At 45.3% G+C, this 142627-nt stretch overlaps 5 protein-coding genes and 1 long non-coding RNA gene across 6 annotated transcripts; 4 read left to right on the forward strand and 2 right to left on the reverse strand.

Moving 5' to 3' along the window:
* Nucleotides 1–6580: 6580 nt before the first annotated feature.
* LOC134521180 (uncharacterized protein C8orf48-like) lies at nt 6581–33004 on the reverse strand. The gene is given in 8 exon segments (XM_063347367.1): nt 6581–10299; nt 21391–21475; nt 22585–22737; nt 25025–25257; nt 30314–30436; nt 32740–32798; nt 32800–32960; nt 32962–33004. Coding segments are annotated over 8 exon segments (912 nt in total). The 5' UTR covers nt 33001–33004; the 3' UTR covers nt 6581–10240.
* A 2400-nt stretch (nt 33005–35404) lies between these two features.
* On the forward strand, nt 35405–77174 carry LOC134521185 (uncharacterized). Its single transcript, XR_010072673.1, has 4 exons — nt 35405–35671; nt 36442–36512; nt 37212–37282; nt 77099–77174. It is a non-coding gene; the product is annotated as an uncharacterized LOC134521185 (long non-coding RNA).
* On the reverse strand, nt 65643–67197 carry LOC134520396 (protein shisa-1-like). Its single transcript, XM_063345666.1, has 2 exons — nt 66927–67197; nt 65643–66124 (listed from the first exon to the last, which is right to left on the reverse strand). Exons 1-2 carry the CDS (start codon nt 67195–67197, stop codon nt 65643–65645), a joined length of 753 nt encoding a protein of 250 aa, XP_063201736.1.
* Nucleotides 77175–90177: 13003 nt separating the features above from the next.
* On the forward strand, nt 90178–115898 carry LOC134520747 (myotubularin-related protein 8). Its single transcript, XM_063346511.1, has 14 exons — nt 90178–90237; nt 91794–91916; nt 92560–92722; nt 95059–95216; nt 96741–96869; nt 97884–98018; nt 99939–100071; nt 101387–101496; nt 102639–102764; nt 104445–104494; nt 106569–106769; nt 107189–107317; nt 108235–108361; nt 110213–115898. Exons 1-14 carry the CDS (start codon nt 90214–90216, stop codon nt 110495–110497), a joined length of 1893 nt encoding a protein of 630 aa, XP_063202581.1. The 5' UTR covers nt 90178–90213; the 3' UTR covers nt 110498–115898.
* Nucleotides 115899–121834: 5936 nt separating this feature from the next.
* On the forward strand, nt 121835–126630 carry LOC134520741 (ankyrin repeat and SOCS box protein 12-like). Its single transcript, XM_063346503.1, has 3 exons — nt 121835–121996; nt 123934–124780; nt 125741–126630. Exons 2-3 carry the CDS (start codon nt 123991–123993, stop codon nt 125872–125874), a joined length of 924 nt encoding a protein of 307 aa, XP_063202573.1. The 5' UTR covers nt 121835–121996; nt 123934–123990; the 3' UTR covers nt 125875–126630.
* A 2178-nt stretch (nt 126631–128808) lies between these two features.
* Nucleotides 128809–136885, forward strand: LOC134520822 (APC membrane recruitment protein 1-like). The gene is made up of 2 exons (XM_063346666.1): nt 128809–128927; nt 130623–136885. Exon 2 carries the CDS (start codon nt 130696–130698, stop codon nt 134035–134037), a length of 3342 nt encoding a protein of 1113 aa, XP_063202736.1. The 5' UTR covers nt 128809–128927; nt 130623–130695; the 3' UTR covers nt 134038–136885.
* Nucleotides 136886–142627: the final 5742 nt, after the last annotated feature.

Consider the following 142627-nt stretch of genomic DNA (forward strand, 5'->3'; position numbering starts at 1 on the left):
CTGTTGAACAGGGCCTTCTTATGCTCTAAAAGCTCCTGTATTTCCATTTTAGAAGAAAATCAGAGGTGGGAACAAAGAAGCTCAGACACAAAACACAGGAGGGTATGTATAGCACGTGGAAGTCCGCTTGGAAGAGGATGCACCTATTTCATGAATGGGAGATATTCTCCAGAGACACGACTGGTGTTTAAATTTAACTAGCACTCTACGGGAGGCAAGAGGCAACAAAAGGAAACCCAAGAAATGGCAAGGCTGGTGCTGGCAGAGATGTATTCTGGGATTACTCGGGGTCATTTGAAAGAACACATCAGCTTCTTTAACAGTTCTGACCTTTATGATACAGCAGTGTAAAACAGAGATGTACCTACCCCACAGGCACTAGAATCCTATTGCTATAGCTCACATTTCCAGAATGTTCATTATTTGATTCAAGGTGTTTTGAGGAGATTTTTGATCTGGTAAAAGAAACACATTTGCTCTGTAGCCGCTAGTGCTAGGACCAGAAATTTATGTAGATACACACAGAAGGAGTTGACCTCAGTGGAAAAGTCTAGATTTATATTGCTGCTGCTGAACCAGAATTTATTCCTCACCTCGTAGACATGAAAGCAGAACTGTTTCATGGTAAGAAAACAGAAGTCACTATACAAGATCAAACATGCTGTCTGTGTAGCCCACTACTCTGACACTGGTCAGTCCCAGATGCTTTTAAAAATGCTTTTACACTTACAGAGAAAAAATAACACAAGAAATCTGCCCAAAAGGGAATTTCCCCTTTACATGTGGTAAGTAGCGTGTGTCTTACAACTGGAGGCCACAATAAAAACAAACTGCCTATAATTATGGATGCTCTCATTCCCACATGAACATCGACACCTTTACTGAAATCCTCCAAGGCTTTCAACCTCACTGCACACTTGCAGCAATGAATTCTGCAGGAGAATAATCTGCCATGTACAGAAGCATTTCCTTCCATTAACGTTATCTGCAATGCCTTTCAATTTCACTGCATTTCTCCTTAATGGCAGAGATTTATTAGGAATTTTTGACTTAGTTCCTCAGTTTTATTCATTTTACATACTCCTACCACAGCCCCTCTTGCCTGCCTTCTTTCTCGAATAAGGAATTCAGGGGCTGTCAGTCTTCTTCAGGAGCCATTTCACAGACACCCATGTACAACGCTAGTGGAACAGTCTGATTATTCCCACCAACAATGCCTCTGAAATCTCAAAACTCATTCCATGTTTTATGACCGGGCTGCATTCAATTAAAATTAGTGATACTGATAGATGTAGAGCAGTACTAGGGTAAGCCATTTTTACATTATGTACTCATCCAGGAATAGACCGTTAACTGATTTTTTGATTAAGTAAATTTTATCTCTCCTAATAAAATCAAACCTTCTGGTTAGGACTGAAGAGAAGAAGAACACCACACAAGCACTGAAACTTTTTGCATAATGTGATTTCATTTCATTATGTTTGGCTATAAATTTTGCTCTTCCCCTGCAGTCAATATTTATAACTTTATCAAATGAAGAGGAATTTGATGGCCTGGCTTTGATGAGAAACTTTGCTTTTAATAATTCTTTTTTTAATGCATGCCTGCTCAGTTCTAAACAAGGAAAGCCGTATTCTTTTCTCACCAAGGGGAAATGGTGACCCGTTACACGTAATGGACTTGCTTCAATCTCTACATAATGAGAACAGCACCTTGACAACACCACAGGCATTGAAGGTTGAAGAGGCTGAAAACATTACCTTGGGAGTAATCCCCTCGTATCACATACCTACAGCGCAGTGGTATCTGATGGGCTTTAATTTGTCACTGTTTGTAGTTTAAATTTCTAAGAGAACGGACAATCTGGAAGCGTGAAAAATTACTAAATATTAACATTTAAAATAGAAGCAGCAACGGAAATGTCAACAATCTGACTGGGACATCAGAGATCTTTGCAATGATGGATAAGGAACGTTTCAACTGCAGACTAGGAGAGAAGCTTTGGGCCATTTTTCAAAGCTTGAAGAACTTCTCAAGGAGTTACGAATGTTCATTTTTCTCCTATGCCTCCGGTTATTGTCAGAACATACCGTGGTCTTTCTAATGGCTCCCGTGAACTCCGAATAGCCTTTGTTGTCAAAAGATCATAAGCCCAAAGGTACTTTAGTCTAAGTATCAAGTATTTACCGAACCACTGATTTGCTGGGAAGTTTTCCTGGAGGAGACAGGGCTATACCATATAAACACTGTTCCTGTAGTTGGTCAACAGTCTTCTGACACAGCCGATATGTTCAAACTGACTGATACAGTTATAAGCTTTGAAATAAGAGAAGATTCAGGAAGTGGCAAATTTGAGACCGTGAGAAATGTAAGTGTATTAGTCATACTGGATTAAGAACAAGGATTTGGAAAAAAGATTCAATGTAGCATAAAAATATATTAAACATCTTCAGACATTCCTTACTGGCTTACTTAGGAGTTCACAGGCAAAGTGTTGCCTGTGAACCCTTGCACTAATGCAAACTGGTAGAAATTTGTGTTCCCAGGTCTTGGCATATGTATATGTATGCATATATATAAATATGTATGTATACACACATTATATATAGCTTTTTCAGTTGACATAAGACACTTCAGTAAGAAGCTGTGTATAAAAAGAAGTATAAAAGGAAGTTTTATGAAATGCATAAGACAGAAAACTTCAGTCTGTAAGAAAAAAGGAACTTAGGGATGAAAATAAAAAAAGATCTGTAAAAGCCTGTGTTAGGCTTGTTATCTTCAACTGCTAGCTGGCAATACAGAGAAATCATTAAAAAATAAAACCAAAGAAAATATCTCAAACTATACATACAGAGAAATGGATGGCATCTCTGTGAGAAATCAGGCCTCTGCACACTTGAAATGGAAGTTATACATAAGGGTCAGTCTCCAGGTAATAAACCCCAGGTTCTCGTCAAGACTAGCTCAGGAATACACCATTTTCAAGTTTAAAGCAGAGGGACAGGTTCTAGCTGTGTTTTCAGCACATCCGTATTGTAGTAAAGATGTAAAGTGCTTTTTCTCCACTCCATTGACTTGCCCTACAAAAGAAGGAACGGCAATTGCAATTCTTCTCCCCTCCAGCGTAAGCAGCTGCACTCCCAATTCCGAAAGCGGGAAGCCTGGAATAGGCACAGGTTTCCCCTTCGCACCCCAGCCTGGGGAAAGGAAAGCAAGGGGCGTAAAGTTATATTCCACAGGTAAGACAGCAGAGAGGTGCATTGCACATCAAAGGATTCACAGCTACGTATCTGGACCTACACTAATGTGACGGTTGCTTTTCTTGATGCGCTACCCTGATTGATATCACCCCTAATCCAGAGGCCCTTCATTAAGAAGTTGCCAAGAATCAACATTTTGACTGTTTCAGCCTCTAACCGCCAAAGCTGGTTAATTTTTCTGCAAACTGAAGGAAGGACAGTCACTCTGGAGGCAGGTGCAACTTGTTCGATGACTTTTTGAGCCGTTTTTGGGTATGCAGCAGACAAGCTCTCCTGCAGCTTTATACCGACTGGACACATCAGGCCTCTTGGCTTTGCCGTGGCAATCCACCTGGTTACCAGTTTCCCCTTCATCTGGTTTCATGTTTTAGGATGGAGCTGCTTTTGGGCAGGATGCTTCTGTAAGCAAAGGAACAAGACAGCCTACTTTTCAAAGCTAATTTCTTTTTAAAAGTGTGGACATGAGGAAGGTGGCAGAGGGTGGGATGTGACTTAAAAGCAGATGGAAATGCAGAAGAACAGTTGCTTAGCACCTATAAAAGTCAGGCCCACTTCTTCACAAGATATGTATGTATTTAGGTACCCATATTTAGGCATCCGCATTTGAATTTTGGCCTTTAAATAACCTAAATCCATGACAGGTTTTTTGGAATGTGTAGTTGCTTAAATAAACAAAAATATTAAAAGTCCTAAGAATCATGCTGCGGTCCTGGCAGCAATCAGCTCTTCGGCAGTCGGGGACAGCTTTTGTATTACCTATGCTCTTGTTAGGAGCTTTGCCATCTATTAATGAATGAAAGAGAACAGAAAAAGGCCCTGTAGAAACTTAATTCCACAATGATTTCTCAGCCAGTGGGACAATAAGGGATCAGCCAGCAGCCTTCTTGCCTTTGTCTGAGCAAGAGATGCAAATTAAAGATTGAAGTCAGAGGCAATTATTCAACCCAGACTATTTTATGTGGGCATGTGCATGTTTTGGAATGGGTCTGCAGCATCTATTTCTCTGGGACTGAATCGATACAACACGGCAGGACAGAGGCAGACAGCATTTCAGAAATGTAAAAAAAAAAAAAAAAGCCTGTGGAAATGCTAGATTGACAGCCAAGAAGAATGTGCTCAAAAGCACTTGAAGCTGAAAACATTCCTTTTACATTCTACTTTATTTCTTACTCAATTATGAAAACTCACCTGATAAAAGGAGCAAGAAATTACCCTGCTTAATGACACAGATAAGGGAAGAAAACAGAAGCATTTAATTCCCATAAGCATCTCTCGTCTTTGTCTCAGCCTGCTTTTTATGCCTGGATTATGCTAACACTATTAATCTTCGTGTCTGTGACTAACTCCTGGGTTTTTATGTTAGTGACCTGATTCTGCACTAACATGCTCCTCCCAGTTTGGTGAAGCTCCCCATGTGATCCATTCTTCCCCCTAAATAAAGTTGAAAAATTTGGCTGGGATCGGTGAGTGCTGCTGAGGTAGCGGGTGTGTGGAGCTATTCCACCCTCCCCGCAGCTGCAGCACAAATAACGCGCCTCTTCAGCACTATCCGCCTCGCGGTTTTAAAGACTAAGGCGGGGGGGGCGAGACCGGCCAGTTCGCAAGGTCTCAGGCTACCTCCACGGTCAGGCTTCAGCAGGGGCTCCCAGCCTTGCCACCCCCGATCGCTCTCCCCTTCCGCAAGTAGCCCAGCGAGGCGAGGATGTGGCCGGAGAAGGTGAGTGCTGCATGGCTATGATGAATCCTTTGTGCGGAACCGGAGGCTCATTAGAAAGTGGAGGAGGGAGGGGGCAGCGGTCGCGATTTTTTAAACGGACACAGTGAAAAGCCTCCTTTCTGTCCCCATTAAGCGAAGGGCGCGTATGTCCCTTTCAAAGGGAATCTACCTAACGAGCTGATTTCCCGACAAAGCTCATTTTCCTGGCGCGGGGCGCAGAGCGCAGCAGTAAAAAGCATCGGAAACCGCCTGCTGCAGACCTGCCGTCTGTCCGGCTGGGCAGGCGGGTGCTCCCCTGCATCCTGCTCCAGCCTCCGCAGCCTCCCAGCCGGGGTACGGCACGGTGCGGTACCCGGGGCTGGCACGGCACGCTGGCACGGCACGGCGATAGCCGGCGTGCGGGGCTGGCACAGCGCAGCGCTGCACAGCGCGGTACCAGCACGCAGGCTGGCACGGCACGGCACGGCACGGCACCGCACCGGGCAGCGCGGCACAAGCGTGCGGGACTGCTATGGCACAGCACCGCGGTACCAGCGTGCAGGAATGGCACGGCACAGCGCGGAGCAGAGCAGCGCCCAGGGCTGCACCCCGCTGCCCACCAGCCCGGCCCAGAGCCCCCCGCTGGGGCCGTCCAGCTCTGGTCAGAGGCACGACCGTCCTCCCCCGGGTACCAGCAGCTTTCCACGCATGCACCCACCACACCCCCACCCTTCACAAAGACATCTAACATCCTCCCTCGTAGCACAAAGGTGCGCTGACACCCCTATAAACACACCCTCCTCCTCTCATGCATTGTGCATCTTCCTCTCCATCCCCCCCAGGGACCCCTCACCCTTTCCTGTTCATCATGCGCCCGCTTCTCCACACTCGTATAAGCTTCCCTCTCAGTTACCCATGTTACTTGTCCCCTTTTTCCCCCCCCACAGAAGCAGCACACCCCTTCCTCCCCCTCCATACATACACCAGCTCAGCATGTCTTCCTACCTATGCAGGAAGGTTGAACCCCTCAGCCCACACAGGGGGGAAGGTGACATGTCCCTTATCCCCTCCCAGCCACGGCTAAAGCACTGCCGTGTAAACTAACACATTCACTGATCTCAAATGCATTTCACATAACTTTTCCCATTTGGAATGTGATTTGTAGCTACAAGGAAAGTCAATGCTGACCAGTAAGCACTGAATGCTTAAAGAAAGTCTTTATTCCCTTCCTTATTCCATCCCCGGCCTCCTCCTTCAGCCTCTGTGCTGGGACCAGCTTACCGCACACCAGTTCTACCCACCCCAGAGACCAGCTGCCCGGGCTTTAGGACTGGGAGAGGCGGGCAGTGAGGAGGAAGGAAGGGTGCTTTCTGCTTACCTACAACTCTCAAATTAGACAGAGACTGTCCCCATTCCATGCTGGGGAAAAAGAAATGTGATCTTATTCCAGAAACGTGCAGACACAAAGTAGCTGCATCTAAAATGACATGCATCACTCCCCCTCTCAGCCCCCTGCTCCCTCCCACCCTTCAACTTATTATTTTTCCTGCACAATTTTAAAGGTGAAATTCCCTGAGAATTGAATATATTGTAGAGCTAGCCTGTAACATTCATCAAGAACAGGCACACTGGCTGGAAGGAGAAGAGTTTTCTTTTTAAATGAGTTGGATGAATACTTGAATGTTCAAACAATCTTTTGCTCTTTGGCACATTTTAAAAAAATGTTATCCCTGCAGGAGTTTCAATCTTGGCAGATTTTAGATCGAAAAGAAAGGCTGCAAAGTGTCCCATCTGTAATTACTTTCCTTGCTAGCAGTAGGGAAGGAGAAAAAAGGAGATATTAAAAAAGGGAGGGGGATGCAAAAGCACATCTCATTTGTTCATCTCCCTTTCACAACCAATTAGCCCGGAGTCAGAACCCTCCTTCACCTGCAAAGAAACTGAGAATTCAATGAAAAGGCCACTGATTGTCTTGAGATCTTATTTTATGAAGATTCTTAGGTTTTGTTCATTTGAGTTCAGCTCTAAAGAGCTTTCAGTTTCATCTATCCTATAACTCAGGAGAACAATTAAACATCCCCTTGTACCTGGACTGGTAAGTACTTGTTCTGATTCCAAAAAACACGTAACACAGAGCATTAGGACAAACTGATCCTAGAAACAGGCAAACAGAAAAAAAAATCGCTGAGCAAGTTTAAGCACCAGCGTAGGCTAGAGAATTGTTTGCATTCCAGCATTTGTGTTTTCACAGAATAACTTTTAAAATGTAGACTAATGAAAAAATTCACAGGCTGCCTCTGTAATCGCAGGATGTAATTGCCCCTGATTTTGAAAGGTATGTGGGAAGAACAGCATAGAATGTTGTGCAGAAGAAATGAATAAGAACTAAATTAGCAAAAAGTTAACCATGAAAGACGATTTCAAAGGGAAAAAAGAATCCACATTTTACAGGGTACATTTTTTCTAGCTGATGATATAAGACTGTTCCCTTAGTAGGAAAAACAAAGAATGGCTTATCAGGAAAATCAGCCCTCTGAAAAGAGGATAGTGTGTGCTGGTTTGAGAAAAACAATCTCAACATAGTTTTTAAAATGCAGTGAAGCCTATTTCGAAGTGAACAGCATGAAGGAACAGGTCTGTTCAGCTGTTTACAGAACAGCACTTTGATACAGCACTGTTTTCCACGTTCAAAAGAAAAGGAAAAAAAAATCCAAACCCTTCCCCAAATTTGAGCACGTGAAAGGAATAAGTCTCACCGTCTCTTCCTCACATGTTTTATGACAGCATGCCTGAGCCTCACCTGTGGGGAGCATTCGATATACAGCTTCAAAGCGACCCTAAAAATGTCACACAAGGATTTCATTAATCAGGATGATGAACTTTCCTCACACCACTATATAGACAAGAAGGCTAAAATATGTACCATAGGTATATTTTAGTAACACTGTTTTAAGGACAGAATTCATCAGGTGTTCAGTCTATAACATGACTTGCGTGTAGTTTGCTCCTGGTAACAGGCACCAGCGACTTCCATAAGGATTTGGACTTTGTATAGACAAAAGATAGTATCTGCCGAAACATGCGGTTACAAGAAGGCTGTAATCACACCTAAAAAGCTGCTGCTGTTTATCAAATCACAGTTATACTAAATTAACATGTTATGCTATCATGAGAAGTCACCAATAAAATCAGTGGGAGGAGTATCAGTTTCAGAGAGAGTCTAAATCTACAAGACAACAGGTCTGTTGCTTCAATTGCGCTGTGCTTCAGGGATTACTTAATTGAAATTAAAACCTTAAAACCCAGAATTAGCTCCATATGGGTTCTGTATAAACTAAATGCCCAGGAAAACAGTATGTTGCATTTATGGTCCACGCTAAGCACAGACACCTGCCCACACGAGTTCTTCTGGAACATAAAAGCAGATGTCCTGCAACTTCCACCTGAATCAACAGGAGCTGTGTTGCTCAGCGTCTCTCCATGCAGAGGTAAGATGGTATCAGGTTCTGCTCTAAAATTACTTGCTTTTGCCATACACAGACTAGACTGTCCCTTGAAGTTATCCAAGCCCTTTGCAGCTTTAAGGAGAAACAGGATCCCACTAGATGAACTCCTTTCACAGGAACAAGACTGAACTTTCTGTGGACTTACAGATCTGACCAATGCTGGAAGGAGTTATTACAAGTGCTTCCAAAACTTGCAGTCTTTGTCTCTTCTTGCAGAAGGAAAGAGAAAGCCTCAGGTATAATGAAGACAGAACAAGCTGAACAACTGCTAAAAGCAGAGCTTTCTTGCTCACTAGGATAAAATAGTGTAAAGCATTCTGAGAGACTAGGGCTAGAATTTTATACACTTAATTATAAGATTAATTGACTTGCTTAAATCTTTATCTAAGTTGCCAGTTATATCACTAGACGTAATTGCAAGCGTTTTATGCAAATCAAGTTTCTAAGGATGACTATGTGTAAAAATCCAATATAGTTCATTTTTTCTATTTTGTCTTGAGATTAACAAAACAAAGGCATCAAGAGGTTATCTGGAAGACATATGCGTAAGACATGTGGCAGACAAAGGCATAAAGAGGTTATTTGATTTCAGGACTTCTCAGATAAATCTACGGTGTTTGACACCTACAAATCCAGTGACACTACAAACACGCCTAAAGTGTCCTTCTGTAACAACCCAATGTTTATTATTTACGCCCACATCCCCAAAGTGCACAGAACCTACTGGAACGTATAAAGCCTAACTGGCTTTCAGCTGAAAGCTCACCAGCACTTTAAAGACTTGCAACCTTATGATTTCCAAAAGTATTTTAAGCATGCAAAGCTAAAGACGGATGCGTATTAGTATGTACACAGATTTTGAAAATGGCAAGGGCGGTCTTATGTATATATTTAAAATAGTCCTAAAAGCCAGCCCTTTAGTCTTACACATGAGGTTACAGAAGATGCTATGAAAAAAATAAGTAGCAAGGCTAAAACATCTCACAACATGCTTTTTGAAGCCTTTCCTGCCTTCTCTCCTTCTCCCATCCCTTCCTCCTTGCCCTCTCTCCTCCTTGTCCCCACTTTCATTTGCTCTCGCTCCCACTCTGGCTTTCATCTGCAATTTTGTGCACAAGTGTATTAGTAGATGTCTTGCTACACCAGCTCTGGAGCAGAAAAGAATCGTTTACATACCAGGTTTATAACATGATGGATACATTTCATACAAATGTTTTTACATCAAAAAGATGCAAATTTAGAGAAAGGAGGCACATTCTTCTGTAATGCAATAAAAATGGAAGAGATAATTTGCAAGGCAGCAGGGAAATTTACACACAAGCTGAAGGCGGAAAGAAGGCAAGCAAGCCTGAAACTATATTAAAAAGCCAATACATATTTAAGATGATACAAATGCTAGAAGTAACTCAACACTTGAAAATGCACAGTGTATGTATGCAGGAGTACATGAAAGACGCACACACACAAAGACAGCAACAAAAGATTCTCCTACTACTGAAATCAAAGGGATTTTTATATTCATTCACAAGGAGCAGACTTATCGTTTCAGGTCAGTCATCTTTACTTTAGAAAGATGTTTTTGTGTTCATTTGAGAACAGTATTCTACACTTTTCTCACTTGCTGCTGATTTACAGGTCCTTATCAACTATTCGTACTCAAAAAATATAATCAGGAAGTCAAAGAAAGCATGCTTGAGTTAGCCTAAAGGTCAGGGATGTACAATCAGCTTCCTATTAAAAAACTAAAACTGCAGTAGCTCACGTGTAATTTCTGGCTTTCATCCTCCCAGTGAAGCTGAAGATTTCAGACATTCGCCAAACTCAGTCTTTCCTTTAACTGAAACACAGAATCAGAAAACAGAGTTATCCTAACAATAAAAAAAACCCCAAGACATAGGCAGTTACAGCTTTGTACAAGTCTGGTTTCCCACCAGGCATTTTGATTTAAAAAAAAATGTAATTTTTTAAGGATTCAATGCAAATCATCATTACTCTTTTTAATATAACACAGATAACATCATTATTACCAAGTCACTAGCAAATAGAGGCAAGTTTTGCCCTTATAAAAAGGGAGGCGTCTCAGTGAAATCAAAAAGCCGTTGATCAACATTCTTCTCTCTTTTCAGTAATTCAGTATTTGACAGATGCCAATAACCTGAATTAATATTTGAGACACTGACTTCTGTTATTGTCATTTCCTTTGTTCCTCTCATATAAATTGCATTCAAGCTGCTCTTAACTTTCCATCCTCAAAAACTACATAAAACCTCAAAAATATATTTGTCTCTACTTTGTCGTACTTTGTCGGAGTACTCTACTTAGAGGCACAGAGGTCAAGCTTGAGGAACAAAAGGAAAGACAACGCCCATCCTAAGGATATTACAAAACAAGGAGCAGATTTTGTCCTCCCCACCTTATACCGAGTTGTACTTTACTTTAAACATCAGCTTGCTAAAACAGGAAGATAGGGAAACACGAGCCACAGTAGCAAAGTCCATCTCTAGGCAAAGACATGGACCACATGGATAGCCAACGCTTAAGTAAGTATCACAGTAACACATGACTATTCCATTATAAGGTTCAGAAATGTATTCAGCTTACAGATACTCTAATATGCTTTCATTAGAAGTTTCTTCCAACAGATCAGTATTTCCAGACCAAAAAAATCACTCAAAATATTTTTGTAAATACCTGAACATTTCTAATATATTTTATTAAATGTTAATGGGAATTAAATGTGCATAGTCCTGAGATACTAGTTTGCATGTTCGTAACGCTCAGACAGAATACACTGAAAACTTATGACTCACAGAAAAACAACAAAACAATGTCAGAATAATTTATTCTCTACTGTTTGAATTAAATTAGAGCATGGACAATGCAGAATGTTCTGGGTTTTTTTTAATGGGAGATTTCCTCATGAGAAACCGTTGACATTGAAACTTCCGTCGATGGAACCTGACTCAACTAGAAATGTGCGCTTTGCGCGTGTCTGTGAGTGTGTACTTAATACAATGATTACAGATAATATGAACAGTCTTCTCGGAATTTAAGCAGTGTACTAGAGGTCCAGCTCATGTTCAGCTTGGTGTCCACCAGGACCCCCCAGGTCCTTTTCTCCAAAGCTGCTTTCCAGCCAGTTGGCCCCCAGGACGTACTTGTGCACGAGGTGGTTCCTCTCCAGGGGCAGCTCTTTGCATTGCCCCTTCATGAGGTTCCTCTCCGTCCACTTCTCCAGCCTGTTGAGGCCCCTCTGAACGGCAGCACAACTACCAGGTTTATCAGGCACTGCTCCTAGTTTTGTATCACGTGCAAACCTGCTGAGTGTGTGCTATATCTCATCACCTAAGTCATCAGTGACAATATTGAGCAGCACTGACCCCAGTATCAACCCCTAGGGTACTCCACTACTGACTTGCCTCCCAGTGGACTTTGTCCTGCTGACTCAAACCCGTTGAGACCAGCAGCTCAGCCAGTCTTAAATCCACCTCGCTGTCCATTTATTCAGTGCGTACTTCCTCAGTTTGTAATGAAATGGTCTGGGAGACAGTGTAAAAAGCTTCTCCAAAGAGCTCATCCACTGCTCTCTTTCATCCACTGGGCTACTCATTTCATCGTAGAAGGTTACCAGGTTGGTCAAGGTTATTTTCCCTCCCATATATCCATGCTGACTATACCCAACTACCCTCTTGTCCTTAGTATGTTTGGAAATGCTTTCCAAGATTTGCTATGTTACCTTCCCAAGGGACTGAAGTGAGGTTGACCAGACTGTACTTCCCCAGATCCTCCTCCTTGCTCTTCTTGAAGATAGGAAGGAAATGTACCAGTTTCCAGTCCTCTGAAACCTCCCACAGGTCACCATGACCTTTAAAAACTTCTTGAGAACAGCCTTGCAATGACACCATCCAGCTTCCTCAGCACTTCACGGGTTTATCCTATCAGCTCCCATGGGTTCGTGAATGTTCAGTAGTTTCTTTAAGCATTTCCTAACTCGGTAAACTTTTGCATGAAGGGTAAATCCTCACTGTGCCACACTTTCCCACTGGTCTTAGAGGGCTGGGGTTACTCAGGGCAAATCTGACCAGAAAAGAGTGAAGCAAAAAAAGGTATTGAGGCCTCTTCCATGTCCTTGGTCATCAGGTCCGCTGCCCCATTCAGGTCCACATTTGCCCTAGCCTTTCTTCTGCTGCAGATATACCTATAGAACCCCTTCCTCGTGCATTTATGTTCCTTCCAAGACTCATCTCCCAAAGGGCTTTGGCTTTCCTAACCCCATCCCTGCATACTCAGACGGTGTCACCCTGTTCCTCCTGGGTCACCTGTCCCTGCTTCTACCTCCTGCATGCTTCCTTTTCATGTTTGAGTTTTCTCATGTGCTCCTTGTTCATCCATGCAGACCTCCTGCCACCTTCACTTGATTTCCTGCACATTGGGATGGATCATTCCTGAGTTTGGTGGAGGAAATCACTGGAAATCAACCACATTTCCTGGACCCCTCTTCTCTCCAGGGTGTCCTATACGAGAGTCTTCCAGGCAGGTCCTTGAAAAGGCCATGGTCTGCTCTCCTGAGCTTCCATGGCAGCACTCTGGTCGTGTGAGCCATGCCTGTGATCCCACTGAGATCATCACCTTGCAACTTCTCTAATTCCTCCTCTTGTTTTTTGTCCACACTCCATGCATTAGTGTACAGGCACTTCATATTGACATCCAGCCATCTTGATTCCCAGAAAAAAGCAAGAGTTCTCCCATAAACTTTCTTCTTGGCTCTTGCTTACTTCTGTGCAGACACTAGAGGTGGGTCCCCTTCAGCCACGTTTTGCAATTTTTGAAGTTTCTCTCATCTACAACACCCTGCACCCTTTGCTTGCCAGTGTGGTTCACCAAGTCACCCACAAGCAACAGGAAGAAGCATTCTTTGCCCTCAAGCAGCTTGAGAGCAAGGCAGACTGGGAAGTGGTGGTAGCATTGCCCTAGTACCCACAGACACCGAGCGGTTCCGTCATAGTCACTCAAGAGTCTGCAGCAGAGCCATGAACAGTCCTCGGACATTGTTCTGGAGGGCAGGGATTTGTCCATAAAAGCAGTCTCCTTCTCCCCAAATGCAGCTGAAGCAGAAGCAGTACATTGCAGACTTAAGATTTTAAAAGCATTCCTGTTTTGTTTTTGAAAATACACATACCTGAACTGATGGTGAAATGGAGTTACCAATAACAAGAGTCACCTTCTTGGAACAGTACCAGATGCCTAATGATTTTATGTCTTCCCCATAGGAATCTGATAGCTGTGGATACAGATGAGATGAGATACAGGTTCAGGCAAGTATGACAAGAATCTGATTTTCATTAGTGCTGAGACATTCCACTCTCCTGGACTTTCATGTGGGTGGTGGACACTTGGCTACTCCATAAATCAGAGGGGCATTTCTCAGTTTCTTAAGTTCTTTTATTGCAGTTTCTTTCTTTAGGCTACTTGAGAAAGATGTTGACTATACAGCTAAGTAGCACTAAAATATTCTACTGTCATAACCTCCTGATACACATCTTGCCAGCAGTGCAATGTGTAGACATTCATCAAAGATACGGTATGTTGCACTTGTTCCCTTATGGGAAATGAACTTTCAATCAGCTTTACAATCACTTTTTTTTTTTGTCCTAAACTACAGTAAAATCCGGCTTTTAAACTTTCTTTAAAATCAACATTTATTTTTGACTATGTGAACATATTGTTCCAAACTGGCAAGAACTGCTCATTTACATCTTCTAACATCAACAGAATGCTAATCTATAGTAAACAGTCTTTATTACAAGCAAGCACGTGCTGTTAATTAGTAAAAGAGACCCTCAATTCTCTGCTAGCCTAAGTGGGATGAACCACAGATTTCTGTAACGAGGATGAATTACAACTGCACCCTATCAAACAGAGCATCTCCGAACAAACAGTTATGCCGCAAGATCTCTGAAACCTAATTTTGGCCTCAAAGCATTTGGGAGTAGGGTGGAGGGGGTTTAGAGCAATCTGTTATTTGAAATAAGTAGCTCTGTAAGCACTTACAGCTCCTCAGATTAAAATACCAAAATCCTAGGGCCAAATCCTACTGTCCTGATAGGAAGCAGAAATCAGTAAGAACAGGCCAGCCTTGTTCCTCATCAGATTTAACTCTAAGGTGAGATCTGGAAGAGGGAAGGGAAGGGGGAGGGCAGACCAGCTCTTTGAACTTCAGAACTGCTCAGATGAGTAAATATTTTAGGATTTGTCACACGCAGCATGTATCAAAGCCAAATGGCTTAAATGTATTTGAAATTCTATCAGAATTACGAAAGAGTAAGGTTTTTAAATTCTAGATTACCGCTCACTGCCCTTAGGGGATCTCACCTCTTAAATAATCCTGTGTCATTTTTCACCCAGGTCATTTTTCCAGATTCCAGATTTGCAATCAGTGAGGACATCTCCTAAACTCCAGTATAACGAGGACAAAGTCCCCAAATCAAAATCCTCTCCAGACAAGCCAAGTCTGAGAGCAAATATCAAAGAAGAGGGGAAGATAAAAACCCTTCGTTAACACGAGAGCTCCTGTTTTGTAGCTGACTTTTTTAATGGCTATGATGTTAGCAAAACCAAGCCTGCCTCTCAGCAAAAAAATATGCCTTTGATTTCACTCTCTTTTGGGAATATTTGGGGGAAGAAAAAAAACCTCTCACTGAACAAACTCGTAAGATATAAACTACACTTGTTGCAGTGCTTGTTTTTCTCTTAAGCCTGAAGATAAGCCCTGGCACCACAATGCGACTGGAAAATTGATTCGATTTTCTTCAATTATCTCTTCAAGAAAACAAAGAATCACAAACGGGCAGTCAGCTAAGCAGCTTCCCCCGCCCTTTGGGAAAGAAGACAACAGAGCACACGCGTTTCAGACTTACACAACTTCGGCTATAGATGTCCTGTGCTGTAAACTTTGTGACACACACTGTTATTCCGACGCTCCCTGGCTTCATAAACAAGCAAAGCTTCTGAGCCTCATCTATGCCTGGAGAACCCGAGAAAACTGTCTTATGAATGCCACAGGTGACAAGGGAATCATAGTCCTTGCTGCTTCAGAAATTCTGACCGAGTAAGAACAGCTACTGGATCCCAATGAGGCCCAAGTTCAAAGAAGTTCCTGTACCCACACTTTTGGCCTCAACAGACTATGAGAACTTTGCCAAACTAAACACAACAAGAGACACTGAAACTAAGCAGCTAGAGGGATCCCTCTCATCCACTATTGCACTGATAATAGTGCTGATTATTATTTTCTCTTTGATAATGACATCCATAGTAACCTACTGTTTTCACAAATGGAAACTGAGAGGTAAAAAACTGCAGAGAGCACAAGAGGAGTACCAGAAAGACCACGAAAAGAGCATTTTCCAAAGCACGCCTGGACTTGTTTCATAAAAAAAAGGTCCACCACAAAATACTCTTGCATTACCTGAAAATGAAAATAATAAAAGAACAGCAACTATGAAATTTCCAAGCAAATATATCCTTGTTTTTTCTCATTTATAAGAGTTGTTAGCAGTTTGGAGATTTCCTACAGCTTTATTATACATATATATATTTATATATTTAGTCTCATTTGTGCAAAGTAGAACCAACACAACCATGTATTTTTAATCTCTACTGTATTACCAAAACAGTATATTCAAACCTGTCGCTCACATCCTTTCAAAAATCCACTGGCCCGCGGAAGGCCGAGGGTCAGATTTTGGTTAACACAAACCAACGCAGTCAATAAGACTCAGTGGAGTTGTGTTGCCTTGCACTGATCTAATCATCTGGCTGAAGATTTTGAAATCCAATTGGAGTCTGAAGTCAATCAGATTCACAGATACTCAGCAGTAGCAGCCTGGTCCTGAAAGCCTGGAGCTGAAGAACTCTTGATGTCTTCAGCAGGAGTTCCCCGCAGAAGGCATGTGCAGGACCAAGCCCTACATGCATTAGGTGGTAAGTCAGTATTTCTTTCCCCTACGGTTCAGTGCCGAGAGGTGCTAGCGGCGTTACAACCTCCAGTGGATTAAGGACATCCAACGTTAGTGGAACCTAAACTTCCCAAGGAAAGAGCAAGCCTAACGCACTTTTTTTAACTAGGCTTGTCATTTTTTTTAAACCGACCATACAATGGTGTGTTTCTATTTTCATAGCCTGTAATATGTCACAGAAAAACAACAGATCTATTGTGCGTAGCATATCTAAGTAATATTTTCTAACGAAGTGTTGGATGTAATATTAATAAACGTAATTGTTTTAAAAAGTAGAAAACATGTAAAATTACAAACAAAAACCCTGCTCAAGTATATAGCTTGCTTGCAATTACCATTAATGCTGTTATGTATTTTTAAACAAGCTATAATACTGTGATGATGCTGTAAACTTACTTCTGTAGGCAAAAAATGTTCTATTTAAAAATGTCAAGATGAGGATGTAAATGTTCTTAAAGTGCTATCAACTAAAAATATGAATTTTCACAGAATATTCTAAAGGATTCTGTTACATGCTACAGATATATTTTACAAACGTATTTATGGATCATACACACAAGTCTATGTGAGAACAAACAGTACTATTTTATTACGAAATAAATAAATGAATAAATAAGCAGTGAATATTCATGCCCAGAAGCTGGAAAATGGTTTTTTTTGAAGGTATCCTGCTCAATTCTATAGGTAATCTGAAAGACAGAGGACCTATACCTTACTGACAGAAGGTGTACACTCCCCCTCATTTCCCAGCCCGCCCCCATGCAGACCCTGCTGCTGTCAGTGCAGGCAAAGATCTTCAGAATCAGTTGTGGAGAAAAAGGGAACAGCTAGCTAGTTGTATAAAAACAATGCAAATGCAGTATTCATAAGATTAATGTATGTATTCACAAAATTAAAAAACATTTTTTTTAAACACAGTGGCATTTAGAATACCAACTCTGTTGCAGGCAGTAACAATTTGCACATGGTGTCTAGGTTAGCTCTTACTGAGTGGAGAAAATGAAAAAAGTCATTCTCTGAAAAGCATACTGAATAGTAATAAAATTACAATTTGAAGAATGCAAGTATATTTCAAAACACTTTAAAAATACATAGCTGGAAGCACTCCAGCTCTTGCTGGAGTATGTATGTATGGTTTGGAATAGCTGCACTGAAAGCTACAATTCAGGTTTTTACTGAAGAAGAATCTGGGCGCTGTGTCAGCTAACAATTTCGCAGGGGAAACATCATCCCTTCCAGCAGCAAAGCCTTGTCCTCAGTGCCACCAGTTTAAAATTTCTGTCAAGCTCCCAATATGAATAAATGGGTTCAGCTCCTCTTCTTGGAAGGTGATCAAACTGGCTATGGTTAAAAAAAACAAAACAACCCCAAGACAAACAAAAAACCTGACTCTTGCCACACAACAAACCCATGACTGGGAGATGGATTTATGAAAAGGCACCGGCCCCAAGGGGGCCTGAAGCATTTTGTGTTTTAGTATAGTTTCAGAAAAAAGATTCAAGATTAACGTAAGGACTAGTGGAGCAGTGGGACCAGGTCCCAACTGGCTCTATGTGACCTTGCTCGAGCAGGAGGTCGGATAAGATGACTTCCAGAGGTCTCTTCAAACCTCCGCCATTCTGTGACGACATACTTCTAAAGTAGCTGGAAAACAGTATTCAAACGTGCTTATTTTTGTTCCCAGTTGATATCCAAGCACGTTAATTGCACTCAGACTTCACTCCCATTCCAACACGTGCTAGTAGCCTATTGTGAATGAGATGGAAGTTTATCCTAAGAGAGAAACAAATACAAAGTCCCCTGGCCTTTGTATTTGTTGGAAATGGTTAGAAACAAGACTAAGAAGTGACTGAACCTGGAAACCAGGTTAATTTTTTATTTTTTTTTTTTGTAGAGAAAGCTAGGCCAAGTGAAGCGGAAATTACAATGCTGCAGTCAACAGGAAACTGATTTTAATGATAATTTGAGGAATGTAAGTTTATCCAAAGGGTAGGTCATAAAATATAACATCACAAAACTGTTTATCAGTGCACACATAATATAAAACAATGTATGTAAGAAAAACCCTTCTGTATTTGTACAAAGTTCAGAGCAATAAACTCTTAATACATCACAAATCTTTCAGAAGATTAAATAACGCAACTATGTGTAGCATGAAAGCTAGAAAGCAAAAGCTCCAAAGTACTTTTAATAAGCAGGTTGATTTGATCCAGTATTACTTGCCATGTGATTCACCCTTGATCCACCTCACTCCTTTCATGCCCCAGCGAGCACAAGCAAGGGAGCAGATAAATAAATATTTCTTGATCATAGTTTCAGAGTGTTTCTTTGGATCAAAAGAAAAATCTGCTGCCGAGGAAAGGGGGGGAAAGCTCCTGTAAGGGGGAAAAAGGAAGGGACATGATGTACTACCCCCCTCCGCCCCCCCCACCCCGTCCTCCATGTCAGAGTTTTTGCATCTCGTCTCAAACACTGCAGGATTATGAAATAAATTATTTAGAGACTCAGATCATTCATTCTGTTGTACATCCCTAATAGCTGCTACAAGAAAACAGAAGACAAACACGCAGATCTCAGAGTGACTCCTGATAAAAAATGAAAGAACCATAGTGAGCAGTAGGAAAACGCATGGCACAGACGTAAGCAAAATATGCTTTGATTTTTCTGAGGAGCTATCTGAATTGTCTAACATTTATGCAAACAAACAAGAACTGTTCAGCCACTGTGCTGTGCGAGTGTGAACACTGTTTCACAGACAAACATTGTCAGATGCCTAACCCAAAACGCTCATACTTCAATGTTTTTACCTAAAGGCTTGAGAAGAGTTGCAAAGAAATATTTCAGTATTTCTAGAAAGCATCTATGTACTGAAAGGAAAAATATCAAAATGTCTTCTTTTACTTATAAAAATATGCAATCTATATTTAAGAGTCCTGGAACTCGCTGTGGTTTTTTTGGAGGGGCTGAAAGCTGTATCCATTGGCAGTAGCAACAAAATTACATTTTTCAAAGGATTCAATTCCTGATCAGCACTTTTGTATCTGACAGCCCTTAGGAGACTTCATGCGGAGCAACGGGCGTCCTTTGCCTAGCGTTAAGCAGATTGCTAGAGACTTTGAAAGACTCGAGAGAAACAGGGAGCATAGTCCAAAGCAAATAAGGCACAGGGATGCAATATCTAAAAAGAAACGGTTTATAAAATTGGAAGGTAAGAGACTTCAGAGATTTAAATGTTTCTAAGGATTAGAGAGTAGTGGGAAGAAACAAGCAGCTGTTTATTCATTATATAGGTAGCTATGTGATCTGCAGCAACAATACAAAGTTAAAGCCAAGCTTAGGGGAATATTTTCGATGGACTATTAAACCTGCAATTTACAAGAAACCAGAATAAACTGCCGATGAAGCAGCGAGGACAACTAGCTTTGAACTTAGGGCTGCATTACGTTTTCACTTGGGGCTTGACCTACTCAGGATCACTTCCCAGTGAAATCATTCAAGGTAGGTTTTTAAGCACCAAAAGGCAAGTATTTGCTAACACAGGCGGGCCTATCTACCTCTATATCCTGGCATTGCTTTTCAGGTTTTCCATTGGTCTGTGGGAAGTGAAAACAAGAGGCTTAACAGCCCTCAAGCACTCTTATAAACAATATGTAGCATACAAAAGAAAATATCCACATGGATATAAATACAAAACCAGCTTCAACAATACATAGTCTTGTCCCAAAATGGGAAAATACAATGCAACGGTAAGATTTAATCCTATTTTCTTTGTAACAAAAATTCAGTAAGAGTCCATAGATAAGCATATTCCTTCAGTATTTCCACAGCCTTCAGAGATCTAAATGCACAGAAGTCAGGAAACCGGAGACTAATGAGAATCAGTAACTTTATGACTCACACAAGTCCAACAGCCACAAGGTGAGTGCATGGCAATGCAATGGGCTCTTGCTGTCAGCAATAATCAGAAAGGTGGGCTGCCATTTGTGCCCACAGATCGGCATACACTTTTTGAGGCTACCTTGAAGGTGATTTCATTGTCTAACCCTCTACGATCCTCAGCATAAAGCCATCTTATTTAGATGTGAACTGAATGCCAGTCTTTCCCCCAGATACATTCTCTGAAAGATAGTGGCTTTGCCATCTTGAAAAAAAAAAAAAATCACGGAAAATTACAACACAATCCAAAGTATATTCAAAAAATGGTCAAAAAAATTATTTGGCATCTTATTCCAGTTTTAATCTATGTTGTTTTTTCCCTTCCTAGACACCTACCCTTTATAGGCTCTATGATTAATTTATTGTCATTTCTCGTCCTGTTGGCATCTTGCTGATTAATTTCTGTTATAGTCTCATTATTTTAGTTCTATAAATATCCCATTTCATTTTACTCCTTTCTATAGTTACTTTGCAACCTTCTTTTTCTCCTCCACCTGGGGCTCTCACTTTCAATTTAACATGAGACAGGGGGGAAAGATTGAGCTGAAATCCAGTAATTACACCTCCCTGCCCTGAAAAACGGAATCATTTATTTTTCTTATGGATGGAAGCAGCTGTGAGCTGCTCTGAAATCCCACAAGCAATCCCACAAAAAACAATACTTATTACTTGTCAGATTAATAATAGAAAGCGCTGGCTTCCATAATTTGAAAAATGTATATAGTTGGATTACAATATATTGCAACATTTGCATTTAGGAAGAATAAAGAGTGGAATCATAATCCAGGCACCAGCGTGCTGGGCATATCTGGTTCCACCTGCAAGAATATTAAACCAGCACCCAATTCATCACTGACAAAACAGGTTATATCCACAATCGTTGGCATTCAGTACGTGACTGCCTGCAGAAGATTCTCCCAGTTCTTTATGTCCTTGAGTTATGTTTACTACTTTCAGGCCTTACATTTTCTGACCTTTCAGCCTTTGCCATAAGTTCCCGGGGTCCTCTGAAGGTTTGGGAAAGCTTCCAAGTGCTTCACCTATACGTATAAGCACATCCTGAAATAAAAACGAAACATGGAAATTACTTGGGTATGTATTCTTGCCATTTCTCATGTCCTGTACCACAGGCCTACCATTGGCAGCTACATCCAGTCCCTCAAAAGCAACTAGGGAGGCAGCACTCATCAGCACAATTTTGCTGGATTTTTAAAGCATCCTCTTTAAAAACTTTGTTGAACAGGGAGGCCAGTGATCAGCCCCATAAAGCAGGCTTCTTCCCTAAGAAGGGGAAGGAAAAAGCAGCTGGCCTTTTCAGGGAACCTGGGAGAAACATGAGAACAAAAGCGAAGCCTCACTTGATACTGAAGTTCTCAAATCTTAGGTACAGAGCGAATGGGAGTCAAAAATCAGGAGACTGGCATTATTTGTTAAAAAAAGGAATGGATGGTACGGTGCACAAATTCCCACCCTGCTCACAAACACAGAAAGACAGATCTTGGGGCTTCAAAGAGCACTACTTATTCATTGCTCAAAACCAATCTACTTTCAATCTGATTCCCATTCAAAAGTGAGAGTTCTTCCCTCAGGGAGATCATCCTAAAGAACAGCCACAGAAGACCCAAAAAATTCTGTAAGTTCTAGCTTCTGTTACCTACCATCTATTCCAGAGGTATTTCCTAACAATAAAACTCGAATCTTTGTGACAGCAGACACAAAGACAGTTCTTCCAAGAAGAAATCTTAGTGTCTCAGAGTCCTTAGCCTTTGTAACATGTTGCAGTATCCTATTCTGAGACTACTACGCCAAAGGATGAGTAAGGGAGACTCATATGGGCATACTGACGTGCTATCACAGCATTTTGCTATTTACCATTTTGTCTTGAACAGCCCATCAGAAAACAAATTGTGGAGAAATAATTAAGGTGTACCCAAAACAATTCTAGGACATCCTGGGAAAGACCTTCAGCTTAAATAAATCAAGCAAGCTCCAATGACCTGATCAGTATGTTAGTCCCAAGGATTTTATTCATGATATGGAGCCAAATTCTATTTTGACTTGCACTACATTCAGGTCAACCTGATCTCACTGCCACAAATCAAGGGGAAATCTGGCTCACAGATTCTTTCGTTACACTATATATAAAATGTACCACAACATTTGCTTACGCTGGAGTAAATCTGTTCTTCCAATTTCTCTTGGATTAAAGCACTTTCCATTAGAATTTTCATTCGTCTGAGGAAGGTAATCTCGGCGAGCTCTGCTTTCTTCTGCTGACAGTCAGGGCACACTGAAGATTCGTGGATTTGAGCTTCTGTCACCTGGAAGATGAGACTTTGATGCAATAAACAATGTCTGTCCTAGCAAGATGGCCACCCCATTAAGAATGATCAATAAAAATACAGATACGGATACTGTCTTAGGACAAAAATTTGCTTTTGTAGACAGTTGTAAGTTATTTCATAATCTTTGTCACAGTATTACCTTCATGAGCCTATCTGAATGTTTTCACACTAAATATATTTGCTTTTCCCAAGGTACTCCCCCTTCCAGCACTGATAACTTGGTTTCATGTGAAGTTATCTACTTGTATCTCAGAACCATGGCACTGATCCGTAATATACTATTTCCTCTTGCAATAGGCAAAGTTTCCCTGATGCTTGAGGCTGCACCGACATTACTGACTTCTTCCACAGAAATAAAGGTCAAAATAAAGGAAGTTATGTGATTGCCAAGCAACACATTGGTGACCAGCCAAAACCAACTGTGACGATACAGTTATACTGGCAAAAAATTTGTTTCAATTAGCGTAACTCATTTGACGCTAGGTGGATGCTCAGTACAAATTACAGTTTTGCCAGTGTAAATATGTATACACACACATATTTTTCTAGTGTTAAATATGTTTAGAGCACGTCCTGCACAACAGCAAATACACTAATTCCCAAAGGCACGATTAAGTTAAACTAACAACTTTTACTCCACATTTCAAATACTTGATCATCTCAACTCAGTAACAGCAACTGTTAATCAGCAATAATTCCACCACATATAACTGCCTGTCTGTAATAAGGCTACAGGAGCAGCAGTGTTCCTATGCTGGCAGTACACATACGGCCTTAAATACCAACCATACAGGTTAAGATTATCTTTATGAATTCTAAGATGGAAATAAACTCTGAAGTTCAAATATCTATATGCAGCTCTGAGTCAGAATACAAACAAAATTATACAGTTTTCTTTGTAAGATAAACAGTACTACTTATTAATTCCTATGTTAGTTTATCCATCATGAAATCTTAAGTGTATTTAATAGCATTACACAGATCCCAGTATTTGTGCATTTATGAAATATCAATAATTTCATCTGATTTAATTTACACAGATTCCATCTTGTTACATAAATGCAGTGAGTTGCTACAAAAGCAGTGGAATCAATCCTAGGAAGTCATGTCTCAAGTCCCTCCATCTTCTTCATTGATTTCTTCCCTGCATAAAAATGCTATTATGTGGAGGTAAAGACAGAAGCAAATAGACATAACAGTCAAAGTTACTCTTCTCAGAAAATGTATTAACACATTGTAAAACAAATAAAGAGGCAGTAAAAATTCTGCAAAATTTGGATGGTGGGTTGGTTACCATTAATATGATGAACAAACGCAGACTGCTGAAATTTCAAAACAATTTAAACAAACAGGAAGCCTGAAATAATCATCGTGCCAGAACTGACTTTAAAACTACTACTCCCTGCTCACCTGGCACAGGCTTTGCAGAGCAGAAGAATATGTTATCGCTTTTACTATGCTATATGGCAATAAATTAAAGCCAGCAAATGTGATAGAGATAAAACAAAAGAAATGACTGTAATTACTATTCAAAGCTCATTTTTTGTTCTATCAGAAATACTTTCCCAGATGCAGACACTCTGTACTGATTTCAAACAAAGTATAAACATTTGCCAAGGCCCAGATTTATGGGCTAAAGGCATCTATAGGTAACGGTCACTACTCAAATCCACATAACTGCGTATTCAAATCTATCTGCAAGCACAAAGCAAGAATGCAAGTATCATTGGCAAAAAAAAAAGAAAATAAATACTAGTCTTGAGACTCTTAGATGCAGAGCTGAAGGGAGGAGCTGTGTCAGAATGCCTATCCTATGGTGGGAAAAAAAACACTGGGCTTGTGAAACAGAAAAGCAATTTGAATTGTGTTAAGTAATCAAATAATATGCAGAATATTTCTATAAATAACAGGTGCAGATATAACCAGAAAACAAGGGGTTTTCCTTCATTCAGTTGATCCAAGGCTTATTGTGGACTGCAATAACTGACCATCCCAGCATCGCTCAATCACACAAATAATTATTTTATCACCAGACAACATTTTACACTGATTTGATTATTCACCAGCAACAGTTCTGCAGTATTGTCTAACAAAAAGATGAGAAAGGTAAATCTTGAGACATCAAGCAAACAATCTCTTTCAGAGGCCTGAGCGTGGCATCAATGAGGTCTGCCTGACTTGATCCTTACACTACAGGTTTTTTTTCTAGTGGGTCTCACAAAAGCGTAGGCAAAAATCTAAATTTTTTTCTTCCTTGCAGTACCTGTTTAACAGTCTCTCTGATATTTTTCAGGCGGATTCTGTTAATTAGCTGATCAGGAACAGTGCAGTTCAAATCACTTGTCTCCGGTTTCTTTGCTGTGAATCCATGCTGCGGCTTCCTTGACTTGCCACCATTTGCCCACTTAGAGATCAGCTGCTGACGCATCTTACTTATCTTAATGGTGCAAAAAGACTGGAGAGCATCCAGTTCTCCATCTAAGAATTCAGTAATTTCTGTCAGGCATAAATCAAAACAGAAGTGTCAATTACTGTATCAGGGAAAGAGAAGAATTACTGCTCTTCTGTCTGTGTGACCTCATGTTATCTATTTAATAAAAAACCAAACCCAATGTCAAGCCTAGAGGCAATGACTGTAACAACAGCAGTGTAGATTTAAATAAGAATCTGGATGATAACTGTAGGAACTTACACAATAAACGTCTCTATAAGTAGTCTCCAAAGAGGGGATGGGATAAGAACCCTAAAGAATTAGATTACTTAATGATACGGCACAAGTACATTAGTTAAGCAAGTACTTAAATACTATGACATTAAATAAACTGAGTTTCAATGACTGCCTAATACAAATTTAGCTTCTTCCTACCTGAAACTGCAACTTGCTAAAACTCATCTAATAACTCTAAGGAGCAATTCATAAGACATTGAAAAATTAGAAGCAGTGTCTATTGAAGTAACTCTAGAAAACACCTCAAATATATTCTACAATCTATAGTTAAGCACCTTTTTTTTTTTGAGGAAATGTAATTATATTAGAAAATACTTCCCTATAAAGCTTCAATGATAATTTCCTAAGTTCTTATATGACCTTGTTTAAATAATATCTTTCACCCTTTCATCTTCTCTTATCCTTCACAGTGGCATGTAATAAATAATATCTGAGAGATTATACTTCAGACGGGCAGGTAAGGATGGATTTACAGCTTCATTCAATGCTTAGTGGGCTATTTTCCACAGCTTAACACAGCCAGTCAATACAGGCTAGCTAATGAGAGTAATTGCAATATTTCATGAGCATCAGCATATAATGATGGCCTTAAGAGATACCACTGTTTTCAACTATTTAAACAAGGGAGAGTACCTCTCTACCTTTATTACCCAGATTTCACTTCTATGCAACTACTGAAGCCCAACTAAACACTTCAATGTGTGTAATTAAAGGAGAAATGAGGAGGAGACAAAACATTACAGTAAGCATTACTAGAAGTCTCATGAATACCTTTGCTAGCTAATGCTAACACAGCAATCCCTTTTCAGGACTCCACTCAGCTAAAAAATGTTATACCTATACATTAGAAGAAACACTAGCAAAGAGAACAGCAATTTTTTAACCTGACTGCACAACCAATTTGAAAAAGTTACTTGTTTAATATTAATTCATGTTTAACAGTAAATAAGCTCAGAAAGAATAAAAGTTATCAAGGATCAAGGACTATAATTTTACTGAAACAAGAACAAAAAATGGTGAGAAAAGTCATCACACAGTTAAATTGTGATAAGTTAGTCTTTTAATTGCATAATGACTATTTACACTTTCAGATTTTCTTCTACATATAAAAGGTTCACCTGTCCTTCAGCTGAAAGAAAAGAGATGCATGCAAGGGGATCTATGCACTTGCTTTGGTGGTTGGTTTCATTTCTTGCGTCTTTCACGTATTCCCTCCTTTCCATCTTTGAACTAGACATGCTCGAACGCTCAATCTCCCTTTGTGATAGCAGACTGAAATGTCACTGCATGTCTGTCTACAGAGAATCCCCGCCAGTGCCAATTACTGTTCCAGAAGTACGTTTTGCTGATGCTTGGTTGCCCCGAATCCTGCATTCACACACCCTCTTCGTTGGAGAGGAATAAGGGAGGAACAGGTGACAAGAAGAGCAAAACCAGACACCAGAACAGACATCCAGTCAGAGCCATGTATCACAACAGCAGTAAGGTCACCAAGCACAGAAGATTTAGAAAGTAAAGCACAACAAACTGGACCAAGAAGCTGCTCTGATTGCAGAAGCACTCAGTGTGTACCAACGCAGATAAGCTAATCCCCATGTCTACATTCTAAACCACGCTGTGTCATTTATAACTAAGTGACCTACATAGATTTTGCTTTCTGTACACAACTACATCTTTAAGTATGACGGTTTAAATCTACAGGAGTGGAGGGAGAAAAATAAAGAAAATCTTTATTGAGCTTCCATTTCCTTTATGTCTAACTTTGATTTAATAGGAAAATAGGCAGGCATTTTATTGTTATTATGCTCTACTAACACTCTATTTTAAGAAAAAAATGTAATGAGGTTAAAGGAGAGATAATTGTGAAAGGCAGTAACTGATAACTACTCTTCAGAAAGATTTTAACTCTGCATCTCAAGATAACATTTTCATAGTTATCTGCATTTGTACAATTGAGTGCAGCAGTTCAGATTAACACACTGACAGCCCGATCAGCAAACGCAGGGTTTGAGAAGATTTGTGCAGATAACACAGAACTGAGAAACAGCCTGTGATATCACGCTACTTATTACAAGTACGAATTTAAAGCAAGTAAAGTTCCTCCAGCATGGTGAAGGATACCCTCAGTTTCCATCAACATTAGTAAGATGAGACGACAGTAAGAACCTTGCAGAATCCACGTCTGTCAGAAGAAACTGATTCTTTCCCAGTTCCATAAAGGCATTAATGAAGTAGATGAGCTTTCTTTACAAGCAGGTGTTTCCATTTACACGTTGTTGGTTGGAATTTCCCCATCTAGCCTACACTAATATTATTTTGCTACAGAATCAGAAGGAAGTCTGGAATCTCAGGGCCTAACTAGGTCTGCAGCAATACCACAACCTGCGTACGTTATCAAGCCATAAGCTCTGGTGCTAAAAAAGCTCAGCAACAGGAAAGAGCCAGTATAGACTATTGGATACCTGCTCTCTTCTCCAAACAGAGCAGTATGATGTTTTCTGAATTCTTATAAACAGATTACTACTACTTTTAACAAATACTTTTAATAAACTACTACTACTATTTGGGTAAATCGAAAACTAAATACTTGGACATATGAAAATTTGTTCACAAAGTGACTATAAACTAGATCTACTCAGAAATACTATGGACAACCTGGAAAAAGTCTGATGCAGAAAAATAAACACTTACACTTCCCTCAGTGCACACATGTTTACGTGTACCCACCAGTGTTTTTCACCTTAACAGCAGGAACCACAGCTATTTATTAGCCTGCATCTACACTAGCCTTTTTTGCTTTCAGATTTCCCATCATTGACACCAGTATCATAATAACAATAATGGTTAAATTGGTAATATTGACTGAACTGTATTTTAGCCACAAAACTGCTTGATGCTGCTCAAACATTCCTAGGCCTCTAAATAACATACATTAAGAACTACTGCTCTCTCACTTTTGCCAGCAGTAGCGCAGTGATAACACTGCAGAAAAAGAAATGAGCAAAAAGTTTAATGTATCTCCAAGCTGATCAAGTAAAAGGCTTGGGGGCTACTGAGTCAAAGTCAAAGAGAAGCAGGCATGTATAGATGTCAGTACAGAAAAGCTGCTGTGCTTATTTTGTTTATATGTTAATACTCTGCAATAAAAAAAAAAAAATGTAGTACATGGCTAAGTATGATTGATGCTGATGAATTTGGGGATGACTTGTCAATCACTTGACAGTGTACTGTGTTTACATGGAATAAGCATAAGCACGAAGCTTATTTTGTGCTCTTCATACCAATAGTGGTTGGAAGCACTGAAACAACATACCTGAGAAGTGGCTGGCTACTAAGATGACAAGCAACAGGACGGGCAGATAGAAGACAATGCATCTCTTCATACATCAGCACAAGCCAATGAAACAGAATTTACTACTCAAGACTGAGTGACCACTCTGGCTCTCCTCACCATCCAAGTCCATAAACCAAAAGGCAGAATGTTCCCTTGTGAAGAACTACAACAATCTGAAATTTAATCATTAAGAGGATAAAATCTTCCCAAGTGTAACTTTCAAGGGAAAGCTCTGCAAAGACAGAAAACTTCCTCAATGTTATACTGTTGTTTATCATTCATTCAACGAACCTGAACTTTCAATTTCTCTATGAATCAAATAGTCACAAGATTCTGATGTATTTTAGGAAGACTATCTCAGAGGAGCTCGCCAGGAGAAGCCTCTCTACTATAGATGAGATGATCTACATTAACCGTCTTCTCACTTGACTACATGGCAGTCTTGGAAAGCCAGGAATAGAAAGATAAATGCTGAAGATGAGTCAGGAACTCATAACATTGACTCACCACTGTTGTGAATGAGCTATGCAATTAAGAATACCCTTAAAATGATCTTATGTCATGTTTTCCTATGATATATGGACAGTTTGAGGATGCTTGTATGCAAATGCAATGCCATGAAGTACCTAGGCAGGAGGATCTCCCTGGTTATCGGTCTTACAGGTGACCTACAAAACTTCTGAGTTTGTTCACTTTCCATGTACATACAGATTGAGGAAGATTCCCCTTCCGCTTCAATTATTTTTTGCTCAACTACAGCTTTCTTGCTCTTTTTTTTAATTAAAAATAGTATCTGTGACCCACTTTTTAGAAAGACTTAAGAAGGACTTGCATCCCACCATCTGCTCTCCCAGTTGCTTGCATAACCAGTCCATGCAAACAGCATCCTTCTTTCCTCCCTTCCCCTCACCTCCTCCATACACTACATCATTGTGTTGGTTAAAGCCGCTCCATTGTTCTGGCCAAAACTGGTGCCCTGCTGCCTCCCTCAGCTTGGGAAAGGAACTAAAACATGGCAAGCAAGTAATTCAATCATTATCACAACTGATTAACGGGGGGGAAAACATTTCACACATTCAATTCTGAAGTCTTCTTAACTTTGGAGGGAAAAAATCCCACACTCCTAGTACCCATACAGCTGGAGAGCAAAAAGCTAAACAGTCCAGTAAAATTTTGAGGACTACAGTTAAATTTAAAATGTGGATATATTTTTTTTTAATGTATGTATCCAGATGTTGTGATAATACATCACTAGGATAACGTCACTACTTCAGGAGCATCAAAGCCATGTCAGTTATAGAAGACAAAGTGCTTTCCAAAAAAGCATAGAAAAGAAACTTTGTACTTAATTACCCGGCTAATTAAGCCACGCTAATTACCTGGCTTAACTTTAATAGCTTGTATATATAAAATTTAAGTCTAGTTGAAAGTTTACATCCCCTTTCAAAAGGAACAAGAATTATACCGTCTACTGCAGTTACTGAACTCACCAGCATGAGTTTTGATGACAGATTTGTCTTGCTTAATGTCGGCTTCTTTATTTTTCAGATCAATCCATTTTCCCATGACATCTCTTTCTATACCTGCAGAATCCGCTACTTCAGCCTGCTCATCTACAGTGAAAAAAAGTAGCTTTGAACATACACTGTAAAGAAAGCAGGACTGCAGAAAAACAAAGTGGGAGGCAAATAATCCTCTACTTGAACGTGACAGTTTTGCCTGTTGAGGGAAAAGAAAACCCAAGCCATAGGACTATACAGATGCTGTCAGTGATTTCAGGGTGAAATGCTGAGCAAGCTTCTGCCCCACGAAGTATCCCTTATTGCTCATTTCTAATCACCTCACTGAATGACAGCACAGGATACACTGAGAAAAACAGAGACTACTGCTTAGAGCTTGTTGATACATTGAATTTCATCTGTAATGCCAACTTAACCTCGATCTACCTCCTCCCTCACTCAGCCCCATCATTTATTTCAGCCCTGCACTGGCTCTTCATTTGTGGCAGTACAAGGAGTCTTGGGAGCTCAGGTGAACTGTCTCAAGGTATTGATCCAAGTGAAAAATAATGTGAGGCAGGGGAAGTATCTGTATCAGCTCCCTGTTCTCCAGCTTGTTCCAGTACAACCCCAGTTCTGCAGAAACTGAGGAAACAACAAAGATACAAAAGCGAATAACTGGGAAAGAACAAAAGACTTTAAGAGGTCTGAAAAGTCACTGCCACTGACAGCAAGATGCATGCGGTGCAGTCCCAGTTGAAAATACTGAGCACGCTCAAGAAGCACCTGACTTCTGTACTCTGTTTTCAGGCTACTAATACCAAATTCAGTGGGCTTATACAAGGAAATAATGCATCCCTACGGGGACACCAGCATGACAGGTTGTCTATAGTTTTTATTATTTATATATGCTGTTCTGGGTAAGATATATACTGCAGAAAGCGATCAGTTTTCCAAAATATTTTTCTATGAGTTATTCCCTAGTTTCTCATTTAACTGGTAGTATTCAGAAGACTCCATAATTTTATAAAACATTAACCTTGTAAAGATAAAAAGTGGTAGCACTTATGAAAAACATCTCTATGCACACAGCAAGGATTCCTCCTAGCACGTACTCCTTGACGACAGAAATAAGGATTTCAATGGTTAGACATAGAATAATTTAAAAAAACTTGTTATACCTCCATTAAAAAAAAAAAAAACACAGTTTATTAAAACCTATCATTGTAAAAAAACCCAGAAGTTTTAAGGAAAAGTGTAAATTCTATTAAACACTGTTCAATTATACAAATGTAGCGTGAATAAGCCATCATCAAGGCAATGATCATCTCTTTATTCAGATTCTTGAAGCACTGGTATCTAACGCTACATTCTGCGCTACAATAAATAGGGTTTAGATTCATGTATACATATATGACAACAAATTTTGTCCTGCATTGTTGGGATTTCGTGTCTAAGCAATATTTAAAAAGGATTCCTAATGATAAAGGTGCTGGTTATTACTGCAGAGTGAAAAAAAAAAAAAAGACAAAACCAGCCCACAGTAAAATGTTGGATGGATGAGGGACAGGAGGAACATCTCTACTGGACTTGTCTATAGTAGGAAAAGAAACAGGTTGCCAATTTTAAAGTATGGACAAGGTTAATTATATACTGGTATATACCAGCTGATCAAATTGAACTGAGTAGAATCAGATTACAAGAGTAACAGCTAATAGACATTAAAATACATCTTAAGTCTACACTACTTCTAAAAATATATTAGAAGTGTTGTAGGTAATCTTTAAAGCTACAATGTTTCTACATGCTGACAAGCTCCCAAACTAAAAAGAGATTTAAGAAAACACCCATCTCTTCAAGTACTCACAATACTTACCAGACCAAACTTGAAGAAAAGGAGAATGTAGAAGAATGACAGAGGACCCCATAGAGACAGAAGAAACCTAACAAGACATTAAGGCAGTTGGCTTACATCCTGCTGTCTGCTTCTCTACTGCTCGTCTGATGCAGCTTTAAGGTACTATCTAGCCCTCTTAAAGTATTTCAAGTCCTGGAACTTTCCCTGTGCCCTTGAAAAAATTATTTTACAGCCCAGCTACTTTTCATACATGGTAACTGAGTCAAGATATCTTGCAGAATTTTATTTTTTTTTTTTTTTAAATGCCAACAGAATTTCAGCATCACAAAATTACTTAAGGAAGGGTTTCCATGGCCAAATCACACCCTTCTGCACGTAGCTGCCAGCAAATCCTGAGAGCGCAAAACACAGACCTAGTCAGCATACTGAGGTTCTGTCGCTTTGCACAGCAAGAGCACTGTACGCAATTTTTACATTTTTATTTTTGCTGATTCAAGTCTCCACTGCACTGATTTAAAGCTGAGAAAGACAGGTTTCAAGCATGGTAAGCTCTGCATACCTGCAGGATTTTGGCCTGCCAACCACGACATGCTTTCCAATGCATCCGACACAGCGGATCACTGAATCCTCTGTGGAACAATACGATTCAGATGGTTCGCTCTCTCGCTGCCATCAGGCTTCTTCCTCCTCGCTGAAGGACTCAAAGGTATATTCTGAATAGTCCAAACCAGAGCTACTGTGACTCTAGCTCAGTTCCGCCTGCCACTTTTCACAGTTAACGTTCACAGTTACCGGAGCTATCTGCTGAGGTAGTTGTCATGGTGCAGCACTGTAAATAAAAACAAAACTATATAACAGGTTGAGTTATACAGGAAGAATTGACTGGATTACTTATAGCAACGGGGGACACATCGAGGACTATTACAGCTCAGCTCACACCCAACTCAGCTACCACAACAGGTGGATGAAATAACTACTTGATCAGTGCACCAGATCAAGGCAACACCCTTCAAAGCGCTACCACTGATCAAAGCAGCGTGCCATTAAGATCCACTGGGTAAGCACACAGCAACAGTTATCACTGAACAGTAGCAATGAATTCTGGGCAGCACTCCTTTCACATATGTAGTGAAATACAGTAACACTTGGATAAAATCATTCACGAAACCAAAAAAAATAATTTAAAAAATAGCACCTTTCTGCCTTCGGATTATTAAGCCTCTCACCACTCAGAAATGCAAAACCTTGTTCTGGTTAGATTTTGTCCATAAAATTAAGAAGAAAACACAATAAGCATCAGCTAGCTGATGCTCTCAAACGAGGAGTCATGCTCCCAGTATGAAAAAAAGAAATAAAGTTCTCTGGATTCAAGCTGCAGGAACAAAACAGACCTCAGATCATGTAACAGATGCATTTTAAAGCTTTGTTCTGAATTATTGTACCCTTTTTTAATTAGAATAATGCAATACCCCTTCTTCCGTTGAATTTTTGGACCTAAATAACTTTGTCCTGAATAATTTCACTCCAGTTTCTTTCCTATTCCTATAAAATAAGGAGAGTAAATGTATGGCCAACATCCTGCTGGAAAGATGCTTGTAGCAGTCACAGTCAGGACTCCTCCATCAGAGAGATGGGAATCCCAATGTGTCAACGGTAGGTTGACAAAGGCATTTTCTGTCACACCTGAAATTCAGGTACGCCACTGCACTCGGTGTTTGTTACTGGGGTTTAGGCACCTTCATTTTAAAGGTGCTGACTTTGGACATTTCCCTACTGAATATGTTGTGCTGCCTGTCTTACATGCCACGTTACTGCCAAAGTCTTTCTGTGCACTGTGTAAAGACTCTGTGCCCCTAAAACAAATTCAGGGCTCCTCTCCCAAGGATAAACTTCCAAAACTAATCTGTAGTGCCAAATTTCTAGGTCCAAAGGTTTTCTTTTTGTTTTACCATGCTCCCAAAAATTAAAAGAGTTGCTCTGATACTGATTGTTGATATTTAAAGTTTGTAAGTAATTATATTGTTCATTACACCACCATTGATTCAGGCTGGAGATTGGTTATTAACATCAGGTGTACTGGAGAAAAACAATAGGAAATGCGAACAGAGACTCAATTAGTTCTCCAGCCCACAGCTGACCTAAAAAGCTGCAGCTGCACAAGCAGCACATGGATGGTTACGGAGCGAGATGGATTTCAGCAAGTAACATGACTGGCTGAACTGGAAATGCTTCATAATATCAGATATGACTGGTATTACCTCATTTTCACAGTGAAAAATAAGTATTTGTTACAACATCAGCAGATAGATAAATAACTTAGAAGCTGTAAACTATGCCTATAAATAACCAACTTTAAAGTTGTATCTGCTTTCAGCCATCAAAAAGCTGAGGTAATACCTTCACAGACTGGCAGAAAGCAAGCTTAGTGCTTCAGGAAGGGTTCTGAAAAAGAGAGGCCGCGGAACTATTTGAATTGTTTCTCCAAGAACCACTTTGTCTTACAGACAGAGCGACAAAACCCTCACTCACCACCGAGAGGAGGCTCCTGTGGCGCTGAGAGCGGGAAGCGCGTTACAACGCCTGAGGGAACGAAGCTCCACCCTCTCAGCGGGCAAAAACGTGATGGCAACACGCCAAACTCATGAAAAACCTACATTTCTACCAAGTAATGGCTGATTAAGAAACTCTTCTCCACACACTTCCTAGTTAAAACCCAAAGGCAACTGAAGTGGGCTGTTGCTTTGTTCCTTCGTTTCACAATCCTGCATTTCCAGGCGGAAAACATGATTTTTTTCAGAACTATTTAACATACACTTTTAACTGCCAAATTCCCCTTCAGAAAACCCTCACACGAGCCAGGTGCCTAGGCTACCTCTCCCCGCACTGCTAGCCACCCGCACCAGCCCTTCCCGCTGTCTCAGCGGCTCGGTGCCAGGGATGAGCCCCTCCGGCACATTCACTAGCCCAGCTGTGACCCAGAGTTTCGCTCTCAAGGCGAGTAACTCGTCACACAGCAAGGACCCTGATCCGTGCCTGGCCTCCTCCGGCTCCCTGAGGCCCCTCCAGGCGTCCTTTCCCTGTGGCACACCAGGGCTCTCGGGCGGCGCCCTCCTCTCCTCACACCGCTGCCGGAGACGGAAGGGGCCCGGCCCCGCCGACAGGCCGCGGCCGCGCACACCACCCATCTGGGCGGGCGCTTCTTGCTCCCCGCCACTCACCGCGGCTCCGGCCCGGGGGAATGGAGCGGGGCCTGGCAGAGAACCCGGACCGGGCCCCGGCACGGTCCCGCCGCGATGCGACTGAGGCGCGACCGGCGACAGGAGAGAGGGCTGGGGGGAAGAGCGGTTCCTTCCCGCGCGGCTCCGCCTCCCCCCGCCATCTCCCGCCCCTCAGGGAGCCGGGCGGGAGGAAAGTACCGCATCCAGCTCTAGGGCACCAACATAATGACATGGAGCTGTTGGAGCAGGGCCAGAGGAGGCCATGGAGATGCTGTGAGGGCTGGAGAGAGTTGGGGGGGTTCAGCCTGGAGAAGAGAAGGCTCCGCGGAGACCTTCCAGCCCCTTCCAGTCCCTAAAGGGGCTCCAGGAAAGCTGGGGAGGGACTCTGGAGCAGGGAGGGGAGCCATGGGACGAGGGGGAAGGGTTTTCCACTGAAAGAGGGGAGATTTAGACTACATATAAGGATGAAAGTTTTTACACTGAGGGTGGTGAGCCCCTGGCCCAGGTTGCTTGGAGCAACCTGGGCTGGTGGGAGGTGTCTCTGCCCAGGGCAGGGGGTGCCACTGGGTGGGCTTTAGGGTCCCTTCCAACTCAAACCATTCTGTGATTCTGTCAAAACCTTTCATTAAAGTATTTCTTGTCTTTATATACTTGTTCTTTTTATATTGAAAGTGTGGCCTGGGAGGTGCCGGTTGCGTCCTGCAGCATGGTGGGACATGGCACCCTCGGGCAGGACAGGGCAGGTGCTGGTGGGTGAGGGCCAGGCTGGGCCAGGAGCTCAGGGTGCCAGGGATGTCGTGGGCAGTTGCTGCCGCCTGTCCCTGCTCGCTGTAGTGTAGCTACAGCCTTGGATGTAGCTTCCATGGCGACACTGTCATGGAAATAAGGTGCAAGAAGTCCCTATTACAGGGGGTGAAATCTACCTGTAGCTTGAGGTCGAATTTCAATAGGTACGTCATGGTAAAAGCAGCTCTTCTGTTTACTGTGATCTTGTTTTAATATCCCTGTTTCAGGTTAGCTAATACCACTTTTTTTTCTTTCAGGGAAGTAATTCTTTTTATCAAGAAAAGGTTATCCTTCAGTTCTGGGATGCATAATGTGTTGTCTGTCACACGTAAGTCACTGAAGTATTTCATCCTCCTCAGCACCTCATGCTGTATTTGGACTGACCTGCCGAGGTCTCTACTTGGCTGAGATCTTCAGGACAGAGATCTTGTCTTCTCTCATGTTTGATTAAGTGCAGGACATGATATTAGCAGCTCAAGGGATCTTGTTTCTCTTGAAACAGAGAACTTTTTGTGCTGCAGCTATACCTATAATATAAAGAAAGTTTGGCCAGCGTACTGAGATAGATCACAGTGTTGCAGAAGAGTAAATAAAAGCATTGATGCAGTGGAGTGTAAAGCAAAGCGGAATAAACAGGTCTGCCTGCATACTGTTCAAATGTCTTAAGATTCAGTCATTCACTGCTTTCTGCAGAGAGTGGACTGCTTGGTCCTGGCCCTTTTCATCTAGCTTGCTACAAGAAATTAAAGTAATTTACACACGATAAACGTTTCTTTTACATTTTTCCATCCATAGAAGTTATAGTAGTGATCAGAGAGGTGTTGGAAGGGGCAATTATCCATACTGCAGGAAGTGGAAGTCATCTGAATACCAATGAGACTTAGGCTGTCAACACTGCGGAGGGAGGAAAATGTAATTGAGAAAGTATATGCTGTTTAGATCTGCAAAATCTGTATTGTGTACTAAACCTCTCCAACCCAAAGATTCACCTTTCATTGATTGCTCTATGTTGTGTTCTTCTTCTCAGGAAAGTAATGTTGCAAACAAGCTAGCAAGCACCCAAGCTGAATAAGATTGGTGTCTGCAAGAATCTAAGAGGTAGGCTGACAGTTTTCATACTCTGGGTTATAAACGATGGTGAAATAGGGTTGGGAGAAACATTACCTTTTCTTTAAGATTCTAATCAAGGTACCCAGAATGACTAAGAATAACACAGATCCTCAGAGTTCCCACTAAATACCTCCCTGGCAGCTTGATAGTTCATTATTTATCATTGTCTGTTTTTTTATGGTAACAGTTGACATTAGATTATTACTGACCTGGTTGGTATTTGAATTTATTCCCTAGAGGTTAAAGACTTTGTAGTTTCATGTTCCCGGTTCTTTTTAAAATTCATCATTTTAGAGCATGGAAAATATATTGTTCTATCAAGTTTATTTCTCTGACATTTATTCAGTGGAGAGTGTGATCCTAATATTAAAGGCTTTTGTTTTGAAGCCCAGGATACAGATAAATCTTTTCACTGGTCTTCCCTAAAACGAGTCATTTTATCACTGTGGTTCCCCTTGTTGGTGCCCAGGAAGTTAATATGTTGAACAGCATAATTATTTGAACCAGTATTTGTTTTTAAAGGATTTGGGGTGATAATAGATGGCTCAACCCAGTTGTGTCAGAAGGTATTAAGATTTCTGTCTGCTAATGTCCTGGAGTTGGTCCTATATAGAGCCATAAATAATATTGTGTGAGAAGCAGTGACAGGCTTTTACTCCAACTCGTCTCTTTATCATATGTTATATTAAATTTAAACACAATTGTTGAATTCCTTTGTGTGGGTAAATGCTTTTTGATGTCTCCTTCTATTAAAGTTGTAATATTCCTTTTAACCAGAGGGCTGCATAAGAATTCGTACTTGCTAGGTATGTTTCTCAAATAATCATAATCTCATTAACGCTGCCAGCAGAACTAATTGGGCTGTCACAATGAGGTTCAGTACCCAGTTGAAGAATTATGGTGTGAGGCCAATGGAATTAAGCGTATTCTGATGGTGGAGAAAGTTAATGTGACTCATTAATGAGATGCTCATAAGCATTATTCTATATGAGAAGGCAGGTAGTTTGAGGTTGTTTTTTTCTAAGCTCTGGAAATATGAAGGACAAATGCAATTGAAAGCATTTGTTGACAGTTCAAGGTACAATAAAGGTTTTCTTCTTTATCAGCACAGACATTGAAAGTACTGCCAAGTAGCACCTAGATGACATAAATCATTGATGAGAGTGGATAGTTTGAAAATATTACGAAGAAAATGCTCTAGGGCATGCAGCATCTCAGGAAGTCATTGTTTAGGGCCTGCCGTATTTAAAATGGTTGTTTCAGTTTCCATTAATTCAGATCTCTAATTAAGAAATGGATTGATCTTTGCCTGAAGTTGCTAGAGACTGGCTGGTGTCCACGGCAGATCAGAAGTGTGCATACAAATTAAATGTTGAAAGCGTCCACTGAGTTTCAGACAGAAGGAAATGTAGACCTATATTTGTAGGTAGCTGTTGTTAATTGTGCTTCGGGTGGTAGTAGGAAACCACAATCAGCTGCATTTTCACTAGGCTTCATGGTGGAGAAGAGAGGACTAAAAATCTTTTGTGAAAAAAAGATAAACTGCCTAGTGCAGTCTTGTCCTTGGTCACAGCAGCATCTCTGCAGGCAGGTGGGCTTTCATCTTGGTCAGACTTGGGAAGAAATAGCCAGTGAAGATCCTGGTTGTGAAAAGCATGACGAGTGTCTTTTTATGCCAGGCTTTTGTACAATGTGTTGCTTCTGTGAGTTGCTGGAGAGCGTTGTATGCTTTCTCCAGCATAACCTGGGGAAAGGTTGTCCTTAGGATGAGATGCAAACCAGAAATTGCCACTTGTGATTGCGAAGGAGCCACAGCTGCATTTCCAAGGTTTGGTATTAGCCTCAGTGCACAGACTAGGTTCCAGTTAGCATATCTACGCTCTACCTTCCTAATTTTGCTTTGTGCTTTCAGCTGGATAAATATTCTTACTCGCTGTCTATCCTAATGTGGTAAATAGCAAACATCTACCTTCCCGTGTTTTGGGTGCATTTCAATGCAAACCGCACGCATAGATTGCAGAGTTCCTTGTGAGTCCTTTCTCCTTACAATAGCAAGAAATTGCAATAGCCTTATGGGAAAACATCTGAAAATGCAACAAAGTTCCATTAGCCAGCATTATAAAATATCTATTCATATATGTACATACATATATATTTCCATTTATATGGAAGCATCCGAACTCCTCACCAGAGACATAAAGGCCTGTCGCAGAACAGACACAGCTGTGGGAAGTGCTCAGTTTGAAGAGTGCTGAGGAGACAGACCAGGCATTTGACAGTAGTTTCTTACAGAGGAAGTAAAACTTGTAGTGGAGAAGACTTAGACTTAGATCCACTCTTGATTTCTCAAAGTACTTCACTTGGAATTGTCTGTTTGCTGATCCCAAACCAAAGATTGGATGGGATGGGACTGAATCTCTAAATCATGTATTTCGCAATAGTCTTGGTATTTTGTGTCTGAATAGATTCAGTGCTGCTTGCAACAGCAGCTTAAGCGTAAGAAAGTTCCAGTGCGTGATCCTGTTGCTTTCAGAGACAGACAAAGGTGGTGTTTTTTAACACAGTCTGCATCCTTTTATACATGTTTGCATGAGTTAATTTTAATTTTTCCCCATACAGAGTTATTGTAGATGCCTTCAGGAGATGCTTTAAATAATTTGGTGTTTGAGACCCATGGTTTATCATTGTGCTTCTGAGGAATAATGTGTTCCCTTAGATGGACAAGTTGGGGTTTTTTCCTAAACATGACATTAATTCATGTGAAAAAGGTGAATTGAGATTTTCTTAATTTTCTTCTCTCCTTTCTATTATTTTTGCTTAATGATTTCCCCGTGGACCATCCTGATGAATTCCCAGTGCACTGCTGTGGGGAGGGCTTTGAAAGGGAAAGGTGAAGTTGTCATACACTTTGAGCAGATCGATACTAGACTTATTAATCAGTTTTCTTCAGTAATAGGTTGACTCTTTTGGGAATCTTTCACAATTTACTTCAAACTGATGAGTTGTTTTGACAGTTCAGAAAATGCCTTAATTTAGAAATTGCAGCTTTTCATATCGACATTCTGTTTAACCCATCATATATCCATCTGTTGTAAAAACACAGTATTTATTCGTTCTTCAGCTAGCTTTTGTGATACTAGTCATTGCAGTATTGAAGTGTCCTACAAATGCTGCAAGTCATATAAGCAAGGCTCTTTCTGGTTTTCTTCTTCTCATTCTTTATTGGTGGAATATTAGTTCTACTGGAGAAGGTGGATTGATTTTGTAGTTTGTTCAGAGGACACTGTTTTGAGATCTTTATCATCTCTTCTGAAGGTGGGCTTATTTCTGAGAAATCTCATGGTCCTGAAAGAAGGAACATCAGTGTTGCTCTGAGCATTTCCTTACTGGTAAGGGGGTGAGTTGTTTCAGGTGATTGTGTTTTTGGAGAAAGAACTTCTCTCTTAATTTTCTGGGACTGTTTGAGGACTTAGAAAATGGACGCTAATCTGAAGTTTGGCAAACAGTTTGTGCTGCTTACCTGCATGTGTATGTGTGTGGAGATGTTTGAGAACTTTTTTATCCTAGTCTAAGACAGACATCAATAAATATAGCCTCTGTAATCTTAAATAATGATTTTCACTGTGTTGGTTAAGCTATCATATTCTTAATAGTAGCTTACTTGAAACATAGCTGATGTTTCCAGCTCCTGTGGGATAGAGGAAGGTGGAGGTGATCAGACAAACCACTTGGTGCTTTGTGGAACGTTCCACTAGGCTGTGTGTTGAATAATGCTGCAACTATTAAGTAAATTTATCATTCCCTCCACTGCGTGTTAATTATAAAGAAAACACAATTGTAAAATTGATAACTCTGAAGTCCCATTAATAGAATGGACCTCATATATGTGCGTTTTGGTAGGCTTTTTTTTTTTGTCTTCAAAAAGATAAGAGCTTGTAAGAGTTCATATTAGGCATATAAGCATGCATATGCCTAAAGTGTCCTTAAAAACACTTAAGTATACATATGGGAACACGTTTTGCACCAACTTATATAAATTTGAAGAACATTCAAAACATTAATTACTTTCCAAAGACATGTAAAATAAGTGGTGTTGTTGCCGCACTATAGGTGGGAAATCAAAGGCATAGAGTAAATGACTCCTTTAAGGTCAGACAAAATGACTGCCGAGATTCCTGGGTTCTAATCATGGCACTTCTTGCTGTGACAAGATGCATCCTCTTATTCATTAGCTTTTTCATTATTGTCCTGTGATAACACAAAGTTGTCTAATTGGTTATGTTACCATTTGGAGCAAATCACCATATCACAGCATTCTCAAGTATGTACAAGATCAGAACTTAAAAAGTCCTATGCTTTTTTCACAAGTTTCATAAGCTCACTAATAGATATTTATGAAATAATTATGCGCCTTTTGAGTTGCTGAGCCACCTGCAGAAGGAGAAGACAGACAGCAGGAATCTGACATTGAGTTTGGCAGACAGGTTAAATGATGACGCGCGCAGGGAATTTCCAATGTCTGTGTACGAAGGAGGATTTTCAGCATAAAAAGTATCTCACAAATACTGTCAAATGTAGTTAATGTCTCGTTATGTGAACTAGAGAGATTTATTCTCTTTCTATTTTAGCAGCTTGAGCATAGGCAGACCATAATCTTTTCAATTTGATATCGTATTGATTTTTGCTGTCAGATTTTGGGAATGGAGTGCTCTCCATAATGAAAAAGGACGGGAAAAGCAAAAATAGTGTCTCTGGTTTTGATGCAGTCATCTGAAAGCTCCATGTCCACTTGGGATTGTGGAGGAAGATTCGAGTCCGATTCCTTTTGACTCCAAACATAGGCATGTGCCAGGTTTCCAGATCTGCGTGTTCCTGACTGTTACGGTTTGAAGAACCTACAATAATTTATTGTTGTTTAGACAATTATTCTATCACTCGATGACCCCTCCCCACCCACAAAGGGGAATCGGGAAAAAACAAGGAAACCAAAGGAGAACCAATATTGATCCTGATACCAATATAAAATATAAGAGGATTATACTCAGCCCATTCCATCAGCAGGAAGCTGTGCACTCCCATCCGGGACAGCCAATGTGGAACACTGCGAGCGCTGTGGCTTCGGGAGGAAGGGAAGGGCTCAGGGCTCCGGCACTGGGGCACGGAGTTCTCAGGATCACAGCCATCATAGAAGAGAAAAACTCCTCAGCGAACTTTCTAATTTATATTGAATGGTGTGAAATAATCCTGTTGGCAGCTTGGGCCAAGTGCCTGGGTCTTGCTCCTCCTTGTCCCCGCACCCCCGCACCTGGCAAGCTCGAAAACACTGAGACCTTGAAACCTGCATATCATACCTGGCCATAAAGTAAATATTTTCACAAATTCAGACACTGGAGTCTTCTAAAAATGCAGTTTTCCCAAGCATTAAAAGAGACCTTAGTGAAAAGTACAATTACTGAAAAATAAATAAATTCTGTGTCGCTTAAACGAGGACACCAACCTTACTCTCAGTGGGAGTTGCTCGCACAGATCTGGCTACCACAAGTGCCCGTGGACCTTCTTGAACTGCTGAGGTTCTTTCAGGCAGCGTGAATATCAGAAATATACTAAGCTGATGGACTTGGCTCAGCCCTGATTTACTCTTGAGTAAATCGTTCTACCCTACACCAGTAGACCAAGTCTCCAGCAGAAAATGAACTTGATGATCTGATTCTAATTAGTTTCTTGATTTAATGGCAGTAATTTTACTTTCACGACAGTAGTCATTGCCCCAGCTAGCAAGAATAATAGAATTGGTTTCCTTAAAGGCCCATTTACGATGCATCCTCTGTTGAATCTTAAGCAATAACAAGCAGAAGCCTATCGTTATTTCAAAATATGGTATTTATATGGTTAAAAGTATTGGGCTGTCTTGCCTGAGATTGGTGACTGGGAATTGCCAGTGTAAGAAAATGAACACTCATAAAGTTAAAATATAGCTTGAATTGATTCCATTTCATTCTAAGATAATCTTCTTTTTCTTTCATTGCTGATTTAAACACCTGGAAGTAAAAGTCCTCATGAAATTAAAAACAGGCAAACAAAATCTGTAAGGAAATTAAACAGCATGGGATGTGATGTGTTTACACCAGTATAAAACCAAAATGACTCCACAGAAGATAATTAAAATCAACCAAAACAAATGGACTGATCACCTTAATGACCTAATGGGCAAAGTGTCATTAAAGTATCGTTATATTTTGGTTACCTCAACTCCATACGCTATCAAAAATTATACTTAAGCTGGAGAGCTATGAAAACCTGTAGCCTTAGTTATTTTCTCTTTAAACTTTTAAGAATTTAGCTCTCCACAGCTAGATTAGAATTGGATTAGTTATCTTCGCATTGCAGTGCATTTTGAATTGTGGATTTGAGAGCCTGGCAATCTTTGCTTGGAAATCCGATCCTGCCAGCAAATGATCTCCTGAGTCACTGCAACCCTCTGTTCAGTATCAAAGTGCTCATGGAGGAAGAGCGTGGGGCTGGCTGGCAGGACGGTGGGACAGGCTGGATCTATGGAAAGGAAGTCAGGGCATATCGAGGCTGAACAGGTATGGCAGAAAAAACGTTTAGCTTGGTTTGGAAAAGACAGGTTTTTCTCCCCCTGTGATTTGCACAATCCACAGATGGATTCAGCTGGGGCAAGTTATCTGTCTGTCAACTCATCTGTCAGCTCCTTGTCAAGCTTTATTCCTTTCATTAAGAATATACCTACATCAGCCCTTTCTTTGTCCTGTATTAAATGGAATTTTCCATTATTATTTCTTGCACCTATTTACCTTTATAAATTCTTCAACCTAAGGAACGCTTAGAACTATGAGGCCCTGAGCTTTCAAATTCTTCATTCATAGAACACCTGCTGACTCCTGTGATAGCTCAACTTAAAAGGCTCTGCTAGATTGTTCCTGAATTTTGAAAAGTAATGTACATTTATAGTCCTCTCTCAATTGTGAATAATAATAATATAGACTCTGATCCGCTGCATACTTATATATGTATTAAGCTGTATGCATTTGTGTAGTCCCTTGGGAATTGTTTATGAAATAGGCCACATTCACACAATATTGTATTTTATGTGTTTATCATTAAATATTTAAAGCAAAATAATTGTAAACAATGGATGGAAGACACATTTTGAATGGAGGTTGTGATGACAATATGTAAACTGGGAAAAGTGTTAGGCTGGAATGTGCTGCCGGTTTTAAAAAAATGAAGTGTAAAGATGTATTTTTATTCTATCAGGAATTTCTACTGAAATGTTCTGGAACATTCACAAATTCTGAACATGTTTAGATCATGTACAGCCATAGATATACATAATTTGTAAGAGTGAAGAGATTTTCTTTTGCAATGCGCTGTTATAACCAGCTAAAATGTCGCTAACAATATATTACTCTAAAGCACAGCTCAGAAAAACAACAAAGAATAAATCATAGTCATAGCAGAGACTAAGATATTAAAACCATAATTCAGCCACAAAGTTGACAGAGAGATGAGACAGTGAAACTGTGGCACCATTAGCATGGAACAGAAGCTGTTGCGTGTGTTTAAATGTACTCTGCCTGAATAAAATTGTCCTTACAATAGGGTCTTACTCTCATTTTGGTCCTTTGCAGCATCAGGGAACACTGAACACAAGAGCGGGCTTGTGTCTAAAACCAAAACCCATCAAGACAAGGTGACCTTGATCTAGGCTGATACAATCCCAAGAGTCACAGGGGCTTTATTAAAAAGTTAAAAGCTAGGCTGTTATTTAAACTTTATTCTCTCCCCTCTCCAAATAAATGAAATATTGACAAAATCTCCTTAGCTGGCTGGTGTGATGCACCAGCTGAAGTGTTTCTGTCTCTCTGGCTGCCTCCCTCCCACTTCCCTATGGATCTGTGGTCTGAGGTCCTGATGCCCTCGGCATTGCCCAGGCAGGGACAGGCCGAAGCTGGTTTCCACCTGAAGTGTTCTGCGGTGGTCATGCATCTGTCATAATCTTCTAGACAGATCCTTAGTAAAATTTCAGTCATCTCCTACAAATTGCATCTGCTGCTAGACTGTTTTAAAGAAATTCTTATTTCCAAATTAGAGTTGTAAGGACTGGAGGGTACCTGTCCGTTTTGTGGACATAAGAGGGCTGTGGCACATGGGCCTCTGTTAGTTGCCTACGGGAGCGTGTTTCACGCCCCAGCCAAATGACTTAGAACAGAAGATATCAAGGTGGGGATTGGTGTGCATTAGATGGGTGATGCCAAAACTAGCATTACGATGTTGGCTATAGTCTCTCAATACAGACGGAGCACAGACTAGATCCTTGGCAGGATTAATTCCGGATACAGAAGGGTGTTAAACTTCAAGCTTGACATTCAAGCAATGTCTCCTACAAGGGAGTGTTTGGCAAATTTTGCAAAAGCAAGGGAAGAGATTACCTCCATAGTTTAGAAAATCCCTGTTTCCTCCATAGATTGTTAAACATGGGCTCCTGTTAACTTGGAATATTACTGTTTATGAACAAAATTTAGGGATTACTATGCCAAGTATATTGGTATTTGAGAGCAGTTGTGCTGTGCTGACCATGAAGTTCTCTTGGAACTTCTCAATAACTTGGCTGAAGTTTTCAGCTCCTTCAGATTTTACCTGTATAGCAGACTGTGGCAGGTGACTTTAATGAAAGGACATAATTCAAAGCGTTGCTTAGTTGCAGATAGAGTTCCTCAAGCTCTGTCTTGGGTTCCTTTGCTTCTACTTTGTCAAGTTATCTGTCAGCTTGGAATAAATTTCCATTTTTATGCTGGCCAATCTCAGATAAGTGGGGTTTTTTTTAACCTTTTAGTAATGTTTCTCAGCTCTTAGCAGAGTCATCTCTTTTTACAGTGACTAGAAGCCAGAGCAGTGTTTCTTGTTATTACAGCATTGTGTGTGTTTTAGGCTAATTTCAGGCTCTGTAGAGGAAGAAAGGGAAGTGGGAAGATTATAGTATATGGTACCAAAATGTGCAGAGGTACTTATGTTGGTTTGGATTATTTATCTCCTAAAGCAGTTTGTAATTTTCTTTTAATATTAGTCTGCATTGAAGATCAGATAGCACTTACACTTTAAAAGGATGAGTATTAGAGACAGGCCTATAACAAAATTAAAGTATGATAAAAAATGGAAAATAAAACTGTCATGAGATATTATATTTTTAATGTTTGCACTGAAATGAAAATGCCAAACATCAGTGATAAAAGGCAAAGTAAACGGTGGACTCAGTCCTATTATGTGCTCTGGAAATATGGATGTTGTTTTAAAACAAATTAATTATGATGATACTCCTTTAAAGACTGGCAACAACAATCCTCTGTCTTATGTGAGAGGTTTGACTTGGGGGTGAAAGGCACCATTCTCACACAAGGGCAGACAAGGAATAGGGTATCTCTGTGTGATCTTTACATGCTGACATTGCTAATGGTCATTTTTAATTATAAAGACAAAAGCTGTTGAGATAATTGTGGGTAGCGAATTTAAAATTTAAATGCACTCAAACAGATTGCCCAGAGAGGTCATAACATTTCTATCCTTGGAAATATTCAAAACCCGCTTGGGCCCAGTCCTGAGCGACCTGCTGTGAGCAGGGTTGGACTGCACGATGCCCGGAGGTCCCTTCCAACCTCAGTGATGCTGTGCTGCTGTGAAGGGAAAGGTTGAAGATATTACTTAATCACAGAATCACAAAAAAAGTTTAAGGAGCTATTCTGTAAGCAAACTTGGCCTGTGGGGCGGGAGGACAAGGAGGCTGAAACACACTGGGGTCTGTGCAGGGTGAATATACTGATCATACATGCCAGCAATGCCTGCTGAGCAGGAGCTTGCGGTGTGCAAGGAATAAAGCGTGTCTTTAATGAACAAACTCATCTGGTTCAATGGAATAAAAGGGAGTACGTCTTTCCCAAATATTTTTCATAAGGGATCTGAAAATGTTTTGCTTAAAAAAATATCATGCACACAAACACATACAGCATATGGGCTGAGGGCTTTTGTTTGTATACCTGACTTTTGCAGAGTCCCACAGCTGTGGTAATTTGCACCTGTAGGCAAAATTTTGTTGTAGGACCAAAAAAAAATATTAAAAATAGAGTATCCAAGACCTAGTGAGTAATATCAACAGATGGAATCCAGCTGCTGACATGAAATAGCGCCATGAGAACTGTCATTACAGCATCCCATCAGTGAGTTTGCCCAGTAGCTCCCCCAAAGAAAACGCAAATATTGTACATGAGTGTCCTTTGCCTCTTCCTTTCCCTTCTCCTCTGCAGACCAATTGCAAAATGGGTGCAGGAGGAAAGGAGTCGTGTCAGGCTATACTAGACTACATGGGCCAGTCTTAGGGCTAAAAAAGGCAACTGGCTTAGGTCTTAGCGGCAGTGGGGGAGTATAAGCAGATTAACGTAGTAGTGCAAGGTCTGGAATCGTAGCACATCCAAAGTGACCTGATTTACAGAGCTCTGGATTGCGCTAGGGAGATGAAGTGAATTTTTCCACTTCAAGAAAAGTTAGTAACAGGATATGATTTACAGTCCTGCCCAGAATACTCCTCATTCTGTCCTCTGCTGACAGGACATCTCTCCATCTTTTATAATTTCTCTCTGCGTACATGAGAAATTCCACATTTGAGGGTGTTTGAAAGCCAGAATGAGTTCTGATCTGTCTTTTTCAGCATGCTTAACTAAAACCCTAGATCTAAACAACCCCATATTTTGTCATATGTAAATTTTAATGCTGAGACTTGAATCCATGTGTACTTATTAATTATAATATATTAACAATTGTTTAATTGTAAGCATCCCTTCTACTGTTGGTGCATTTCTAGTGTGAAGGGAACCACAAGCATCAGAGAGTGTTTCCAAAGCCGTAAGCATACTGCTTCCCAACCAAAAACGTTAAAGTTTGTTACATAAAAAGCTATTGTTGTGCCTTCTCTCCATGCCTCATCTCTGCCTGTCTTTAGATGGATGTTCAAACGCGTTGGTGGGTAATTGTACTCAATTAAGTGTGCATTTAAGACTTCAGTTTCTTCTTTTAGGTAGAGCCCCCTCATTCTGTATTTCAGTCACTGAAAAACAATAGAGAACTGAAGATGTAAAATCTAGTCCTTGAAAATGTGCTTTGCAGTCCTAGTTAACTATTTTATTGTCCAACTCTTCTTTCAAATTGCAGCAGAAGAAAGAGTAGAGTTAATGAGTGTAATTTATCAAAACGATAACAAAGCGTTAGGCATGGATCTGGCCATTGACCTGTGTGTACTGCAACTTCAGCTTCCAACAAAAACAGAAAAGTGGTTGGGATAAAAGTTAAATATCAGGTGCCTTCAGTAAAGTAATCCAATTTACATTAAACACTAAGGTTTAGTCCAAGCCACATGACCTCACATTTGGGTAGGCACACACAGACAGTGCCTCTAGCCCCACTTAAAGGTAGTGATTGCTAAACTCGTCATTTGGTGGTGTTGCTGAGCTTGCTGTAATTTGGACCAAGCCACCACCAAGGTGGTGAGACTTTGCTTAAAATAGAGAGTTGAGACCCTGCCAGTGATAACAGAGGCAAATTGTGCAGCAGAGAGTGTTGAGAGCCAGCCCCAGTGGCAAACTGTGCAGCAGATGAGCATCACAGGGAACATCATGCAGTAGATACCTGACTGCACCCCACCTGGAGCAGCAACACTGAGCAATGACACTGTTTGGTGACGTGAGGTGGGGAAAGCAGCACCCCTGTGTCTTCTGCCCTAACAGCCCCTCTCCCTTCCCACCCACCTTTCCATACATCAGAGGTCTTGGTGTTTGTCATCTACTCTGAAACGAACTTCTCCCTAAACCATCAAGTTTCCCTCTTCTGACCAAAGCTGCCACTGGCAACAGTAGCCTCTACAGACTGATTGCAGTGAAAGAAATTTGCTGTAGTTCCTCCAAAGAAACTTTGTCTTGAGGGAAGAAATTGAAGCACAAGCAATGCAGTTAGCCATGTGAAACTGAGTCTGCCTCTGGTTTTTTGTGGATGTGTCAGAATGCTGTGAGGGTTCTGTTCAGCCACCTGAAAACGTTCAGCAAGATCAGCTTCAAGTTTTGGTTTCTCTCTCTGATTCATTAAAGAAGAAAACCTGCCCTGGCTCGCTCGGATGGCTGGTGCTGTTTGGATGATGACGTGTGCAGGCATAAGATGCTCCAGAGCATTGTTATCATGATGATATATGGGGGATTGTGTTAGTCTTGGGGATTATTTTTATTTATTTACCAGTACCACCTAAGAATGCGAGGGCATTTGTTGTATTAGTTGTGCTTGCCACAAACAAAGAATTCCACACTCATTGTGATAAACCTGAAGCAATCTTTTTAAATAACAGACTGGACCTGCATTTAGGAGGGCGATAATCCATTGTAAGCTTTTTAATTGTTCAGGCAGTGAAGACAGACAAAAAAGGTTGCTATTCATTATGGTGGTTAGGTTTTACAGCACATAGTTGCTTTCTTTGGTGGGTATTTTTCATACTGGTGATATAAGCTTCCCTTTTAAGCAAAATTTCTCTCTAATGCAATATAAACCCTTGGGAGATTTCAGCCCGTTGGCTGGTTGATAATGTGATTGCAGATGTTTGCTTTTTTAAACAGATTACTAAGGTGGCTGAATGTAATATTGAGATTTAGCAGTTGTTATTAGGACTTGTGCTCCTGCAGATCTGGGATGGGAATTTTAGTTTAATCACTGCAAGTCGGAGTTACGAGGTTCAGATAAAATAACAAGTATTTGCAATTACGTGGCTGGAGCCTCTTGAGAGATCTAAAATTCACCTCAGACTATTATTCGGTAAACATGCTTTCCAGTTCTTAATTTGCCTTGCAGGATCCTTCTCTAAAGGAGCTCAGGTGCTTTAACAGCACTTTGCTGGCCCTAAGAGAGCTGATGATTTACGCAGAGGTGAGGGGGGATCTGTAGCCTTTCCAGGCCCAGCTCACCAGTGTAGCTTTCAGGAATAATCTGATCTGTGGGATGACATTTTTCTAGATAAGCTTCCTCATTTTTTCCTCCCTTCCTCCTTTACACGTGAATGGTTGGGGCAGGACTTCTATTGTATAGAGGTGGCAAGATCAGGTTCTGTGTAGCTTGTGGCATCATGCTGCGAGTGACATCCTGGCAGTTGTGATGTCTGAACAGGTTTGTATCCTGTTGTGGAGAGAGGCCAGAAATGCAGAGCCACTCAAAATCTTTGCTATGTAAGATTTTCAGGAGCTCTTATGGAGGGATTAAAATTATTTTACTTTGAAATGTTACTAAGTTAAACTGCCTGAGAGTATTCATGGATGGGGAGGTGCCCTTTTGCCCGAATGAGGAGTAGATGCTGAAAAAAACAGCTTGCCCAGAGTCACTTAGATAGTAGAAGACAGCAGCAGAAACAAGACTGTCAAACTTCATTTTGGCATTTGCTCCGGTTGCACCATGCAAACAAAGAACATGTCGTTTATGTACGATGAGGAGGGAGATCTGTCAAATTAGATTGCCTGAAAAGTGATTTAATTTAGAGCACTGTTTGAACAGAAGCAGTTCATTACTTGATGGTAGAGTTGTGTACGAACGCTGTGTGTACACACACAAGGATGTGATCCTCAGGCGAGTAGGTAACACATGGGAGCCCCCAGCTGTGGTGTTTTTCCCTACTCCCCTTCCTCTCCAGAGCCGTTCCTGCCCAGCATGGCCTTCTGCTCGTAGCAGAGCTTGCTGCTGCTTCGCCATGCTGGTTTTTTCATGGAAGCTGTGGTAGATTTCTCCCATTTTCATTTCTGTTCACTGTAATATGGCTGAGAGTTGATTGGTTTTGTCTCTTTCCTTTTGCTATATGGAAGGATGCTCTAACTGTTAAATTAGATTATACATGACAAAATTACAAATGTTTAAAAAGTGCTTAAGAGAATGGCTGCCCCCACATCTGGAATTAAGACCTCTAGAGATTAAGAATGTAAGCAAGACCCTCAGCCTCAGTAAAATTCAAGGCTGTTTTCTTTGCCTAACAACAGTGCAAGTGAAGATCACTCCCTGGAAAAAGAGGGAGACCTGTAGCTACATTTCTTGTGTCTGGGAAGGAGCGATAAGCACCATCTATTCTGCAGGTTGGAAGCTCTATAGGTTGGGAGCTCTATAATTCTATTAGCATTTTAGATAAACTCTGAAGCTTTTACTGATTTGCATTCCTGCATGCACACACTTGCACGTATATGCTAAAATGTCTTCTGTTTTCAGCAGCAGAGAGCTAACCTCTGGTAAGCAAAGCACTAGGGAACAGAGGCATCACTTAGAATAGGTTAAATTCCAGCCACAGAGAAACATCATTTGGATTTTTCTTGCAGGAGACACTATGCTCTGTTTCTTCAAACCCCAGAGTATGAATAAAACTTAAATTATCGAGGCAAATAGCTTAGGGATTTTCAAATAAGGATTAGGCAATTACATGAATAAGAATAGGTAGGATAAAAAGAGAAGAGCTATCAAGTCGCCTGCATCTGCTTATAAACTCACCACCAGCAAACAAGTAAGGTAAAAATCCCATAAGCGCTGCCATCAGGGAGAAGATCTCTGCATGAGCACCGCTGTCTCGTGCAGCAGTGACTTTGGCTGTACTTCTAGGTTGCTAACTAGAGACTCTTGAAAGAGACCTTGTTTTTCAGGAGGTGGTTCTTTTGCTGTTTCTGACACCCAGATTCCTTTATTAGGGGAAGAGATGATGCCTTAAATAGCTCAACGCTTTTGAATACCTGTTTCCTATGACACAAGAGGTATATTGCTAATCATCTGGGACTGAGCTGAGCTCAGAATAGATTGTTCTTACTCTTACGTTTCGAATTCGATATATACAGTAGTTATTCCCTAGCACCAGAGGGAAAGGGAACCCAGACCCCTTCCGTCTTAGCCCTGTGAAAGTGTTACATGTGCTACAAAATCTGGGGGAAGAGTTTTACCTTTAGGCTTACCCTGAGTGCCTAACTTGGAGAAATACCCAGCCACTCTGCTGAGGTGGGCACAGGGTATGCAAACCTCAGAGGGCTACTCATGGTGAAAGCATAACTTGGATGTCTTAAACCACCTTCTGGAGGGTTCTCTGTCCTTGCACTGACTCTAGAGAGAAGCAAAGCAGACTGAATATCTAACTGAGGCCGTAGTTGATCAATGCACAGCCTTTGTTGGCTCTGCCTGCTTATAAGGTTCCCCTTCTCTCATGCCTAACTGCTTCCCAGCTCTGCTCTACCTCTTCCTTGTGCCAGCCCAGCTCTTTTTGGGACCATGTTGGAATACATGTCTCGGTGTCTCTTTAGGATATGTTTGGCATCACACTGTTCTGTTTTCCTCTTCAAAGTGATGGCTTATATTGAAACAAATGTGTAGCTTTCTGGGCACTTCACAGATGTCAGCAGTGTGTCCACTGAGGGCAGTCACATCCTTAAAATGCAAAAATAGTCGCCTCCTTACAAAAATGGGGATACTTTGCCAATAAACAGGGGATACATTTCCATTAGATTATGTCATCCTAGGATTCGTGACACATAGATGAACAATTTTGATTCTTTCCAGTAGAAAGAAGCAATACACATACACACTCAAGTGAGAATGACATTGTTCCCTCCGTGTTTTGTGAAATGACAGTTACTGAGAGGATAAACCCAGAAGAATGGCTCCAGATAAATCTTTATCTAAATTATCAACAAAACATTCTCCTACTCTTTCTCTCATTTCATAGACCATTGACCAATATTCCCATGCAACCATCTTTTAATAGAAAAGAAAGATTTCCTTCTAGGCAAGGGGAAAATAAATGAAAAGATTATTTGCTTGGACAGATCGTCTGGAGCAGGGAAATGAGTTGGCATTGTTTATTCAGCAGAGGAAGCAGGGGAACCGATGACAAAAAATTACTTATAACCCAGGAGACATATCACACCCTGCTTGGCAAAATGCTTTTCATACATACGGGACCTCTGCTTATGGTTTTTGTGCTTGTGATCCTGGAATAAACGTGTTTTCCTTTATAATAGCCAACTGTTGTTATCGCCTGGGGAAACTTCTGCATATATCAGGGTTGCTGGATGGGTATCTTTGTTCCTGATTTCTTCTGTGATTGAAACTGAATAATCATGTATGATTTACCTCTGAATAACAGATGCCAAGTATCTAATTGATTAGTGCATCCTGTAGCAGTGAGACTGCCTTTCACCAGCTGCAGGCTACCTATGACAGGTACTGCTGGAATTTTCCCTTTCCCTTAAAATCTTTTCAGCACTCCGCGTCACAACAAGCTGTTGTGACTGGTTAGCTTAGCAGTGCATTGACATTTTTCTCCAGAACAAGCTTAGAGGAAAAGTGTAATATATGGTTAAATGAAATCATTTCCAGCAGCACCCGTAGAAATGATCACTGAGCACATAGGGAATTTCCACGCACGAGCTGTGATCAGCCCCAGATGAGGTCTACAAAAGGTGCTCTACAGTCTTCTGTGATAGCTGCTGTAAACGGAGCCACCTAAAACCAGCAGCCCGTATTATCAGGCAGACACTGATGTGATCTTACTGCTATCTACGTCCCCATCATTTTGCAAAGGAGAGGGTAGTTCCATATAATCTATCTTCAGTTTTACCGTGACATCCTTCAATGTTGTATCTGTGCAGAAATGAATCATTTCCTTCTCCATCGCAGTTAAGCCCCTTTGTTGTACTAGGGTGACATTAAAAAAGAATTTTAAACAAAAACATGCCACATAGTGTTTGGGCAGGGAGGAGACAGGTGCGGAACAGTGACCAAGTGAGTATTTAGGCAGACTGTCTATAGTTGACATTTGCCTACAATATTGAGATTCAAATTCATCTGGAAAGTTCTGTGACTTCTTTAAAGGGAGTTTTATAGAATCTGGTTTTGCATTTCATCTTGTGTTGGGGAGTTAAGACACTGAATATCTTTTGTTGGCCCCCGGAAGCTACAGGCTGGAACCTGGCAGCAGTGCTTTGTTGTTCAGGAATAGAAGTTGATTTTCAAATACTTTTATTTTAAAGTACATTTCTTCAAAACAAGTGGGTGCATACATTTTTAAAGTGACGCAGGGCTTTTCACTTTGGCATTCTGCAATTGCAACTGCTGCATCACTGACTCTTTTGGAATTGGTGGGATATCCAGAAGGGTAAAGGGAGAGGTGTCAAGTCCAGCAACTAGAAAAAGCAATGAGGGAGCAGGGCTGCCCTTCTTCACTGCTGTTTTGCAGAGACCACGCAGGCAGAGTGGGAAGGGGAACCAGGTCAGAAAAGCAACAGGAATGGAGGCAAAACCCCAGAGATGTCACCCAGCAGAGACCAGTAATCCACTAGGGTGGATAAAGAAATCCAAAGCACATAAGACTGGTATCACAGTGCAGTAATACAGTTATTTAATATTTCTGGTATTATCTAGTATGGCAAAGATTGAGAATTGCAAGAACTTTTGCAGCAATATCTGCATACGGCAGATCACGTTATCCTGAGATTTTAGAACTCTCTTAGCGAGAGGTATGTATGTCATTCATGGGTAGCTGAAGAGCTAGTCTGTGAACTGAAAAATTAGTCTGTTATCTTCAATGAAAAACGTATAGTTATCAGGAACAACAAAAAAATCATAATATGAGTTGTGTACAGGAAACTAATTGGCAATGAATTTTGTAATCCCTGGCTGAATTAGGCTGTCTTCATACAGGCGTAGAAAAGTATAACTTTTCTCTGAGTTAATATTTTCACCAATTTATCTGGTTTTATGAACAACATTTCTTTAAGAAGGGATTGTTTGCTATAGTTTCCTATTTATACAGGGGAAAAATTGCCTGCACATGAGGTATTATCCTGATTGATTTAATTGTTAAAGAAATCCCAAGGAAGTTGTCCGTCCATCCACCACCTTTCTGAAGTACTGCTCTAAGTCACACAGCTGATGATTGTATTGCAGCTGTTTTGGTGCCAGGTCTTAATTTTGTTAGGTTATTTTGGTTTGACTTGGCTTTGTAAAAAACATGACAAATGAATTGTATCTACTTGAAGGTGCTGTCTCCCAGCCAGGATGCAATTTTATGTTAACTGCATTATTGCAGAAGTCAGTCTGAAAGCCAAAGCCCGCTGACCTGCAGCATATAAAACATTAATAGAATATTTAATTCGTGTATTTGAGATAAACTGTGAGATAAACCTAAAATTAATATTATGATTAATTTGGGTGAATGCTTATGTTGTGCTTGCCACCACATCTGTTCTCTTCTGGAGGGAATCAAAAGCATCCATCTGTTTATTGTAATAGTTTCTCATCTGTGTATACGGATTCTCTTTTATATTGAATGTCAGAGCCTGCGTTTGTAAACCAAGTGTTTCAGAGGATGGTATCTGAAGACCCCTGCAATTCCAGGAGCTCTACTAAGCAGTATATGTACATACTGCCATTTCAAAACTAATATGGATACCTTGAAAACCTATCTTAATTTGAACGATAGAGAAAGAGGAGATTTAAGAAGAGAATGCTGTAATCTGTAAAAAAACTATTGCTTGGCATGGCAAATACTGCCTGTTGTGTGACAGGAGAGATGCTGCACATCCTGCTCCTCCCTTTCCCCTTGACAGCTGCCGCCAGAGCACCTTCTCTGTTCCTGAATATATACAGGTACATTTGTTCAAGTAATAATACCCTATTTCCACTTCTCCTATGTAAATTATAGTCTGCAAGGTGGCACAAGTTCATTAAATTTGTGAATTTTATCAATAGAAAGTTCATTTAAAAGTAAAGCACCTGGATCCCTGAGTTACAGCTTGTTAAAAAGCATAACTTCTGAAAAGTCCTAGATAAATCATTCGCCATCGTGATCAGCTGGCAGAGGTTCAACTAGCATTTCATGAGAGATCCCACCTGCAAACTAACACAGCAAGTCTGTAAGGTGGCCACTTCTTAGGTATGAACCCTATAAAGATGATGATCTCCTCTGCTGCTTGAGTTCATCAGACCTTAGTTTTGTGCCTCTGCATGTTACGAATACTCTGACTCCCTTGAGTGCTAATGCTGAATCGATGACTCCCAGCACATTCCCAAGAGGTATCGTGATAGGTGAGATGACATTTTTAAAAACAGCTAGTTGAAAATGCCTGGACACTAATGTTCACGTTAGTGATCCTGTTGTACTTGTTTCCATACAGCCCTCCAGAACTACCTGTCCTCTGAACTGCATGTCTATCAAGAATTCAGTCATCAGTCCTCAAAAGACGTTATTATTAATGTAAAAATTCTGCTCTGGTTAGAGCCATGTTCTTTGGTAGGATTATCCTTCTCTGGCCGACCTCACTAATAGAAAATAGTGGGGCTCCATCAAATTTCCCCGCAGATAAGCAATGGGTCGTGATGTGGTGGGTAGTATGGATCCCTTATCCACGTGCCCCATGATCTAGAATTAAAGTGTCTGACGAAACTGACAGAAATGAGAGTCTTGTCAAAAATAGCTCTTTTAGTGAAAGTGAGGCATAAATGTTGGGCAGGAGAATCCCAAAGGTGTTCTACCGACGGTCTTGTGAGTTAAAAGCCCACTTGCAAAGCAGGGCCATGTGTGCAGACTTGCATTTCTTTTTTTCTGCCCAGGGCAGTATGAGTTTATAAGTTACCTGTACTTTACCTGTACTGTTTGAGCCGCAGCATTTTTGCTTTCAGAAATCTGATCATCGCTCCTTAATGAGCGCAAAAGGAAAATAAACTCCCACAAACTCAAATGCTCCTACTCACTGGATGAGTCTCTCATACAATTTATTCCGTTAATCCCCTGGAGAAACTCTTTGCCATTGCAAAACCTTGGGTGGAAGCTCTGAGGTTTCATGAATTCCATCTGTGACTGTTGCCGCTGCATACCAATTGGAAATTAAATTGGTTTTGATTACAGTACTTGCAAAAATTCTCATGGTGATCAGGTTTATTCTTATTAAAATCAGCAGTGTAGTTTGTAAAGAATCATTCAAGGTTTCGCTTGCAGGTCACACTTTTATTTGATAGCTTAAGCCTGTAGTTCTACAAAATGGGGAATCTGGTTTTTGTCACTTTGTACCAGATTAAAAGCTCTGAAGAAACACGGAACAAAGCATCGAGCTAGTGCAAACTCTCTGTTTGCTTCCAGTCTGTTAAAAAAAAAAAGCAAGTTGTGTAATAACGTTGTCTTAGCAGATTTGATGACATATCAGGTATCATTTATCTTCCCAGAGCTGGCAGAAAGCTAACATAAACCACAAAAGCTCCATAAATACGATGGTGTACGCTCTGGACAGTTTGATAAAAAATGTGATCATATCGTCCTGCCTAATTCAATAAAATTTATACTGCCAGATTACCTAGGACTGTGTATATCTGACATTAAAGTCGATCCACAGCCTCCATCACTAGATAATATTATCTGAATAAAGGCAATGTTGCCAGGAACTATGATTAGGGCCATTCAAGGCCAAGTTTCATAAGCGGTATCTGACTGGGGAGGCTCTGGAACACCCACTTGGAGACCTTGCAGGCTGACTGGCAGAACTGCAGAACACCTTCTGCTGCCCTGTGCTCCTGGCGTAACCCTGAGTCTTCGGTCCAGCTGAAATTTAGTTTGTGATTTTTCAGGTTGGACACCCCAAAATGAAAACCCTCAAATATTAGTGGACTACTCTAGAACAATTATGCCTTAATCTCTCTGCTTGAATCTCCCTGTCCGTTTAACTAGTAACAGAAATACTGTGAACAAGTTAACAGTTGTAATTGCAGTTACTGCCGTTTCGCCCACATACAATACAGGATTTGTCTCCCACCTGGCTACCTGTTTTCATGAAGCTTCTCTGACAGGCGTAATTATGCAGCGTTGTGATCTGCTTCTCTACACCAAGTACAGAAGATGGGCATTGAGCGAGGAAGAGGACAAAGATCTTTTCATTCGAGAGGAGCCGTTACGGTCTTGACTCATTAAAGTGAGCTGATGAGCAGGTGCAGCAGTGATTCATGCTCTGGTTTAAGAGAAAATCTGGGCATGTAAGCCCTCAGAACATTGGAGTCCTTGTTTAGCACTTCCGTATCATAAATATTGGCAGCTGCCTTCATTGGTACTCACACAGAATTCTGCTCACCTTGCCATACAGAAAATCTTTGCAGCCTGCTGTATTTACTGGAGGAGCCTGATGCATATTCTTCCATACACCCCTTCTTGCTCTCCCACGTTCCTTTTCATCATCGCAATTGCATGGCACACATCAGAGATGTATCTTCAGATAAAAGATGAATTTGATAGTGAGAGAATGCAAATAATATACACAGAAATTAAGAAAACAGTGTTTAACACAGTTAATTGAAAATTGTTCCTAAAACCATCCCCAAAGCAGAAAATGGTTTTGCTTTTATCTACAGATTATTTTTAAAAGACACAGCCATAAATGTAGCAGGTTCAGTTTTGTATCTGTGAGGCAAGGAGATTTCACTGGAAATAACATGAGTTGGTTTCTAAATCAGTCTTTCTTTTTATCTTCATTTGTCTCCAAGCCTCAGATATGACAGGATCACAGCAGCAGGAGATGGAAAGATTTTGGAATACTTTTTTTAATGATTAGGCCAAGAGCTTATGCAAAGAGCCTCGCGTTCTTCCAGTGGAAATGTGTATGTAGTTTTTACATAATAGCCAGCACAAGATCCCTTCTGAAATGTGATACTTAAATTCAGGAGATGAGGGAACAGAAAGCAAAAAAACCTTCAGATGGTGAGCCTGGGAACTGATGAGTTAGAGAAGGGCTCCTATCCCCCAGCACAGCACCGTCTGTAATCTGCTGTCCCAAGGAAACTAGACTGCTGTATTGTTTACTAGTTGTCGCCATTCCCAATCTTCCCCAGTACCTTTGGAATCCATGGATCAAATCATGAGTGTGTGATACAGGAGCTGAAACCTCAAAGATCTGACGTTCCTACAGGTTTCATGAAAAAGGTGGTCGGGTGGAAGAGACAAATGCTGTTAGTCCTCCCAGAGAGAGGTGGCTTATAGGACTCAGCCAGTCTGACCCACCACAGGAGGGGGAGCGGTGATGAACAGCCAAGCCTTAGGAAAGCTTCACTCATTTCACCTTATTGAGCATCAGAGCATATAAACATGAGGCAGCTCCAGAGGAAGCCAAGCTTCATTAGTTTCTGCTGCTGACACAACTCTTATTAGTGGTTCTGTTATACTGAGAGAAGAACCATTATATTTTTTTTCACACATACACGTGACCGTAGACTTGCATCACTAATGGCTTGCATGAAGCAGCAAAACAAACAAACAAAAAGAATTAAAATAAGATCCCCATTAGAAAGGGGATAAAGTATGCGGCCCTTGTGACCATTTTTAATGAGCAGAAGCCAACCAGGCTTTTGCAGAGGGGGTCGTCTGAAATGAAATACGTGGTGCAGAAAAATCTCAGGTGTGCAGGTTACACTGCAAGTTGTCTGCATCCTATATTCTGTTAAGCGCAGAATTGAATCCCGATTTCTCCAAACCTCAAAATGCATTTGGATCAGTTATCCTTTTGACTGAAGAGCCCAGAGAAATTAAGAAATTCTGCTGCAATCCATGAAAGTAATAAAGGGACATACATCTCTTTTCCCGTCTGCTTTATGCCAGACTTTTTCTGGCATTTCTATGTTATTCAAAATCATGATGCTGAGTGTCCTAGCAAGCAATCCTATTCCCTTATGGAGACTTGGTAAGAAAATATCCTGTGCAGCTGTTCTACAGCTTCATTTGTTCTATATTTACTGGTACAAAGTGTGTTTGTCAGTACAACTGCATCTATACTAGAAGCACTTTGTCAGCTCAGAGGAGCTGTGTGCCTGTATTTGTAAAATGGTGCTGTAAAATGCTGTAAAAACTGGCATTGCCTGAGCACTTACATGCCGGGGCTTGGTCTTGTACCAGCTGTAGTGAGGTGCTGGATCCAGAACTAACTTTCTCAGGCTCTGACAGAATAAACATGAATAAACTGTGAAGTTGTACAGGATTGTCAGCGCCAAACTCATTGTCACCTTATTCTTCCCAAATTTTGCCTGGCAAACTAAAAAAAAGGACTAGCAAAACATACCATATTTTAATTATGCATGCACAAGTCTCACACTGAGACAGGGCATTCGTTCATTTGTAGAAGCAATAGTCTTGATGCTTTGAACAAAAAGGGACTGAAATAATCGGCAGTTGAAACAGGAGATAACCACAAACACCAGTGAGCTGGGGTTTGATCCTTGTCATAAACCAGTAGGAGGGCAGAAGTGTTCATCTCTGGCATGAGAGACCTCTCCTGGGCCCCCAGCAATCTGTTCCTGCTTCTGAGAGACAGGAGATGGCCGTCCTGTTGTATAAGAACTACATGGAAATCTTTTGTCAGTAAAATAGTGTCAGTTAAGGGCTTAAGAGAAAAAAAAATATAAAAAATATTCCATCAAAATCTGTGTGCAGAGCAACAGGAAAGCGTGCAGGCAGGCATCAGGGATACAGGCAAGCAGGCCACTGTAGGCAGCTCCATGCCGTATTTCCTAGGAAAGGAAAACCATTTCCAGTTTCATTCTGCACCTGCAGCCAGGACTGCCAGGCCGCTCTCCTCCTCTCTTTCTGCCCAAGCCCCGACTGCCTGATCTCTCAGCAGCAGGGGTGAGGTTTGGGAGTGGGCAGCGGGGTTGCCGTGCTGGCCATCAGGCACGGAAGGGAAGGAGGCCGCCTGGCAGCACTCTGTGCACGCTGAAACCTCCCACAGTGCTCCTGCTCCAGAGAGCTTATTTAATTTAAAAAAACAAACAGAAAGTGTGCTGGCAAGAGTGCTCATTTACAGATAAGTATTGCATCTCTCAGAGGCCCTAGAGGGATGGGGGAGCAAATAAGGATCTGGTTTTTTCCTAGGCAGGCTTGGATTTACTGGAAACAAGAGACTGCAGCCTTCTCCCCTCCTACATTTGTGAGGTTTGGTGCAGCAGCACGTTCTCTCTCGTGCCCGATGCTGCGGTCATGGCTGTGCAGACACACGCATCCAGGCAGGACCATGTCCGTTCCTCTGTGCCCCAACTTGTAGTGTTAAAAACATCCAGTCTCATTTTGCCCTGTGAACCTCCTTCACCCTCATGCGTCGGTATCAAGACAATGGGATTCCAGGAGGCACTTCCCAGAACGTGGGGCTTTGTTTAGGCTCTGCCCTTTCTGCTGAATTGAGTTCTAATACAACATACAGTGGTGCTGTGAAGACAATCAAAACACTTTCAAAGCAATAGAAATATATGCCGTTTTCCACTACAACTTTGGACTTACATCGTAACCCCCTTCGCTTTGCTGTAGGAGGGACCTAAGGAAATTGTATAACTTCCGTATGAGGAATGCTTCTTGCTTTGAGATCCCACAGAAACCTGTAGGTTTGATGGGCTTTTGCATTCTGATAATTTTTGATGCATTTGCCAGAATACCTGGCACTGAAGAATAGCAAATCAGTGTAGCTCTGCTTGAAGGGTAGAGGGGGTTCTTGTTTCAGTTCAGAGTTGAATTGACTTGATTGGAATGAATTGTTGGAGATCTCTGCGAAACCCTTGGAGTAAACACAAAAAAACCATACAGCATCCGTAACAGTCAACTCTGCTTTTACATTTAAAGAGCTGCAGCTATGCTGAATAAACGCAAATCTGTCACCTAAGGCAAATATCAATCGTTATTCTTTGCCAGAGAAATTCATTACGCTGTTAATACCAACAGTGGACTCATCTAGGTTCTGGAGCCAGGGTTGCTGGAATCTCTCACAGTCCTGCCAATACACTGTGTGGCCTCGGAAGAGATTAAGAGTGAAAAAGGTGAAAGACCTTGAATAACTTCTCTGTACTTTAGTTTTCCCCAAGGGAAAACTGGAGATACTTGCCTGTTCAGAAAGGGGGGGTTGCTTTTTATTCAGTACTTTAAAAATCATGGCTTTATAGCATGAGAAGTAAAAGGCCTTTGAGTTGCTTTAGTTTTATTTTCTAGTAGCACAGAGATCGGTACTGTATGTTGATTCAGTGCAAAAAGAACATTGTGGAGACAGGATTATATAAAACATAGAAACCTGCCATGCTTTAAACTCGTTCAGTTAAAACTGTCCAACAAATCTGGACAAAAATACATTTTGGTTTATCTCAGCTCAATTAGGAACAGATTGAAGCTAAAGAAAATTAAAACCCCTGTTCAAACCAAGGCAATGCCACCTGCAGACACATGGACACCATTCTGCAAGCCTCCTAACAAGCTTTTGAGGGCTAAAGCTGTCATCTTCACCCTTTCAATTCTTAGCTCTTATGTTCTTTCTTCCTAAATCCAGAAAGAATACAGCAAGAACAATTCAGATCACCTGTGTCATTACTGAGGATTAAGGAGCAAAGAGTGTAAATCATTTCTTAATTAGAAGTTGAGGGGAATGGGATGGGGGCATCATTAGGCAAACAAAGCAAAGCCCCTAGTACAATAGGTGGTAAGTAGACAATTAGTCTCTGCTAAGTACTTCTTCTTTAGCTTGAACCAGGAAAAGCAGTTTAGGGCAGAAAAAAGGGATTTAGCATGAACATATCCCATCTATCTAAAGATGTGCTAAACTCAGTAGCAAGGCTCCTCAAATTAGTAAAGGGATAGAATTTACATAAAAAATACTTTGTGCTTTTTCCTTAGTCCCCACATGACTTGATCTGCTTTTAATGCAGATGCTAATTGAGCCCAAGGTAATCCCAGTTTACAATGGCGCTTGGTGGAAGGCGTTAAGCAAATGGTTCTTTGAAAAACGTCTCTCCAGCCCATGGAGCGCAACAAATTGATTCGTTCGTGTTTTCTCTTGCAGTTTTGAAAAGAAATATTGAACCCTTGAAATGTTTGACCTGGCTTTGTTGCCGCACGCGTGAGTTTTAGCCATATAGAAGGTGCCGGGCGGGGGATGCAGGGGATCCGCTGTCCCCAGCGCAGCCTCGCCGCTGAGCGTGGAGCCCCTTGGCCGTTTCTTTCCGCCTCAGTTTCTCAGTTGCGGAACACGGAGAGGGCGGGGGGGTGGGGGGGGAAGGTATGCTGACTCCAAACACTGCTAATCCTCGCCGGAGAGCGATTAAGGCAGCATTCACAGAACCATTTAGCTTTTCTGTTCCTCGCTTCTGAGCAACTTTTTTTCCTTTTAATTCTTTAGGGTTAAGCGTGATCCTCTTGACCTTTCTCCGTTTTATGGTATCAGGAAGGCTACTTCTCTGCTTTCTTGTTTAATTTAAAACCTTATCCTGAAGCTGCTTCCTGGAGAGCTTTCCATTTCTGCTGCAGTTGACAGGCCTATATACGCTACAGATTGAGACCGAAGTGTACTGGCTGTCAGGTCGCATAATCCTTTACCTTTTTAGTTTAGTACAGTAGAGAATAATGGTGTTTGAGTAAAGGAGAGACTAGCCGATAAAACCGCCGCTTCTCCGTTTCTAAAGCCCGAGTCTTGAGCATAAATTATACCTTCCCAACAGCATAGATGTGAGGCGAGTGGCTCTGCACAAAAAAGAGCAAAGAGCATCAGGAAGGATTTTGTTCATTTGTCTCTGAACTGACACCGGGTTTTGTTATGATGTGCTATCAAAATTGGACATTTAACCAGATAAACTGTTCCATTCAGCTACAGATTTTCCTAAGCCAACTGCAAACAACGGTTACTTTCTAAAATAAAGGAAGCCATTTTCTAAGTGCTTTCGTAATGCAAGTTTAAAACCTAACTTTAAAAACCAGCATTCCAGCTGCGGTACTGTGTACTGGTATAGTTATCAATAAACCCCAGGGACCTTTCACTAACTGTAACAAGGACATTTTTAAGTTCAAGCTAATATATTTTGGAAGCCTTAACTTACTATTTTTTCTGTACTAAAACAAGTGTACAACACGAGTCTCGGAATTTTGGGGAAGCTTTTATTTTTAGGGTATTCTGTTTTCATGCTTATATTCTTATTCCAATTTTAAGGGGAACTGGCCAAGCAAACGTCAGTCACAGCCCTGGGTCAGCCAAGTTCTGTGAAATTTCTCATTCACACCCATGAAAGACTCGGGAAATTATCCGAATATATCACCTTACCCCTACAAACTAGGGCACTCACACATATGTGGGCTTAGCATAAGCATTACTGTAGGACATACACCTCACCAGAATTAAGATGTAACGTTCTGAAGTAAAATATACATAAAGTAGTATAAGGTCATACATTTGTTTACAAAGTATATTAGTCCCATTGACTTAGAAGTCTCCAAGCGTCTTTATCGTACCAGTTTTCTGTTTGCTAGGCAGTACTAGCACGGGAAGGGCTTTAGCATTTACACATAAGATTTTTAAGCCTTGGCCCCTGCTCCTACTGGTAACACCTGTGGAGTGCTTTTAACGTGCCTTCACAGTATAATCACTCAGGGTTCTGTGCTGTGAGGAGGTGTTAAAACACTCCAGCAGTGAGTAGTATATTTTGACAACTTCTTGCTATCAGTGTCCTGCTGGGAAGGGGATGGCAGCAGTCAGGCAGCATGCATCTTAACAAGGAGTCAAAGCAGGCGAGCTTTTCCAGCATATTCTCCGAAAACTGATTGGAGTCTTATTTTCTTCTTTCCTTACCCTGTAATTCTTCATCCTTTTGAAGTGTCCAGTTATGTAAAGAAAGAAAAAAGACCACTAAGCCACGGGAGGAGAGAAAGCAACACATACATTGTTTTATTATCTTCCCCTTGTATCTGTACTAAATGTACATTTTACTGAAATTAGGGCTAGAAGTTGCTCCTTTAGCAGCACCACTTAATAACGCTTCATGAGGGGCAGCTGAGTCACAGGCAGTGTTTTGCCATCCTGCATCAGTTTACTGCTCAAAGCGTGTAGATTAAGTACAGCCTTCCTGTGCTTTACAGGCTGTCCAGTGTCCACAGTTAATAACTCCTCTAAGGCACCTCCCTGTCCTAAGTTGCTGAGAAGTGACACAGCTACAGAAATTGAAACCAAGTCCTCTGACATGTCCCCTGGAACAGGGTTGAAGCGTGAAACTCATTTCAGTCATTCCTTGAACAGGTAAAAAGGCCTCAGAGTCTTGCCTTTTCAATAGCATTAAAATAATACAAGTTAAAAGAACAAGAACCTGAAAGAAGTTCTAAAACGTCATCTTCAGAGCTGTAAAAAGCCAAAACTGATGCACTTCTAAATAGCATCAAATATTTGAAAGTCCTCTTTTCAGTTCCAAAGAACTTACTATAATAGTGAGGTAGCATCCAGTTCAGGCTGCGTGCTGATGTGTCATCTTCTCAGACATGGACTCCCGAGTACATCATTTGGTCGCCCTGTGTTACCCCAAGAGGGGATGCGTTAGCACTGTGTCCATAAATTGTTCTTTTAAGGAAAGATGCTGGAGCCATTATTGCGGTGTGATCAGTTGGTATTCTGTGGTTAGTGCGTGAAGGGTGCAAGAGTGGTCCAGTGCGTGGAGGACTTAAGAACTGAGCATCTTCAGCCAACCCAATAATAGGAAGGGATGGAGCTAGAGTCATGCAGATGTTGCTGGTCTGAGGACCACTACTCAGCGAGCTTCTGGTGGCAGAACTGGAACTGGAGAGGCGAGAAGGAAGATCAGGTTCTAGTAGCCAAGTCTGGCCGGGTGCAAGTCCACTTTGCTGCTCCTCATCCTGGGATTTTAAGCATTTGCAGCAGCAAATTCCAACACAGGCACCCCCGACAACAAATGCCACAAATACAGACCCAACGAGAAGGAACGGCAGGTACACGGGCACTGAAAATGTAAGAGTGACATTAGCCAAGCATTCATTCAGGGTATTCCAGGTTATATTCTGTTCCTCATTCCTTAACATGCATGCACCAGGGAGCAGGCCAGGGTAGTTCTACTCTCAGCTCTTCTCTTGATGCAGCAAGATTAGAAACCGGCAATTACTATGGCAGGTTCATTTGAAAAAGTCTAAATAAAGTACAGAGGGTCAGACCAACCAGTCCTATGGCATCTGCCATTAATACCCATGCAAGAGCTGTTCCAGGCCTCAAATGGCACAGCTACTGTTCACTTGCGCATGATTAAGTAGAAATTCAGACTTGCAACTAAGTTTTACAGTTAGTACCTAAACTGCTGTTGGGTCTGGGTTTGAGGGCTACATGGATTTTTACAAGCCAGAACTTAAGTTAAATACATTTCTTGGAGGCATCCCCATGCATTAACAGAACAGGTTGGCAACACATGTGTTCCACCAGGGATATAAACATCAGAGGGGTTGCCACATGACTTTGTTAATAGCTTAGAGGCTTTTCTAAGAGTAGGACTGACAGAAAAGCCTTTTGAGTGAAGCCCCAAGTTATTCTCTCTTCCCAGTGAGGGGAACTGAGTGGCTCTGGCCCACGCAGCCACCGAAATAAGCACTGTGCCAGGGCTCCACGGCTTCTGCTGCAATGCTTACAGCTTGGAGCTCTGAAGGGCAGAGAAAAGAGGAATGATGCCACTAAGGGCAGATTGTAATAAGGGATGCAAAGAAGAAAGCACATCTGATATGTCCCCTCCCCATCTGCTGGAGGCACGGGAAGCTTACCTGGCACTGGAGGCCTGGGGCTGGGCTGCTGGTGGTCACCAGGGCACCGGCCCTGGTCCAGACGGGCCTCTCTGGATGAGCAGCAGTAGCGCAAGCTGCAGGTCCCACAGCACAGAGTGGCCTCCGGGCTGTCGTAGCGCTCGGGGCACTGGAAGCCACGGTGCCAGCGCTGGAGGCTGCCAGCCCAGCCGTGGCAGTACTCCCCTGCCTGCCCAGGGCTGCACGGCAGGGCCAGCAGCAGCGCTAGGGCACAGAGAATTCCTCTTGCCATGGTGGGTCACGCAGGGGTCTCGCCTCTAGCCACTTGGCCCACGCTGCCCTTCCTGTCCCTCTTCTTTCTACAGAGGCGAGCCCCACACCACCCCAGGCAGCTGCTGTGCTGCTCGACCACCAGCTGCCCACCAAAGGCACTGCCTGAGCTCCTGTTTCATCAGGTTTTATCTCTTGGCCTGTGACCTGCCTCTAATCCCCTCTCTTTACAGCAACAAAGAAGGACCCACTAATTGAAAACCATTTGCAGCTACTCCAGCTCCACCTTCCTCATTTCTCTGCTTGGTTCTTGCAGGGAGCAGCCCCTGATTTCCTGCTGGAGATGGCACATCTCACACTCACAGTCAGGCATTTTGGCTGGCACGGATGGATGACACCGTTAGCAAGGCCAAGGAGTGCGGGATGCAGAAAGCCCGGGGCTGTTCTGCTACCAAAGCTTCACTCCGTCAGGCACCTGTCAGTAGCTGAAGTGTCAGAGGTGGGAGACTGGGGACTGCGCTGGGGACAACACATGATGATGAGCGAGAAATCAAATTTCCAGAGCAGGGGAAAACACAGGGATAACCAGCTTCTAGTGGGCTCTAAAGTGTAATGGGTACAAACTAGTAACAGGGTAATATTTACCTTTTTTAACATGGATAATAAATTACATAGATACAAGGAAGATTTTAATCTGAAAATGTAGGAAAAACTAATTTTGAACGCTCTAAGTTGGTCCAGTTTCTGTCTCTGTGGTTGAAAAACTGGCGGCTGAAAGTTTTAAAGAGTCCTTTGCACCTCTGCTTTCCCTACACACAGTGCAATCCGGGAATTAAAAAGCGTGTTTCAGGGGACAAATGCCTATTTTAAGATCTTAGAAGTTTCACCTACACGGGAAAATCCTACAGTGTTACAAAGGCCCCATAGCAGCACATAGTGGTAGTGACCTCTTCATCTTCGAACTAAAAATAAAACCAGACCATTTGTGGTCTTTCTCAGTCCCCTTACAAGTCTCGCTACTTGCTGTAGTAACGGGATCCATGGCTGAAGCCTCACTAGCCCGTGCTTAACTGCAGCGAGGAGGAAAACTGTTGCTAATTGAGCACTTTGAAAAGCAGGGAGTTAGGGCAACATCTTTTGGACCAGGATCCTGCTGATGTGTAGCACAATTTGCAGCTTGCTTGAAGACTTCAAAACATATTCTTGAGTGTACACAAAAGCTGGTTCCCACACAGTATTTTAGGAGCGTTGCCATTGATTGCAGAGGGCGACTGTCCCATGATGCAAACTTCTAGAAACATTTGCACAAAATTATCTCCCTTCTGATGATTTTTTTGTTTTACTTAGGTAACAGCTTGCGCATTTATGCTTTATTAACTATTTCATAGGTTCACTTGAGTCATATTCCAATCTGCCAAAGACATCCATGCTCATCACCTTTGCCAGTCAGTCACCTTTCATGTATCATTTTTTAATTGGCTTTTTGGCAAACATGCTTAAAGAGATCCTTGGATTCAGAAATGTGAAATGAAATCTCTGCTTGGAACTAGAGACCTTTCCAAATCCTGCTCGGCACATTGAGATGCATTTTGCCCTGCTGCATTTCAGCTCTGCAAGTGTAAGGTTGGCTAACTGCGTAGGACCTAATCCTATAAATCCATGAGCACCATCTAGAAAATACTGAGCAGCCCCAACCCCCTTTAAAAGACAGCCAGAGGTGAGTGATGTGCTGTCTTGGATTGGATTCTCAAAGCACTGATGCGATACTTTAAGTCCAAAGCCGTAGTTGCCTTAAGGCAGATTCTAGTTTATTCACACATTCAACCTACACACTATTAGGCCAGACTAAATACAGTTAACTTTTATTATTCGTTGTCATGGGAAAAAGCAGCCTCAGACAGGTTTTAAGCATGTGCTCAGCACTTTGCAGAGTTCATCATAATAAAATGTACCTCAGTAAAGATAACGGGATGCTATTTCCTCCCCTCTTCTTACACATTAGAAGAGTATAAAGACACCTGCGAAGTCAGGTATTCAAATGCTAAGAAATGCATAAAGTTGTTCACTGCGTGAACACTTTGGATGATGGCTGCCCTTACACGATTTCCTCTCTCTGCAAATACACCGTCTTTAACAACATGGTCATGTATTATTTTTTCCTGCGTAGGGTTACAGTACCTCACTTAGCAGGGATAAACTCTTGGAAACTAAACAAAGGGTCTGCCTGTGTTTTCGTGTGTGTTGCAGGGGGCATTTGTTTCCCCATTCAAAATCTCTCGTCTTCCTTTTGTCATAGACTGTTGTGTGCTGTGATGTCCATTTAACCACTGCAGAAGGAAATGAATGTAATTGTGTATAAAAATTGTATGTGCTTACATAACTTGCGACCCACTTTGAATTTTGAGAGGATAAAAAGGGCTGCGGGGATATATTGGGATGCTGGTTGTGAGCTACAAGGGTAAATCGTGAACAAGTTTCTATTCTAATTCCTTACGTTCAGTCACTCTCAGCTTTCGTAGTCTTTCACCTGCCAGGGTGACGTTTTTTGTGCTTGTTCTTTGCCAGCTTTGGGGAAGTTTCAAACAAAAACAGTCCAGCCTGTTTTGCATGAGAGGCCAGTGATGATGGTTTCCTATTATTAACAACAACAAACAATCCTGTTACCTTTTCTGAGTATCCCTGCAGCCAAAACAGCTTGAGCTTTGAATTTACAAGTTACCATGGAAATAGCCCTTAGAGAGAAGTCTTTTTGTCCATGTGAGGGTTGTTTCTCTTATTTAGGGAAATGCACATTTCCCCTCGTGAATTTTTTGTGCGCAGCAAGATGATTAAAAATTCCTGTTGTTCTAAGCAGCAAGCACAAACGGGAAACTTCCTGATTTGCAGCTGCTTTGCCTTCCTTGCAGTACTAGTGTTTAGTATCAGTATTTTACAGTCTTCAATAATGTTGAAGATTGAACTCTGGCACCAGATTTGAGGTATATTCTTGGCATTTCTGAATGCCAAGCGACTGTTCAATACAGAACAAGAAACACGGGGAGAACTAATCCCTCTCTGCTAAGAGGAGCCTGCAGTCCCTCGGTCAGATCCTGCCAGGTGCTGGTCCCTTCTCTCCCGATGCTGCGTGTGCTCCCTCCCTCTGGGGTCAGGGCAGTCAGTGCTGTGCTGGGTGCTGGCACCCGCCAGGACTGGCCCTAGATAGAATCCAGGGAAATCTGGGAGGCACTGTGAGAATGCCCTACAGTAACTTAGTTCTTTGCATTTTGTGAGCTTGGTTCTTGAGTAAATGTCACCTATGAGAAATTATGCAAATATCCTGTGATAGATAGCCAGGCACTCCATATACTTTATTTTCACCGTGCTTGATGTGCATCTTCAATGCCACCTACCTCCAGCTGTTAGCTGCAAGGCTGGGGAGCGCTCTGCAACTCGTCATTCCGCAGAGTGTTTCAACACGTGAGGCTGGAGTGCGGGTGTACAGTGCTGGCCGGAGAGCCTGGGAGAACGAAGGTTTCCACGTAACCGCTGACCATACAGCAACCTCCTTTTCCCTCATCTCCCGCTGCCTTTATGCACATCGAAAGACTAACACAAGAGGGAAGGAGCTCGTTGAGTGTGAACGTCGAATTGAGAGAGGCTCAAAGGTGAAGAAAGAACCAGACCCGTCTAAGTGAGGAAACAAGGAACGAGCCGGGGGGAGAGAGCGGGCAGGGAACCAGACCCGGGAGACTGGATCGTGGTGCGAATGAGGAGCCCGGCAAGGAAGACTGAGTCAGAACAGGCAGGGCGTGCTGCTCTGCAGAGCTGGGGGGCTGCTGGCAGCGGAAAGAGAAAACTACCTGGAGCATCACGGAGTTCAGCGTAAGCTGGAAAGCAACTGCTACCTGAGATGGCTGCTTTAAAGCTGTTCAGGGGCGTCTGTAGTTCTGCCTGCCTCTCCCTGTGCCCTCCATGCAGATGTCGTCCCCCAGCGGACAAGGAGTTCAGGGGAAGCGGGAGACTGGGGCTGACAGGGCAGAAGAGTCACCGTCAGAGCCAAGACTGAGGCAAGACTGATGACTGTGATTGAGGGGGAAGCGGCGGGACCGGCTGCTCAAGGCAGCTGGGAGGGAGCGGAGGAGCCGGCTGGCTGCAGACGAAGACTCGCTAGGCGAGTTTACCTGCGGGATTTCTGAGCCCAAACCAGGAGCCTCGTGGAACTGAAAAGCAATGCTGTCTCTTAGCAGTGAGCAGAGCTGTTGAGGCCTGATTCTCTCCTTACATTAGTGTAACGCAGCTGCAGGGAGCTCCTCCGGGCACGTAGGCTGGTGCTTGCAAGTCTCCTCATTGGGGCTCTGTCTAATGCAGACAGGGAGCTCCGTGCAGCCACTGCTCGCTAACTGAAGATTTGTCCTTTAACAAGAGTCCCTTTATTAGTAATTATGGTATTATTGCTTTATTATGCTATAATTAAAGGAAGTGAAGAATGCAGGGAAAGAAAAGTAATTCAGGATAGAGCCAGGAGGCCCATGTGCCAAGGTGATGGGCAAGCACGTGTCTTTCTCTGCATGTCATTAGTGGAGGTTGATTGGTGACGGGGTGTCATCCCTGAACCAGGCGGGATGCTGTGGGCACTTGGCAAAATCCATGCTCTGCCGTTGTAATGAGGACACAACGGGAGAAGCTAGTAATTACTTGACATAATGTAATGAAGAAGAGAAAGCTGCAGTATCAACTGTTTTCTGACGATACAGATTTAAACCTGGTGTCAGGTTTTCTTTTGTGATGTGGTACCACGGTCTCCTTACATTACTGAGAAAATAGCTCTCTGTAATGTAGGCATGCATGGCTCCATCTGTCCTGTAAATGCTTCCGCCAGGTTTTAGGTGAAAATGGACTAGAGAATCAACAGCATTAGTATGTGTGAAAATGTACCCTGCCTCTGCAGAAGAGAACTAGCAGACCCGTAGGCTTATTAGTTTAAAAAGGGACACAATCTCCTCATGTTCTATATAGAAACAATTAGTGCCTATCAGAAGCCTGTTGGCTGGTGTCAGTGCTGTGTGCGCAGGCGAGCAGTGTCCTGCTGACGCGTGGCGTCACTTTATCGACGCGAGTGCAGATGAGAGCGGTGGCAGAGCGGGACTGTGGGGCTTTAGGAGCGGAGGGTGCTGGCTGCAGTGGCCAGCTCTCCTTAGGACTGGAGAGCTCTCCGATTTACTTCTTTTTTCCTTTTTCTTTTTAGGCAGGTTAGCTTTTTTCTTGTTTAAGGTGAGCTGAAATGTAACTGAGTGTCAATTTCAGAAATGTTCACAAAGCTTCCACAGGCAAAAAAAAGTAAAGCCAAAAAAGACAAGAAACGTGTTAGCATTTTGTTTTGAGAGGAGCATGAAAAAGAAGACAGCTCTATCTTTGATCTGTATGCACAGGTACAATAGTTGTTATTTGTATCTAATACTCACAGTCCCACCTGGTCCATGTGTAATGACTTGCCTAGTCACAAAAATCTAAACAGAGCCGATACTTTACATTCTCATTTTCTAGGTTGCCACCTCTTTAAAAACAAAACCAAGAAATATTAAACCCAGTCAGTGCGGTTCATCCTCCTCAGCAAAGAGAACGGGACAGAGGTGGCTCACATCCGTGGATTTAACACCATTAGTCCTTTTTTTGGGGCATTATTTTTTGACTGAACCAGCAATTTCCAACAGATTTCAGTAAAAATCCAGGTCTTAAATTTTCCTTGAATTAGCCTTTGACCGCCCCTTCACTCCTGGTGATTTTCCTCCTTTCCTTCTCCCACCTACATGTCTGTTTTCTCCTTCCTGAGGAGCCAGCCTCATTTCTGCACTTTTCTACCCCAAGGGAAGTCTTTTGAGGGAGGAAATTAGGTGTTGGAGCGTTCCCTGCTGGGCTCTTCCCCCTCCAGCGAGCCCCCTCTTGATGTCAGCAAGAAGCTGGACGCTCCAATGGCCCTCCTCACCTAAAAAGACAAACCGCCTATTACAAGCGGTTACTAAAAAAGAGACTGGCAGAACTTATTGAGATGGTGATTTACTGAGGTGTGCTTCTTGAACGGCTGTTCAGCCTGAATGCTCTTGATTGTTCATGTACAATAGGCCTGATTTTCAAGAGGGGAGAGTCCTCCTGGCTTCCCTGGGAGTCAGCAGGAGAAGGATCAGGCCGGGGCGCTGCTGAACAATGCTGCTCTTGCAGATGGAGCCTGAAAATCAAATACGGTAAGAGCGGAGCCAAACTTTCATTGCCAGCTCAAATCACAATGCGTTTGGAGTTCAGACAAGTCTGGATTTTTCTTTTTATTTAGTTAGTTGTAAGTTTTTCTTTCTTTTTTCTGAGATGGCAGCTGCTTCAGAGTTTAGAGGATTAGAAGCCTGAAATGCTGGAAATCTCTCAGGAAAACCTGCTCGTAAAATCTCCAGCTCTGAATTGGACGAGTATCTGACCCCTTGGGCTCTTATTATTTTCTGTTGAATTGTTCTGCAGTAGGCATTTTCTAGCTAAGTGTAAAAGGCTGCTATCAGAGGCTCGGCGTTTATATCTGAACTGAAGTCAAGTTACTGAGAAGTATCATGACAGCTTGAATCATCCTTCATAAGCTTAACTCAAGCTCTTTGCAGGCATTCGGGTTCATCAGAGCATGGCCAGCAATAAGTCCTGACAGGGTGGCTGTTAGGCTGTGGAGTTTCGTTTGTATTTCGCTGTGTGTATTACCGAACTGTCAGTCAAGGAAGCCGTGCAAGGTGCTGTATAAAATAATACGGAAATAGTTTCTTCCCTAATTTGCTAATAGTTTTCACGTGAGGCTTTCTGACTGAGGAGACATACAAGGAAGCACTGGGACTATGGATCAGCAGCGAGGTCAGGTTCCTCCTGAGCTACAGAACATGCCTTTGAGGAGGAGCCAGCTTTGTGAGTATTTGGTTACAAAGACCTTCTCTCAAACAGGACAACGGAAAGTGCAAAAAACCTGAAGTTTTAACAAGCTGGAGGCTTTCTGTGGGCTAGCAGGGAATCGGAATGAACGTTTTCATAGCAATCGAGAAGTGGTAGAAAAGGTGAAGACTAGTCATGAAGATTTTGGAAACTGGTTGAGGAAAAGGTTGTGAAAATGCTGAAAATAAAGAAATGAAACGCTTGATAGGAAAGTGAATATGGAGTCAGCAGGGAGGACTCAGAGAGGGGTAAGCAGACAGAATAGGGTTATATTTATCAAGGTGATAACCATAACAATATGTTGAAAGTCTGGCGGTGCTTCTCCTAAGAACACTTGAAACACTGAAGATAAAGAGAAGAAAATTAGGAGATAATTTCATGCAGGAACACATCCTTCATAGTTATATTAAGAAAAGAAGATGGGATAAGGGAGACTCCTTTCTAAATCGCTTTCCTTTTCCCATTTCTGTAGGAGCAAGGCAATGTAGTACAGGGAGGGTTGGGAGCCAAGAGCTGTAAGTTCCAGATTTGAGTCAGTCCCAGAGAAAGGCAGACAGACACACACACAGAAAATATGCAAACCAGCAAAGAGGCAATCCTTTCAAAAACACCACGTCACCGAAGCGTTTTCAGAAGCCAGTTAAGGCACGTGCTGTGCTGACTGACCCGGAACAGGTCAGTCCCAGTGCTCTGCTTAGCCCGTAGGCACCGTATTGGGGATTAAATTAAGCAGTGATTTAGATGTCCGTCGCAAGACTCATTCTTCTGTTTCTTGGTACGAGTCTTCATAGTGCTTTCTGGTTACTGCTTGTTTCTTTCTTGAAATTACTTTGATGTCTCTTGCGATTGTCTCTCTTGACACTTTCTTACATTCTGCAGACGCAAGTTGCGATCTGCTTGGCAGTTCTGCAGTTGCTCTGACACTTGAGAGAACCCTTATATGCCATCAGTCACTTATCGCTGCTTTGAATTTGCTGGCAGACCATGTGCCGCTCATACATTCACTGTGGAATTGGCTTTATCTTTGCTGGCTTGTGGTTTGGGGACCACCTGTCAGAATCCCTCATTTTAATCCTTTTTTATTCTTTTTTTTTTTTTTTTTGTGATTGCACTGGCAAGACTCATCCCTCCGTAGCACAGGGGTAGTCTGCAATAAATGGTGTGGATGTCTCAGACTGTAAACCATGAAACTGTGCCTTGAGGAACAAGAGAAGACCCCGTAGGTAATGCCTGTGAGCACGGCCTGCAGACCCACCTACCTCCAGGCTATTTATCTGGATTTTGTGCAGAACAACGTGTGAGCAAACCCTGGGAAGCTGAATATTGTTTGTTGCTTCAATTTCAAATTGGAGCTTCGCCGTGCAGACTGTAAAAAAAGCGGAACTCAACAGGATACAAACCCGTGTGATACAACAGGGATCAAATCTTTTTCTGAGGCCATTCTCTCCATTTCCCTCAAAGTTACATACGGGATGAATTTGGGCCTAGAGCTCTAACGCGTCCTGACAACACCCATGTGAGGACAAACCAGTGGGTTCTGCACGGCGCGGACAGACCGGGGAGGGTGGGCAGTGGGGAGGTGCACTGAACCACACACACTGCTGTGTGCGGTAACACTGAGCACTTGGCATTTAGGCAAGGGGAAATACTTGAGGAAGATAAACAGTAAACCAAACTGTTGCCCTCACAGGACCCGAGCCATTCTAGAAATTTAGAAAAGTCCAGTTCACTTAGTATTTTTACTATTTTACATTTCTGCTCCACAGCCATTAAAATAAGAGCCTCTCCGAATGATTTCTGAGTAGAAAAGGAAGCAAAGCGGCCCCATTTCGCTGTCTTCCTATATCCAGGGAACAACAGAAAATGCTGGAGAAACAGCGTGTCCTCCCTGCCCCGTTCATTACCGAGAGGTTCAGATCATTTAAAGAGGCGTTGGTATTTCTGGATACTTAATCAAAGCCAAAGCTCAAGGTGAACCTCTGAACCTCCTTCAGTTTGACCATTACTTCTTATAAGTGATGTTTTAATTTTCATTTAATGCCAAGAAAAGTCTTTTATTCTCCCCAGCTGGCATCAGAGATAAGGGACTAAATCCCCCAGACATTAAAACATCGAACAGTTCTGTCACATGTTACTTTAGTCTCCTGCTCAAAGTCTTTCTCTTCTTCCCGACTGATCTCAGATATAATGCAAAATAATCAGTGAGCAAAAAAAAGGGTTGCAATTTAAAATGTGGCTTTGAAGCTTAGCCTGTATTCTGAGCTGTTGCCCTGCATTTTCCAGCCGTCTGAGGGATGTCTGTCCTGAAGGGTTAACTCAGGCTGTCAGGCCACATCTGCACTGGCTCATCGGTTAGTCAGGGAATAGTCTTGGCAGGCACCAGGCATTGGTTGTGGGTTACAAAATTGCACTTTCACCAAGACACCTCATTGCTGGTCCTTTTGCCCCAAACGAGCTAATAAATACCAGGATACGCTCATTCACATCGTGGTTTTGCATAACTGTTCCGGTCCATATCAGCCCACAGTCACAGCCGGGGGTACAGCAGCCACGGCAGCCAAGGTGCAGAACGTTGCCAGGTAGTCAAGTGCCACACGCATGGGGCTCGGTGAGCCAGGGCTTACGTTACCTGTCGCTTCGGCTTGGGCTGGGGACCTGCTTGGCTGAATACCTACTGTTAACTTCCAGTTGCCCCCCAACTCTGAAAACTACTTGTCATCCAGCCTCGCAGGATGCTCGTACAGTAATTTTAGCACTTGGCCAGGGCCAGTCCCATGCCCTGTCCCTGCTCCCAACTCCTGATCACCCACAACATGCTCCTCAAATAACAATACCACTGCTGGGGTTTCACCGCACCACAGAGAAAGAAGGGAAGCATGGAGACCTGCACAGACATCTCTTCTTGGTGTTAGGGATGATGATGAATGAAGTGCTGCTGGGGGGGAGGAATGTTGCAAGCAGTTCTTCACGATGGAACTCTCCTTCTCCAGGAGCCAGCAGCCATAGCTAGAGATTGGTGCAGCTCTATTCAACATCAAGCCTTGCAGAAGACCTCTCTTAAGCAGGTATCTTTTCACCCTTAACGAGTGTGCATCAATTGCCACCATAACCGATAAAGCACTTGCATGCACTGAGGAGATATTAGACCTTGTTTGGTTTACAGAACTAGTAAACATCCTTATCTCTCCCAGGACGCAACCCAGCACAACATCAAGGTACACAGGACAGGTACAAGCAGCGGCTTGGCACTTCAGTGGACAGACCAGCAACAACATGGCAGAAGCCTGAAAAGATACGGCTCTTCTCTCAAAGAATACAACTCTGACCTTGCGTCTAAGCAGTAAAGTCCTCCCTGTGTTCTCTTCCACCAGAGGGTGCCAGTGACTGAGCAACCACCGGCCTTGGCAGCCCCTTGCAAGATTGCAGAGACCCCTCTACTCCCCGGGTATCCTAATGAAAGAGCGGAACACACACAGCTGATAAAATTTGCATTTACTTCTAGCTCCATCCTTGTAAGGAAAGATGTTGTATGTTGGCGGAGTTCAATAGAGCTGGCCACAAAGCCCCAGCGCTGGCACGAAGGTAATTGAAGAGAAAGAGCCCCCATTTCTGTTGCAGCCATGGCTGCACGATTGCTGTGAGATGGTGAGAGGGGAAGTGGTCGACCCTGCGGTATTTTCAGAATGCACAGCTTGCTTGTAGCTCTTGGTCACACTCTTTGTGTTCTTAACCAATGTTAACATTAAAGAGTCTTCTGAGGCCTTTTTCAAGATCCCCTATTCCAACCAAAGGAAAAATTAAAGGGCCAGTTCCTCACCTGAAATAAAACTTTTCAACTTGATTATCATCAGCTAAAGGTTTGTCCTAAAATCTTTTATTTCTTTGACAGAGGTGATAAAAATAGCCCTTTTTTTTCCCATTGGCCATATGTATTCACCTGTCCCATTAGCAGCAACGGCAAATTTTACTACCTTTTTCTCCTGTTAGAAAGAACAAAGGTAGGCGACACCATGCTGGAGCCTCATTTGTCTTGTGTGATATCAACATACGTATTACATGAGCCTCAGTTGCAAAACCAGCAGTTCAATCGCCTTGTTTTCCGATCTAGGCATCGATCCTAGTATCGGAGTCCCACTGAAAGTAACAAGGTTGGAAGTTTGAAATAAAGGGCACTACTGGTCTGCATGTCTTCAGTAATTATTAGTGTCTGGGCTGAGTGTGCAGAAATAGCCGTGGGGTGAACCCATCCCTTGACATAGGCAAGTGGGATACGGACTTACTCACTTGTAATGAAGATAGAACTCTAGGATGAGATTTTATTTGTCTGTTTATTTTATAGAGTCACTGAAGCTGAGTTTCACTTTGGTATTGTAACAAATTAATGAGATCTGCTGTAACGTTAGGCAAAAATAACCTGCTGCATAGACAATCTGGTGGGCCAGGAACAGGAAGACGTGGCAGGGACAAGTGGAATTGTAAGACTAAAGAACCAGCCTTCAGCTGCTCAAGTGAGGCATATGTTATATATGAATTAATTTTTTAATCTCAGCTGGGTGACATTTTCCCAAATGCAGAAGTGCCACCGAATGGAACGATTCCCTGTGACTGGCACGCTCCCCAGAAGAGGATATTGCCAGGAAGGGCTGATGACACGTTAGGACAGGACTGCAGTGCGCTGTTGAGCCTCGAGACTGAAAAAAGGGCTGGTGCAAGTCAGGGTTGAGTTTGCAGAAGCGTGTGTGGGCAGGCTGCGCTCCGCCTCTGACACAGAGCATGTTCCGAACACATCACTGAAAAACACCGATGGCATTTCTGACACAAACAGCACATGTATAAAACCTCCACTCTGACAGTTTCTCTTTCGATGCAGGCAGTTAAGCTGAACTTGAGACTTTTAGTTTTACTAATTGAAACATACAATTGATAATCTGTCTCACAACGGAAACTCAGGGTGGACCTCAATAATTTGCTTTATTCTCTCCGTATGACCTAGAAGCCAGAAGCAGAAAGACACCCCATCCATTTTAGAGCCAATAGAGTGTCTCCTATTCTGCCTCCAGCTGTTGATGTGTGGCTGGCGCTTCTCTGGGCGCTGGCACCCCTTGCAGGTAACTGAAATATCTCCCGCAGCCTTCGGTAGCCTGAAATAACCCCAGCAGCCTCTGGAGACGTGGTTTGCCCAGGACCAGGAAGCGGATCCTCTATGAGCATCCTTCCTAGGCCATAGCAGAGGAGAGAGGGTTCAAGAAAAGAAAATCATAATAAAATCCAACTAACTCCAACCAAAAGCGATCTGGTAGAACACACTTCCAGCACACGATTGTTCCCTATGACATGTTGCCTCGTGCTCTGCTAGTAATCTAAGCATGACAGATGAAGTCTGAGACACACAGTGACTGAGAAAAATTGCTGGTTGTCACAACATCAGCAGCCAAGACAATGGCTATGTTTATTGACTTCTAAATTGCAATATAATCTTAGTTATTGCTAAATCCGGTGTTGTCCAACCTGATAGTCTCTGTGGAAGCACAGCTAATGGCCTTATAGAAAGGACGGCAGCTCAGCTTGATACTGATCGTGCATATTAAACTGTCACTGTAACACACTGATGTATTGCTGTACTGGTTTTTTAAGAACTGATGTTCTTCTTCTCTGTCTTGAAATTGCTCAGGTTTGAGGTCTTATAGCCAAAAGCAATCACCAGATAAAATCCACAAATGCGCATATTAGAAAATAAAGATATAATAGGAGAGTACAAGGAGAGTAAGAAATTATTCACACAAATGGAAATAATAGAATTACTAAAGTGACTATCAGCTTTAGAATTCTGAGGTTCACCAGCAAGGCTAATGTTACGTAAACGCTCCTTCCTCTTGTATCTCTCCAGACTTTCTAACGTAGGTAATTATTATACTTACCTTAATTGAAGTTAGACTGCTCTTGAGCAGGAGGTTGGACTAGATGACCTCCAGAGGTGCCTTCCGATCTTCCCCCCCCCATTATTCTATTTTACAAGCAGAATAACAGATACAGAGCCTGAACGCCTTACACACATAGTAAATTAACAGGAAACACAGCTGCCGCTGTGTCCCTCTGCATAGCCAGGAGTGGCAGCCAAGAGGGCTGTGTCACATCAGCCCAAACTGGGGAGCACAGGAGAAGCAGGTGGAAGTGGCTGTGGGCACTGGGATAACATGAACGCCTTTCCATTATGGCTGTGTGGCAGCAGCCAGACCATGCACTAAGTGCCACCAGGGTCACCTGAACTTGCAGAGACTACACACCTCGTGCTCCAGATTCCGGAGGCATGTGACTAATACTAACATCTCAAATTTCATCTTTGTTTGCTACCATAAAAGTAAAGCTGAAGATCTTGAAAACATGATCAGGATGGAAATAACATAGGACAGTCTGCCTGAGCCTGCAGAGAGCCTGGAAGTTGAGAAGCTCGGAGTTTTCACCTCTGGGAGATGCCACAGACAGGTTAATTGCCATCAGTCAGAGGCTGTGCCCCCAGCTTTGTGCATGGCATTAATTAAGATTCATCCAGGCCCAGCGTGGCCAGTGTGCTCGTTTCTGCGCTCCCGCTGGCACCTCTACTTCTGAAAGCTGCATCTGCGGCGAGTGGCTGCAGAAACACTGTGGGATCCAGCTCGGTCTCAGGTTTCCTATCAGGGATCCATGTGTCCTAACGCACAGGTGAGAAGGAACACAAGGAGATGCACGTGTGCCTCCAGGGCAGGGCAGTGCCTCCAGCAGGGATGGGAGTGGATGTGTGTGGCTGTCACCTGGAGACAGAATTCTGCCTATGTACTGTTAAGCAATACCTTAACTATGGCAGAACTGGAGGTGGAAGCATGACTAACAAATTACATAGGCTAAACTAAGGTAACTCTGGTTACTAAACTCTTTTATTTCCTTAAGAGGTTATAAATAACTCAGAAAGCTGCCCAGAAGAAAAGCAATACAGCCCACTACAGAAACTTTTCTGAGAAAGAAAAAAAAAAAATTAAGAAAGGAGAAAGGACTTCAAAATTCCCCAGATCGATAGTCTCAACAGGAGAAATGGTAATAAAAGTCTAAATGACATTGACAGAGTTTCATTCGTGTACTCTCAATGAAAGGAGTGACATCTGAAATATACAGATAATTTATTTTCTTAAGATTATACTAGGTGAGCGTTTATGTAGGCAAAAGAAAAACTTTAGGCTTCCATTTGGAAAACAAATAATGCAATCAAATAAGATCTCAGCTGGGCAAATATCTGCAGTTTAATGAGAGCTCAGTGTAAATTCTTACACAGATTTATTTATTCCCACGCTGGGATGTTTCCATCAGATTGCACAAACACTGCTGGAGAAAGTATAGGAAGGAAGATCATCTGGAATCTCTTTTGCCATCTTGTACACAAATAGCCTGCGCAGACTAACTTTTGTTCAGTGAAGTATTTTGTTTAATTTTAGAAAATACAGAGTGATTGGTAGCAAACTATAAATGTTACCAAAGCATTTCTCACTGGACGGAATTTCTTGCTGGAATGAGAAACATGAAGTTCTCCCTGCCTGGGGATTTCTTAGGAACAGGTAATTTCAAAATTGCTCCCAAAGCCACAAAGGGGCAGCTTCTGTCTAACATCCGAGATGTACTGAGCATTGAAGTATTTATGAAGGAGGTAATATGTGCTTTGTGAATAAAGAGTAGAGAGATGAGAAATCCACAGCTATGGTACAAACGGATTAGTTCTCTGTTTTGTACATGCACAATCTTGGGAAAGGGGGGTTGATGAAGAAAGAAAGAAGGAACATCAGTGTCACATACGATTTTGAACATCTTACTAAGAGGATTTAAGGTTTATGGGTTTTTTTCTTCTTCACTCACTACAGGTTTTTTTCCAAAGTGATCATATTCCTTTCCTCTGGGGCTCCTGAGCTACCTTCACTAGAGCCGTGCGTGGCACAGTTCACGGCGTGCAGTGTACCCTGTAGCCTGCTAGGGATAACTTATCAATGGACTGGCTTAGGGGAAGCTCTTCGCTTTTGAAATGTTAAGTGAAAAAAATGTTACAGAGTAGCTATATATTATATTTATTATAACTATATAATAAATAAATTTATTATTTATTATTATACAGATCCTGAAATCTGAACAAAATAAAAAACTGCTTTTCATCCCTATGAAAAGAAACTTTATTGTATTTTTCCTCAACTTTGTTTTGTTCTTCAGTTAAAATCTTCGTCCATAGGCTGAAAGGTCATTTTTTTTCTGCTTTGCTGCATCTTTTTGCTTTTCGTTTAAACCTTGTAGAGAATTGACTAAGCTAACGTGGTCCAGGAAAATTAAATATGAGCTCTAGACCTAGGCTTGCTCTGCTGATGAGCAACTGAATTGCTGTGGCCTTTAAAGTATCTAGCTTGGGTTCAGCAGAGGACACAAAGAAGAAAGAGGAAAGATTTCTACTGAAAACAAACTGGAAAGAATTTGCTTTGCAGTGTTGGGTCAGGTACGTGCCGCTGGTCTGTCAAGGCTAATTAAGTTCTAAGCCAGCCATATTTTGTTGATATAAACTACATTATAGTCTCTGTTGTCTTCTAGAAGGCATATGGTCTCATTAGCATGACAAAGTAGTAGTTGCACAGATTATATTAAGTGTAAAGAAGAATTCTACCTTTATGTGTCAAGGTTACATTTTCTGTTATGTATCTTATTCTGATAAAACACCCACCCTGAGGACTCTATTTTGTGAGTCTCCATCTTCTTTTCTGTTTCCCTAGGCAGGTATCTTACGCCTTCATCCCGCTGCTAACATAGTCACCGCTGATGTGAACACCCACCTAACTCTGACGAAGCTTCTACCATGGGCAGTTACCAGCGCTCCTGCCCATTCGAAAAAGGTTGGCTCAGTAAGGGCATGGTCAATAGTGGGACAGCTGTGCCAAAGGCCCCTAAGTGGACCTATCTGGGTATCTATTGTGTTTCCCTTCTGAGATTTCATATGAAAGAGAAAGTGTGGGAAAAGTGAGAAATGGGAGTTGTTAGTAAGTGTTAATTTTCTGACATTATAAGTATAAACCAGTTCGTACGATCTGGAATGACATTATCCAGGGGCAACAAGGTTCTTCTCGTGGGTGGGTGATGCAACGGGCTTTTCAAACCAATTTGTCATCTTGAGTTGAGGACAATTGTGCCAGACCAGCAGTGGATCAGTAAATGTGATAGGTTTGCAAATAACAGTACAGGCCTATATCTGATAAACACTTTCGGTTCTACAGTTTCCAGTGACACTACAAGTGTGTGCCAGCCGGCTGCTGTTTTCTTCACCTTGCATGGGTTTCTTGTCCAAGGGCGTGAAAGACACCTGTGCTTCTTCACGCTATGGGCTTTGTCACTACTTCTTGGTAGCTAAGAGCGCAGAGTTGCTGGACAAATTGCCCTCTGTCAAGTTTGCTTTTAGAGTGTCCTTGAAGTACTTTATTAGACAACCACATATTATTTTTCCAGTTCACTGTAGAGAAACATTCATGCTTTGTCTACCCACGTACCAGCTTTAATAGATGTTCAGTTGGTGCTAGGTAGGACCTTGTCATTGGACAGTGTTGTCCAACAGGCTGATCAAGAGATGAATGGTGTTCACCACCCTTCACCGCTTCTTCCATTGCTCCTTGGTTAGAGCAATCTTGTGATGCCTAAATTAAAGAGATTACTTTGAAAAGACTCTATTCCCTGCACCAGGCCCCAAATTAAGATTGCTTTCTTTACCAACAACAAGACAGCCCTGAACACAGCACATTACAGAGCACTGTGCTTGGTCTTAAGGGTTCCCATGGGTGTGGGGTGCACAAGAATAAAACCAGCCAATCCATTCATCTGGGGCTAGGACTATTGGAACAAGACTGGAACATGAAACCAGTGTGGTGGTAACTGGTATTGATGGATGTGAGGATTCCTCCAGAGCTGGACTACCCAGCGTGGGCTGGTACTGGTGTTTGCAAATTCTCAGGCAGATCTGGGCCAAGGAGAGCAGAGAATGGAGAGAGGACTGAAGCCATTGTCATGCCTAGCCCTGGGGAAAATACTTTTGCTAAGATCATTATTTCCCTCACGACCCATTCACCCTTCTCCAATATTTTTGCAGCTTATTTCTGGAAGCCACTTTGACCCTGTCAGCAGTGAACAGAGATGGCATGGAAGTTCTGGGATGATATTCCTTGGAAATGGAACCTAACAAAGCACATTGCGACTTGGAACAAGTGCACACTGGAAGAGGCAAACATGGCTTATGGGCGACTGACTTTGGAAAGATCAGGGAGCCCCAGTGGAAGAAGGTATGAGTTGGCTGTCCTTAGAGACAGAAGGAGAAACATACATTCAGCATGCCTTCCCTTGAAATTTGCCATTGGCCCTATACATAAAACCACGAAAGATTTCACCAGACTATATTGTATTTCAAATGTGTAAGCACAAAGTCATCTTGATGTCATTTGCTATCACTCAGTGAGTTTAAGCACTCCACACACCGCTGGTGACAAATAACCTGCAATTGTTCATCTTTGTTCCCTAGGGTGCTTTCCCTGACAATGGCATGACTCAACTCAGTAATGTTGACTAGATGAGCACATGATTTCACAATAAAATAATCAGTCCCTTTTTTAAAAAGGGCAAATTTATGCAGCCACTTGGAAGAAAAAAAGTAAAGTGCAGCCCAAAATTCCTTTTATTTACAGTGGGAAATGAAGCATGAGTAAGATGATTAGAACTGTAATTAAACAAGAGAGTCAAATCACAGATATGCACAACATACAGAAGGAGGTTCTCGGAGAGACAGAATAGAAGAATCCTGAAGTATTTTTTCCACTGCAAGCCCCAGGGACATCCCTCCTTAATTTGATCTCTAACAAGAAGCTATCTCCAAAACCCCCTCTGTTTACCCTGGAATAAAAGCTGGGCCTCAGGAAAAGGTCTGGCTAATTTTCTCACTAAAAAGCTACGGCATACATAGTGCATACATAGATACTGAAATTTGAGCTTCATTACAAATCAGAAAAAACAATTTTCTAAGTATGGCAGGGGGAAACCCCAGAGGAGATTCTCTCTGCAGCCAAGTAAAGCCTGAGTTTGGCTCCAGTCCTGAATTACATCCCTTTCTGTCATTTGCCAAACACCATCTCAGTTCTCCAGATGATGCCAACATCCTAATATCATACTGCATTTAAGTACCATTCCTGCTCTCCTTCCCTGTATTATACAGTTCTTGGCATGTTTTCAATAGCTTTCCTAAACCCACATCCGAATTCACTCTGATAGGTTTGAATAGCTTGCTGAGAGGCAGATAATCCACCCTTTGTCACTTTGGATTGAGTCCTGTCTCAAAAAAAGAACAACTCCATTTCATCAAAGAAAAATAGTTAGGAATGAATTTGCCACCGCTAACGAGCTTGACTGGGTCACAGCTTTGGATGCTGGAACAAAGAGTTTAAGACCCTGAAACATGTTAGTATTGCAAAGAACATTCAGTCTCTCTGCCATACGTATTTTAATGCACTAGATCACTTGTATTTTGTTAGATCATGTCCTACGCTAGAGGAAGAGTACCCATCAGATCCGTATAAATCCTAACCTATCAGATCCTTATATATCCTCCTGCTCTGCTTTGGATCTAATTCAATATTCTCTCTTTTTTCTATTGTATAAGAGGTCTCAGTGCCCCTACCTGCTTCCAGATGTAGCAAGACAGCCAGCCAAATTCAGCCCTCAGCTAACCCAGCGCAATTCCAAGGGGAAGACAACCATTCCCAGCTCTCAGTCATTGATTCATTCATGCAGAGCTTTAAATCCAACTGGGAGCCCAGTGTGCAATGGAAGCTGTTAAAAAAAAGTTCCAGGAAACAACTTTCCCACTTGACAGCAGGGCAAGGGAGAATAGCTCTGTGTCCTTAGGGAAGCCCAGGATCTGTGATGTTTGAAGACTGAAGGGCTTTATTCTTCACAAACAGAGAGACACTTACTGCAAAACATTATCTACAGAGATTTGTTTGAAACTGTAAACACATCTGCTTTGGCCTTGCTAAGACTTCTCTTGCAGTCCCATTCCATGAATGTTCATGCAAGTGAGTTCGCAGTAACCTGGCTTTTTGCAAAAGTCAGATTTATATCTGCTTTCTCAAGTTCAGGCAGGAAGTAAATTTTATATGAGCATGCCTCGTGATGTTCAGGGAGACTGTTTCTATTCAGGGGGTAGAAACAATGCCACTTAATGATAAGAGCATCAAAAAACAAGAAGTGCAGCTCAAATTGCAAGGTAATAAGCAAGAATAATCTTGTAGAATAATTTTGAAAAAAAGCAATGCATCTGAGAAACATCACAACCTGCTCCTTGCTGTTCACTAGAAACTAGAAGAAACTTCACTGTATGTACTATTTGTTATGAAAGTATTAAGTTCAGTTCCAGGAACAATAAACCAGATGCAACTATGTGTTCATCAGCTTCCTAAACTCTGCTGGAAGTGGACATAAGCGTCAGGCGATTTCATCAGAGTTGTTGTTATGACATTTTGTTTTGTTTCCATTAAAAACATCTAGCCACAGCAACTGCAAAGGGAAAAACCCTGCAACACTCCACTGAACATGTCCTTACCTCACATCTCCTTAGTGATTCTTCATCTCTGCAAGTGATGCTTTAATTAACTAAAAACCTTCTGACTCTAAGCAGGCTGGAGGTGCTGTCCCGCAGCCCCATCACAGCATGGCTAGCAGGTTATTCCTCTAAAGCAAAGCAACACAACCGGGGAGTCTAAAAATACCAGGGACACCTGAGTTGCTCCATTTGATTGTACTGAACGTAGCGGAGGAGAGGGCTGGTCCCTGCATGCAGATCGCTTTGCTGCCTTTCCGTAGTCACCACCTCTTCTGCGGTGTAACACCTTTTCAAGGGGAGAACAGGGACAACTATGGTTTTTTTAATTGCTTTAGCAGCGTCACCTCAAAGGCAGCGCATGTTGTGCTAGTCCTGCAACTCCTTCGGTAGTACAAGGGATGAACTAATTGTGTTTTGTCAAGCACATTTGTTGATGGCCTGTGACGTGGAAGACACAACTGCAGTACAGCATCGGTACCCAGGTGCTGGGAACCACCGCAATTGACCCAGAGGCACGGCACTAGGCAGATCATCACTGTCCAGGGGATGGCAGCAAAAGAAGGTGTAAGAAATGGTACAGATTTTTTCCCGTGAGGTATTTTACAGACCTGCAGGGGAAACTCATTAGTTGCATAATATTGGGTCTCTTAGCAGAGGCTGTAATTATAACGATGCTGCAACTCATCACATAAGGACCCTCATAGCACCTCATGATATCTCAACTCACTTTAAAAAAGTTCCACTGAATGGCCCTGTAGAATAAGGACAGTCCCAAGGGTTAAAGTAAAGTTTGCAGGAGCCCATACCCAGTTCTGCTTTCATGCTTCTCAGCAGCCTCATTTTCCCTGAATTAAGCTACTTTTAAATTTTTCTTCTCTGGGAAGATACTTCAGAATCTATTTGTGACAGTCAAAATTCTAAAATATGGGCAAAATCTGTGCTCCCTAAGGCTATTTCTTGAGACAGCTATTTCTTGAGTATCATTAAAGTGAGAAAAACAAACTCTGAAGGCCAAATTCATGCCTGGTCTCATTCAACTGACCTCAGCATCAGTGCACCAGCATTGGGCTTGGCCATGCACATATGTTATGCCGTCTGCTTACAAAATGACAGAATCCAGCATCTGGGCAGGACTGCGTGCGCTCTGACTGGAACTGGTTATTGAATTGCATCTAAACCCACCATTTCAATGTATTTTTGGCACCATTCTCTTTATAACACTTGTAAACGAGGCTCCCTTTTCAACAGCCCCTTCAGCATTCGTATTCCAGGGGCTTAGCAGTGTGGGTGTCAAGTAATGTCCCTTCCCATTCTTCACTCAGTAAAAATGGCACAATAAATTGTTTTTTTCTCAAATGTTTCCCAGAAAAAAAATTTTTCATCCACATTACACAAGATTTCACTGGTGTTTTTTGATAGCGATTTACTGTGGTAGACTTTAGCTGCCTGTTCAATGCTTCCTAAATGGTGAGCGACTAATAAAAATGAGATTACAGGAATTGCTTGGTGTGGGACACACCATACCTACAATTTAGCTTACCTTTCCCTGCAAACTGAAGATCTTCAAACTGGTCTCCAGATTACAAAATAATTTTAGAAAGCCCCAGTAGAAAGCCTATCAGTAACCTGACCAATTCAATGTCTGGGGATAGCACTACTGAAAGTCTGATGGTGGCCTCCATATGAACGGCAGAATCAATGCCAAAGGTGGGTTAGAGTTGCCTTTACTTTCAAATTTCTCACAAATTAAACTGAATCACTGTGTTTCTCCACTGTGAGCATTTAACAGCCTCAGCAGCTCGGTTCTGTCTGTACTTTGCCCATGTCTCTATCTACTACCTGAGAAACGCTCCCTGGAAGAAGTTGGCACCCTTTACTCTTGGGATTCCTGCCCAAAACTGATCTCTGTGGTATAATAATTAGTTCGTGAGTAAGCTGTGAGGGTGATAGTGTCTGGCTGACAAATGTATCTGTTACTCCATGTCTTCTACTCCTCATCCCAACATGCTTATTTCTTCCCTCATTTTTTTATTTTTTCGCATCTTCACTTCATCCGTGAAGTTGCCTTTGGGAAGAGGAGGAGGAGGTGTTGCTATTATACATGGATGCTGTGTCATGCCATAGAGTCCCCTTCACCGATCCCCACCCAGTTTATTATTAACGTTGTAAACTATCATCATCCTTCTGCAAACCCCAGGAGAAAAAAAAAAGACTTTGGGTTGATGTGAGCACAAATGCACTGCCCTAACTAATGAGCACTGCCCCCACTAATTGCAGTGGAGGAGCCTGCGGGCAGGTGCTGCTTGGCACCCGGCAATTACACCAGCTGTGTGTGTCGTCTTGTCTCGAAGTGAAGCAGTGTGGTTTTATATCAGCAGCAGAAATTAATGGTGTTGCTCACTTCTAAGAGCATCCTCCAACAGCCCTAAGGACTGCGTGGACGGGATCCGTGCAGCCTGCCATGGCCAGGGGTCTGCCCGACCCCATGCAGCTGGGCTTTGCCACCAGCTGAGCATCTCTGCTCTCCCCTTTCCTTCTCCCCTTCTAATTAACAGTATTTTAATCAATGCCTTACACAGTGCAAGTGCCTTTCTTGCTGGGATCCGTACAAACACTTCCACCAGCGCGTTACACTAATACCACCCATTATCTAACAATTAAAACCCAGTAAATTCTCAGGCTCGATACAAGGTCATCCTCCTGAAGTAAATTTTTCAGCAAATTAAGGGTTTAGATGGCACCGAGCACCTGGGGAGACTCTGCTGCCCTCGGGTTTGCCGCACACCGTGAATATTCATTGCAGAGGCAGCAGCAGGTGAATAGCAATTACCCCAGTTCTTCAGGATCCTGCTTGGCTATCCACAAGAGGCAGCATTACACTTTCAAATTAAAATATACAGAAAAACCGATAAAATATTATTAGTTCTGTTAAATGCCTGTACCAACATGATCAAATGCATCTCCAACCCCCTTTTCCTGAAGGGGGAACAATTAGCCTGCTGCCTATTGAGGGCAATGGTGATGCCAGAGCTTGACGACCTTACATATTGAAGGAAAAAAAAGTGGGTTTTGGTTTGGGTTGGTTTTTGTTGGTTTTTTTTTTTTTTTTTCCTGAAATATGCTCCAGGAGCTTAGTGTACACCCATGCCAGGAGGGGAGATCAGGTGCCCGGAGGCGGTGGAGCCCCAGCAGGACAGAGAGACCTCTTTGGGGCCCAGCTCTGGGCTGCGGAGGATGGCGAGGCTCCCCACCGCCCTCCCGGACCAGCCCCAGGGTTGGGGGCACCGGGACATGGCAACAGGAACACAACGACCCCACCGACATCGATCCTCGCCGTCGCCCTGCCCTCACCCAAGATGGCGGCGGCGCCGCCCCGCCAGCCTCTCGCGAGGTTTGCGGCGGGGGCCGGGCGCTGCCCCCTGCAAATGGCGGCGCGGAGGCCGGGCGTGCTGCGGTGAGGCGGAAGGTGCCGCCATGGAGCACATCACCACCCCCAAGGTAAGGGGCTGCGCCGCTCCGGGAACCAGCCGCCCCTTCGTCAGGGTCTCCCGGTCGCGTCTCGGGGCTGTGGGGCTCCGCTCGCCGCCCTGCGCCGGGGCTTCCGCGCGGGATACCTGAGGTGAAGCCCCTCCGGGGGTGTCTGGCCTCGGCTGGGCTGTTGTTAGGGCCCTGCCTTTACAAGGACTTTTTGCTTTGTTTGTTTATTTTAATGTCGTGATTAATTTCAGTAAACGGGCTGTCTTTGCTTTCCTTCAAAGCTTTCTTATCCGTGACCGTTCCTTGCACTTCTCAGACGGATCACGGATAAGTCTGGAAGGCTTAAACCTACTTTACGTGGTGTTTAAGCTTTTCTTAGTGCATCACCTTGTTTGAAAGGGAATTTTTAGTAAGGATCCTGATCAAAAGGTGTTTTTGGGTACGATTCGTGTAAACTCGCTGTATCAATGTGCAGAGACCCCCTCAGGCCGCAAAAGTGAATCAAAATGGGCCTTTTCAGTTGAATAAAGTGAAACAGGAGCTCTGGGAATGCTGTGCTTATGACAGCTGAAAAAAATTGGTTTTACTTCAGGCAGCTGTCTATCCAGACGTTGTTTTATTTATTTATTTTAATCCCATGAAGGTTGCTGTATTTTGTTTTATGTTATTCTGGAGGATGTTAGTTTGGGGATGCTCCTTGCCTGTGTTGGCTAAGGTGCTTTGCTGGGCCTGCTTGTCTCCAGTGGCCTGGATAAACGGCAATATTAGGCATAATTCTGTGTGCTGGAAAATAGGACTTTCTAGGAAGACATACAGACGAGACCTCTGCGCTTCAAATTTTTTTGCTGTTTTCCATGTTTTATCTCAGACCAGTGACTCTCTAAGGAAGCTTACATATTCAGTACCCAGAAGTAATTTATCATATGCTGTTAAACTGTTTTCATTGTCCTTCCAGTTGGTTTTTTTCCCATTATTTTTGCCTAATGATGAAAGAAAAATTCCATCTGTGTTCATTAAGAAGCAAGTAGGCCAGGAGAAAATCAATCAAATAATGTAAAATACTCTAATATTTTGTTATGTCTGTGCTGATGTTTTTTTAAAATTATTTTATTAATTAGCTCAGTTTTAAGAAATGTGGTTATGTGCCTAGGAAGTGTGTTACAAGAAGTAGCTACTAATACTTTTTTCTAGCGACTGAGCAGTTGGAAGTCAGACTGGAGAGGACTGTTTCTTTCGGAGCAATACTTTGATTACACTGAACATGGACAGTCTTTTTTTCTGCAGTTCTTTGTCTTATTATTTCTGCAACCGTACACAGTAATAAACTGTGATCATCTTGGCTACAAATCCAGTAACCCCTGTTTGCTTAACCTTTTTGGCTTTGATTGCTGGAGAAATAATTTGAATTTGTAGCGTAAAGCTGAGTTACTGTTTCAGGGGAGACTTTAATTCTTATATTTTTCTGTCTTACTTCCTGAATTGTATATTAGAAGTTAAATGATAGCAGTTCAACAGACGCTTAGATATTTCCTTTATCAAAGTTAAATTCATTTTTTCGTACTCTTTTTATGTCGCAGGTTGAAAATGTGAAATTACTAGATCGCTATACAAATAGGAAGGCAGCGAATGGGACGTTATACCTGACAGCTACTCACCTAATCTATGTAGAAGCTTCTGCTGAAGTCAGAAAAGAAACATGGGTATGTTGTGATGCCTGGAGTCTGTTTAAACACGAGTTTAAAAATTACTTTATATCTCATATCCAGAATGAACAGGTTTGTGAATTCCAAAGTTGTAGTGGTCTTTTATACCCTTTTGATACCAAATGCGTAACAGGAACAGCTGTTTTGGAAGGAAATGAACACAATGCAACTTGACAGAGGGCACTCACTGAATTAGTGTTAGTTCCAAGAACATAACAAACTTGTCTTGCTTCCTAGCTCAAACTCAATATACCAAGCCACCAAACTTGAATTTACAGCTTTTAGAAGTGCAGAATTAGCACTGAAATTAGCCTTTTTATTAATTCTAAAGTAAAAAGGAATTGCATGTGAGAGTTGAAGGGAAAGCAAAGTGAACCAGGTAAACCAAGCTGCACATCAGTCTCTAATTTATATACATCTGTATTTTTTCAGTCTTGCCCTTAGTTACCTAGCCTGTGCACAGTCTGGATGCTTATTATGTTTGTTTGATAAACATCACAAATAAACTCATTTTCTGCTGCTAGTTAGATGCAGTAAGCATAAATAACTGAGAGTATTGAAAAAAATTTAATATCTGCTTGTATTGCTCACAACCTTATCAACGGCTTCTGAAAAATGTTGTTTGTTTCCTGTTTTTCAGATTCTGCATCACCACATTGCAACTGTAGAAAAATTGCCTCTGGCCACGGCTGGATATCCACTCCTTATACACTGCAAGAACTTCCACGTGGCTCACTTTGTTATTGGGCAGGAACGTGACTGTCATGAAGTCTATACCTCATTGCTTAAACTTTCACAACCAGGTATTTAGGATGGGAGTCTGTTTTGCAAATCGTTGTAATGCTTTAAGCGCAGACAAGCCTCCCAGCACTAGAGAAAGCTTTGCCTGCCCGGGCTGTTGGTGTCGGTACAGGAGGGGGAGGATGTGAAATCAGAATCAGTTTCCACCAGCAGAGGTGATTTGTGTGGGTTGGCTCAGTAAGTAGAGTGCTGCCGCGCGGACCTGGGCATTTGCTTCCAAACGAAACACAAATCTTTTGTGGCAGCGGGAATGAGGTATTGGTCTCCCATGAGGAACTTCTGAAGACCCATGCAAAGTTCATTTGCCCGACTGAGTCTGCATGCAGCATCTCAGGCTTTTTTCTTGTAGCACTTGTGCCGAGTGTCATATCCCATGCCTGGCTATTGTCAGTCATTTCTGTGACTTGGCTGTGTGTAGTTCTGCCCTTTCCAGTTGATCCAGATGCTCACAGATTTCTGGAGCCCCACAAATAAAGCTTTAAACATTGGCATCTTCCATTTATTTGTTTCCCAATGGCATGTTTAGGTTACTCTTCAGTGTTTGTCGTCTTTCAGTTGTGAAACCCTGTGCTTCAGCCTGGCTGCCCTGACATGGAGTCACTCTTAAAGAGCATGAACAAAGCATCCTCAAAAGCCTGTGGTCTCTTCTGGCTTCAGCTTTTTAGTCCATCATGGATGAATCTTCAGGCTCCTTGTTCTTCTTGCAGGACAGCATTCCACCAGGTTTCCTACCTGGCTTCTGTCTACGGCAGCTTCTGGTTTTGGGGTGCTCCTTCAGTGAGACAGTATTTGGAGTTCAGCATTATTATGAGGATGCCATTTGTAATTGCATTTGTAATTATGTCACTAGTCTAAAGGAAGGGAATTGACACCACCGGCCTGCTTCATGTTGGCCGTCACGTAGCACTTGAACAGAAATACTGTAGTAGAAATGGGTTTTGCTGAGTTTGGGGTTTTTTTGATTGATATTAAGGCTGTGTTTATTCCCAGCATCTCCCTTGTGCTCTGAGCTTTGGAATTCTCTTAGTTCCGAAGTTCTAATTCTAATGCTGTATCTGGCAAGTTTCTGATGTTATGTTTAAAAGCTGTCACTGTTCTTTCAGTTTTGAAAATTAGAGGCTTATGTAGTGTCTTGAAGCGTGGGAGCTGTCACTGCAGGGGATAACATCAGTTTCTTTTGTCTTGTGGTTATTTGTGTAATATGCTGTAGCTCTTTCTTTTGTTCTATTTATGGATTTTAACAGTTCTCTTTTATTTATTGTCTTAAAATTTCTGTATGTATGTTTCCTTCATCTTTTTTTGGCAGAGCATATAATTATTTATGATTTGCACATGTATGATTGACAGCTATGGGTTACCTGTCTGGTAACCTGGCTGCTTTATCAGACTCTGACAGGTTTCACTCTGTCTCTGGTGCGCTTGCTGCCTTGGGAATCAGCTGAATGAGTTATTGGTTGGATTTGCATTTTATGAAGACAGGGAAGGAAATTGGGATGGTAGAGATGGAGGGAGGAAGAAATTACCATTTGTCAGACACAGCCTGAAGCTTTTGTTGGGCTGACAGTAATATTCAAGACATCTATCAAGTTTTCCATGCGGCTCAGAACTCACTGTTGAACAATGAACTTACAGGTGTGCAAGAGCTGTTTTATGAACTCTTCACAGAAAATATATCTTTTAATATAAGTTTTGGTTTATGGATTAATTCTTATGGTATAAGTGTTGTCTAACACACCTATTGCAGTGAATTCAGTAGGAAATAATTTGTTTGGGAAAAATTACTACTTTGAAGTTTTAACTGATTCAAAGAAATGTTGTAGTGTATCTCCCTGCACGTGGGAACTCAGTATTGGAGATTCCTGGGAATTTTAATATGGATTGTTGGCACTTTGTACTACCCCGAACAAAAACCTGTAAATGTGAGGTTGGGAATACTTAAATATCTGTACTCTTTTATGTAGTACTCTATTTATATTTTTTTTTTAAGGAGTGAGAATCAGTCTAAGTTTGCTTAGAGTACTGAAGGTCGCAATGTGATAAAAGAAAACTTCATGCTTCTGATCTTTGTGGAGGCAGAAGTATAAGGAAAATAGCTATTATTAAAATGTAGCCAACTAGGCAGTACAGTGGCATAGCCCTTTGGCTTCTTTAGTAAATGATTTCTAAGTCTCCTGATCTTTCTTGGCTGAGTAATTTTTTTCAGTCCTTGTATCAGTTGTGCACCGGCAGCTCATTGGCTTGCACACATCCAAAAGATGGCCTTTAGGAGGAAGTGTTGACCTACCCCTGTGTCTTTGTATCTCTCTCTAACTAGTTAATTTTCTTTCTTTCTTCCCAGTGAAACCTGAAGAACTTTATGCTTTCTCTTATAATCCTAAAATGTCTAAAGAGAACCGTGAGATTGGATGGAAACTGATTGATTTAAAAGTAGATTACCAGCGTATGGGAATTCCAAACGACTATTGGGAAATAACGGATGTTAATAAAGACTATGAGGTAATTCTTGCCCAAAGTAGCCATTTAATGCAGTATCTCTTCTTTGTTATTAATGACATACAGCAGTCCTGCTGCTGCTGCATAAGTGATGCCTCTGGGGAGGAATGAGCTCAGTTGGTTTTAATCGAAGCAGCATCATCTTGATGTGAAGTTGTGGGTAATGAAGCTATGGAAGAACAGAACGAGCTGCAGAGTCACCTTGGTTTGCTTTGATCCCCTTGGCAAAGTACCAGATACTTGTTTTTCTAGAGAAATGTCAAACCATCTGTTACAAAAAACCTGAAGTACCCTCAGTTGCTTTTGGTATTTCCAAACCCAGTCCCACCAGGGTGGTGACAGATGTGTAGAAGAGAAATAAATGGCAGGGGTTTGGCTTGGTATGGAGTGAGGCAGGGTGGAAAGGGACTAGGTAAGGAAGGAAAAACAGTAACGGAAAACGGACACTTTTTTTTTCTCGCTTGGTTGATTTTCTGCTAAATGAGGTCTCTCAGTCATTTCAGTCCTAACTGGCTGCGGCCTTTATTTTCTTTCTCCCCTATAAGGCCAGGTTGGATCTGAATAGCATTACGTGGAAGCATTTTTCAGCAAGCTTACTCAAACTCCAGCTTCATGTTATTTCCCTTTTTATTTCTTCTGATGTTGTGTACAGTTAGACCTTTCTGTCTAAAAGACAAAGCAAAGAACTCTGAGGAAGATACCAATATATTCTTGAATCACTTTCCCCTGCTCTCCGCTCCCTTCCCCCACTGGTTTTCTTTACTGTTATGCTTTGGGTTGAAAAAATGTGTCTGTGCTGTGAGAAGTGACTGGTAATTTTAAATGACTCTATCTTTGGGTGCCTGAATTGAGATACGATGAGAGAGGTCCTTTTTCCATTAGCCAGTTTAGGACATCTGAACGTGGGCATCTAAAATCATTAATCACCGAGAAGCTTTTCTTGCTAGTATGTGACTCTCAAGTGCCAGCAGTTTATCATTTCCTCAGGTTTTCCAACCTATGTTTTAAAATTGTCAAGCCTAAAGTAACGCCAGACTTAGAGAATAGCTTATCTGTGAAGTACATGCTGAAAAGACTGTACTTGCTTGAGGAAAAAGGATAAAGCTGGTCTCTGAGGATGCTACCCAATTGCTGGAAGCTCATTTCGAGTTGAATAAGATTTAAAGGAACTCTTTAAATAGAGTTGTTCTTAATTTCTCTTTTTGTGTCAAATCAGAAACTGTCATAAAATTTATGGATTTAAAGAGCTTCCTTCTTATATGTATTGTGTACTGTGTGGTCTGTTTTTTTGGGTTCAATTGCAAATTGTTTCCTTTACCACATTGCTTTATTTTGCACTACTCCTGTGGTATGCATCTTAATGGCATGAAACTCTACATGGGGGCTACGTAAGGTACGCTGTGGCAAACAATCTACTTCTGTTGTTTAGAAATGCTAGATCATAAGCTAAAGATTTTTTTTTTTCATGAATTTTGAATTGCTAAGTAGTAATAGCAGGATTTCTTAATTTATTTTCTTCTCACTTAGGTTTGCAACACATATCCTCCTGAAATAGTGGTGCCTAGAGCTGCTAATAAGGCAGTGGTGATCGGAAGTTCAAGGTTCAGAAGCAGAGGGCGGATTCCGGTGCTTTCGTACTTGTATAAAGAAAACAATGTTAGTTGTTCATTGTCTGCTGTCTTTGTGGGGAGTAAGGGTTCCCCTTCTTGTCTAGTCCCCTTCCAGTGAAAGGAAAGAATGAGATAATTATTAGAGCATATTAAGTTCACATTTGAGAACTGTGCTTCTTTTAATGTCTTTAGTATTAGTTTGTTCTGAGTCACAGAATAAGCTAAAGACAAACACTTGCGATGCATCCAGAGCTGTGCAAAAAGCACAGACTTTGCAAGCTTCCTGTCTGGGTCTGGATTTTTTTTTTAAATTAACTTTCAGCAATGCCTTGCCTTGTTATGTGGGGGGTTTTTTTGATCTACTGTTTAGCTGTACTGAATAATGTTTTAAGAAGATACATGTTGCCTCAGCTAGACTTTCTTAGTATTGAAGAGGAAGAACCACCCTGAAATAAATCCCCGCTAGCTCAGAATAAGTGAATGTTTCAGGGTTTTTTTTCCACTGAAGACCAGAATGTAAATTTTTAACTTTGCTGTCTCAGCAATGTTTTAGATGCAGATGTTAGGAAATCGCTGTCACAGTCAAGTTGTTGCTTTCCTGAGGAAGTGTGCCTTGACCTGGGCAACTGCATGGAGTTGTACTGGCAACTGTTGTCATTTCCCTAAAGCATACTCGGTGCAGTTCTGAGCATGGAACAGTAACAACTGATAAGCAGAGTCGTGGCGGGGGGGAAAAATGGTTTGGACAATAGAAACCAAGTAGAAAACGTGAGAAACGCTAACATTTGGGATACTGATCATCAGGCAGAGCATAGTGGGTTTGGGAACGCAGCAATGAAGCTTGCAGCAGGGCTGCTTAGCCTCACTGCCTTCTTAAGATTCCCAGACTTCTGGCTTTGAGAAGTATCCCAGTAGTATTTCTGTATGTCCACTTAAGTAGCAGTTTTTCAGTGAAACAGAGAATAGGGCACTTAAAACCAACAGATCAGTGTTCTTTGAGGCAGTGCAATAGAAATGATCTGAAAGCAGAAAAATGTGAGTGAGGTGTTTTGTGTTGCAGGCTGCCATATGTCGTTGTAGCCAGCCCCTCTCCGGGTTCAGCGCACGCTGTCAGGAGGATGAACAAATGCTGCAGGCAATCAGAGAAGCCAACCCTGGGAGCCCCTTCATGTATGTTGTAGACACAAGGCCAAAGGTACCTTCATGGGGTTTGTAGCTACTTTTAAAGCTTGCATCTGAATTAGTAGTGCTGTTTCCAGTTCATTCTTTCACAACTCTGCTAATGCTTTCTTATGCTGCGTTAGGTTAAATTGTGTCAGTCCTGAATCGGGGATTCAGTATCAGGCTCCTGCTTCGGTACCTTAATGTGACAAAGGCTTGTGCGTAATAAAACTGCAGTGTTAAGTGCTGTTAAGAATGCTTGCACTCCTGGAGTATTCTGGGTTGAGGTTGGTGTTAAGGATGACCTGAAGCAACTGGCAGTCTTGAAGCTGGCTGAGACAGTGAGGCATTTTCCTGCAGAGAGCCAGGTCCTTAATATGTTGAGATGGAGAGAAGCCTTAGGATTCAGTTCCACGAGGCTGAAGTGCTTTTCTCAGCAGACCTGGGAAGAAGTGGGACTGTGTGGAGTCTGATAACAATTAAGAAAAGCAATCCCTCCATTTTTTTGCCTTTGTAAAAATAACACAAGTGATCTCATGATGTGCAGCTTGGAGTTCAATACAGTTCAGCTCTTCTAGTCCATAGCCACTGTTTGGGACTAGAGCTTTGCTGAGGTGTTAATGTAAGAGAAATATTGAAGAAACATTCGCAAAATGAGAACTCTAATGAATGTTGTCTAGAGGAACTGAATTTAGAAACCAAGTCAAATGATTGTCTTGTAAGCATATGGATTGGGAGTGTCAGTATAAGCAAATTAGAACACAGGAATCAGTTATTTAAACTAAGATTTAAAAGTGCTCTGATTATTTTAAAATTGAGCTTTCTGAGAACCTGCTTCACTGTTCACATATTGCAGTTATTTTATAGAAACTGCAGATTTGATTAAACTGTGGCAAGGGCAATAAGGAAAACAGTCTTCTTGAGAACAGGGAATGTTTCACCTGTTGTTCCAAGATGTATTTTGGCTTTTTCTAGTATGACATTTCCTAGAGATAAACATGCATATCATTACAGAATAGGTTATAGCAATCACTGCATGTTCTTTTGGTGCAGACAGTTTCCAGTATCATAGATGTTCCACTGAAACCTGTCATTGATGGCAATTTTGTTCTGAAGTATTTGTTGAAAAAGGGAGAATTTATAATTGGTCACACTTCTCTTTCTAACACATGTCTTACTCTGAAAGACAGAACTGAAGCACTAGGCTTATTTAATTGTTCTAAAGATGTATATAGCATATTTGACTCTTCCTTCTCTCCTCTCCATGGAGGCAAATTGCTCCTCTTCCCAAATTATGATGTGGGGGGTTGATGTGCTCCTTTGTCACCACTAAAGATTTCCTGGTAGCTCTTGATCTGTTTTGGGTAACTGTTAGAGCAACTGGCTTCTTTTCTACTTCTTTTCTGCAGTTCCGGATGGTTGCTGTATTCTTTCTGCTCAACTTTAATATTTCTATGTTTCCCTCAGGTGGCTTTATTTCATCTGTGCATGTATGTCTGTGAAAAGCTTTGGAATTCTCTTACTATTTCTATACCACCATGTATGTATGTTACTCGTAAAAGTGGCTTTCCTAGTTTTACTTTCATATCCTTCTGCCTGAATCTTTTTATGTGGCCTCACAGCTAAGGCAGACTCAATGTGTCTTTACCTGTTTTGATGGCAGCAGTATTCTGAAATTGGGCACGGTTTTTATACTGCCTACCCTAAGAAATTCGTAATGAGTCTCTGCATATGACTAATGGACTGGAGACAATGGTATAATTATAGTGAAACAGCTGGAAGTAATGTCTGGGAGGTGGGGAAGTACATCTGAGTAACAACTTTGTTCAGTATATTTTCTGGGAGATTTAAAAAAAAAAAAAAAGGACTTGCAAAACAGTAATTTATTTCTGCATATTGTTTGTTGTAATTTTCTCTCTTTTCCATTCTATTCCTGTTCCCTTGAATTTGACAGTTAAATGCCATGGCCAACCGAGCTGCTGGGAAGGGTTATGAGAATGAAGATAATTATGATAACATACGCTTTAAATTTATTGGCATAGAAAACATCCATGTGATGCGGAGCAGCTTGCAGAAACTCCTGGAAGGTAGGTATGGTCCGTGCAAGTGGCCAGCCTTCGTTACCATTGGCTACTTTAGGACAGAACCTGTTGCTGAATATATAAACCCTACGTGTACAAGTGCATGTGGACTTGGGTGTTATGGTGCAAGCAGATGAGCAAAGTCAAGATCTTACTTTGTTTGCTGTATTGAAGTGGGTGAAAGTATTAGTGTTGTTAAAATGCTTTCCTGCTAGACATTGTATTTATTACTGTGCTTAGTTTTGTAATGGTTCAAAAATAGCAACTAATATCTTAGGGGAAAAATGCGAAGCAATGCAGAAGAAATACTTACTGAGCCATTGGAGATCAAGAGGTGAATCGGGCACATATTTTCCTTAATGCACTTTTGGAGAATTTCCATTAAAGGTGAAGGCCTAGCTTGGATCAAACAGGATACTCTGCTAGCTGGTTTCCAGCACTGTTGCCATTCTTGTGCTGACAAAGAATGCAGAACGGGGCAGAGTAGATGAGCTGCAAATCATTCTGCTTGGTCCCTGTGGTTAGTTTTCTACAATGTAATACAAGTGCTGTCATTCAAAATATGAGTTTAATATTTTAGTAGCCAGCCTAATGGTCATCTTTCTTCTAAATAGTTGAATAATTGATGCTACCAGTTGCTTGGCCAGAGAGCACTACAGGGCCTGTGCTGACCTTAGAGAAAAATGAGGCTATTCGCACAACCAAGAGATTGTCCTGATCACAAGTATAAGTCCTCAATTGCCTGTTCCTGGGCAGATTTATTTTGCGTTGGAAGAGGAGGCACAATAAATACTTGTTTACTCCCGTATTTTTCTTCAACAGTGATAAAATCTCTCTTGCTGGTGCTTACAGACTATTAAACTATATTACTATCAGTATTTCTGTGCTGGGTTTCGATATAGCATCTGAGTTGCCTGCAAGGTTAGACGTGTTATTTCTCTCTCTAAATTAGAACTCTCCTTTCTGCACATCTTCGTGATGGGTGACTGCATGTCAGTGGCTGTTAGATGTGTGCGATAGTGATTTATAGTTAAGTAACAGATCACTGAACACTGTCTTTGTTGGAAGAAACTCAACTGAACAAATGAGTTACTCTTTAAAAAAAAAAAAAGGAGGTTTTCAGATCCTCAAGTTCTCTCATAACTAAAAATTTCTGGTTTGTGTCCTTTAGACAGGATATTGCTGCCGACACTTAAGAAGTGTGGCAATACTAGCTTTTAGGATCTACCATGCTCTCTTGTTGGGACGAGGTGATGAGAAGGTGGCGAAAAAGAAATGTTGTTAATGGCATGTCAACTAATTCCTTTGTTTGTGTTCTTAGTGTGTGAAATGAAGTCCCCCTCAATGAGCGATTTCCTCACGGGGCTGGAGAACTCAGGTTGGTTACGGCACATTAAGGCTGTGATGGATGCAGGTGTCTTTCTTGCCAAGGTAAAAATTGTACCCCAACCTGCAGGTGAACTAAAAAAATACGTACTTGTCTGTTGGGGACTGCTCCGAGGCTGCGAAGTTGTCTCTGGAGAGAGGTGGGAAAACATTGCTATTCAGGTTGGCCTCAGCACTCAAAAACAAGTCTGCAGTTGGAGAACATGAAGTGGGTTACCCAGCTGGCTCTCTCCTAGAGGCTTCCTGGGCCTAAATGAAATGCTGTAGGGGTTGAGACATTGTCCTGTTTGTTATATTGTAACAAGCAGTTACCCCGGCTTTATTAGAACTCGTTTGAAACAAAATCACAGAATGTGAATAAATGACCTTTATAAATGCCTCTGTATAATGCGTATTTAGAAGTGCAAACAACTTGTAACCTTGCACTTATTAGTTATTGATCTGCTCTGCTTTAAATGTGGGATTGTTTAGGCCGGTTTATTTTCTACTGGTTCTATATGATGTGGGGACTGTTAATTTTGATTATTGAACATAGACTGCGTTTCTGCAGAGCTTGTGGCTTTGCAGGTGAGGCAAAACGCGAGAAATCACTAAGGCACATGGCTCTTCCGTAATGGTGAAGGGCATGCAGACAAGAGTAGTGGCCTTCTGTAAACGTTGGCTTTTCTCTCTTAAAATTGTCTCATGTAACAAGCAAGAAGCTACTCTGTGTTTCTCTTCTGCCACCAGTACAAAGGGAAGAAGGTGTCCATATGGGAGGAAGTTGGGAAGAAGGTGTCCATATGGGAGGAAGTTGGGATGAGCTCTCCTAGTTTTTCTTGAGAATTTCCTAGTCTCCGTGTGTCCAATTATTATTCTTTACTCATCCACCAAATTTTTCCTCAGAAGAAGGGACTGAGAATCTTTGGCCTTTCAGAAGACTGAGCGTTTTGAGATCAGGGGGTCTTTGTCTCTTGATAGCCTGCGTTGCTGACAAGGCACGCTACAGTAGTTTATTCTAGTTGGGGTTTCCTATGGGTTGATGGCTGTGTGCCCAGAAATGGTGCATTTGCATGGTCCTGATGAGAAACGACAAATTTTCCCCTTGGGTTTTAAGCCAGTCAGGTAAATGCAGATGAAGGGATAGCATTTAATTACAGTAACCAACCTAGAAAGCTGCTAAACCGTTCTGTCTGTCTCCTTTACAGGCTGTGAAAGATGAAAAAGCTAGCGTCTTAGTCCACTGCTCTGATGGGTGGGATCGCACAGCGCAGGTCTGCTCCCTGGCTAGCCTCCTCTTAGATCCATTTTATAGGACTTTTAAAGGCTTCATGGTAAGAACCCAAATGTTGAAATTTCAAAAATAAGTGCTTCCTGGATTTGAAATGTAAACAGGCCCTAATTAAATGTTTTAGGCCACTTCCTGGAACAAACAGTGGGTGACCTATATAAAAGCAGTTTTGATTCTATAAACAAGCTTTAATTGCTCTGAATGGCATGGGCACAAAACGGCAGGGGTTGATTTACAATTCCCAAATCTTTGTGTCCTCGAATGTCCACATAAGAGCTGCTAATGAGACATTTCAGCAAGCGATGAGTGAGCAAAGGATGCAACTCTGGCAGCAATCCACAAAAAAGTGGTGAAGAACTTGTCATTTAAGACTGTTATAGTGAATGGTCTCTTACCTGCTAGGATTTAAAACTGGATGAACTCGTTGTACACAGGACAGCATATAACCTGTATGTCACGTAAAATCTGTGCATCATTTAAGGCCCTTTTAAAGCCATTATACATGAATTTGGCCGTTTGCTTCTACTGCAGGCTTTTTCTTATTTGAAGCCACCACTGCATAAATATAGTGCAATTTGTGATGTTATTTTTTCATTCCTCTCCTTTTCTTAAATACCTGGAAAACAGGCTGCTGCTCTTTCTCAGAAGAGTTCCTCAAGAAACCCTGAAATCAGAACAGCGCACACTTTTGTCTCCTCCAGTGTGTTGCACCGCAAGGGCTGTTTTCTTGCATACCGTGCTATTTTTATTATTATTATTTTTGTTTCTGGATTATACTGCAATCTTTTAACAGTTAAAATTACATCAGAGTGTGAAACATCTGCTTGGGGTTTGGTTGTGCTCTGGACAATTCTACGTGAACTAAGGAATGTGATTCTGATTAGGAACGGGAGTGGTAACTAAAACAGACAAATCCTTGTCTGTCCTCTCAGCAAATGGTTTATATGCACAATTCCTGTGACAGTGGTTATTCCTAAACGAATGCAACAGAATTGTAAACAATGGACAAATTTGAAAAGCAATATCACTTAACTTTTGAAACACCACTGTTGTGAATTTCTGCCTTCTGTTGGTTCTTTTAAGTCTCTGGATGATGATATCAGGAATTGATCTTTAAATATGATCCAGCAAGGCAAGTAATGGATTCAGCATCAGTCATTTGGTTCCTTGTGAGACATGTTTTTAAGGAAAATACTTCTTCCATGTTATTTTCTTATATATAGCGCAGGCATTCTATTTAAAAGAGAAAGAGCCATATAGTTCTTCTGATTTCATTCTGAGCTCCTCAATACACAGCTGTACTCTTATATTCCCATTTCGGTGTTAAACATATGTTGAATTCCAGTTGATGATTTATTTTGCTGAATATCACGTTACTCTCTTCCGAATTAAACACTACGTAGTGTAATATTAAGCTGTTAATTCTTTTACCTCTGTGTGTTTATATTTTATGATTTTAACAACGTAGAAATTCCCTCAAAATAGTACTAGACTTGCTTGAAATAACTTCTGATTCCAACAGTGACGTTGGACTGATAACTGTGGATAACTGTAATCCATAAATCACTACTAGTATTTTCATTGACTTCTGTGGATATACTCATAACGGTAGCATCAGCAGGTAGCATTGGTTTTAAGCTTTTTAGAGTTTAACATCAAAGGCTTCATTTTGCTTTTTCTAACCAAAGTCATGCTCTCTTTTTAACCTGTTTTGAAACTGCAGGTTCTAATAGAAAAGGAGTGGATTGCAATGGGCCACAAGTTCTCACACAGGTAAGAGGAGCATGTTGCCTTGGGTGTAGTGACTGGGTGAAGGCTTGGCCGTGAAACTAATATAGTGCTTTCAGGTTCATGTACTCCTACTAAAAATTCAAATGAATGTACAAGACAGAGGGTAGAAAATTTAGAAAATACTGGAGTTGGTGACATAAAGCCAGTATCTGGGTTGTTATTTCATCAGTGCTTTTTCTATATTACTCTACAAAGTCATATGGTCTTCAACAAATCTTATGAATTCTGGGTGTTTTCCTACCTGTAGAATCACATTGATATATTATGAGGAGTGCTAATGTTCTTGGCAAGATTTGTTAACTCTTCTGCAGTCATCTCCTGGAAGAAAATCTCAGCTAATGTTTTTCAGGACTTCTACCAAGTTCAAAGCATAAACTTTAGCCCAACAGAGTGCTAAAACCCAATTTGACCTTCATTCTCTAAGCAGATTAAAAATGCTGTAATTCCTGTAATCAATAGCCTGCATCTAGTAGGGATTTTACCTTGACTTACTACTTGCTATATTTATGTTACAGGAATTAGAAACTGAGATGGTCCGAAAGAATACAAGGAGGGAAGGGACCAGTCTGTTCAGTGATACTAGCTTGTTAAAAATTGAGGCTTTGTTCTTGATGTGAAACTGATTCCTGTTTTAATAATAAAACAAATCTGTTTCCTTAAAGCATGTATATTCCTTAAAGCTTTCCTTTTCAGTAAAGGAAAATAAGCATATGCACACCCTTAGACTGGTATATAAGAAGAAGCGGTCGAAGATAAACTGCAGTTTGGTCATTATTGGCTAAAGAAATGTTCTGGGGTCATTGTTTCTGCTTCTTTCGGGACTCTTTTTACCTTTCTTGCTTTAAGACCAAAAGTAAATACTTCTGTTCTATTAAAGGATTGTTCCAAATGTGAGAACTTGGCAATGGATACAAAAAGTACTTGAGACGGGAATTTCAGCATTGACCAACAATATGAACTTTTATTCCAGTAGACAAAATCATTCCTCTCATAGTGGTGGCAGATGCCTTACAGTTCTGAGGGAAGTCAGTCCTCCTCCATGATGCTGCGTAGGGTCTTGGGGTTAGAGTCGCAGAACCAGGAACTGGGATTTGATCAGCTAGATCTGTCATAAGAAATTTTACTTTATTTTTCCACTGAATTTTGGGGATGTCTTGTTCCTTTCTGGGAAATTCCAAGTTTTATCCCTTCCTAGAAAAGGAGGATTCTGCCCCTAGTTTTTTCTCATAAGAAAGAACAGTCATTACAGTACAATAGAGTGGCTGCTTTCCAAAAATGCTGTCATTCCTTTTCTGGTTGCTTTTTCTTTTGTGCTGAGTTGCAATGAACACTAATAGATCCCTGGCTAGATTATTGCAGAGCCAGTAGGGTTTTTCTGAACTTCATCTAAAGCTGTACAAATTTTTTTTGATTGTTGTTTTGAGGTTTTGTTTGTTTGAGGTTTCTTCTTTACTGATTGCCTACTAGGATTTCATTCTTGGTGTCCATTTGGAGCAAAATCAAGTTGTTCCTACTGTTGCTGCTGGTTGTGGCTATGCCTGCACCATAAAATACTCTCACATCCATGGAACATCAGAGGACACTTTCTCTTCCCCCTTACTGTTCCTGGCAGACAGACAGAATCCCACTAATGTCAACCTTTTTCCCCCAGTTACGGGCTAGCATCGATTTCTTATATTTGAGCAGTAGGTGGGTTTTGGACACTGTTGCCTTTTTCCCCTTGTGCTAACATCATAGCATAGGCTCAAAGATTCCTATTTCACAAATGCTTGTTGTGATGCTTCCAAGTCTGTTATGTTGGCTCTTCCATTGCCAATTTTACTTTAGAGAAAGGGACATCACACAATTCTCGTCACTCCTACCAGGTACCAGTGGAGAACAAGTAATGCTGAGGGTGGCACGCCTTAACATACAGTTGCTGTAAGATAAACTATGTGGGGGTTTTTTCTGACTCATTCTACTTGTAAAGAAAACTGCCCAGTTGTTTAATGGTGAGGGGATTCTCTTTCTGTTGGGTGACACAGGATTTAACCCTGTTTCGTTTGCATCTCTCTAGGTGTGGCCATTTGTGTGGTGACCCCAAAGAAGTATCCCCTGTCTTCACTCAGTTCGTTGAATGCGTCTGGCAGCTCATGCAGCAGTTCCCGTGCGCCTTTGAGTTTAATGAGCGTTTCCTTCTTGAAATCCATGACCATGTCTACTCCTGCCAGTTTGGGAACTTCCTTGGGACCTGTCACAAGGAGCGTGAGGATCTCAAGTGAGTTGGCCGTTTATAGAGCTAACAGTCTAGTAGTCACCTTAAATGTCAGAAAAAGGGGAAGTTGTATTTGCTTGCGGTTTTAATGTAGTTGTAGATTGGTTAAGGGTAACGTTGTCTTGATAGATGCTTAAGTTCTACAGTGTGAAAAAGAATTCTACACTAATTATATCCCCGAAGACAGATAATTTAATTTGGACCACAGTACTAACTTGCAGATACCCCCTTTTGGACTGGATAGTGTCCATTTTAAATGATTATATATTCCTCAGTGATGTATCTTGTGTTTATGAAATTAATCAGATAGCATGCAAAAATAATGCTTAGCTCCCTCAGTCTAATTCTACTGAGAACAGCTAGTGTTATTAACCCACTTGATTCTTTTTTTTTAGTGATTAGATGTTATTTGTAATTAACAGAATCTTTGAGAAGACCCATTCTCTGTGGCCTTTCCTCTTACAGAAGAAGCAGGAATTGAGAAATCCTTTGTACAGGGGATTTACAGCTTACAAAGAGCTTCAACCAAACACACTACCTTTCAGTTTCCAGTAAGTTGTTTATTTAAGAAGGGGAAGACAGGGGAACATTTCTTTCATTGCAATGTAGGCTGGTAATTCAGGTTTAATAAATTTTCACTGATTAGTGTGGTTTGCTTTACCTTTCCCCTTCATCCATAAACTGAGAGTGGTAGTGCAAAGGTAATTGCTAAATTAGTGCAGGTGCTGTAATTAAAAATAATATTTTTTTCTTTGGTGTTGAGAAAGAGGGTGGGGAAAGGCAAGGAAAAGAAGAACTCCAGATGTGTAGACAGACCCCACACACACCCTGCTTGCTCTGTCAAATTTATGTGATGTGGTGGGCAATTGTTAAAGAAGTTCCTCCTCTCCTCCTTTTTAATAGGGAAGTCTTTAAAACAGGAATTTCAGTGGCCAGTCACACCCAGAATTATGCAGTCAGGGTGGTTTTCACAAGAAGGGATTTCTTGTTGCCATGTCTATTCGCTTGCCCAGGGTGTTAGAGCTGAAGTGGTTAGTTCTGCTTTGTTTCTGGCTCGCTCCTGTTCCCTGCTGAGACAGGGAGGAATGCAAATGTATTTCTAAGAGCTGTGTGTGGTTACTGGCGGGCAAAGTGTTTTAATAAAAGTAGGGAGGTAGGGCAAACTGAGGACTTGAAGGTGAACTGACCAATCCTTCAGTGAATCCGCTACAGAAAAAAGTGTGTTTTCATTTTATGCTAATACCTACTGCCAGTGCACGTGGATCATAAGGCACAAGTAATTAAATTCTCAGAAGCTTTTCTGAGCTTTATGAGAATTTGCCCATTGATACTGAATTTTATAATCCAAGGCAGTGGCAGTTTTTAAAAATCCATTACTAATCTCAGTTTGAAAACTCTTTTTCTTAAGCAGCATCTAGTTTGTTGTACAATCGACCACCTAATTCTCTCTTCTTGCCCTGTTCTTGAGGTTTTGGTGTGGGATGTATAATCGCTTTGACAAAGGAATGCATCCAAAACAGTGTGTTTTGGATCATCTGCTAAGCTGCGTGAGCCAAAAGATGAAACTGGAGGACAGCGCATCTGAACTGGAAAATGTGAGTCCTGAATCTTAATAATATTTAAAATCACATGATGGTTTTAGCACATATAACTGGGATTGAACATTGGCACTGAACAATTGCTTCAACATGTTGGGCAGAGCTGGGCAAAATGAAAGGTTAAATGACATTGCTGTAATAAATAGGTTTGATTACCCAAAATTCTCATCTGCGAGGTAAAAGCTGTGTTGAGTCAAGTTCTGTTGCAGGCTTGTGATTCTCTAAATGAAGCAGGTGTTAAGAGAACATCTGGGTCTCAACTCCACTTGCAGCAAACTTCAAAGGAGAGGGAGAGAAGAAAAGAACAGGGAACGGGTCTGGTCCATCCCCCCACCCCCCCACCTCACCCCCCAAATAATATGAATATAAAAAAATATTCTTGTTTTCAACTTGTCCCCATGTTTTTTCTTTTCCACCTTCTCATTCACAAGACACGTTGGAAAAACTGATGATCAACCAGGTATTAAAACAGTTTGGTTACTTAAGTTGGCTTTCATGTAATGGCCAAAATGTAACTGGATCGTGTAGTCTGAATTATCCTCTAAAAGCAGCTACTTTGGATTTGAAATGCTTTGCTAAAACAGGACAAGGAATCTTGCACGTTTACTATTTGTGTTCTGTGGTTTTGGAGGGCAGAGATCTTGTGTCCAGAATAACCAATTTCTCTTCTTCAACCCAGAATAATAAAGTAAACAGCCACGCTCTTCACGGTTTGGTCAGTTCTGATCAGATTCCCCGGAGAGCTCTATTTATATGAAGGTGGAGATATTTATCTTGGCAGTGCAAGATGCAGGGCTGGGGAGGATATAGATAGTCATGTTGACTTTTGAAGTGCTGTAGTCTTGTGTTTCCATATGTACTGGGTCTGGCTGGGATGGAGGTGATTTTCCCCAGCAGCCCTCATGGTGCTGCGTATGGGTAACCAGAAAGGTGTTGATCACACCCCGGAGCTTTGGCTGCTGCTGAGCAGTGCTCCGCAGCGTCAGGGCTGTCTCTCCAGCATTCCCCCCCTCGCCCCCAAAGGCCAGTGGGCTGGGTGTGGGCAGGATCTTGGGAGGTGACACAGCCAGGGCAGCTGACCCAAACTGACCAAAGGAATATTCCGTATCATATGATGTCTGCTCAGCAATCCATGCTAAGAGAAAGGAAGTGTGTGTGGGGATTTGTTATTACAACGTTTGTCTTCTGGAGCAACCACTATGTGTACGGAGGCCCTGCTAGCTGGGAAGTGGCTGGACATCTCCTGTTGATCAGAAGTAGAGAATAAATCTTTTATTTTTCCTTTGCTTCCATGCACAGCCTTTGCATGTGCTGTATTAAACTGTCTTTATCTTGGCCCACAAGGATTTCTTTCCATCTTATTTTCTCTCCTCTGTCCTGCTGAATAGGGGAGTGATAGAGTAGCTCGATGGGCATCTGGTGTCCAGCCAGGCTCATCCCACCACAATCCTGTGCAGCTGCCTGGAAGAAGCATAGCTTTATTTGTGCTCAAGGTTCTGCTTGCAATATCCTTTCTGTGTGTATTAAATAAAACCAAAACACAAACGTAAAAACCCCTAAAAATACAGTAGTGGGAGAGTCATCTAAAAATATACCAGTGAGAAGATCTGTTGGTGTCCTTTGCTAGGTTAATGTGAATGCTGAAAACTTTAGTTTTATTAATTAATAATGGTGTTTGTATCAAACCCGTAAAGATCTATACCCATGTACTTTAATGCTGGATTACAGAGCTGAAAAAGAGGCCCTGACACAGGACTATTATGTTGGTGGTTGGTTTTGTAAATCTCTGTCATCTGGGAATAACAGCTTTCATTAATTTTTTTTTTTAATGTCTCTTTATTTGTGTAGAAACTTCCTTTCCTTGATGGTCCTTTGCCGAGTGAAACTTGCTCCTTATCTAAAGTAGGACATGCTGTTTCAAAAACACCGATGCTCAACACTCCTCAGGATTACGAAGGGGATCCACCTCCTGTGTTGAGCAACGGCGCCTCAGCAGGGGATATGGATGTTCTGTCAGATGTGGACCAAAGGAACAAAGAGAACCTGTTTCATCACCAGGACCTCTGTGATCACAGTGACACCATTGACATGTTAGACTCTGAAGCCAATGATGGAAAGCCTCAGCACCACTGATCAGCCTGGAGAACTGTGTTCTGTGACCCCGGTGATGTGGTGGTGAGGCGTCAGGGAGCTGTGTCCCCGCGAGGGTGCAGACCCCGGAACCATTTCCAGCTAAGTGTGAGTACGTGTGTTTGCAGGGAGCTGTGCTCGCTGTACAGAAGGCAGTCTGCGTTTGGTTTGGTTCCATCGTTTTGCAGCTGCAGTGATGAAGATGTGTACAGAGCTGCCCAGAAGGCTACCCTGAGTCAGTGTAAACCTTATTTTTCAGTGGAAACACGATGTGTGGTCAAGGTTTATGACTGCCAGCCAGTACTGGTATTTCAAGCTGAAAGAAATCTTGGCCAATTAACGTGGGGCTTAGGACTTGTGCAGTGTTTATAACTGGAGTAGGACAGATGCAGTCCATTTATTCGCAGTGCTGGTGCAAGGTCATCTTAAAATGATTTAAAAAAATCTCAGTTCATCTTAAAATGACAAAAAAAAAGAATCTTTTTTTAGCTGTGAATGAATCTCTGCATGAACCCTCACCTTGTGGCAGAACTGATGAATTTGTTTCTTATGCATATTTGTTAAAAAAAAACCACCCCCCTGTGCCTTTTTATGGAGACCATTTTAATGTCTAGCCACGCAACTTACTATTTTTATTATTGTAGTGTATGTAAGGTGTAGTTCTTGGTCTTCTTTGTAGTCAGTATTTTTTAAAGAAGGTTTTTTATCTGCTGATGGCTTCTCCAGGTTCTTTGCCGATCCCCTGAGTTTAGTAGCTTCTTTCTAAGCCAACCTTTCAAAGAGTAAGCTTTTATGGACCACACTTACTGACTGTGAGAGTGCAGCAAGCCACAAAGATGGCCTGTAACACATGCATTTTTGACAGAGGGAGGATTAGAAAGGAGAAAAGAAAATTGATATGGAGTTTTTCTCTCTTGTTTTATGATCTTGGTTAAATTGAAACAAGAGAGTAACTCTGTTCTAAGCTGGAATCGATGTGGTTTCCTCACATCCATCGATGAGGCAGTAATTAAAGATGACGTGTGTTCTATTATTGAAATGGGGCCTAAAACAATTGCTTCATGTCACGTGCTGAGTGATGATAGTCAATGCTATCTTGGATGTTAAAATTACATGAACCTTGGAGGCGTTTTGTCTGTACTGTCAAGACATGGGGAGGTGAACGGTATTTGTTGTGGCAATGAACTTTGTAATTTTGTGAAGCTGGTGACAAAATGTACATTGGGATGTGACCCCTTATTGGAACAAGAAGGGGACATCTTGGCTCGTGGCTGTGGCTCCAACTTGGACTTGCTCCAGTGCTTGTTACCACTACTTAGTTTCTTTAAACTACAGTAATCTCAGCTGGAGATACTAGTTTAAAGTTGCAGCTTTAAAATGGAGACACGTACTCATTTATACAGAAGCCTTGTGAAGAAACAAGTGCTTGTCTCCCCAGGGAAATGGATGGCCCAGGCAAGCTGTTCCACAGTCCTTGTTCTTCTGGACAAGCTTCTATAAATGTGCTTAATTGCACAGAGAGTCCCTTTGTGCCACTTAATTCAAGATGCTTTTCTGCTTTCTTTTGGATCCTATTGTTTAAGTTAGATGCTGCCATTAGGTCTTAAAATCAGTTTTTCTCTTTTATGAAATTTCAAAATAAACTGAAAATATTTCCTAAGTTAGCCCTCCCAATCTACAGTGAAAAGTAGAAACATTCCATTACAGCATTGTAAAATGCAGTAGCCGTTGTTCATATGCTTGTAACCTATGGTGAAATGACTAGGTTAGTTTCAGTGTTCAAGATCAAAGTAGAAAAGGGGGGGGGAAAAACCCACCCAAATAAACTCCCTTGAGTGTCTCACTTTAGGTAAGAAAATACACATTTTATTAAGCATATCAAAAGACCCAAGGAAAAAGGGCAATACCTGAGAACACAGAATTTCTTCAACGCAAAGAGAAACTTTTTTAACATTGCAGGTTTTTTAATCTTAAAGCAAGTAATATTTAAGTAGTTTTAAAAAAAAAAGTTGTTTTCAAGGTAGGAGTGAGAGCACTACAGTGTGCAATTAAGAACTAAGTCCATAAAATACTGAACCGGATATGCTTAGGCAGAAGATGTTTGAAATTTGTTGTGTGGGTACCTATCAGAAGTACCGCATCATGCAACAGGTGTATTTTATTTTGAAGGACGCACGTTTCTGAATGCATCTCTTCTTAATCTCAAGATGAGTATCCGCTGTTGAGCCTCTCTGCTCCTAAAAAGAGATCTGCTAAATTACTCGTATTAACTTAGATAATCTACCAGCTTTTTAAGTTTGCCATGTCCGTGTATTCCTCAAGCAAAGAGATTGTACCCTACGTCTTAATCCAGCTGCTCTGGATAGCCAGGGTTTGGAATCTGTTGTAGCTTTCCCTGGAGGGTGCCGGGGAGAGGACTTCCCTTTGCCTCTCTGTAGTGTAGAAGCTCAATTTCACACGTGCACTTCGCAGTTTGGGGCCTGTTTCACGTGAACGGATAGATCAACCCCGGCTTTTCTTTCTAGGTGGTAGAAGAATCTAGTGGATAGTATGCACGGCTTCTTAAATAGAGAGATCTGACATGGTGAATGAGACCAAGACAGGCGCTTTCTACGACCAGTTATTCCAGATGTCATCAGTTCTTTTAATGTGTTCTCTAGTGAAAATTAGAGATACAGAATTGTAGAGAATTTTGACTGACTACTGAAGGATTTAGACATGCCATTGGTTATCACTGTATAAAAACATTTTGCAGAGGTTTCTATAAATGTTTACACATTGCCTTGTCTTTTGAATTACCATAGATTACCTTAAAAAAAAAAGTACCATAATCTTTGCTTATCCCTAAAACGTGACCCTGACATCTCCGCAAATCCTTTTGACTAACAATATTACTACAGGTGCATATAACCATGAAAAGATTACTTCATACACTGAAAGTATTAGTAGGCTTGTGGTAATCTTGCTGCTTGTGACTTCAGTAACAAAACAACGGATGAGTTTATACTCTGAAAGGCAAAACCTAGCAAAAAAATAAAATTAACGGTCTGTCTTTTTAAACCTCTTGGATTTAACGTATACAGAGTTGGTCAAAGTCTACAACATATTAAAAATCATTCATGCTGGTGCTGTAAATTTACAGAGCTGGAAAAGATTCCAGGGTTTCCTGGCTTTCCATGAGATTATTTGTGTGAAAAGCGAGTAGCCAGAAGCTTTTTCATTTTGATGGGAACTCTTGTGTGTGTTAAGACCAAAAATGAAAATCTGTTCAAAGCTCTGCAGCATGTGCTCAGGTCTCTGCTCGGGCCGGAGTGGCTTCCCAGCGCCTGGCAGAAAGCCAGGTTTCCCACGTTCCGGAGTGCCTCGCTGACAGCAGTGAGGGACTTAGTTTGTGTTCCCTAAAAGTGTTAACAGGAAATCTAAAAGCTGTTACGTAGCTTTTTATGTAGGAAGTCTTCTAGCTAGGTGAAAAGTTGCTATGACTTGTTTATCCCTAGTGGAGCATCCATGCATTGTGATGTCACGAATACTGTTTGCTATTTGGAGCTGTTAAGAGATCAGTGCAACTCGCTGCTTTCTGTTTGGATCCCTCTGACCGGGTGAACTGGGAGGGAGGAGGGATCCTATGTTGCTGCGGGTGGGCTCTGTTTGTGTAAAACTCTTCCTTTCCTGGAGCATCTCTTGCTTTGCCAAGATGCTCCAAGGTGTCGTGGTTTCGTGGCTGCGCATAGTGTGTCTCTTGCTGCAAACAGGCGTAGCTCTGCAGTGGGCAAGTGCCTGTGTATTCAGTGTTAAAGCTATTCCCTTTCAAGTAAAGAGGGACTCGTGTAGCTTTATTTCTCACTTGAAATGTCTTAATGTGAACTTCACAATGCTGGATTCTTAAATTGTATTTTGTTTTGCAGTTTTCACCTGTGGTAGAAAAAATCCAATTGGTGCTGTTTGCTTTACAGAAAAAGAAATAATTGGTTTGTCTGTAGATGTTGTGGTCTCAGTTGGCCCCCTTTCATGGGAGAGAAAAAGCAGTTTATTAAAGCCTATAGGTATAATATACTTCTAGCTGCGTATTCTGTTCCTGCTCTTAGCGAATGCCTTTCATTTAAGTGCTTAGAAGAAAAACCCACCTGCTATGTGGGTGCTGACATAAAGCCTCCCTGGCTAGGGTGGAGAAGACTGGCTGGTAAGCTGTTTGCTTCGGTGGGCTTCTCACGCCCTGGGGAGGGAGCCTTGCTGGGAGCTAAAGGGGTGCCGAGCTTCCCGGGATCAGACCTTGTCGGGTTACAGCTGGGAATCTCCATGTTGAAGTGCCCCGTGTCTGTTGTTTCCATTGGGTTTGGAGCTCAGAAAGCCCTTCCCTTGCATCTAGCAAAGCTGGAGCACCTGCAGGGGAAGCATTTAAAAGGGCTCTTGTGCCAGACAGTGCTGCAGTTCCCTTTCTGGGAAAACTGGTCTTTGGGCAGCATCGGTGCCTGACGGTTGCTCCCCCAAAGGGATCGCTTCTTGGCACTGTTTGGTAATGAATCTGACCAGGAGAATTCAACATGCGTCTGCTGTTTTGCTCTTCTCCCCTTCCCCACCACCCTGCCTTGAGTGCTGGGGTCGCTTGTTGTACGGACCTAACAGAGTTATTCCTTGTTTACACACCTTCCGTCCCTCTTGCACATAGAGGCACTTCCCGTGCCTCGGGGCAGCGTGGGGGGAACAATCTGTTCTGAATGTAGTAGTTTTTGTTTTAATTAGTACACAGCACCTCACTAATTAGATGAGGCACGTCCCGAACCTGGTGATGTTAAAGTCCATGTTTTTGTAAGCACTGAGAGCAGCCAGGTTGGTGCCGACTGCAGTGGGTGTCATTTGTTGGGGAGAGTGTTTTGCTGCGCAGCGCTGCGTCCCTTTGGCGTCTCTGAACTACAAAAGCAATGCAGAACGAGGGTAGGTTAAACTGGTTGACCTATATCTCTTATCGTGTATCTCTGTATATGCGTCTGTATTTAATGTAGCAGCGTACTACTGGAATAACTTGTCGCACTGGATGTAGTCACACGTAACTGAGCACACACGTGTACGTCTGTCGTCCACAGACTGCTCTTTGTAGGAACGTACCTGGAATTGTGTGTAGTACTCAGCTGAAAATCGTAAATGTTTTTGCTGTTTCTGTAAGTCAGTCACTGTTTCTGTCAGTGTAACTGTTGAAGGACAGTTGTATAAAATTGTGGATGATGAAACCCCTTGTTCTTGAATGTGCTGTGATGGCTGTATACGCGTAACTCATTGTAGGTAATGCACTGCTTAAAAAAAAGAAAAAAATTGTACCCTGTTTAGAGGAGTGCTGTGTCTTTTCTCTATGTGTATTTGTTCCAGGAAGTTTCACTTGTATTACAGTTTATTTTTATTCCCTACAAAAATAAATACCTTGCCTTTTTAAATTAAGTGACTGGTCTGTTTGTTGGTTAGTGAAACTCAAAGCAGCACTTCACACTTTGAAATGTGAAACCAATTACAGACTCTTAAGCAGTGAGTTTGTCTTAAGCTGAGTGTGATTCCACTTCCCCTTCTCATGGAACAGAAACCAGGTGACCTCACTGGGGGGGGGGGGACTGCAGAGTGCAGCACTGCTTTGGCCTTTTTGTAAAAAAAAAAAAAACCAAACCAAAAACCTAATGAAGCTGTGTTAAATCTTGGTATCTTCTGTACATTTGGTTACTCTGATTTTTTTTTTTTTTAACGTTATATATTAAAACTAAATACCCTTTCATTATTTTCTTCCTCCTGGAAAGCTGTCTATACCTCGCCATGGATTTGAGGGATATTATTTAAAAATGCTCTTTTATCCAGCTCTTCTTAATCATCATTTCAGTAGCGAGTCAAGGTGGGGGGGTGCTTGAGCGCAGACACAAGGGAGGTGGGAGAAGGCTCAAGGGAGGGGGAGATTCCAGGTGCAAAACTCACCTTGTGTTTATAACCAAGATTGGAATTGGGGCTTTAATAACTTACAGCTGTGCAGGAACAGTCAAATCCTGCAATTAAATCTAGTTCTGCAAAGTAGAGAGAAATTAGGTGATAGGCATTAATTTGACACTTATGAAGCTTTACAAAGTGCTCCAGGGTGCTGTTTGGGTTGCTAAATTCATGTAAATGGTTTAAATCTCTGCCTGGCAAAGCAATGTAGGCGGTTTTAGTAATTAATTTTAAAATAAGCTTTGGGAGGTTTTTAATACTCCGTGTGGGAGGTGGGGGAACGGGGTGCCAGGGATGTGGCTGTCAGGTCAGCAAGAGGGACCGAGGAAGTGTTTCTCTCCGGCCAGTTCAGCGCAGGACCATTCAGCCTTCAATCCTAAACACCAACAGCCCTGAACTGCCCATCGTCGGTCGGGGGGGTGAGACCAAAAGCAAGGAATAATAGACCAAAACCTCTTACCCAGCCCCTGGTGAATATTTTCCACTGCCTCGTGCATCCTTAAAATAGGTATTTCTTTTCCATGCGTTAAGGCAAAAAATATACCTGACGCTTGGGTATGCTCAGTCCCCAGATGTTTCAAAGCCTTTTTTTTTCCTCCTTGCTAATTTTAAATGTTCTCAATATTGGCAGTGAAATCCTTCATTTACCTAAATTAGACTTGCCTTGCGTTTAATTGGATTATTAGCATGAACGCTGACTAGAATTGAAAAAGCTGGAATGTGCATTTGGGGACCACTTGCCGTCTGTTCGAGGGCGTCTTTGCTGAGGATGATTTAAAACTTCCCTGTTGCAGCTGCCTTTGGCTTCCAGGGGGCAGGTTCCATTTCAAGTCGCCGTAGGAGGATTGCTAAAGCCTTGGCTTTTTAACAGCTTCCGGGAAATACCTTATGCCGAGTAAAAGTAGCGATCGATAAACTTAATTGGAGGTACGTGCTGAAAAATGACTGTTTGAAGGTCACGTCTGCTGTTCTACGTTCAGGGAGAAAAAGCAGTTAGTTGAGCTGCGTTATTCTTGAGGCTCAGTCGCGTGCGCTAAGAAGATCTTAAAATGTTGATTCACTTCCATTCCGCATCGCTGCATTCTTTGTTGCAGTAGAGCGATAATACTTAATTTTATTATTTTTTTGGTAGTAATATAACTTTGTACTCAAGTTTTATGTTCAGTTACCCAGCAGTTAAAGATGCCCCTGATGATTTGCTAGAGAGACCTTGGTGCTAAGGCTTCGTGTGTGTACGTAAAATGGGGAAACTCCCCCGATAGTGCAGGCAGACTACAAATGCTTGGGTTGATGACTTCTTTTAAAAGAAAAAAAAAAACAACAACCCCCAAACCAAAAACCCAGACCAGACCAGAAGCACAAAGAGCACTTTTTTAATCTGTTTACGCAGGCGAGGGCGTGGGATGCTCTGGTCGCGCTCACGGCGCAGGAGCAGGAGGGGGATGCCCTCGGTCCTTGGCTGGGGCTGCGCGGATGAGCCGGCGCGTGGGGCTCCTGCGGGTCCTCCGAAGTTCAAATCCCGAAATAAAGTGATGTTTTCCTCCTGAATAACGTTTCTTTAGCGATAGGCAGAATGTGTGTTAATTGTAATTTCCTTCGCATGCGATCAGGTTCTGCAATCAAGTGTTGTCCTGTAACTTGTATTTTCGTGCACTGGAGGGGAGCAGAGGGGCCGGGGCGGCGGGCGGGGGGGGGACACAGATGCCAGCAGCCTTAGGAGCAGTGACCCTTCTGTAGGTGAGAGCAGAGCCCTGCTCCCTGTGGCCCTGCTGCATCCATTTTGGGGAAAGAATACTACTTACGGAATGTGATCCCCCCCCGCCCTCCACAGAGAACAGATCGCGGAGCCTGCTGAAGCTGTGGGAGAGGAGCAAGAAACCAGTGCGAGTAGGAATCAATAAAATAAAAATATATACCTAAAACCCCCCAAAAACCCCACCTATGTGTGTGCGGAACGAGCAGGGGCTGCTCTTGGCCTGTCGCTTGGCAGGCGAACGCAGCGGGAGCCAGACGGACGCACCCGCCACAGGCCGAGCCTGACTCAACGCTCCGAAACGTGAGTCTGCTGGAAGTGTCGGGGTTTTTGTACAGCAGCCACGGGCAGCCCCCGCCCCGGTGAGGCACCCAACGGCACCGAAGCAACACAGGCTTCTACGGATCCCACCTGACCAAGGGGAAACCGGGGAGAGGATAAAGATACGGGGGGTCCATTTGCCGCTTTAAGGAAATCTGGTCCCATTCTTGTGTCTTGCCCTATCCGTGTCCCTTCATACAGCAGTTCAGAACTTGATCCTTTTCCTTTTTTTTTTTTTAATTGAGTTTCGTTGTGGATGACCAGTAATGTTTTGAAAGCAACGATTGTTGTTGCGCGGTGATCCAGTGTGTAAGCGTGGCTTCAGAAAGCATTTGGGGTAAACCTGGCAATTCAAACGGAGCAGAAATTGTTTCCGAAGGCGGTTGTTGCAGCCTTCCCTGCTGTTGGAGAATCCTCTGCGAGCAGATCCTTCTCCCGTGCTGGCTCTTACTGCCTGTTGTTGGGAATAATAATAAAAAAACCTTCACTTACTGAATATATGGTTTGTGATCTCAGGGCAAAGATGCTTTTGGGGATGACGTGACTCGGAGCCGATTGTTGGAGTTTTACTTCCTCCTCAAAGCTTTGGAATGAAAACCAGCACGTTTGAGTATGGTAAAATAAAAGCAGAGAAGACCCCTTTGTTCTCCCAGGCGTAGCTCGTGTTGCCAGCCCTGGAGCACGTTTCGAAGAGCAAACGGGCAGATTTATGTGAGTGATCAGTGTCACACAGATAACTCGTGTAACGAAGAGCCGGCACGTGCTGACTTTGCTTCTGTATTTCAGGTCCTTGACGAAGACCTCGCAGCAGTTCACAGCTGCTGGCTCCAGCGCATCCTCCCAGCCAAAAGCAAAGGGAGGTGGTGGAAGCAGGGAGCCGACTTGCAACGCTGCCGAACTCCTGGGGCTCCGACGCTGCCAAAATTCCTCTAGAAATTGCAGCTCATGAAGAAGAAACAATTGCTGGATCCCTCATTTGGCGCTAACTACGTATTTTGTGTGTAACGCACCCGTCGAACTGTGAGGTGCCCAAGAAGGGCCCTGGGAGCTGCTGCTGGGTGGGTGCGTGCGGTGAGGGCAAGGGATGGTCCGCAGGCGTCCGTGCGCTCTCATGGGGAATATCCGAATCCCGGCGCTGCCGGAGCCAGCTCGGCGCTGGGCGGTGAGGAGCGGCGGAAGAGGCCGGTGTCAGCGCCGGAGAGCTGCCAGCAGACGTTTTGATCGGCTCGGAGGGAAACTCCCAAGTTCAGAGGCTTTTTGCTGGGTTTTGGCAGTGATTTATAGTTCAGAGGCAGGACTCTAGAAGTAGCCCCACACAATAACTGCGTCTCCGACCTTGAGGACTGTTAGTAAATCCGCAATCCCTTCAAAATGATTTATTTGGTACTGCTTAGCGCTAAACTTTTAAATCAGAATGCTTAGCGGCGTTAAATGAGAAGCTCATTACCTCCTTTCAGCTGCATTAATAACTGTAATCTCTTTAATGGAAGCAACTTTGTCGGACAGGATTTACCTTCCCCCAAAAACCTTCTCGATTGGCATTAAATGTACTTCTGCCCTTCAGTTCTTCCCAGGTTAATGGCGAGCTGATGAAGGAGTGGCTTTGCCAGCAGCGGGTGTCGGGTCGGCCGGCGGCTCGGGGACGGCCCGCTGGGGACAAGGTGAAGGCTGCCCCCGACTCCTCAGCCTTCCCCAGGGTTGGAAGCCTCGGGAAGTTTATCCAAAACGGGTCAGGCTTGTCGGCCTCCTCTCCCTGGGCTCCCGGTTGGGGTTTGTCTCCATCTGACAGTTCAGCGCCTCGGGCAGGACGCCGTGTACCTTGTCTCTCCGGCTCTTAAGGGAGCACAAGGAGCGTGCTGTTTGTCTTCTCCCAGCTGAGGGTGGGATTTATCAGCGAGTACTTTGTATTTTTTGCTTCGTTAGTATTCGGTTTGATCTCTGTTCCTTACCAAAGAGCTGCTCTTGTATCTAAGATTTCTTTTCGTGGTTAACAACTAAAGAGCAGCAGCAGCGACAACAAAAGAATATGCAGTTTATCATTAAATTTTCCATTCAAGGATTTTCCTTTCATCTCGAAGTTCCCTTACAGTTTCCTACCTCTCGTATTTCTAACATGTATTCATTTTGTTGTCTTTATCCCCTTTTTTTCACATTGCAATACACTGGCTTTTTAATTGCTGCTTTTATTTCTGCGTGCCGTTGCAGGGGTTTCCAGCCAGCCTTGGCTTTTCCGACTGCAGCGTCCCCGTTGTGGTTGCAGCTTCTTGACGCTTAATAAACCCTGAACTCCCCGCTTTTGCTCCGATGTTTATCGCATTTCTCCTACTCGACAATTCCATTCCTAGGGTTGACTTTGGGGAAATGGACCTTTTTGAAGCGACAATCTGGTTTTGAGTGAATTTAGAGAGAGCGAGACTACGAGGAAGCCAAAAGTCTAAAACCTATCAATATTGAACATTTTCCTGCTCTCGGCTTTTCCCAGTGCGGCCACAAACCGAGTGCGGTGGTGACGGCGGGGACGTCGTACACGTTTTGCAGACCCCCCTGATTTTACTTCTTGCGGCAGCGGAGATTTTTCTGCTGGATAATTTGGTTGCCCTCTTGTTATCTGGTGCCGCTGATAACGCTGCCTCGAACTCTCAGACCGTTCCTGCTCCACCGCCGGAAAGTTTGGAAAAGGTTTAAGGGGAACTGGATAAAATACGATTACACTTACCAGCTGACAGCTCTTGATAAGAGCCCAAACGCTGCTCCCCGCTTGGTTTGTTTGCCCCAGTAAAGTTTTCTGCCTTGCGATGTGCCGCTTCATCTTACGAAGCCGAAGAAGTGGTTTGTTCTGGGGGGGGAAGGAGCAGCTCGGGCGAGAAATCAGGACCCTCTTCAGTGCCTTTTGTCCTTCCTGTGTTCAATAAACAATCCTGGGTGCTGCGAAGGGTCGTTTGTGTTGCTCAGCAAGTGGGAAAGGCGGTGGGGAGAGGGGTCGAGAGGGAATCCATTCGGGTGACTGGCAGCAACCGGGATAACGCAGGGGTAGAGGCCGGTGCTGCGGCAGGGAACGCGCTGCCCTGGCAGGGGACACGAATCGCCTGGTGGCCTGCGAATTCTGCAAGAAAAGGGTAAAACAAACGCTTTTTGGCTGCTCGGATGGGTCAAGCAGCCTCCGGCACCTGTCCCAGCCCCCCCCCGCCTCGCTGCCCCTCTCTATATTTACCCAGGGGGAACTCTCCAAGAATGGAAGTGGTAAGATAAAACCCTTCAGGGGCTAAAATTAGCCCCAGCGCCCCGGCCCTTCTCCCCGCGGTGGCATTTCAGCTGTGAGCTTGACAGCCTGCGTCGTTCCGGCCGCGCAGAGCGGACGGCCATCCCCGGCACGGCAAGAGCCTCGCTCTTTCTCTCCTTTTTTTGGGTTTAAACCGAGGAAGAACTCGCCATGGGACCGCCCTGGCTGTGAGCATCCCCTGCCTCCCAAGGTAAGGCGGCAGCAGAATGGCGCCCAGGCAGCGCCGGGCCACTGGAGGTAACTGGGCAACCAGCGGTAGAAGCGTCAGTGTGTTCTGTCACCTCTAGCTCCCCTCACGACCTCGTTTTTGGGGGGTGTCTGCAGATGCAGATCTAGACGATCCCGTTGAAGATGTCCCTGCTCATTGCAGGGGGGTTGGAAGGAGATGACCTTTAAAGGCCCCCTCCGACCCGAACTATTCTGTGATTCTATAATTGTCTGGTTCTATGCGCGGCTTCCTCCAGCTCCAGAGGTGACAGCGCTGGTTTGGGCTCTTCTGGCTGAGGAACATCAGCGAGCTCCCCGTGTGAGTGCTTACGCTGCCAAAGTAGCCTTTGGAGATGCTTATTTATGCGTTCAGAAATGTTACAGCTGGTCTTTCACTTTTCCAGACCATTTCCCTTGGGAATATAACCGGGGCCTTCTTTTTGAATCCAATCTGCGATAACCCCCCCGCCCCGTTAGCCACGGAGGTGTGGGGTTGCCAAAGCTCCAGAGCTCGTTACCAGCGTGTCTAATGAATAACAGCAACGGTAGAATTTCACGTATTTCTATACAAATTCTCCGGGTCAGCGGAACAGGTGGAAGCGCGGCAGAGCTCAGCCCTCGCTCGCTGCCATCAGACTTGCCCTACTTAACCGAGACGCGGCGGTGGCCTCGCGCGGGGGGTTCCTCCGCGCTTGCACGAGGCGGATGTGGGACGAGCCTCCCGTGGCTGCCCCGTTACCCTCGGGCTCGTTTGCAGAAAGAGGGTAATTGCTCCGTGCAGCTCCTTGCCTCCTCCAAGGGAGGATCGCAGGAACCGCTGGAGCAGACCCAGCTCTGCCGCTGCCGCCTTTCCCCGAGGAAATCCGAGATGCGACGGGGCGAGAAATTCCTCTGCCCTTCCCCGTCGGGCCATCGCATTCCTCGCCCCGCTGCCTTTTGGCCAAGGCGAGGCCAGATCCTGCACCGAGCACCCCCAAACCTGTCGGGGCTCAGTCCCGGCTCCGGTGTGACCAGCTCAGCATCCCCTCGCCTTCCTCCCACCACCCCGTGCCCCCCGCTAGAAAAAACCCAGCTCCTTCTTGTAGCCGCGCTCCTCGGGCTCGAGCGGGCAGGAGAGAGGAGAGGGTTTGCTGAATTCCAGCGCCGACGTTGTTTTGGGAAGGGCGATGCTCAAAGTCCTTCATCAAACCAGCCACCTTCCCATTCACTTCGTCTCCTGTTTTGAAACCCAATCCCTTTAAAAAGCGGCGGGGTGTAAAAGCCCCGCCATGCTGCCAGCTCCTAAATTAAAACTCCTCTGAGTTTTCCGTGGGCCCCAAAATACTTGGAAGAGCAGGTGCTGGTGAGGCTTCCCCCAGAAGCCTTGGCTGGTCCGAAGCAGAGTGGATTCCTGCTATTTCCTGACATGCTCTTCACTCAGCAGCTCCTGCAATGAACAGCTGGATGGGGTGACTTCCGCGGGTTTTGGGAAAATGGGTGGCATCATCCAGCAGTGGGGTGTGGAGTCCCTCTGAGAGCCCATGGCCACCCCGGACCCTTCCCAAGCTCAAGGGGTGGGTATCCCCTGAGTAGTCCCACCCTGGGTGAGCCATACAGCCTTAAAGAATTTAAAAATATAAAGTAAAAGCCTGTGAGCTCCCCCGTGCAGCGTTTGAACTCCAACACCATTTTCAGTTATCTCAGCACGTTCTTGATCACCACACTTTAAGGGAAGATGGCCCATGGGCTGGTGGATTTCCTCACCCACGACGTCAGGGTGATAGGCATGTCAGCAGCATCATAACCTAATATTTGCCTTTTTTTTTGAGAATCTTTTTTACATTGCATATATCTAAAAGAAATAATAATAATAAAAAGATGGTGTGGGTGTCATGGGGCTGGTTCTAACCCAGTGGTGGTGATGTTTTTGTTGTCCCATAGATCTTTGACTTTGCCTTTTACGATGAAAAAGGTACATGGGAGAGAGACAAAAAAAAAATGAGCCTAATGGATATCACTAAAATGTTCTCCATGCTCCAGCCCAGAGAAGATGAAGAAGACAACGGAGAAAGCGAGGAGCTGAACCGAGCAGTATCCGAGGACAATTACCAAACCCTCGATAACCTCTTGTCCCAAGACAGGTACAAGAGGTTCATCAACCGCAGGAGCGGCTGGGGGGTACCCAGCACCCCCCTGCGCCTGGCTGCCACCTGGGGCCGCGTCAGGAGCCTGAAGGTCCTCTTGGCCCACGGGGCGGAGGTGGACAGCCTGGACGTGAAGGCTCAAACCCCGCTCTTCATGGCGGTCAGCAACGGCCACCGGGAGTGCGTGAAGGTCCTTCTGGACGCGGGGGCCAGCCCCGTCGGCAGCATCTACAACAACTGCTCACCGCTGCTCATCGCCGCCAGGGATGGCAACGTGGACATCCTGCGGCAGCTCCTGGACCACGGGGCAGAAACCAACGTTCAAGCCAGGCTGCCCGAGTGGGCTGCCAACTCGGTGGCTTGTTCCGGTCCCCTCTACCTTGCCGCCGTGTACGGGCATCTGGAGTGCTTCAAGACGCTGTTGCTTTACGGGGCCGACCCCAACTATAACTGCACGGAGGAGAGGATCATTGCCCAGATCAAGGAGCCCAAGACTCTGCTGGAAACCTGCCTGAGGCACGGCTGCCGGAGCGACTTCGTCAAGCTGCTCATTGACTTTGGAGCCAACGTCTACTTGCCCAACCTCATGGTGGGCGAGACGCAACCCCGCAGTGAGGGCCTGGAGCTGCTGCTGCAGGCGAGAGGTAATTTGTGTGTTTGGCCCCGGGGCTGGAAACGAGCACTAATTGTCCTCATTTGGGTGCAAGTTGCTTCAGATTCCCCTTCCCTTTACCTCTGCTTCCCCACAGCCTTACCCAGGCTGTCCTACAGGCTTCGACTCCCTCCGCAGCGTCACTGCAGCGCGTGGGTCTCTCTAGTCTTAAACTCTCCGATGTTACCGCTATTTCACTCTGAACTCTGAATCCTCCCTCTCCCCCAGTGATTGCTGTGTTCAGGGCAAAAAAAACAAGTCTCCAACACCAAACACATCAAGAGAAGGACATCACGAGGTTATGGAGAATAGGTCCACCACCAGTAATAAGATCTGATGGCTTGGATACACGTTACCACAGGAAACTCCTAAAACAAATTGCTGGGATTTGGGGGAGAGGTCACGGGAGGGCTTGTTTCTCATAAATATCCACCAAACATCCCCAGTTTCCAGCGCTGGCTGCAGCTGGAGGAAGGCCACCTTGGTTTGGGTCTGGGGTGCGACTCGACGCAGCCACCACGTGCATTTACGTGGGTGTCTCCCTTTTGGACTCACCAACAGCGTCTGTGTCTCATGGATATTTCCAGACGCTTGCTAAAGAAGCTGCTCTCAGTGAGGGCCCTCAGTGCCGGTCTGGAGCACACGGGGATTTCCGCAGCCCGGTTTTTCCACTTAATGTAAATCTGTTGGGTTAAAGGCTGCTTTTTGCCGTTCCTCTCCTTTCTGCTGCTCAACTTCGGCTCTCCCGTACTGCCTACGTCCAGAAAAACCGCACTTGTTTCCGTATGACGGTGGAAGAGTTCATCTCCATACACCCAGCTCCCGTGAAACCCTAGTAAAGACATTGAGTTCTGGTCTATCGTTGTCCCTTCGCGTAGGATAACGCCCGGGTCGGAGGCGGTTGTGTGTCTTGAAGGTGACCATCTCATTTTTCCTCCCTCTCCTTCCACAGCTCATCCCAAATCCTTGATGTCTCAGTCCCGGCTGGTGATGAGACGCCTCCTGAAGCAGGCTGGTCGCCCGCACGCCCTCGGCGAGCTGGAGATCCCGACCGTCCTGGTGAACTACCTCCAACACCAACCGTGACCATCCGCCACCAGAGATACCTGCCCCGAGCACGCACCCAGCGCCCAAATTAAAACAGCTCTGACACTTGCGCGCTATGAAACCACCGTCAATTTGTGGTCGCAAAGTCATTTTTGCTTATGAGGCGTCTCCAAAAAGCGGTGCCCATGCGGAAAGATGGGAAGGGAGAAAACAGAGGAGACCTCGGCTCCAGCTCTGCATCAGGGCGATGGTAGAACAGGATCGGATGTAGCTGGGTTTGGCTTTAAGCCCTTCTAACTGAAGGATTCTACACTTTTAATTGATGCCGGTTGGAAAAGGGGCTGGGAAAAGGCGCGGAGGCCAAGGAGCAAGGGCTGCTTTCGCCTCCTCCCCTCTGGACGCGCAGGAAGGATGGAGGCACCACCTGGCTTCGTGCCCACGGGCTTCCCCACAGCGCGGCCTCGGCTGCCTCTAAACCCGCTTTCCTGGAGCCCTTTCCAAGTGCCTCCTCCCTTCGGCAGCCCGGCGAGGGCTCCGGAACACCTGGCCGTGCATGCCCAGCCTGTGGCCACCGAGTCACCATCCCCGGGCCACTCCTGGTCCCCGGGACAAGGGGGTGCAAAGCCCGGCAGGGGCTGGGATGTGTATCCAGAGGTCAGAGTCCCCAGACTCTCATTTCCTCGCCCCAGCTCTGCCTTTAACCATCATCTTCCTCACCTCAGAAGTGGTTCATGTTATGGCCGAGGGGCCTCTTGTGGTTGGGCAGGGTCTTTTTTTTTATTTAATTAAAAATGTTGCTACCATTCTTATTAAACTATTTTGACCCTTTCGGTGAAATACCCTTTTATCGGATGAGCCCGACGGTGCAGCTGGAACAGTTTTGAAGGGATGGACGGAAACGCTGCAGCCGGGGAGCTTCAGGCTGAGCCTGGAGCGGGCCATCCTGCCCTCAGCGGGTCCCTCCATCTCTCCTGACCAGTGACGGGGACAACTGGTGGCGGCTGGAGAAGCCTTGCTGGCTCTTCCCGCAGCCAGGAGCCGAGGGACGCTGGTGCACGGCTGCCGGCGATGCTCTGGACCACTTTTGGGACGCAGCAGAACGTGTCCCCTGCGGTTCAGTCCATCCCACCCCAATCGCGTCTCAAACGCAAGCACTGTCAGGGCAGAGGCTTGTGGCCTTCAGGAGCTCCGAGGGTTGCTCTCTGCAAAACACGGGTGCCTTTCTTGCCTTGTTTATAGGCTTCTTTCAAATGTTGTGGCATCTATTAATCAGTATCTATTAATTAGGCTGTGGGGCATCTCCCGAGGGGAGCATTAGGGCTTCGAATCAGCCTGGACAATGCGCTGGGAATTGCTCTGTGGGGAATGCCGGCGCCGTGGCTGAGAAACGGGGCTGGTGGATCGAATGGGTCTCGCTCCTCCCCAGCCCACCCGGAGCAGCCTCTTCTCGGGGGGAGGCGATTAACGCCGGGAGGAGCCAGGGCAGCAGGAGGGTGGGTGCCCTTGACCTCCACGGCAGCGATGCTGGAGCTGGGGCATGCTGGTTTAGGTGGGCCGTGCTGGTTTAGCTGTGTCGGGGCACTAAACCCCTGCTAGAAACCTGATGATTTCAATCTGAAATGCTCCAATGTGCCGGGAAGCTTGATTTGTGGGGGACTTGGTAAAGTGACAACAAATGCAGACCATATCTAGTCAGCCAGAGCAGCACAAGGTCTTCCTCCAAAGGGCCCAGGGTTGGCTCGTGCCTGGTTTCTGGCCGGAATGTCCCCAAAATAACCCGTCCAACCTGGAGCCCCCCGGCTCGGTGGGGCTGGGGGCACCCTGCCCAGGGAGGATTGAAAAAATCACATTTTGGGAGGAATGACCCTAAACAAGCGACTCTGCCCGGCTGCTCCTCCCTTCTTTCCCTTGTTTGTTAAGGCGTTTCCTTGAATTTCTGCCCCACGGGGGCTCCATTCGCATCGGGGGATGCTCCACCCACGAGGGGCATGGCAGGCTCTGCCAGTGGCAGGGACAGGAGCGATGCTCGGCTCCACGGACACACGTTTCCTTAAGTCCCTGAAAATCGCCGGCTCGGCTGGCCCAGTGGAGCGTGGACCCAACCCGTGACGCGGCCAGCGAGCCATGCTGGCACTCGTATTTCTAATTGGTGTGGCAGATTGTTAAAAACCCAGCATGCTGTGACCTGTTGGCCTCCATGTGTCCTCAGGTGCCACCAAACAGCACAACAAAGGCAGGACGTGCAGGACCCTGCATTAACTCGCAGCCCTGAAGCCTGGGCTTGGTGCCCCTCATGAGGTTCAACAAGGAGAAGTGCTGAAGTTCTGGGGTCCCCCGAAGAAGGGAGACACGGACATGCCAGAGGGAGCCCATGGAGGTGACGAAGGGTGTGGAGCACCTCTCTGGGAGCCAAGGCTGAGGCAGCTGGGCTGGTGCGGCCCGGAGCCGAGAAGGCTGAGGATGATGTCATCAGTGACGATGGGGGCAGAGGATGGAGCCAAGCTCTGCCCCATGGTGCCCAGCGGCAACGGGCACAGCCTCCACCACGGGAGGTCACTCTGGTGGTGACCGAGCCCCGGCTGTCCCGGGAAGGGGTGGAACCTCCGTCCCTGGAGATACTCAACCGGCCTGGACACGGCTCTGGGCCACGGGCCCGAGGTGGCCCTGCTGGACCAGGGCTTGGACCAGGTGGCCTCCAGCGGCCCCTTCCCGCCGCAGCCCGGCGGTGGCCGAGGGGGGCTCCCCCGGGGGGGCGCGTGTCGGCCCTGTCACACCCGCGCGTCCCCCGGGGTCGCCAAAACTGGGCGGGGGGGGGGGTCGGGGGCACGCGCCCTGCCGCGCCTCCCCGGCGTCACGCAGCCGCCGGTCCCGCGTCACACCCCCGCCTGACGTCACACCCTCCGCGCCAACCGTCACCGCCGAGGCCACGCCGAGGCCACGCCCCCTCCGCACCAGACCCCGCCCCCTCCGCCACGAGGCCCCGCCCCCCGGCGCCGGCCGGACCCGCTGCCCCGGCGGCCACTCGCCCCGGGCTGCGCTGGCCCGGGCGGGCCGGGCCGGGCCGCTCCCCCTGTCCCCGCCCCGCGCAGCCGGTGAGTGCGGGGGAGCGGGGCCGGGCGGCGGCGGGGGAGGCCGCCCCGGGCGCGGGCTGCGGCGGGGCCGCCCTCCGCCATGGCCGGCGCCGCGTCCCGCGGCTGGGGGAGCCCGGCGGGGGGGCGGCGGGAGGGACGGGCTGCGCTGGCCAACGCCGGCCCCGGCCGCGGCTCCGCGGGGGGCGGCCCCTTCGCGGGGGCTCCGCTCCCCCGGCACCGTCCCGCCCGGCCCGGCCCCGTCCCCGGCGGATCGGAACGTGCCCTCGGCGCCGGGGCCGGGCGGGGGAGCGGCGGCCCTGCCTCGTCGTGCCGCGTTTTCTTTGTAAAAACCCTCGTTCCTCATTTGCTGCCCGCGGTGGGTTTATCCCGGAGCGTCGCTGAGGACCGTGTGGTCGCAGCAGCGGCTGTTGGCGGCGGGCGGAGTCACGGGGGGGTTCGGGGGGGAAACGACCTTAGAGACCCCCCGGTCGCGGTGCGGCCCTGGGCAGGGACCCCCCGCCGGGCCCGGTCGGCCCGAGCCCCGTCCCACCTGGCCGGGCGCGGCGCCGGGGCCGGGGCGGAGCCGCAGCGAGATCGTTGTCCCGTGGGGTTCCTGCCGTCGCGTCTCTGTCCCAGCCCCGTGTCTCGGGGGTCCGTGGACGCCGGGGGCGGGACGGGCTGTCCCCGGCCGGTGTCGCCGGGTGTCTGCCCGGCGGCCCCCGAGGAGCCGGCGGGCTCCCGAGGGCCGGGGGCGAGCGGGGCTGCGTGGGGTGTGGGGCGGCCGGGGCCGTGCGGGGGGTCCCCGTCGGGGATGGGGCAGCGCTGAGGCTGGGGGAGAAACGCAATCCCCGCCGGCGGGGCCGGGCCGGCTGCGGGAGCCGGAGGCCATCGCTGGGTGGGTTTGTCATTGCGGGTCTCTGGGTGAAGGCTGCGGAAACCTTCCCCGGCCCCTCGGCAGCGAGAGCCAGGCCTTGGGCACCGCAGCTCGGCAGCGCCGTGCGGGGTTTATTGCAGTTACTTTCTCCAGGCTCTGCCAAAGGAACGTGATTATTCCAGTTCTCCTGTCCCCGACATCAGTCCAGGGTCACACGTCAAACCGCCGCCCGGCTTCTGGGATAATCTGATCAGGGCGGTTCACAGGGATGGCTTTAATGCCCAGGACAGATGATTTTGCAAACAACTGAAATCTCCTAAAAACAAATATAAAAACTCTAGTAAACGGCTTTCTCCCTGGACACGTGCTCAGTGCGCGGGCTGCGTCCTGGCTTGGCTCCCCGTCCAAAGGCTCCCTGTATGTCGGCGCTGGGTCTGGGGGGCTGCGGTGGGGTTCGGGGGGTGCCGGTCCCTCTCCCCGCCGCAGCAGCCGGGGTTTCCCAGCCCGAAGGCGGCTGGTCACCGAACCCCATTGCCCCGGGGGCAAACGGCCGGGAAGCCAAAGGGGCTGGAGCGAGGTGTTTTGGGGCCGGACCTGCCTGTCCCCAGGATGCTGCCGAACAGAGACAGGAGCTTTTGCTGCGCTCGGGAATGGGTCGGTTGAAGCATCACGACGTTCTCATGCCCGGCTGTCAGGAGCGGAGGGAGCCGAGCGGCTGCCGGAGGCTTTTGCAGCTCCAGTTCCAGCTGGGGACAAAGCTCTTGGCTTCGTGACGCCTCCGCCTCGGGCTCTGCGCCCTCCGCTGCCGTCTCCTCACCTCTCTGCCCTTTTCTTTGCTTTAGATCGCCTGCCAAGATGCTTCGGTCTCCGCGGCCAGAGGAGGACTGTGCTCCCAAAGGCGTTGTTTCCAGCTAGATGCAGCCGAACGGCCTGGCCGCCATGGAGAGGGGCTGCCCGGAGGAGCCCGCCCGCAGCGGGTGGCCGTCGGTGGCCTGCGGGCAGCAGGAGGGAAGCGAGCGTCGGCGGGAGGAGACCGGGGACCGGCTGCCCGAGCGGGGCGATGCCTCTGTGGGGGCTGCAGAGCCACCGCAGGCTCAGCCGCCCCCCGGCAAGCTGAAGAAAACGGCTTTCAAACTGTTTGGGGGGAAGAGGAGCATCTGCACGCTGCCCAGTTTGTTTGGCGGCAGGAGCAAAGGGCAGGGGAAAGCGGGCTCTAAGAAGGGCCTCAGTAAATGCCGGACCCACGAGGGGCTCAGCGGAGCTGCCGGCGAGAAGGGCGGCGAGGCGCCAGCGGAGAGCCCTCGGGAGGGGAGCGGGGACTCGCGTCCCGGCCCTTTGCCCAGCTCCCAAAGCGCTCCCTCGGCCGTCGACGCCGGCGCCAGGTTGGATGTCGGCCGTCGGGACAGCTGTGAAGCCGGGGGCGCGGAGGGCTGCGAGAAAAAGCCCAGCGGAGAGAAGTCGTCCTTGCCGCGAGCCAAAAAAGGGCTGAGAGGGTTTTTGAACAGCATCCGTCGCCACCGGAAGAGCAAGGCTGCCGAGTGTGAGCCGGCGGAGCTGTGCGAGTGGAGCGGGGATGCGGAGGAGGCCGGCAAAGCCGCTGGTGCGGGAGCGGAGAGCCGAGGGGCTGCAGAGGGAAGGGGACCGGGCCCTGTCCCTGCTGCCGCAGCCAGCCCGGGGGGCACGGCGGGGGACGGCTCGGCCGGCCCCGCTGCCGGCTGCGGGGAGGCTGCCCAGCCTGGCTGTCCCGCGGCCGGAGACGGCAGCTCTGAGGGCGAGGCGGTGGCGATGCCGGGGAAGAGGGACGTTCTGGACACGAAATCGGAGGCGGAGGCTGATGCCGGCGCAGAGTTTGACCCTGGCAACCTGCTGCTGGGCTTTCACCCGGACTTGGTGGACACCGACCCTCCCTGCCTGCACTCTGGGGACCTGCTGAGCCTCATCCTGGGAGACGTCACCTCCCTGAAGAGCTTCGACTCGCTGACGGGGTGCGGAGACGACATCGCGGAGCCGGACATGGCCGAGAGCAGCATCTCTGTGGAGCGCAGCAGAGACGCCGCGAAGCGGAGCTCCTGCCTGGTGACCTACCAGGGCGGTGGGGAGGAGATGGCCGTGCCGGAGGAGGCGGAGGAGTTCCTGCACCAGATCTGGAGCAGCCACGCGTCCGGGGACGGGAGCTACGGAGCCCAGGTGTCGAGCAGCAGTTTGGAGACACAGGCGTCGCGCGAGGCGGATGCCCCCCCGTATCTGGGGGACGCGATGGACGGCGTTGACCTCCTGACGCCGCAGAGCGACCAGCAAGAGTCCGCCCCCAATAGCGACGAGGGTTATTACGACTCCACCACGCCGGGGCCGGAGGACGAAGGCGGAGACGGGCTCGGTGAGATGAAGAAGGAGCGTCTTCCCAGAGACAGTTACAGCGGCGATGCACTGTACGAGTTTGACGCGCTGACGAGTCCCTCGCACGGGGAGGAATCCCTGTTTGAGAGCAAAGTCTCTCGGCCGGGGATCGTCAGCTACTTCTTGGACTTCTGCCTGCCTGGGGAGAGGAGCCTGATCCAGATGCTGGATGAGAAAAGGGGGCTGATGGAGACGGAGGAAGAGCGGCTGGCGGCCATTCAGAAAGAGCTGCTGTACTGGGAGCTGCAGAGGGAGCCGGCCTGGAAAGGCCGTGATGTTCCCAGCACGGAGAAGTGTCCGCGGGACAAGCAGTGCGTGGAATGTCAAACCAGAGCAGGCGGCTCGATTGGCAAGAACCAGAGCGGCCTTGGTAGCGAGCCGGTGGCCTCGCTCGCCCCAAACAGGGGTGTGAATAGTGGGGTGTCGGTGTCCAGAGTCGAAAACCCAGAGTGGAGGGATTTTCCCGGGACTCTGTGTCCAGAAAACTGCTCCAGCAGCCAAAAAGGCCACGGAAGTTGCCTTATTGAGGTCACGAAGAACAAGGCGGGGTTCGATTTGGAGCCGGACTGTGGGTTGTTTGGGGGCTCCGTCCCTGTGCAAGCGGGGCTGTTCCCCGGGTACCGGCTGCCGGAGGCAGAGCGTGGCGGCGGAGCAGAGACCGGCACCGGCGAGCCCCGGGTGGGCAGCGAGCGCGAGCCCGAGCATGCCGTGAGCTTCTCGCAGGCGCTGGTGGAGTTTGCCAGCAGCGGGACGCTCTTCTCCAGCCTCTCGGAAAGCCTGGGGAGCTCCGGCTCCGGCTCGTCCTTCCCCCAGAGCCTGCCTGCCCTGCCCACCATGGTCACCTTCGACATCGTGGACGTGGAGCAGGAAGGGGAAGGGGAGTGCGAGCGGCACCCCGAGATGAACGCCGGCGAGGACATTGCCGAGGTCTTTGAGGACGGCTACGGGCGGAAAGAGTCGCTGGCGGAATGCGAGGAGGGAATGTCCCCGGGGCACCCGCTGGGCTCCTTCCCGAGCTGCGACTGGGGCGTTGCCAGCCTGCCCCGCCACCTGCGCCTCCACGGGCTGAGCCCCGCCATGCCGGCCCCGCTCTCCGTCGGCCGCAGGAGCCGCTCGCTGGACACGGAGAGCCTGGAGCTGGAGCTCGCCCACGCGCAGGTGGCCGAGAGCGATCCCCAGCCGGGCCGGCCGCGGGCGCAGCGGGAGGGCGGCAGGAGGGACTCGGGCGGAGCGAGGAGAAGCCGGAGCCAGGAGGAGGAGGAGGGCGAGCTGGCGGCGGCCGACGGCGGGTTGAGCTGGCCGGGCTGGCGGCACCTCCAGCACGACGCCGAGGCGGCTGCCGGGGCCCTGGAGCGCTGGGGACTGGCTCCGGCCGCCGCCGTGGAGAGGGCCTGGGAGCCGTCGGAGCAGCCGGGCGCCGCGTGTCCCGTCCCGTCCCTGTCCCTCAGCGTGGCCGGAGAGACTGCGGGCAGGCGGCCCCCGGAGCCGGAGCCGGGCCGGCGCCCGCTCAGGCCCTGCCATTTACCTCTGCAGAGCGAGGCCCGGCGGCCGCGGGAGGTGGCCGGTCCCTGCCGGCCCCGCGGAGAAGCCGCCGCCAAGAAGCTGCCGCCCTTGTTCCCCCCTGGAGGAGCCGAGCCCCAGGTGCCCCCCGGCTTTCGTTTCGCCTGCTCCCCGGAGAAGGGCGCCCTGTGCAAACCCGTCGGTGTCGCCCAGGGCATCCCGCAGCGTCCCGAGGGCAGCGCCCGCGCCGGAGAGAGCCCGGAGCGCTGCGGGGAGCCCCTGAAGGGCAGGGCCAGCCCCGGCCACGCGCTGCCCGCCGGCTGCGGCAGCACGGCCGGGAGCGTCACCGAGGGCCAGTAGGTGCTCCGGGGAGGGGGTGACGAGGGCTGCGGGGTGCGGGGAGGGGACAATTAGCACTAACGAGCAGTTTGTGAGGGACCTGAATGTAGAGCTGGGCTGAGGAGGCTCCTCTCCCGCAGCCCCGGGCCCTGCTCTCGCCGCTGCGGATGCTGGGGCGCGTTCGGAGCCGCCTCTGGGATTGGGGCGTTGACGCGAGGCACGTTCTGGTTTTCCAGCGGCAGCCGCCGGGCTCTGGAACGCCGAGCGCAGGAACAGCCCCCGACACCTCACGCTGCTGCGGGGACAAACGCTGGGAACGGACCCATCGCCAGCGCGGCGGGTTTGGGGTTTCTGCAGGCTGGGAGCCGGGGGGTCCTGGGGACACTGCTGGGGGAAATGGGGGTTTGATTCCTCCTCTCGGTGCAATGCTGCGGTTCAGACTCTCTTGAATGTCGCCCATCTCGGGCTCGGCTTGGGGAGGCTGGGAGGGAGGACGCCGGTTATTGGAGAGCGAGGACGGGAGACGAGGCAGCTGAAGGGGGAACTTTGCCGTAACTTTTCTATTTATTCTTTTTTTCCCTTGCCCCAGAAGAAAAGCAGGAGCTTTTGTGTGCGTGCCGGTAACGTTTTCCAGGTCTCGTTTTAATTTGCTCAAAGGTACCGCGCTCGGAGAGATGTGCTGTCGGTGGTGTCCCTTTTGAGAGCAAAGTGTCGGTCCCGTCCGTGTCGTGGTCTGGCCTCCCGGTGCGTAATTCCCAGGTGGAACCTTTCCCGTGCTTTGTCCCACGCTCCAATCCTCTCCCGGGCCACGGGCACAGGGACGAGGTCTTGGACAGAAGCTCAGTTCCCATCGTGCCCGTAGCTGCAAAGTTGCAGATGCCGTTACTTTCTTCACAAGGAAGTTTTGTGGGTTGTTTTTAGTTGTTTTTGTTTTTTTAAATTATTTTAGAGTAATTTTCTTTGCATAAACTCATACGAGGAAAGTATTCTGTTAATTGGAATACAGGATGTAACGCAGCCTAAATTAGGCTTCACGACTTCTTCCTCCCGACTGGAGGGCACAAAAAGCTGGAGGTCGCTGCAGGTTTTGGGTTTGTTTTTCCTCTTTGAAGGCCGTGGAGGAGGGACAGGAGCGGAGGAGACGGGCTTTGTCTGAGGAGGTCGTACGAGCTCCTGGAAACATCGATCTCGGGCCGCTGGTCCCCGGGGCGTCTCCCCGTCCTCCGTGGTGTCAAACTCGCTGGTCTCGAAAGCAAACCTCCCTGTCCGGGACCGACAAAGCTTCATCCTCCTCCTGTCCGAGCTCCGTGTTCTGATTTTCATTCAGTTACCGGTGATGGTTTTGTTTCCCCTCGGCCCCGAGTTGCCCCTTTTCTGCTTTTCTTTGCAGCAGAGTTTGTAGCGTGAAACAGGAATCGTCCCGCGCTGGCAATGTCCATCTGTGACGGAGCCGGGAGAGGCAAAGCCAGGCTTCGATGCCCAAGGCTGGACTGATTGATGTGTTTTTCCCTTTCCTGACCAGAGTGCTGAGGCTCGAGTGGACCCGTCTGTGTGTCCGTGGGCTTAAACCTTCATTTTTTGGGATTTTCCCCCCAGTCCTGCTGCAGGGAGTTACCGCAGGGACCCGCCGGGCCACGTTTTTCCCTCCCGTCTTCTTCTGCCCCCGGAGAGGATTTTGTGGGACAAACCCGGCTCCTGATGCCGCATCCGCATCCCGCCGAGATGGAGGGGAGAAGGCGGTCGGCCAGCGAAGGGTCCCCTCGGCCCCGAGGTTGTGAGCGCAGCCTCTCCTCGTCAGCATCTGCTAACGAATCCTGCCTAATTGGAGCAGTCCCCCCCTTGCCGGGCGTGAGGGGAGGGTCAGGTCTCGGCACCGCACGTCTCAGCGCCACTCACAAAACCAAACGCACGGCAAACGCTGCTGGTGGCGCTGGGGACGTTGTCCCGCAGCCGGGCGGTCACTGCGTGGCCCGGGCAGCGGCCCCGCGCCAGCCTTTAGTCACTCTGTTCTTTTCGCCTGGCACCGAAGGCACGGGGCGGGTTGGGGGGGTTTGTGGAGCGTCGTGTTGGGACGTGGGGCCGCCTTTGCCAAAGTCTCGGGGAGGAGCGAAAGCGTCTGGGTGCTCACGTGAATGTTGCGTTGCAAAGGCGCGTCTCTAGGAATAATTCCTTTGGTTGTCGGTCCGTGAGGGAAAGGCTTAGTGAGAAGAGCTTCTGGCCTCAGGAGGGTGACAGCAATACAGCCAGGACTTGATAATCTGACTTTATACCAAAGGTTTCTCCTCTTAATTTGACGCGGCCGAAATGAAGCCCGTATCTCTTGATTCCAAATGAGCTTTCGAAAAGCAGTTTCGGAGCTGATTTGCTGGATTCTTGGCGTATCCTGCCCCATTAACCCAAAGAAATAAGGATTTGCGATGCGCGAGCCCAGCCTGTAGATTGTCCCTGCCCTCGAGAGGTGGGGGGTCGCCGCCTGACACGCGGCTCTTCCTGAAATGCCCGTCCGCCCCGGGATGGACAGGGACAGATCTGCTCCGGGTCTGGAGCAGCCCTTAGTGAAACCCTGCCGAACCCGAGGGGCTCCACTTTGAGAGTGGCGAGGGCGGCTGTCTCTGAGAAAGGGCTTCCCAACCAGAAATGAGTCCTAAAAGTCAGGAAGAGCAGCTTGTCTCGCCACGGTAGTAGGGAAAAACTCAACTCGAGGAACTCGCCTGGAAACGTCCCTTCCAGGGAAGGTCTTGCCTCAAAGCGCTGAATTCTGGCTGTTAAATTGCACTGAAAGCGCCGCCGACGGGGTCAGTCTAGCGAGTAATTCTGTGTTGCCTTCTGGGGACTGCGGGGTTTTTTGTTTGTTTTTTATACACCTAAGAAAATGGTCGATTTTCTCTATTTTTGTATGGTTTTGCCTTTTATATTCACGGGGAACTTTTGTGGACTGTTCTTTTACTCGTGTGTGTTGTCTTTTAGAGCGGTGCAGTTTTCCCTTCCGATGGAGAAAAGGCAACTCTTGAGCTGCTGCCGCTGCCCAGGCACCGCGAGGGACCCGCTGCGCTCCTCGCGCCCTCCTCTCACCACTGCCCCCCTTGTCCCCAGGACCCCCTCCTCGTCCCTAGGGCCACCCACTTGTCCCCGGGGCCACCCCCTCGTCGCCAGGGCCAGCTCCGGCCCCAGCAGCCGCCCGTCACCAGCCCCGGCTCTGGGCACTCACCGTGAGACGTCCTTGTTTCCGTGGCGCTGTGTCACCCGCGGCAGCTGTGATTCCTGTCTCGGAGCTTTGCTTTTCATCTGAATTTGTGGGCGTTGGTGATTTCTCCCTGAAGGGATTGCTGACCCTCTTCTAAACGAGAAAATCCGCAGGTTCCAGTTGGGGCTTTCCCTTCTGCGTGCTTAAACGGTTTGATCCAAAACTGGGGCTTTTCCTAAATCCCAGCAGGAGCTGCTGTTGGATGGTGGGTAGGGGTGCCCTTGACACCGGTGACAAACTTTGTGTCCCCTCGGTGCTCCCTGTCGGAGCCGGGAGCTCGGCTCTCGCCCTTGGGCAGGCGGCATCACCCTCAGCGGGGCTGAGGATCGCTCTTGGCGTAACCCTGGGGTCCGCACGGGATTTCCGAGGATTTCTGGGGCTTTCCGGCGCTTTCCACCTCCTCCGTCTCCTGCTCTGCTGCCGGCTGGACGGGAGCCGGGGGAGCCCCAGCCCTGCGCCCCCTCCCCTCGCCAGCACCAGGAGAGCATCATGCTGGGATAACACCGCCTTGAATGTTGGGATGGGGAAGGCAGGGCGAGGTTCTGGGCAGCCAGGACCCGGCGCTGGTTCCTGCGGCTCTTCTTGCTCTTGTTTCTCATTCGGTTGCCTGAATGTGCTGCTTTGGTTGCCCGACTCCGGAGGCGTTTGCCCCTGCGGAGTTTGCCACCCTGCGCGGGCCGTAAGGGCTGAAATGACGTCTCTGCGGCTGGACGGCCGCGGTGAGGGATTGAGCGGGCAAGAACAGTGTCAAACAGGGACGTGCAAAAAGGAAATTAAATGCTGAAAAGGTAAAAGATGACAGCCAAAAGCAGATCTTCTCCCCTTCTTTCCCCCCGCCAGTGCCGGCAGAGCTGGGAATTGCCGCTGAGGCGTCCGGCTCTGCATCCATTTCTGTGTCTTTTCATTAAAGAGCTCTTCACCTACTCACAGCCCCCCTGGGTCCCTTGCGGCCCCACACAGTAGGAAACCCTCTCCCGTCCTTTTACCCTGGCTGCAGGGTGCTGCGCTCGCTGCCATCCACGTCCAAGTCATCTCCAGACACCCCAAGCTTCCCAAAGGCATCTTCCAGCTGCCTGACCTGGGAATGGTGGTTGTGGCAGAGTCAGGGCACAGGCCCCCGTGTCATCCCAGCACAGGGGCCCTTCGGTTGCCCCCTCCCTGCCCAACCCCCCCCGGCATCCCCGCAGCCCCCTCGCGTGCTGCCACCGACTCACCTTCCCCGTCTCGTCCTGCATGTCGCTGGCCTGGCCCTGCAGGGAGGAGACCCGGCCCCGGAGGGTGACGCTGCTCTCATCTAGAGGGATGCTGCTGGGGCCCCAGGACCCCCGGGACATGGACGGATCTCGCAAAGGGGACACGCCGGCGGATCCTGGCTGTGCCCCTGGGCTCTGGGTCTTGATGCCAGCAGCTCCTGGCTGCGTTCCCGGGGCCGTGGTGCTGGCATCAGACCTCCTCCTCCTCTCATCGGCGGGAGCGTCTGTCCCCTTCTTGGTGGTCGCTGCTGATTCTCGGCTCCCCGCTCGCATCCCCAGAGAGCCAGGCTGTGTCCCCGGAGTCCCCTCGCTGCTCCTGGGCACAGCCTGTCCCCCGGCTCCCTCCGGCCCCAGTGCTGAGCTCGCCCTGCGCTGAACGTCCACGTGCGACAGGCTGGGCTTGGTGCGGGGAGAGTGGCCGCCACTGCTCTCCTGGGACGAGGAGGCAAAGGGGAGCAGGTTGAGGGGCAGCCACGCAGCGGTGAGGACAGAGCCCAGGGCCCCCCGCCCTGTCCCCACACCTCCCAGGGATGCGGGGACGCAGCTGCCTCCTGCCCCCGTGCAGGATGCAGGGGTGCTCGCGGCCGTACCTCGTCCGTGTCCATCCACCTCTGTTTGCGGGGGCCCGGCAGCCGGCCGGCAGCTTCCTGGAGTTTGTCCTGGAGCTGGGCGAGGAGAGGGACACCCGTTGGGACGCGGGAGCGGGATTTCAAAGGAGCACGCGCAAACTGACTTGGGCACAAGAGAGAGGGACGCCGGGCTGTGCCTGGGGCTGGGGCAGTATGGCCCGGGGCAGAGCTTTCTCTCCCCTCCTTCCCAGCTCCCACGTCCCGGTATGGATGGCTGGTGGCTTCCAAAGTGCCCCAGCATCCCTTTGGTTGATGCCGCAGTTCCCTCTACCCCCAGCCTGACCTGCCGGCAGCGCTGCCCGGTTCTGCCCTCCCCGGGCAGTGCTGGGGGTCAGAGGCTGGGGGGCTGTGGGGGCAGTGGGATGGGGTCCCCGCTCCCCACTTTGGGACACCCCTCCCACTCTTCCCTCCTGGTGCCCTTCCCGATGGGTGAATGGGTGACACCGGTGGCTGATGGCGGCGGGGCAGGGGCTGGGATGGCGACAGCGAGAGGGGCCGAGAGGGGGCGAGGGCCCAGTTCCCTCCTGGGGCCACCGGCAGCAGCTCACCAAGCCGAGCGCCTCCTGCATCGCCTGGATGTCCTCTCCCATGCGCGTCTGCGCCGCCTTCATGCCGCCGATCTCCTCGAGGGCCTGGGAGCGGGGGGTGGTGGCGGTTGAGCCCCAGAGGAGGGTCCCTGGGGAGCAGGACCTCACCCCTGCTGTGGTCTTTCCTTGAAGCCAAGCTTATTTCTTCCCACTGCAGATGCTCGGGCAACGCCACGCATGAGGGATGAGGCCCCTCTCCAGTGGCACCAGTGCTGGCTTTAGCCCTTGGGCGAGCCCAGGGGATTTGTGGTGGGAGATGAGGCCCACGAGGGGCTGATGGAGCCTCTCAGCTGCCCCAGGAGCGCATGCGGTACCGGCCGTAGGTCAGGAACGGGAAGGGAGGGCTGGAGAGGGTGGTGGGGCTGGGCTGGAGGTCCAGCCTCCTGGAGGGGCTGCTGAGCCTCCAGCCAGCGGAGCCAAGGGCACCGGGGGCTGTGTGGGACCCCCCCATAACTCGCCGATGGCAGCCTGGGCTGGACACAGAGCAAGCGGAGCAGCGTTTCAGCCCCAGCTCTTCCTCCCCAACTCTCCATGCCTTTCCCGCGCTGAAGCCCCACGTGCCGCCGTGAGCTGGCGCTTAAACCAGACCTTGGTCCAAGGGCTGCGCAGAGCCCGGAGGAGGGGGCGTCTGGCGGGGGAGCACCCAGGGGAGCGGCAAGAGCCTCTACCTTGGAGATGCCGCTCTCGTTCTCTTTGACCTTCTCCTTCATCTGCCCCACGTCGGTGGCCACGGAGGCGAGCTGGGGGCCGCTCGCGGTGCCCGACACCGAGTCCTTCCCGGGCAGCTGCTCCCGCGGCTCCGGGAGCTGCTGCCCCACGGCCTGGGCCCTGTCCCCGTCCTGCTCCAGGCCGGCGGCCGCCTGGGCAGCCCGGTCCCCCTCCAGCAGGGACAGGCGGCCCAGCATGGCCTGCAGCAGGCTGCGCAGCGCCGTGAAGTTGACAGACCCGACCTCGGGCGTCCCGATGGCCGCGTCCAGCAGCTGCGACAGCTCGGGCTCAGCCATGGCCGCTGCCCAGCCCGAAGGCCCGGAGGGACCGGAGGGGGACGGGGGCCTTTCTGCCTTGCGGGGGGGACCGGGACCGGGACCGGGACCGGGACGGGTGGGACTGGGGTGGGCAGTCGGCAGCCTTCCTCCTGCTCCTCCTCCTCCTCCTCCTCGTATTCTCCTGATCCTCCTTCTCCTCGTCTCCTCTCCTCCTCCTCCTCCTCCTCTCCTCGCCTCAGCGCGGTGCCACCGGCAACGGGTGACAGGGACAAAGCGGCGTCCCCCGTTGCCAGGCGACGCCCCGCCCGCCGCCGGTCCCCGGGATGCGTTACCCAAGTTACCCCCAGGGACGGCAGAGGCCGAGGGGCCCGGCCGCCTTCCCCCCCTTCCCGCAGGCCCCGCCGCCGCTTCGCGCTCCCGGTTCGCAGCTCTCGGAGCGGCTTCTGCCGCAGCCCGTCTTGTTCCCGCCGCTCCATCTCCCCGCTCCCTCTTGGAACTGAATCCTCCCAGCCCGGGAAAATAAAATACCCACACGGAGCAGGTGGAGGCGGTTTTGTTTCAATGCCTGAACACGGACCTCTCGTAACTGTAAAAAGAGCGAGGCGCCTGGCGCTTCCCTGCTTGCCCACTCGCATTCCTTCTGGGAATTGCCCTGGAGTGCCCGGGCGAGGGAGGGGGGTGTCAGTGCTACGGGGGAGTGGGGGTGTCGGACTTGGAGGGTTATCAGGGAAAAGCAGTTTTGCCCATTCCCAGCCTCCCCATCCCTGTGCGATTCCCAGCATCCCCATCCGACTCCGGAGGCGTTTGCCCCTGCGGAGTTTGCCACCCTGCGCGGGCCGTAAGGGCTGAAATGACGTCTCTGCGGCTGGACGGCCGCGGTGAGGGATTGAGCGGGCAAGAACAGTGTCAAACAGGGACGTGCAAAAAGGAAATTAAATGCTGAAAAGGTAAAAGATGACAGCCAAAAGCAGATCTTCTCCCCTTCTTTCCCCCCGCCAGTGCCGGCAGAGCTGGGAATTGCCGCTGAGGCGTCCGGCTCTGCATCCATTTCTGTGTCTTTTCATTAAAGAGCTCTTCACCTAAGGGTGCTTTCTTCAATTTCCCTCAAGTGGGTTTGTCCCCGATGGCGGCACGGGTTCGGGCCGGGCCGGTCGCTGGGCGAACATTCCTGGGGCGCTGGGCCCCGCGCCGCCTTCCACATCCCCTCTGCCCCTGGGCTTTGCGGCTCCCTCCTCTCCAGCCGGGGCTGCCGGCGCTTCCCGCCCGCATGGAGCCGTCCTGGGAGCTACGCTTGGCTGAGGGGATACAGTAAAATCTCGAAAAACCTCTCAGTTCTCCAGAAAGAGAAGAATTAGCCCTTGTCCCAGGCGGCCCCGTGCTTCCCCTCTGCCGTCCCAGGTGACCAACTTGTCTGAATTTGGGGTTTTTTTCTTTCTGTTTCTGCTCTCACTGCTACTAGTCCTTCAACTTTTTGATGTATCGATTGTGTTTTCAAACGAATGTTCCTTTCACTGAATTGTACTGAATAAAGTTCAGATTTTTAGAGAACACGGCATTTCTCTTGGGGTTTGCTTTTTTCCTGCTTACGTTGTGCTTGATTTAATCTTTTCCCTCCCCTCCTTGTCTCTTGATTATTTGCAAGGGAAGTGGCTTTTCCAGCGGGAGGAGGCGGCAGAGGAGATGCTGGAGGAGCCCAGCAGCCGCTGCTCCGTAACGCGCTCCTGGGCCAAAGCCCGGCCGTGAATGAACCCCCCAACGGCCACCGTTTCGGGCCCCAGCCCCAGGGTCGACTCGTCCCTCTTGGTTCCTCGTCCTCTGCTGTCGCTGGCCCCGAGCGGTGGCCGGGGCTGGGGGGTGCGGGGAGCAGCGCTGTCCCGGCTCTGAGCTGAGGGAGCGTGGCCGGGGGGGTCCG

This window comes from Chroicocephalus ridibundus, chromosome 9 (genome assembly GCF_963924245.1).
Source record: "Chroicocephalus ridibundus chromosome 9, bChrRid1.1, whole genome shotgun sequence".
Classification (NCBI taxonomy): domain Eukaryota; kingdom Metazoa; phylum Chordata; class Aves; order Charadriiformes; family Laridae; genus Chroicocephalus; species Chroicocephalus ridibundus.

Excerpts from the sequence above, each read along its gene's own strand:
- LOC134520396 (XM_063345666.1), bottom strand. The coding sequence starts at position 67,197 with ATGGCAAGAGGAATTCTCTGTGCCCTAGCGCTGCTGCTGGCCCTGCCG. Across the intron at positions 66,125-66,926 it reads CCCCAGGCCTCCAGTGCCAG|TGCCCGTGTACCTGCCGTTC; the intron begins GTAAGCTTCCCG and ends TTACATTTTCAG.
- LOC134520747 (XM_063346511.1), top strand. The coding sequence starts at position 90,214 with ATGGAGCACATCACCACCCCCAAG. Across the intron at positions 91,917-92,559 it reads AAGTCAGAAAAGAAACATGG|ATTCTGCATCACCACATTGC; the intron begins GTATGTTGTGAT and ends CCTGTTTTTCAG. Across the intron at positions 98,019-99,938 it reads TTGTAGACACAAGGCCAAAG|TTAAATGCCATGGCCAACCG; the intron begins GTACCTTCATGG and ends TGAATTTGACAG.
- LOC134520741 (XM_063346503.1), top strand. The coding sequence starts at position 123,991 with ATGAGCCTAATGGATATCACTAAAATGTTCTCCATGCTCCAGCCCAGA. Across the intron at positions 124,781-125,740 it reads GCTGCTGCTGCAGGCGAGAG|CTCATCCCAAATCCTTGATG; the intron begins GTAATTTGTGTG and ends CTCCTTCCACAG.
- LOC134520822 (XM_063346666.1), top strand. The coding sequence starts at position 130,696 with ATGCAGCCGAACGGCCTGGCCGCCATGGAGAGGGGCTGCCCGGAGGAG.